This window comes from Salmo salar, chromosome 20 (assembly GCF_965601325.2).
Source record: "Salmo salar chromosome 20, fSalSal1, whole genome shotgun sequence".
NCBI lineage: Eukaryota > Metazoa > Chordata > Actinopteri > Salmoniformes > Salmonidae > Salmo > Salmo salar.
In genome coordinates this window covers 36,464,629-36,608,807 of record NC_138310.1, presented here as the reverse complement: position 1 = coordinate 36,608,807, position 144,179 = coordinate 36,464,629, and the positions used below count along the sequence as shown (strand labels likewise).

Here is a 144,179-nt window from a genome sequence, read left to right as displayed (position 1 = left end):
TTCCTTACAATCAAATGCCGACCGCATTATCTCCCAAGAGAATTCTCTTCGATTACAGTCACAGCAGTGTATATGCAGCCGTGTCTTGCTCCCAGACAAATTAAGCAACTTCTTTGCACGCTTTGAGGACAGTACGTGCCACTGACACGGCCCACTACCAAAGACTGGGCTCTCCTTCTCCGTGGCCGACGTGAGTAAAACATTTAAACGTGTTAACCTTTGCAAGGCTGCCGGCACAGACGGCATCCATAACCGTGTCCTCAGAGCATGCCCAGACCAAATGTCTGGTGTGTTTATGGACATATTCAATCAATCCCTATGTCAAGGCTGGCTCAAGGAAGAAGGCGAGGTACAGTCAAGCGCAGGAGTCAGTAAATTCTTGAACACACTTTAATCCGTATGTACAAAAATAGAGATATTCCAAACACGGTAGGGTAGGGCGTCAAAGAGTATCGCGCTCCAAAACCCTTGTAGACGTCACAAAATGGGACGCAGCCCATAAATACCTCTGCGGTGATAAAACACAAAACCAACCATAGGCAGAGGGAAAAACACACGTTCCTCAAGAACCACAAAACCTGACAAGGAACATAATCACGCACAAACACAGACATACCTCGCTAAACTAAATAACCCCCCCTACTAATAACTAACCCAAAACAGGTGCGTGCCTACCTAGACCTAACCAACAGAAAGTGAAACAAAAAGGATCGATGGCAGCTAGTAGGCCGGCGACGACGACCGCCGAGCGCCGCCCGGTCGAGGAGGGGCGCCACCATCCGTCGGTGTCGTGACACCCTATCCCAGTCTGCTGTCCCCACATCCTTCAAGATGGCACTACTATTCCTGTTCCCAAGAAAGTTAAGGTAACTGAACTAAATTACTATCTCCCCATAGCACTCAATTCTGTCATCAAGAAGTGCTTGGAGAGACTAGTCAAGTATCAATATCAACTCCACCATACCTGATACCTTACAATGCTGTTCATTGACTTCAGCTCAGCATTCAACAACCTAGTACCCTCCAAACTCATCATTAAGCTTGAAACCCTGGGTCTTGACCCTGCCCTGGGTCCTGGCCTTTCTGATGGGCCACCCCCAGGTGGTGAAGGTAGGAAACAACATCTCCACCCCGCTGATCCTCAACACTGGGCCCCACAAGAGTGTGTTCTCAGCCCTCTCCAGTACTCCCTGTTCACCAATAACTGCGTGGCCATGCACACCTCCAATTTAATCATCAAGTTTGCAGACGACACTACAGTGGTAGGCTTGATTACAGACAACGACAAGACAGCCTACAGTAGGAGGTGAGGGCCTTCAGAGTGTGGTGTCAGGAAAATAACCTCTCACTCAATGTCAACATAACAAAAGAGATGACCGTGGACTTCAGGAAACAGTAGAGGTAGCACCCCCACATTGACGGGACAGTAGTGGAGAAGGTGGAAAGTTTCAAGTTCCTCGGCATACACATCACGGACAAATTGAAGTGGTCCACCCACACAGGCAGCATGGTGAAGATGGTGCAACAGCGTCTCTTCATCCTCAGGAGGCTGAAGAAATTTGGCTTGTCAGCTAAACCCTCACAAACTTTTACAGATGCACAATCGAGAGCATCCTGTCGGGCTGTAGCACCGCCTGGTATGGCAACTGCACCACTCTCAACCGCAAGGCTCTCCAGAGGGTAGTGCATCACCAGGGGCAAACTAACTGCCCTCCAGGACACCTACAGCACCCGATGTCACAGGAAGGCCAAAAAGATCATCAAGGACATCAACCACCTGAGCCACTGCCTGTTCACCCCGCTATCATCCAGAAGGCGAGGTCAGTACAGGTGCATTAAAGCTGGGACCGAGAGACTAAAAAACAGCTTCTGTCTCAAGGCCATCAGACTGTTAAGCAGCTATCACTAACATAGAGAGGCTGCTGCCAACATACAGACTCAAATCACTGGCCACTTTAATAAATGGATTTAATAAAGGTATCACTAGTCACTTTAAGTAATGCTACTTTAATAATGTTTACATATCCTACATTACTCATCTCATATGTATATACTGCATTTTATAACATCTATTGCATGTTGCCTATGCCGCATGGCCATCGCGCATCCATATATTTATGTGTACATATTCTTATTCCATCCCCTTACATTTATGTTTATAAGGTAGTCGTTGTAAGTTTGTTAGATTACTGGTTAGATATTCAAATCAAATCATATTTTATTAGTCACATGCACCGAATACAACAGGTGTAGATCTTACAGTGAAATGTTTACTTACGAGCCCCTAACCAACAGTGCAGTTTAAAAAAATACGGATAAGAATAAGAGATAAAAGTAACAAGTAATTAAAGAGCAGCAGTAAAAATAACAATTTATACAGGGGGGTGCCGGTACAGATTCAATGTGCGTGGGGCACCGGTTAGTTGAGGTAGTATGTACATGCAGGTGGTGCTATTAAAGTGACTATGCATGGATGACAACAGAGAGTGACAGTGGTGTGGGGGGGGGGGGGGGGGCAATGCAAATAGCCTGGGTAGCCATTTGACTAGATGTTCAGGAGTCTTATGGCTTGGGGGTAGAACCTGTTCAGAAGCCTCTTGGACCTAGACCTGGCACTCCGGTACCGCTTGCCGGGTGGTAGCAGAGAGAACAGTCCATGACTAGGGTGGCTGGAGTCTTTGACAAATTTTAGAGCCTTCCTCCGACACTGCCTGGTATAGAGGTCCTGGATGTCAGGAAGCTTTGCCCCATTGATGCACTGTGCTGTTTGCACTACCCTCTGTAGTGCCTTGCGGTCGGACGCCGAGCAGCTGCCATACCAGGCAGTGATGCAACCAGTCAGGATGCTCTCGATGGTGTAGCTGTAGAACGTTTTGAGGATCTGTGGACCACTGCTAAATCTTTTCAGTCTCCTGAGGGGGAATAGGTTTTGTCATTCCCTCTTCACGACTGTCTTGGTGGGCTTGGACCGTGTTAGTTTGTTGGTGATGTGGACACCAAGGAACTTGAAGCTCTCAACATGCTCCACTACAGGCCCGTCGATGAAAGTGGGGGCGTGCTCGGTCCTCTTTTTCCTGTAGTCCACAATCACCTCCTTTGTCTTGATCGTGTTGAGGGAGAGGTTGTTGTCCTGGCACCACACGGCCAGGTCTCTGACCTCCCTATAGGCTGTCTTGTCGTTGTCGGTGATCAGGCCTACCACTGTTGTGTCATCGGCAAGCTTATTGATGGTGTTAGAGTCGTGCCTGGCGTTGCAGTCATAAGTGAACAGGGAGTACAGGAGGGGGCTGGGCACACACCCCTGTGGGGCCCCTGTGTTTAGGATCAGCATGGTGGATGTGTTGCTATCTACCCTTACCACCTGGGGGCGCCCCGTCAGGAAGTCCAGGATCCAGTTGCAGAGGGAGGTGTTTAGTCCCAGGGTCCTTAGCTTATTGATGAGCTTTGAGAGCACTATGGTGTTGAACGCTGAGCTGTAGTCAATGAATAGCATTCTCACATAGGTGTTATTTTTGTCCAGGTGGGAAAGGGCAGTGTGGCGTGCAATAGAGACTGCATGATCTGTGGATCTGTTGGGGCGGTATGCAAATTGGAGTGGATCTAGGGTTTCTGGGATAATGCTGTTGATGTGAGCCATGACCAGCCTTTCAAAGCACTTCTTGGCTACAGACTGTGTGCTACGGGTCAGTAGTCATTTAGGCAGGTTACCTTAGTGTTCTTGGGCACAGGCACTATGCTGGTCTGCTTAAAACATGTTGGTATTACAGACTCAGACAGGGAGAGGTTGAAAATTACAGTGAAGACACTTGGCAGTTGGTCAGCGCATGCTCGCAGTACATGTCCTGGTAATCCATCTGACCCTGCAGCCTTGTGAATGTTAACCTGTTTAAAGGTCTTACTCACAATGGCTGCTGAGAGCACGATCACACAGTCTTCCAAAACAGCTGGTGCTCTCATGCATATTTCAGTGTTATTTGCCCTCGAAGCGAACATAGAAGTAGTTTAGCTCGTCCGGTGGGCTCATGTCACTGGGCAGCTCTTGGCTGTGCTTCCCTTTGTAGTCTGTAATGGTTTGCAAGCCCTGCCACATCAGAGCCGGTGTAGAATGATTCGAGCTTAGTCTTGTATTGATGCTTTGCCTGTTTAATGGTTCGTCGGAGGGCGTAGCAGGATTTCTTATAAGCTTCCGGGTTAGAGTCCCGCACCTTGAAAGCGGCAGGTCTAGCCTTTAGTTCAGTGCAGATATTGCCTGTAATCCATGGCTTCTGGTTGGGGTATGTACGTATGGTCACTGTGGGGACGACGTCATCGATGCACTTATTGATGAAGCTAATGACTGATGTGGTGTACTCCTCAATGCCATCGGGGGAATCCCTGAACATATTCCAGTCTGTGCAAGCAAAACAGTCCTGTAGCTTAGCATCTGTTTCATCTGACCACTTTTTTATTGATCGAGTCACTGGTGCTTCCTGCTTTAATTTTTGCTTGTAAGGGGGAATCAGGAGGATAGAATTATGGTCAGATTTGCCAAATGGAGGGCAAGAGAGAGCTTTGTATGCATCTCTGTGTGTGGAATAAAGGTGCTCCAAAGATCTTTTTCCCTTTGGTTGCACATTTAACATTTGGTAAGATGAATTTAAGTTTCCCTGCATTAAAGTCCCTGGCCACTAGGAGCGCCGCTTCTGGGTGAGCGTTTTCCTGTTTGCTTATGGCGGAATACAGCTCATTGAGTGCGGACTTAGTGCCATCATCAGTCTGTGGTGGTATGTAGACAGCTACAAAAAATACAGGTGAAAACTCTCTAGGTAGATAGTGTGGTCTACAGCTTCTCATGAGATACTCTACCTCAGGCGAGCAAAACCTCAACACTTCATTAGATATCATGCACCAGCTGTTGTTTACAAAAATACATAGGAAGCAGTATGTCATTCACGTCGGGCTCATCGGTCTCGTTATAGTAAAAAAAGGATTCTGCCAGTTTGTGGTGAGTAATCTCAGTTCTGATGTCCAGAAGTTATTTTCGGTCATAGGAGACGGTAGCAGCAACATTATGTACAGCAACAAAAAATCCTGGAGGCCTTTTGCCTTTCGGTAGGCTGTCATTGTAAATAAGAATGTGTTCTTAACTGACTTGCCTTGTAAATAAAGGTTAAACAAAAAAAGTTAAAAATATAAAAAACTCTCTCTCAAAGTAATGCCAGATATAATGACATTAAAAGAATGTGTCAGCAGGAGAAATCAATCATGTCTGTATGTGTTTGTGTTTATCTTCTCCATGTCGTACCATTACCAGCCTAAACAGAAGGTTGCTGTTGCTAAGGGTCACTTCACCACGCACCAATAGAGTTCAGAAGAAGGACGACAGAAAGAGGCAATGGTGCGTTGTACTGATTAGGTCCTAAATGACAACCAATTCCCCATTCGGCACACTACCTCTGACCAGGGCCAAATAGGTCACTCTGTAGGGAACAGAGTGCCATTTGGGACGCAATGATTGACTCGCCTCCTAAACATAGTATGGGATAGTAAGTAAGTAGCCTTGTCCAAGCCAAAATGGCAGGAGCCTATCTTCTGTTTCTGTAGCGTGAGGCAGCTTAATATATACTACACAAAAAAATAAAGGGAACACTTAAACAACACAATGTAACTCCAAGTCAATCACACTTCTGTGAAATCAAACTGTCCACTTAGGAAGCAACACTGATTGACAATAAATTTCACATGCTGTTGTGCAAATGGAATAGACAACAGGTGGAAATTATAGGCAATTAGCAAGACACCCCCAATAAAGGAGTGGTTCTGCAGGTGGTGACCACAGACCCCTTCTCAGTTCCTATGCTTCCTGGCTGATGTTTTGCTCACTTTTGAATGCTGGCGGTGCTTTCACTCTAGTGGTAGCATGAGACGGAGTCTACAACCCACACCAGTGGCTCAGGTAGTGCAGCTCATCCAGGATGGCACATCAATGCGAGCTGTGGTAAGAAGGTTTGCTGTGTCTGTCAGCGTAGTGTCCAGAGCATGGAGGCGCTACCAGGAGACAGGCCAGTACATCAGGAGACGTGGAGGAGGCAGTAGGAGGGCAACAACCCAGCAGCAGGACCGCTACCTCCGCCTTTGTGCACTGCCAGAGCCCTGCAAAATGACCTCCAGCAGGCCTCAAATGTGCATGTGTCTGCTCAAATGGTCAGAAACGGACTCCATGAGGGTGGTATGAGGGCCCGACGTCCACATGTGGGGGTTGTGCTTACAGCCCAACACCGTGCAGGACGTTTGGCATTTGCCAGAGAACACCAAGATTGGCAAATTCGCCACTGGCGCCCTGTGCTCTTCACAGATGAAAGCAGGTTCACACTGAGCACATGTGACAGACGTGACAGAGACGGGAGACGCCGTGGAGAACGTTCTGCTGCCTGCAACATCCTCCAGCATGACCGGTTTGGCGGTGGGTCAGTCATGATGTGGGGTGGCATTTCTTTGGGGGGCCGCACAGCCCTCCATGTGCTCGCCAGAGGTAGCCTGACTGCCATTAGGTACCGAGATGAGCTCCTCAGACCCCTTGTGAGACCATATGCTGGTGCGGTTGGCCCTGGGTTCCTCCTAATGCAAGACAATGCTAGACCTCATGTGGCTGGAGTGTGTCAGCAGTTCCTGCAAGAGGAAGGCATTGATGCTATGGACTGGCCCGCCCATTCCCCAGACCTGAATCCAATTGAGCACATCTGGGACATCATGTCTCGCTCCATCCACCAACGCCACGTTGCACCACAGACTGTCCAGGAGTTGGCGGATGCTTTAGTCCAGGTCTGGGAGGAGATCCCTCAGGAGACCATCCGCCACCTCATCAGGAGCATGCCCAGGCATTGTAGGGAGGTCATACAGGTACGTGGAGGCCACACACACTACTGAGCCTCATTTTGACTTGTTTTAAGGACATTACATCAAAGTTGGATCAGCCTGTAGTGTGGTTTTCCACTTTAGTTTTGAGTGTGACTCCAAATCCAGACCTCCATGGGTTGATAAATTGGATTTCCATTGATTATTTTTGTGTGATTTTGTTGTCAGCACATTCAACTATGTAAAGAAAAAAATATTTAATAAGATTATTTCATTAATTCAGATCTAGGATGTGTTATTTTTGTGTTCCCTTTATTTTTTTGAGCAGTGTACAAGTACACCCCCTAGATACACTTGTCTATCACAGGGCCTTACCCGCAATCTATGTCCTTAATGCTGTGTGCCAAGCAGAGATGCATCAGGTCCTATTTTTATAGTCTTTGGTATGCAATCTCAGAGAAAACGCTCTAACCACAAGGCCACTGAGTTGGTCAATCTTGTAAGTACAGTGCCACTTGGAAAACTGACGGCGTTCAGCCTCTGAAAGTTAAATAATTACACAAGTGGATAACTGCTGTGTGTTGACATAATGAGATGCATCCTGAAGGCGTCTCTTGGACCCTGCCCCTGACTGAAGTGTGGACTGTAAGATGTGATTACTGTCCACAAAACAATCTTGGCCACTGGCGTCCTCAAAGAGCAATAGTCTCTTCTTTAGTTGCACTAGCAAAAGCCAAGAGCAAGACGACACTCATTGACAAAATAACTGCAATTTTACATATACAACCACATTTTAGTTATGACCTGAACTGTTCATGCTTCCCCAATGAGCTGTGGGTAATAATTCATCTAATTAAACCCCAGCTACTTTTCTGGACTTATTTTGTTCACATTGACCCTTGACCCTTGTCCCTCAGAGCTCAATAGACCCATTGTTTCAGGGTGCCTGTAGGTTACCAGGGGTCAGTGACAGTTATGGTCACAGTTATACGGTTATGGGCAGGAGGAGCATGACTTTACTGACCTAGCAAAAATTCCCCCTGTTCCCAGCTTGGGCTTGTATATGTGTGCAGAGCACTGCATGCAGAGTTGAGACATAATGGTCTGTGTCCCAAATGGCACCCTATTCCCTACATAATGCACTACTTTTGACCAGGACCCATAGGGCTCTGGTATCAGTATGTTTTGTTCCCGACAGCACCCTGGAACAGAGAGAGAGGAAGGATCCACTTTCTACCACCTTGTCACAGATTAAATATTCTGTGTGTGGAGCTCTCATTCCTTTACCACGTTCTGCCTCCTTCCCCACCTCTCCTTGAGCCATCACTGGACTTCTGAGTCTGACACGGCACTGCTAGTGCTCTGGTCTGCATCCACACATTATGGCACCTAACCAAATCAAATGTTATTTGTCACATGCTTCGTAAACAAGGTGTAGACTAACAGTGAAATGCTTCCCAACAATGCAGAGAGAAAAATATATAATAAATACACAATAAGTAATGATAACTTGGCTATATACACGAGGTACAAGTACCAAGTCCATGTCCAGGGGTACGAGGGCATTGAGGTAGATATGCACATATAACTAGGAATGAAGTGACTAGGCAACAGGATAGATAATAAACATGATAGATAAAAAACAGTAACAGCAGCGTGTGTGATGAGTCAAAAACAATGTTCAGAAGTGCCCATTCCATTTTAACACCCACCTTCAAACAGCAGTGAACTTCAAAAAGAATAACTATCATTATCAGTTCAGGTACAAAGTCTCACCTTGTAAACAGGTGTAAAGCTAATCCAGGTGCTCCATGTTCTGTAGACTTCATACTATTTGACTGTATGTGCATGACCAAAACCTGGAGTGGGACTCAACAAAAGCATAGATTTGTAACATGGGGTCAAACAAGATCCAATATTTGAACAACTGTATTATTAATACACATGTAATTTATGACCCCCCCCCCCCCACACACACACACACACACACACACACACACACACACACACACACACACACACACACACACACACACACACAAAAGTACACAGTTACTTGTTTACTGTAAATTGTACATGGCGACTCTAATGACTGACCAGCATGTTCAGCAAAGCCTTGGTCTCCAAAAAGTACACCGAGTTAGGCTTTCAAAATTCTGTGAATTTTCATTATATTCCCTGGTTTTCCCAAAATCCCGGTAGGAATAGGCAGGAAATCTGAAATCCTCTTACCAGAATTTCTGGAAAAACAGGGAATTTAATGAAAATTCACAGAATTCTTTTAACCGTACACAGATTTACCTGTAAGCTGTCCTTAGTGAATGTGATGACTGACCCTTCATATGTTCAACAAAGCCCTGGTCCTCTGGTTTCTTCAGCCATGCTATTATCATAGTGACAGTGATTTAGAGGCAAGGTGTTGAAACAGAACTGACCTCTGTAGATTTGTGGTTCTCAACTGTGTTACTCACTTTGTTCTGCCAGGTTTTCCCATCCCACTGGTCCCAGCCCAGGCTGCCTGTCTCCGAGCGTCCGTCTGGGTAACATACCAACACGTGACGAACACATGAATCTGTCCACCTCTTCCATGTTGTCATACCCAAGAAATTCAGCAAAAATTAGCAAATAATATTACAAATGCCCCAATGACCATTTTTCATCCCCCTTTAAAGGCCCAGTGCAGTCAAAAACGTGATTTCCGTGTGTTTTATATATACTCACTGACCAGTTTATTAGGTACACACATCTAGTTCTGGGTTGGACCCTCCTTTGCCTCCAGAACAGTTGGAAACGTTCCACAGGGATGTTGGTCCAAACTGACGCGATGGCATCACGCAGTTGCTGCAGATTGGACGACGGTGCATTCATGCTGCGAACAGCCCGTTCCATCTGGTCTGGGGTCTGGGGACTGCGCTGCCCACTCAAGTAAACTGAACTGAATGTAACTGAATGCCTTGATGCCGGTCTGCCTGCCTTTATATAGCAAGCCATTTTTGTGAAAGGGGTGTTGTACCAAATAAACTGGCTGGCGAGTGCATATTTCCACACTATGAGGTTGGAATAATACTATGAAATTGTGAAAATTATAATAATGCCCCTTTAGTGTAAGAACTGAAGGTACTTAATTGTTACCCAGAAATGATTTAATATAGAGATAAAAATGGCTGCATTGGACCTTTAAGGACATGTGTGTTCATTTTGAAATACAGACACACATCTGTAGGGTGTAAAACATACAGAGTGCCTGCTGGAGAACAGCCACAGAGAAGGCAAAGGCCACATTAGATGACTAAACCCATATAACATACCACTACATCAGAGTCAATAGGCCAGCATCCACTCAATGGAGCACCCATAGATATCCTATTAAATTACATATTCTAATTCTATGGGAACACCAACATCTGTGGTGCAGTCACCAGCTCCAAGCCGACCAAAGCAGAGTCCAGCAGGCAAGTCATCAATTGATGTTTAAAATGTGTAATAATGAGAATCATGCATGGGTTGATCTGTATGCCTTTTTGAAGCCTAGGTTCTGCAGAAGTTGGGCGGGAAACTCTTCATTTAGTGCCGTGGCGCTCCACGTCAGCGCAGCTCTATCAGCGAGAACATAAGCCTTCAAAAGAAAACAGTAGCCACTGACAAGAAAAGCATGGCCCTCGCGAGAGACCCTTATGCTTCACAGGAACACTGCTCCTCGAATGAAAATAAAGCCTGCATGTCCAGTGGGCCAAGAGAAAGAGACAGAGGGAGTGAGCGAGAGTGTGTGTGTGAGTGAGTGAGTGAGTGAGTGAGTGAGTGAGTGAGTGAGTGAGTGAGTGAGTGAGTGAGTGAGTGAGTGAGTGAGTGAGTGAGTGAGTGAGTGAGTGAGTGAGTGAGTGAGATGAAGCCATCTAAACATCCAACCACAGAAACCTCCTGAGGGAAGTAATGTTCTTAGGGTTATTAAACCAACTGAAGAAAGAAACATTCTACAGTAAGAGCATCAATACCATCCCACCACAGGGAGAATGTACGTTCAGTTTTTCATAAATGTTGCTTGGCCAACCAAAGCCTAATGTAACTAGCTACAAGCAGCCTGAAAGCTGAACTCTATTTGCGCCACACACGTTTAATTACTAGCTATGAACACTACTGTTATGACACAAACTATGGACTACAGGCTACCTTGAACTCACTACAAACAGTTCCTTGTTAATGTAGGCCTATATTCAATCAATTAAATTAACCTAAAGGAAGGTGAATGGATGCTCTGTGAAGCCATCTCTTGAGGTGACAAATCAGACTTTTATTCTGGTGATTATAGTTTTCACATTCAATCATTATTAATTTAGTCTATGTCAATTAAAAACACTGAATATTGGTGGATTGGAAACCTTTTATGTAAGAGGCCTAACCACTGTTTATTTTGGATATACAGAGCTGTAGTTCACTGTGAACTCTAGAGACCCTCTGCGTGATGGTATAATTGTGATGGTATAATTGCATGACTATTGAATGGCTGTAAATGATGGGGTTCCTTGCTTGGAAAAGTGATGTGTGAATTTAACTTCTATGGGCTAGCGTCCCACCCGCAGTACACACTATCAACAGCCAGTGAAATATTAGCATTCCTCAAAGCCCATCCAAGACCCATACAATTTTCTAACAAAAATTCTCCAGTTTCACTTCAAACACCCTCATAATTCACCATCATTATTTTTCATTCACCGTGTTAGTTTTACAGAGTAGCCTGTTCCACCTCTGGGCAGCTGAACTAACACATGCGCAGTACATTTGTTCAGCTATCGGGAAGAGGTGTCCAGAGAATCCGGTCATGCAGCCACTTTTATGACCATGTTGGCATGTGGTAGGTACCATTACAACTTTTTATTCATCCATATCTATTTCCAGAAATAACAAACAATACCCAAACAAGGGCACACATTGTCTATTCGAATCAAATAACATTAATTCAAACCCCCTTTATTGAGAGACTATTTCTTGTAGAGAAACAAATATGATTGTTACATTTACATAGCTACTAGTAACAGCAGGATCCATTTGGGATGTTGCCGGGCTTGTAATCAAATGAAAAATAGCTTTTGGGAGATTGAGCAGTTGCATCTCTCCAATGGCTCTGGATAGAAAGACAGACACTTTGTCATCACAAACCCAATGAGATGAGGTACCCATACAGAGGTAGCGTTGGACAACCCTGACAAGGGCAGCTTCAGTTGCTGCCGAATTGATAATCAATAGACGTCTTGCATTAAAGTTAGTGTGTGGCTACATTATTTTATTTTCAAACTAATCATGATCAACAATCAGATATCCGCCCTCAGCCATCCCTGCATGACACTGCCCTCTACAACCTGTCCTATCAGAGGAATGCACAGAAGAAAAATGAAAAGGCCCAGACCACTCTAACCCACTGGCCCCTCCTCCGTTTTACAGCCCCATACCAGTTACACCTACACCCGCTGGGACTGGGGTCGGTTGTTATTGGATGCCCAGGTTCTCCAGGGAACCAGGGCAATGTCAGAGACATTTGGCTCTCTCTCCTCAGCCTTGGAACCTAGGAATTGAACCATGACAGTGACCTAAGGCTAACCTTTCACCATCTGCTTGATTTGGCCATGGCCACATTGAGGAAGCAGTGAGCCGAGCTAACAGGGCATAGATGCAGTCTATTCCCTATATAGTGCACTACTTTTGAACAGGGCCCATAGGGATAAGTTTCCCACACAGCAGTCTGGTCAAAAGTAGTGCACTAGATAGGGAATAGGGTGCCATTTGGGATGTAGACGGATGGGCAGAAAGCCTAGTCAGAAGAAGCAGGGTGTGAGTGAGATACTCCTCTCCTCATTTTCACCATGGCACCGTGTTATGGCGGGGCCGGGGCGATGAAAAACAAAGCGAGCTGTTTCATTATGTTTTCACATAGTCTCATTAAGGCTCCGCTGGAGGAAAGCTTCCCCATGTGGTGTGAGGAAAAGGCAGCTATTAACCCTAATATAACAACCAAAAATGTCTAAGAAACACAATAGGATGCTTTGTCTGTCTCGGCACCCAATGGAATGCTCAGTCAGGTATATTTATAATACAATAGCAGTGTTGATGTTGCGGTGTGGTCATGGTAATGTTTTCCCTACTACAGAATATACAAGTAAGCAGCAGTTTGTGACCTCCAGACCTCCCATGAACACTGGGATGTTTGTTCCACTCCAATATGCTCTATAACACAGTTAAATAGGGTTACCATGGGTGTGGAAGCAGTCTTTTGTGTGTGTGTGTGTGTGTGTGTGTGTGTGTGTGTGTGTGTGTGTGTGTGTGTGTGTGTGTGTGTGTGTGTGTGTGTGTGTGTGTGTGTGTCAGACTAATGAAGGACATTAGGAGTGTGTACTCACCACATGATGATGTTTGGAAGTGAGCTCAGTTGAGCAGAATGTGTCTGATACTTGGCCATATACCACATCAACGCCGAGATGCCTTATTGCTATTATCAACTGGTTACCAACGTAATTAAAACATTAAAAATACAAAAATGTGTTATTCCCGGTTGTATACAGTCTGATATACCATGGCTTTCAGATGATCAGGATTATGGGCTCAAACCACAGTTTATAAATATACTGAACAAAAATATTAATGCAACATGTAAAGTGTTGGTCCCATGTTTTATGATCTGAAATAAAAGGTTGCTGAAATTTTTCACACGAACAAAAATCTTCTTTCACTCAAATGTTGTGCGCAAATTTTGTCCACAAATTTGTTTACATCCAGGTTAGTGATAATATCTCCTTTGACAAAAATAATCCATCCACCTGACAGGTGTGGCATATCAAGAAGATGATTAAAATGCATGATCATTACACAGATGCACCTTGTGCCGGGGACAATAAAAGGCCACTCTAAAATGTGCAGTTTTGTCACACAAGACAATGCCACAGATGTCTCAAGTTTTGAGGGAGTGTGCAATTGGCATGCTGACTGCAGTAATGTCAAACAGAAGTGTTGCCAGATAATTTAATGTTAATTTCTTTACCATAAGCCACCTCCAATGCCGTTTTAGAGAATTTGGCAGTACATCCAACCAGCCTCACAACTGCAGACCAGATGTAACCTCACCAGCCCATGACCTTCACATCTGTCATTTTCACCAGAGGGATCGTCTGAGTATTTCTGTCTGTAATAAAGCCCTTTTGTGGGGGAAAACTCATTCTGATTGGCTACCAGGTACACCTGGTTTCCCAGGCCCACCCATGGCTGAGCCCTTGCCCAGTCATGTGAAATCCATAGATTAGGGCCTAATGAATTTATTTCAATTGACTTACTTCCTTCTATGAACTGTAACTCAGTAAATTCTTAGAAATTGTTACATGCTGCGTTTATATTTTTGTTAAGTATATATACAGTACTAGTCACCTACTCATTCCAGGGTTTTTCTTTATTTTGACTATGTTCTACATTGTAGGATATTATTTAAGACATCAACACTATGAAATAACATATGGAATCATGTAGTAACCAAAAAAGTGTAAACAAATCAAATTATTTTTTTGATTTTAGATTCTTCAAAGTAGCCACACTTTTCCTTGATGAAAGCTTTGCACTCTTGGCATTCTGTCAACCAGCTTCATGATGTAGTCACCTGGAATGCATTTCAATTAACAGATGTGCCTTGTTAACAGTTCATTTGAGAAATGTAGTTCCTTCTTAATGAGTTTGATCCAATCAGTTGTGTTGTGACAAGGTAGGGTTGGAATACAGAAAATAGCCCAATTTGGTGAAAGACCTAGTCCATATTATGGCAAGAATAGCTCAAATAAGCAAAGAGAAATGACAGTCCATCATTACTTTAAGACATGAAAGTCAGTCAATGCTGAAAATGTCACGAACTTCAAGTGCAGTCACAAAAACCATCAAGCACTATGATGAAACTAGATCTCATGAAGACCACCACAGGAAAGGAAGACCCAGATTTACCTCTGCTGCAGAGGATAAGTTCATTAGAGTTAACTGCACCTCAGATTGCAGCCCAAATAAATTATTCACAGAGATCAAGTAACAGACACATCTCAACATCAACTGTTCAGAGGAGACTGCATGAACCAGGCCTTCATGGTCGAACTGCTTCAAAGAAACCACAACTAAAGGACACCAATAATAAGAAGAGACTTGCTTGGGCCAAGAAACACGAGCAATGGACATTAGACATGTGGAAATCTGTCCTTTGGTTTGATGAGTTTGAGATTTTTGGTTCCAACCACCATGTCTTTGTGAGACGCAGAGTCGGTGAACGGATGATATCCGCATGTGTGGTTCCCACCGTCAAGCATGGAGGAGGAGGTGTGATGGTGTGAGGCTGCTTTGCTGGTGACACTGTCTGTGATTTATTTAGAATTCAAGGCACACTTAACCAATATGGATACCACAGCTTTCTGCAGCGATACGCCATCTCATCTGGTTTGTGCTTAGTGGGACTATTATTTGTTTTTCAACAGGACAATGACCCAACACACATCCAGGCTGTGAAAGTGCTACTTGACCAAGAAGGAGAGTGATTGAGTGCTGCATCAGATTACCTGGCCTCCACAATCAACCGACCTCCACCCAATTGAGATGGTTTGGGATGATTTGGACGGCAGAGTGAAGGAAAAGCAGCCAACAAGTGCTCATCATATGTGGGAACTCCTTCAAGACTATTGGAAAAGCATTCCAGGGGAAGCTGGTTGAGAGAATGCCAAGAGTGTGCAAAGCTGTCATCAAGGAAAAGGGTGGCTACTTTGTAGAATCTAAAATCTAAACTATATTTTGATTTGTTTCACTTTTTTGGTTACTACATGATTTCATATGTGTTGTTTCATAGCTTTGATGTCTTCGCTATTCTTCTACAATTTAGAAAATTGTAAAAAATAAAGAAAAATCCTTGAGTAGGTATTCTTAAACTTTTGACCAGTAATGTATATAGTTATATTCTATTAAAATGTGAACAAGGTGGACGCCAGGGTGTTCTTTTCTCAGATACCAAGTGACCACTCTTGGTGAAGTTTTTTCAAACAGAAATTTGAATCCTGTTTTACTAACTCAAAAAAGTTCCTGTAGTACTAACTCAAAATTAAATCTAGAATCGGCTTCCTATTTCGCAAAAAAGCATCCTTCGATCATGCTGCCAAACATACCCTCGTAAAACTGATCATCCTACCGATCCTCGACTTCGGCGATGTCATTTATAAAATAGCCTCTAACACGCTACTCAACAACTTGGATGCAGTCTATCACAGTGCCATCCGTTTTGTCACCAAAGCCCCATATACTACCCACCACTGCGACCTGTACGCTCTCGTTGGCTGGCCCTCGCTTTATACTCGTCGCCAAACCCACTGGCTCCAGGTCATCTACAAGTCTTTGCTAGGTAAAGCCCCTCCTTATCTCAGCTCACTGATCACCATAGCAGCACCCACCCGTAGCACGCGCTCCAGCAGGTATATCTCACTGGTCACCCCCAAAGCCAATTCCTCCTCTGGCTGCCTTTCCTTCCAGTTCTCTGCTGCCAATGACTGGAACGAACTGCAAAAATCACTGAAGCTGGAGACTCATATCTTCCTCACTAGCTTTAAGCACAAGCTGGCAGAGCAGCTCACAGATCACTGCACCTGTACATAGCCCATCTGTAAATAGCCCATCCAACTACCTCATCCCCATACTGTATTTATTTATTTATCTTGCTCCTTTGCACCCCAGTATCTCAACTTGCACATTCATCTTCTGCACATCTATCACTCCAGTGTTTAATTGGTATATTGTAATTACTTCCCCACCATGGCCTATTTGTTGCCTTACCTCCCTTATCTTACCTCATCTGCACACACTGTATATAGACTTTTTCTACTGTATTATTGACTGTAAGTTTGTTTATTCCATGTGTAACTCGGTGTTGTTGTATGTGTCGAACTGCTTTGCTTTATCTTGGCCAGGTCGCAGTTGTAAATGAGAACTTGTTCTCAACTAGCCTACCTGGTTAAATAAAGGTGAAATACATTTTTTTTTTTTATTAAAAGTTAGAAGAGAAGTGTTTGACTTGCTCATTTTAGAACTGTCACAAATGTGCTACCTCAGCAGGTAGAAAGTGATGTGCTGGTAAGAACAGATATAGTGCTGATCAAAGTCAGGGTGTGTGTGTGATGGAGGAAGCCACTCTCAGCAGGCCTTCTGGCATAATTGTGAGCTCACAGCAGGTACACACCCTGAGAGCCGCACAGCCACACAGCCATTCCCAACTTTCCCCAGAGCAATAAAACAGAGACACTTACCGTAAGCCAGGGATGAAAGACGGGAAGTTGGGAACACATCTTGAGGTGTCCTTCTTATGCCTCAGCTGAAGGAATTCCAGCAATAATAGAGTTGAAGTCGGAAGTTTACATACACTTAGGTTGGAGTCATTAAAACTTGTTTTCAACCACTCCACAAACGTATTGTTAACAAACTATAGTTTTGGCAAGTCGGTTAGGACATCTACTTTGTGCATCACATAAGTAATTTTTCCAACAACTGTTTACAAACAGATTATTTCACTTACAATTCACTATATCACAATTCCAGTGGGTCAGAAGTTTACATACACTAAGTTGACTGTGCCTTTAAACAGCTTTGAAAATTCCAGAAAATTATGTCATGGCTTTAGAAACTTCTGATAGGCTAATTGACATCATTTGAGTCAATTGGAGGTGTACCTGTGGATATACTTCAAGGCCTACCTTCAAACTCAGGCTTGACATCATGCGGAAATCAAAAGAAATCAGCTAAGACCTCATAAAAAAATAGTAGACCTCCACAAGTCTGGTTCATCCTTGGGAGAAATGTCCAAATGCCTGAAGGTACCACGTTCATCTGGACAAACAAAAGTATGCAAGTATAAACACCATGGGACCACACAGCCATCATACCGCTCAGGAAGGAGATGCGTTCTGTCTCTTAGAGATGAGCATACTTTGGTGCGAAAAGTGCAAATCAATCCCAGAACAACAGCAAAGGACCTTGTGAAGATGCTGGAAGGAACAGGTACAAAAATATCTATATCCACAGTAAAATGACTCCTATATCGACATAACCTGAAAGGCCACTCAGCAAGAAAGAAGCCACCGCTCTAAAACCGCCATAAAAAAGCCAGACTACGGTTTGCAACTGCACATGGGGACAAAGATCGTACTTTTTGGAGAAATGTCCTCTGGTCTGATGAAACTAAAATATAACTGTTTGGCCATAATGACCATTGTTATGTTTGGAGGAGAAAGGGGGAGGCTTGAAAGCCGAAGAACACCAGCCAAACCGTGAAGCACGGGGGTGGCAGCATCATGTTGTGGGGGTGCTTTGCTGCTCGAGGGACTGGTGCGCTTAACAAAATAGATGGCATCATGAGGGAGGAAAATTATGTGGATATGTTGAAGCAACATCTCAAGATATCAGTCAGGAAGTTAAAGCTTGGTCGCAAATGGCTCTTCCAAATGAACAATGACCCCAAGCACACTTCCAATGTCCTGGCAAAATGGCTTAAGGACAACAAAGTCAAGGTATTGGAGTGGCTATCACAAAGCCCTGACCTCAATCATATAGAAAATTGTGTGCGAGCAAGGAGGCCTACAAACCTGACTCAGTTACACCAGCTCTGTCAGGAGGAATGGGCCAAAATTCACCCAATTTATTGTGGGAAGCTTGTGGAAGGCTACCCGAAACGTTTGACCCAAGTTAAACCATTTAAAGGCAATGCTACCAAATACTAATTGTGTGTATGTAAACTTCTGAACCACTGGGAATGTGATGAAAGAAATAAAAGCTCAAATAACTCATTCTCTCTACTATTATTCTGACATTTCACATTCTTAAAATAAAGTGGTGATCCTAACTGACCTAATACAGGGAATTTTTACTCTGATTAAATGTAAGGAATTGTGAAAAACTGAGTTTAAACGTATTTGGCTAAGGTGTATGTAAACTTCTGACTTCAACTGTAGATACTACATATAAACTTCCGACTTCAAATGTAGATACAGTTGAAGTCGGAAGTTTACGTACACCTTAGCCAAATACGTTTAAACTCAGCTTTTCACAACACCATCTATTTTGTGAAGTGCACCAGTCCCTCGTGCAGCAAAGCACCCCCACAACATGATGCTGCCACCCCTGTGCTTCACGGTTGGGATGGTGTTCTTCGGCTTTCAAGCCTTCCCTTTCTCCTCCAAACACAACGATGGTCATTATGGCAAACAGTTCGATTTTTGTTTCATCAAACCCGAGGACATTTCTCCAAAAAATACAATCTTTGTCCCCATGTGCAGTTGCAAACCGTAGTCTGGCTTTTTTTATGGCGGTTTTGGAGCAGTGGCTTCTTCCTTGCTGAGTGGTTATGTCGATATACGACTCGTTTAACTGTGGATATAGATACTTTTGCACCTGTTTCCTCCAGCATCTTCACAAGGTCCTTTGCTGTTGTTCTGGGATTGATTTGCACTTTTCGCACCAAAGTACGTTCATCTCTAAGAGACAGAACGCGTCTCCTTCCTGAGTGGTATGATGGCTGCGTGGTCCCATGGTGTTTATACTTGCATACTATTGTTTGTACAGATGAGCGTGGTACCTTCAGGCGTTTGGAAATATCTCCCAAGGATGAACCAGACTTGTGGAGGTCTACAATTTTTTTCTGAGGTCTTGGCTGATTTTTTTTTATTTTCCCATGATGTCAAACAAAGAGGCACTGGGTTTGAAGGTAGGCCTTGAAATACATCCACAGATATACCTCCAATTGACTCAAATGATGTCAATTAGCCTGTCAGAAGCTTCTAAAGCCATGACATCATTTTCTGGAATTTTCCAAGCTGTTTAAAGGCACAGTCAACTTAGTGTATGTAAACTTCTGACCAACTGGAATTCTGATACAGTGAGTTATAAGTGAAATAATCTTTCTTTAAACAATTGTTGGAAAAATTACTTGTGTCATGCACAAAGTAGATGTCATAACCGACTTGCCAAAACTACAGTTTGTTAACAAGAAATTTGTGGAGTTGTTGAAAAACGAGTTTTAATGACTCCAACCTAAGTGTATGCAAACTTCCGACTTCAACTGTAGGTGCGGAGTGATCCAAAATAAACATTTACACTGTGAGCTTTGCCTGGGTGCACGGCCTGCAATAGGACAGCATGAAAAGTATAAGTCACAAATCTGGCCTTTAATATTAATCAACTCAGCAGTGCTCCTGACGGGCCAGGCACTGTTGACCATTTCCAGTGAGAAGGTTGCTTTTGTACCTTTCAGTAGAAACCTGAGAGCTCTCCTTGAAGACCTTCTCTCTACTCCTAGACGGGGAGGAAACCAGAATGGAGTGTGACAGCACGGAAACTATAGACACAGAGGAAGTGGTCAGAGTGAGATCATTATGGGAGATGCATGGGATGCTGCTGGGCACTCTTCCCCTATGTCTGTGTGCCAAATGGCACCCTATTCCTTGTTTAGTGCTCTGGTCAAAAGAAGAGCACTATAAAAGGGAATATGTTGCCATTTGGGATGTTGAAAATGTCTCATCCGGCCTGTAGGCCTATGGACCTAAAGCTGGGGAGACACGGAGACTGAAAGACGGAAAAAAGGTCTCTGTCAGACAATGGGTAACTGTCCACAAGGCACCGTGTCTATGAGCTAACCCACTCTCTCTGTCAAATGTGTGGAAGTAAAATTAGTGCAAGTCTGCCCTCTACTGAAACACATGAAGCAGTTATCTCCTACTCCATGGAGCACAGAGGATACAAAAAGCTGTATCCACAGTGCACCCAAGCAAACTGTTTAACTTTCCTCACACCAAAGTACTAGTCCCCTACTTTGCTATGATGAACACACCTGGACTGCATCCCAAATGGCACCCTATTCTCTTATCAGTGCACTGTATAGGGAATTGGGTAGCATTTGGGACATTACCCTGACGTTCAGTATGGTTACCCTGATATTTCTGCTCCCTCAGAGGTCTCTCAGGATTTACAGTAAAACGTGTCTGTCTGTGTTTCCAGAGCTCTCCCCCACTCTGTTGTAACTACACAATGACACTGGGTACGTCGAGGAAATGCCTCAGCGTATTTATTTAGTTTATCCCTGAACTATACCCCATCTCCCAGTTATAGTACTCACTGCTTGTTGACAACATTATACAGTAGGTGTAGATCACAATAACCTCATCCTCTGTTTAGGAGCAAAAGTCAATTTAACATTTACATAAAATCCCATAACTCACCATTGATAACAGTTAATAACTGTTGCATAACTTTAAATATTATTTTTTTAATGGATTCCAAACAGGAAAAAAACTCTTCATGCACTTCCCATCTTATATTTTGAACTCTTCTGATGTTCAATATTTTTACCAGAAGCCAGGTATACAGGCTACCTTTACAATTATGTGCTTGTGTGGACAAACCATGGGCTTATTCATAAAGATGTGAGCTAATATTTCAGCATCCTTAACATACCCTTGCCATTTCTCACTGGTCATTTCCTCTATTTCCTCTAATCCCTGCAATGCATACTCAAAGTGTACACTGTCTTTGAACCTCTGCATTCAAAACATCGCCTTGAACCTTTGACCCTCTCAAAGGAAAATGTATAAATATGTTGTTGGCTGAGCCCATAGACACAATGTAAGGGATAGGATCTCATTTGGGACATATCCTATGCCTTTTTCATAGTGCTATAGTATTTGCATAGCCTTACATACGCATGTTTTCAAGGGATTCAAATGTTGTTATACAACAAAAAATGGAGTAACTAAAATAGTAATACTTAAAAAAAAATAAGTACCTTTATTTAACTAGGCAAGTCAGTTAAGAAAAGATTCTTATTTACAATGACGGCCTACAACGGTCAATCCCGGACGCGCTGGGCCAATTGTGCGCCACCCTATGGGACTCCCAAACACGACCGGTTGTGATACAGTCTGGATACAACCTGTAATACTATTATTACTGCTGTACTCATGACAAGAACATTGGCGAACAGATGTGGATGATTACTTTGCTTACTTGCTCTTTTAACTACTTACTGCCAAATTCGGTGATTTGATTGCTAAGATATTAGTTAATGGCTACAGCAGTATAATGGCTACAGCAGTATAAAACCTACCACAACCCCTTCATATATTAATGACATTTACATCTTCTCTCTGCTGCGAATGTTAAGTAACAGCCACACATCTTAAATTGTAGGGTATAGACTTTCCTTTAGGAAAAGTCTGTCAGGAGCTCTAAGGTAGATCTTTACCAGATGTTGGAAAACATTCAATGAGAACCACTGTTAGCTGTTCTGAGCAATGAGGAGCCAATGATATATACACGGCAGCAGTGATGTAGAATAACCTGGTGCCATCTTGGATGGGATTTCTATACAAGGGAGCCATTATGTGTGGAACATGAAAAGAAAGAAGCTTTGACAGAACCTCTGCTATCCAACAGAGTTCAGACATTCTCTCACACACGTAGTTATGTCAGACACACACCCCATAGACCTAACCCTAAACCACAGAGACTCTGAGGTAAGAGTGAGCTCTGGGATAGACACCACAGTGGGAGACCTCTCTACAGCACCATTCCACATTTCCTTTGTCATATCTGAAGGACTATGGATGAGTGTGACATGAGAGAGAAGAGGAGGGGCAGAGCAGACTGCTATAGTAAGTAAGGGACAAACAGATAATATAAAAGGAAAACGTTCTAGAGCCCCTTTATTTTCATCCATCACATTAGCCAGAATGTTTCCTATAAGTTTCATGTTCTTTCATTGGCAATGGACTTTTCTGTGAATAAAATACAATTTGTTAATCAGTTTATTTTATTCTCAAAACTTGTCCTTTTCCTGAGAAAGGTGTAATTGCGGCCCGCAATACGGGGTGTTCCTGCATGTGGGCATTCCTGCATCTGCAGAAACACCTCTCTATACTTCTATTGGTAAATTTTTAAGCTAGTACTCAGGTACACAGGCAGGAGGCAGGGGTGCTCAAGTACAGTAGGTGGCGGTAATGCACCATGACATTGGATGCCAACCGCAGATAAACCCCACAGAATAAGAGGCGGTGGTGACAATGATAACTAGCTAACTAGGCCACATGGTAGACAGTGTCCTTTGCCCCCGCCTTTCAGGCAGTGCTTTCCAGCAGTTCTGTTAATGACGGCGAGGGCAGGTGTTCGGCAGGCAGAGCGAAGGACACTAGGACTCCGGTACAAAGCAGGCAGTAGACAGTGTCCTTCGCCCCCGAAAAACTCAGTTAATACTTTTATTTCCCTTTTGACCCACATTTTAAATTGCATAGACAATCAGGGGAAATCCATAATATCTAAAGAATGAAGATGGTGTGCTCGAAGGGGGGCCTTCATGCAGAAACCAAGGGGGATGCTGATGCAGGAATGCTGATGGAATGCTGATGCAGATGCAAGGAATGCCCTGATTTCCGGGCCGCAATCACACACTATTGATTATTGATTTTCTTTGCCTCGTCATACAGTATTTCAACTTCTACTAGAGTGTGCCCCCATGTGGTGAAATTAGTTCTTGAACCCCTAACATAATTTTTTTAATCAAAAGTAACAGAATAAAATTACATAACAACAACGAGGCTATATACAGGGGGTACTGGTACTCTAGTCAATGTGCATGGTTACAGGTTAGTCGAGGTAATTTGTACATGTAGCTAGAGGTAAAGGGACTACGCATAGATAATAAACAGCTAGTAGCAGCGGTGTAAAGACAAGGGGGGGGGGGGGGGCATTTGATTAATTGTTCAGCAGTCATAGCTTGGGGGTAGAAGCTGTTAAGGAGCCTTTTGGACCTAGACTTGGCGCTCCTTCTCCTTCAGTTTGGAAGAAATTAATTTATTCAAAACTGTTCAACTATTGTCTTCCTCTCTCTTTGAGTCAACTACTCCCCACATTTTAGTGCTAGCTAGCTGTAAATTATGCTTTCAGTACTAGATTCATTCTCTGATCCATTGATTGGGTGGACATGTCAGTTCATGCTACAAGAGTTCTGATAGATTGCAGGAAGTCCTCCGGAAGTTGTCATAATTACAGTGTAAGTCTATGTAAGAGGGTGAGAACCATGAGCCTCCTAGGTTTTGTATTGAAGTCAATATACATAGAGGGGGACGGAAGCTAGCTGTCCTCCGTCTACACCATGGTGCTACCCTACAGATTGCTGTTGAGGCTACTGTATCCCTTCTTTGCAAAACAGTGTGTTTTAATCAATTATTTGGTGACATGAATATTATATACTGAACAAAAACATCAAAACAATTTCAAAGATTTTACTGCGTTACAGTTCATAATAAGGAAATCAGTCAATTGAAATAAATTCATTAGGACCTATTCTATGGATTTCACATGACTGGGCAGGGGTGAAGCCATGGGTGGGCCTGGGAGGGCATAGGCCCAACCACTTGGCAGCTGGGCCCATCCACTGGATAGCTAGGTCCAACCAATCAGAATTAGTTTTTCCCCACAAAAGGGCTTTATTACAGACAGAAATACTCCTCAGCTACCACAGGTGAAGAAGCTGGATGTGGAGGTTGTGGACAGGCATGGTTACAAGTGGTCTGCAGTTGTGAGGCCGGTTGGAAGTACTGCCAAATTCTCTAAAATAATGTTGGAGGCAACTAATGGTAGAGAAATAAACACACTATTCTCTGGCAACAGCTCTGGTGGACATTCCTGCAGTCAGCATGCCAATTGCATGCTCCCTCAAAATTTGAGACATCTGTGGCATTGTGTAGTGTGACAAAACTGCACATTTTAAAGTGGCCTTTTATTGTCCCCAGCACAAGGTGCACCTGTGTAATGATCATGCTGTTTAATCGGCTTCTTGATATGCTGTCAAGATATGCTTTTTACTAGGATTAAATGTCAGGAATTGGGAAAAACTGAGTTTAAATGTATTTGGTTATGGTATTTGTAAACTTCCTACTTCAACTGAACATTACATTTTTCTGCAAGAATATTATCAAATCTGTATACTTGGACTTTGATTGAGCTTTTCCAGTATTAGTAGCCATACTGTAAGTTCAACATTTGCAAACATCAAATTTTCATAACTTCATAACTCTCCGTATTCTAACCTTGCTGTCGCACAAGGTTAGCAGCAAAATTGTGCAATAGATACGGGAAGCCCAGCTCATTGGCTATCTAGCTAGCTTTGTTTGACCCCGATTGGTGCTTATTTGACAAAGTTACAGTTAATCAAGTGAAGACCGCCCGTGTCATCGGCACTCCATGAAGGTGTCGCTCTCTGACCAAATTTGTTGTCCTATAGGATATACTACACTCCTAAGGATATAGTGAAGTCTGGTTACGTTCTAGGATCTCTGAGGAATAAATATGAATGTAATTTGACTGGTTGAAACAACGTTTAGGGTGAGATTTTCACAGATTCCTTTCTTTGCAAATTGAATGAGTGGAAATGCAAAATCGATCGTGCATGCTATATGGACCTTTTTAGGATATGAAAAAGGATTTTATCTAACAAAACGACACTTCATGTTATCTCTGGGACCCTTTGGATGATAAATCAGAGCAAGATTTCAGAATGTAAGTACACATTTCACCTTCAGAGGTGAATTTATCAAACCAATTGCTGTGAAAAAAGTGTTTTGTTGTTAGGAGCTCTCCTCAAACAATAGCATGGCATTTTTTGCAGTAATAGCTACTGTAAATTGGACAGTGCAGTTATATTAACGAGAATTTAAGCTTTCAGCCGATATAAGACACTTATATGTATCAACATTTGTTGTTTCTCTAAAATCTGTGATCGTGACACACGGCACTGCATGACTTACAACTGCCCCATTGACGGGACACCTATCCCTAACCAGCTGTTTCTAGATTAGTGAGATGAGCAAGCATAACACACTGTATGTAGGGGGAGACTAATGCAAACCTTCATATACTGTTCAAATCTTTTCCCTCCAGGTCCTTTGAGATCCAGGCTACGTTTCCTAAGGAGTCGCTGCTCATCTATGACCATGACACCATCAAGTACGACAATCTGATCGGGGAGACCCTGAAAGATCTGGAGAACTGATTCTACAACCGCCACAAGGCCACCTGCGGACTGCTTACTGTGTACAGCATGTGAGGAAACACTTCTTCTTCTTCAAGGGACTCCACCAAACTGTCTGAGCTGTTTACTAAAATGTTTTATGTCATGTTTATAACAATGTTATAATGCTGTTATGACATCCTATGCATCTTAGTGATGGTTAAAACACCTGGAGAGACTCCAGCAAGCCATCTGAATTACTGACTAAGCTCTGTAAGGAGAACAGGCTGAATGGACCTTATTTCATACATGGTCTTCACCGGGGAAACACTGTTCGTAGATGAAGATATTTAACTGACTTTACTGAACTGACAATGTATTTATTTATTGCCTTTGCTCAACCAAGCAGGTTCATTTGTGAACAATGAAATTACAACCTGAAAATGTATAGTCTTTGCATCAATTTACAGTGTCAAGCCTGTGAATGTATTAGCACACGTCTTTGTATGGTCCGTCGAGCCAGATACAACTGTAAATGTAGAGAAATACAGTATGTATTCACATCCAATATTGTTCTGATGGTTATGTGCTGCTGCTTCTATATAGAAGACACAGTGGAGTCCTATAAACACCTTGCTCTGAAGATCCTCCACAGGTGGACTGAGATTCCAGGGGTGGGGTGTAAACTAGTCCCAGCTCTCAGCGAGACACAGACACTGTACCACAAGGCCTGGAATGGACCAGGTAAAATACTCTTCTATTGCAGTATTACCGTTACTCTTATTATGCTTTTTCAAAACCTGATGTGTCTGCATGGGTAGGGCCAACTCCAGATGTGGTTGGACATGTTCCCCATAGATATGCCCCACCCAGGCCCCTCAGTGGATATCTCAGCTCGGAAACCCAAAGGGTAAGGCTCATCCCTCTCTATCACACATTTCTTGTGACATACTGTTAATCTAACATATATTGTATGTTACATATACTGTGGTTAGCTATCAATCAAATGTAATCAATAAAGGAGGACCTGAGCCCTAGGACCATGCCTCAGGACTACTTGGCATGACGACTTCTGGCTGTCCCCGTCCCCAATTCACCTGGTCGTGCTGCTGATCCAGTTTCTGCTGTTCTGCCTGCAGCTATGGAACCCTGACCTGTTCACCGGACATGCTACCTTGTCCCGGACCTGCTGTTTTGGCTCTCGCTCTCGACCTCTCTCGACCTCTGAATGCTCGGCTATGAAAAGCCAACTTACATTTACTCCTGAGGTGCTGACCTGTTGCACCCTCTATAACAACTGTGATTATTATTTGACCCTACTGGTCATCTATGAACGTTTGAACGTTTGAACATCTTGAAGAACGATCTGCCCTTAATGGCCATGTACTCTTATAATCTCCACACGGCACAGCCAGAAGAGGACTGGCCAACCCTTGGAGCCTGGTTCCACTCTAGGTTTCTTCCTAGGTTCCTGCCTTTCTAGGGAGTTTTTCCTAGCCATTGTGCTTCTACATCTGCAATGCTTGCCCTTTGGGCTTTTAGACTGGGTATCTGTATAAGCACTTTGTGACAACTGCTTATCTAAAAAAGAGCTTTATAAAATAAATGTTAATGATTGCTTAGCTACTGTAGGTAGTGCACAAGAGATTTGGTTCCGGATTCTGAGATTATTTCACTGACCCAGGACAATACAATAACTCCACCAGATGTTAAAGACATGCGCTAAGTATTTCTTAAACCTCCCGCTTTGGGCTGGATGTGTCAATGTGTAGTTCATATATGCGTACCTCAATTAGCCACAAAATCCCTAGTTTGAAAGGGACTATTTACTGGAAGCTGTGTTGTACAATTTTCCCTACTGTTTTACCTCAATTAGCCACAAAATCCCAAGTTTGAAAGGTACTATTTTCTGGAAGCTATGTTGTACAATTTTCCTTACATAAGGATGTGGTGCACAAATCTGCATATACAGTTCCTACAGAAAGAAATCATACCACTTGACGTTGGGAATTCAAAATGGATTAAAAATAATTTTTTTCAAGCCCATCTAAACCAGGTTTTCCTCTAGGATTTTGCCTGTGCTTAGCTCTGTTTTATCCTAAAAAAAACTCCCTAGTCCTTGCCGATGACAAGCATATCATGATGCAGTAACCACCATGCTTGAAAATATGAAAAGTGGTACTCATTGATTTGTTGTGTTGGATTTGCTCCAAAAATTACACTTTGTATTCATGACATAAAGTTCCTTTCATTGCCACATTTTTTGCAGTTTTACTTTAGTGCCTTGTTGCAAACAGATGCATGTTTTGGAATATGTTTGTTATGTACAGGCTTCCTTCTTTTCACTCTTCATGTAGGTTAGTATTGTGGAGCAACTACAATGTTTTTGATCCATCCTCAGTTTTCTCTTGTCACAGACATTAAAGATGCACTATGCAGAAATCGCTCCGCCATTTCCTGGTTGCTAAAATTCTAATTCTAGTTTGCCTAATTTCAGTTTATGAGACAAAACAAGCAAGTATAATGTAAAGAGTCATCATACCATCTAAACCGCTGTGAAATATATTTACCATAACCAAAAATATTGTATATTCAGCTGTTTGAAGCTGGTGCACAAAACCAAAAGTAAAAGGTGCGAAAACAAAACTAAAAAGCTAGAAATAGCGCACGTAGAATAGATCTACCGCTTCGTAGTCTTGCTTCCAATGAGAGTGACAAATCTATAACTGACATTTCTTTATGAATTTGGTGGAGTCGCCCTAAAAATGTACATATTGCAGCTTTAAACTCTGTAACTGTTTTAAAGTCACCATTGGCCTCATTGTGAAATCCCTAAGCAGTTTCCTTCCTCTCCGGCAACTGAGTTAGGAAGGACACCTGTATCTTTGTAGTGACTGGGTGTATTGATACACCATCCAAAGTGTAATTAATAACTTCACCATGCTCAAAGGGATATTCAATGTCTACTTTTTGTATTTTTATCCATCTGCCAATAGGTGCCCTTCTTTGCGAGGCATTGGGAAACCTCCCTGGTCTTTGTAGTTGAATCTGTGTTTGAAATTCATTGCTCAACTGAGGGACCTTACAGATAATTGTACGTGTGGGGTACAGAAATGAGGTAGTCATTCATAAATCATGTTAAACACTATTATTGCACACAGAGTGAGTTCATGCAACTTATTATGTGACTTGTTCAGCAAATCTTTACTCCTGAACTTATTTTGGCTTACCATAATAAAGTGGTTGAACACTTACTAACTCAAGATATTTCAGCTTTTAGTTTTTTATTAATTTGTAAAGCAATTTTCAGTGACCACTTTTGGCTTGTGAGCGCTACTTTCAGAACTACTGACTAAAAAGTACTAGAGAATCTCTTTAAGATGGCATCAGTTGTTGATTGAGTCTGTTTGTTGATCACGTTTCAGTTATGAGTTGAGGATCATCATCTGGAGCACTGAAGATGTCATTCTGGAGGACATCAACTTTCTCACAGCGACACAGTCTAGTGACATCTACGTCAAAGTGTGAGTAGAGCTTTTTAATCAACCAACCTTGAATAACCTTGTTTGTTCAGTTTAAATACTAGGTTGGTATGGAACTAGAGGTTGAGCCTACTGCCTATGGGGTAGGGGCTAGGAGTTGTGCCTACTGCTTAGGGCAGTGGTATTCAACTCTTACCCTATGAGGTCCGGAGTGTGCTGGTTTTCTGTTCTACCTCCTAATTAATTGCACCCACCTGGTGTGCCAGGTTTAAATCAGTCCCTGATTAAAGGGGAACAATGAAAACAAGCAGTGGAACTGCCTTTGAGGTCCAGAGGTGAATTTGAGGGCCATTAACATGTTGTGTTTGCCTCTACTTTCCCCTGAAGGTGTTATCAGAGTTCCACCTGGTAACATCAGAGGAGGCGGAGAAGAACCCGGTTGGCCAAGCCTGCAAGGAGCCAGAAACCGAAGTATGATGCTAATCTAACCTAACCTAACCCACTCACCTGGGTTGTGTCCCAAATGGCACCTTATTCCCCTAAATAGTGCAATACTTTTGACCAGAGTCCTATGGGCCCTGGTCAAAGTAGTGCACTATATAGTGAATAAATTGCCATTTGAGGCAGCCCTGCTATGCTTCTGAGGTTATACACTCACTGGTATTAGGTACACCACCCTGTTCACGAAAATGGATCGCTCCTACAGACAGTGAGTTACATGGCTTTGGCTTGTTATTTAACCTGTTGAGGACAGACGTTCCGCTAGCGGAACCCCGTTCCGCCTGCGGAACCCCTAGCCAACAGCCAATGGCATCGCACGGCGCGAAATACAAAATCAACTAAAATACCACAATTCAATTTTCTCAAACAATCAACTATTTTACACCATTTTAAAGATAAGACTCTCGTTAATCTAACCACATTGTCCGATTTCAAAAAGGCTTTACAGCAAAAGCAAAACATTAGATTATGTTAGGAGAGTACATAGACACAAATAATCACACAGCCATTTTCCAAGCAAGCATATATGTCACATAAACCCAAACCACAGCTAAATGCAGCACAAACCTTTGATGATCTTCATCAGATGACACTCCTAGGACATTATGTTATACAATACATGCATGTTTTGTTCAATCAAGTTCATATTTACATCAAAAACCAGCTTTTTACATTAGCATATGATGTTCAGAACTAGCATACCCACCAAAAACTTCCGGTGAATTTACTAAATTACTCATGATAAACGTTGACAAAATACATAACAATTATTTTAAGAATTATTGATACAGAACTCCTTTATGCAATCGCTATGTCCGATTTTAAAATAGCTTTTCGGCGAAAGCACATTTTGCAATATTCTGAGTACATAGCTCGGCCATCACGGCTAGCTAATTTGACACCCACCAAGTTTGGGGCTCACTAAACTCAGAATTACTATTAGAAAAATTGGATTACCTTTACTGTTCTTCGTCAGAATGCACTCCCAGGTCTTCTACTTCAACAACAAATGTTGTTTTGGTTCCAGATAATCCATAGTTATATCCAAATACCTCTGTTTTGTTTGTGCGTTCAGGTCACTATCCGAAGGGTAACGCGCGAGCACATTTCGTGACAATAAATTTCAAAATATTCCATTACCGTACTTAGAAGCATGTCAAACACTGTTTAAAATCAATTTTTATGCTATTTTTCTCGTAAAATAGCGATAATATTCCAACCGGGCAACGTTGTATTGATTCAAAGGCTGAAAGAAAAAAATTGAGAAGTCTCGTGAACACGCATCTCAGTCTCACTGTCCCCAGGCTGACCACTTACAAACTCTGCTGCTGTACTTTGCCCAGAGACAACAGACACCCCATTCCACTTTCTGGCGGCTTTAGAGAGCCAATGGAAGCCTTAGAAAGTGTCACGTTACAGCACAGATGCTGTAATGTCGATAGAGATGCAACAGAAGGATAACAAATTGTCAGACAGGGCACTTCCTGTATAGAATCTTCTCAGGTTTTGGCCTGCCATATGAGTTCTGTTATACTCACAGACACCATTCAAACAGTTTTAGAAACTTTAGAGTGTTTTCTATCTAAATCTACTAATTATATTCATATTCTAGTTTCTGGGCAGGAGTAGTAATCAGATTAAATCGGGTACATTTTTTATCCGGCCGTGAAAATACTGTCCCCTATCCCAAAGAAGATAAAGCAGGCAGACATGCATCGAGGCATTCAGTTACTGTCCGATTTAATGTTAGAATGGGCAAAATGAGTGACCTAAGCGACTTTGAGTGTGGTAGGATTGTCGGTGCTAATGCTAGTTAGCATTAGCTCACGAACCTACTTTTAACTTCCTTCGTACTGGACAGTATCCCTTTAAAAAAAAGCCTGTGTGTCCATGTAAGCTCATGGTTCAACCCTATACACGTCAGCAACCACAGCTAGTGAAATCACTGCAACCCTAAACAAAGAGTTGCAGTCAGGTCTAGCAGCGGATGATGACATCCGCTGCTAGACCCAGACCAAAGACGCTGCTATGAGTGCGGAGAGCCGGGACACCTTGAATGGAGCTGCCCTGGCCAGAAGGAGTCCATACCCTCTGCATCCCCTAGCTCCGGGGTAACCCAGATGGCAAGTTACATCACCTCCTGATGGGCGCACACCAAGACGGCCCCTCCGATGGTTCCAGGATGAATCGATGGTGTTGACACCAGTGCTCTGCTGGACTCCGGCAGTATGGTGACCCTGGCCCAACCACAGTGGCTCACACAAGATGGATAAGACAAACCAGGGGACGAGGAGATGATAGTGTCCTGTGTACACGGGGACATGAAGAGGTACCCAACCATGCCGGTGCGGATAACCACCCCGAGGGGGCAGTGCCAGATGCTCCAGCTTTACCATGTGAACCTACTGAAGAGAAGGCAAGCCTACCCCAGACAGTGCAATGGACGGAAGACACTGAGGCGGCATTCCAGGCCCTGAAGGATGCGCTATGTTCGTACCCAGTACTCGTCACCCTTGACTTCTCAAAAAATCTCCTGGTCCAGACAGACGCCTGACACAGAGGTGGGGGCCATCTTGTCCCAAGAGCAGGAAGGCGAGGAGCACCCCATCATGTATGTCAGCAGGAAGCTCCTCCCGAGGGAGAAGAAGTACTTGATTGTCGAGAAGAAGTGCCTTGCGGTGAAGTGGCCGCTGGACGCCGTCAAGTATTACCTACTCGGGAGGAAGTTCACCCTGATCACCGACCATGCCCCCCTTGTGTGGATGGCAAGAGGTAAGGACACAAATGCCCGTGTCACCCGCTGATTCCTGTGCTTACAGCGATTCTCTTTCTCTGTCATCCACAGGTCGGGGGCTCAGCACGACAATGCAGTTGCCATCTCCAGGAGGGATGAAAACCTGGCCCTGAGCATGGGCTAAGGGTGTGTGGCATCACAGGAGGTCTACAATGGGGGTTGGTGATAGAGGGGAGGTACGTGCCGCGACGTTGGCTCCCTCTACTGGGATTACCCGGGCTGGTCACCCCGATGCTGATGGCACCATTTAGGGGTAATTAGGGGAGAGTGCCAACCAGTCTTGCAGGCCACATAACTGGAGCACCATGGCACACTGCGGGGGAAAAAAGAGAGAGGCAAGGAGTGAGCCTACAGAGGGGAACGAAGCTCCCGGAGGCACGGAGCTGAATATGAGAAGAGGGACCGAGCCAACCCTAAGTTATTTTCTTGTTACGTTTATTTTATTATTTTTTTGTTGCCTAATAAAGTCATGTTTTCTGACTAGAACCTTCCTGTCTCTATGTCCATCTCTGTGTGCTCAACCCAACACCACACGGTTTACCAAATCAAATCAAATCAAATGTATTTGTCACATAGACATGGTTAGCAGGTGTTAATGCAAGTGTAGCGAAATGCTTGTGCTTCTAGTTCCGACCATGCAGTAATATCTAACAAGTAATCTACCAATTCCACAACAACTACCTTGTACACATTAGTGTAAAGGAATGAATACGAATATGTACATAAAAATATATAAATGAGTGATGGCCGAACGGCACAGGCAAGATGTAATAGATGGTATGGAGTACAGTATATACATATGAGATGAGTATTGTAGGGTATGAAAACATATAAAGCAGCATTGTTTAAGGTGGCTAGTGATACATTACATCAGGATGGCAAGATGCAGTAGATGGTATAGAGTACAGTATATACATATGAGATGAGTAATGTAGGTTATGAAAACATTATATAAAGTGGTATTGTTTAAAGTGGCTAGTGATACATCTAGTTACATCAAGATGGCAAGATGCAGTAGATGGTATGGCATACATTTGAGATGAATAATGTAGGTTATGTAAACATTATCTAATATAAATAATTGATTACATCAATTTTCCCATTATTAAAGTGGCTTGAGTTGAGTCAGTATGTTGGCAGCAGCCACTCAATGTTAGTGATGGCTGTTTAACAGTCTGATGGCCTTGAGATAGAAGATGTTTTTCAGTCTCTCGGTTCCAGCTTTGATGCACCTGTACTGACCTCGCCTTCTGGATGTTAGCGGGGTGAAAAGGCAGTGGCTCGGGTGGTTGCTGTCCTTGATGATCTTTTTGGCCTTCCTGTGACATCGGGTGGTGTAGGTGTCCTGGAGGGCAGGTAGTTTGCACCCGGTGATGCGTTGTGCAGACCTCACTACCCTCTGGAGAGCCTTCCGGTTATGGGCGGAGCAGCTGCCATACAGCCCGACAGGATACATGATACAGCCCAACAGGATGCTCTCAATTGTGCATCTGTAAAAGTTTGTGAGTGTTTTTGGTGACAAGCCGAATTTCTTCAGCCTCCTGAGGTTGAAGAGGCGCTGCTGCGCCTTCTTCACCATGCTGTCTGTGTGGGTGGACCATTTCAGTTTGTCCGTGATGTGTACGCCGAGGAACTTAAAACTCTCCACCCTCTCCATTACTGTTCCATCAATGTAGATAGGGGGCTGCTCCCTCTGCTGTTTCCTGAAGTCCACGATCATCTCTTTTGTTTTGTTGACATTGAGTGCGAGGTTATTTTCCTGACACCACACTCCGAGGGCCCTCACCTCCTCCCTGTAGGCCGTCTCGTTGTTGTTGGTAATCAAGCCTACCACTGTAGTGTCGTCTGCAAACATGATGATTGAGTTGGATGCGTGCATGGCCACGCAGTCGTGGGTGTACAGGGAGTACAGAAGAGGGCTGAGAATGCACCCTTGTGGGGACCCAGTGTTGAGGATCAGCGGGGTGGAGATGTTGTTACCTACCCTCACCACCTGGGGGCGGCCTGTCAGGATGTCCAGGACCCAGTTGCACAGGGAGGGGTCGAGACCCAGGGTCTCGAGCTTAATGACGAGTTTGGAGGGTACTATGGTGTTAAATGCTGAGCTGTAATCGATGAACAGCATTCTTACATAGGTATTCCTCTTGTCCAGATGGGTTAGGGCAGTGTGCAGTGTGATGGTGATTGCGTCGTCTGTGGACCTATTGGGTCGGTAAGCAAATTGGAGTGGGTCTAGGGTGTCAGGTAGGGTGGAGGTGATATGGTCCTTGACTAGTCTCTCAAAGCACTTCATGATGACGGAAGTGAGTGCTACAGGGCGGTAGTCTTTTAACTCAGTTACCTTAGCTTTCTTGGGAACAGGAATAATGGTGGCCCTCTTGAAGCATGTGGGGACAGCAGACTGGGATAAGGATTGATTGAACATGTCTGTAAACACACCAGCCAGCTGGTCTGCGCATGCTCTGAGGACGCGGCCGGGGATGCCGTCTGGGCCTGCAGCCTTGCGAGGGTTAACACGTTTAAATGTTTTACTCACGTTGGCTGCAGTGAAGGAGAGCCCGCAGGTTTTGGTAGCGGGCCGTGTTAGTGGCACTGTATTGTCCTCAAAGCGAGCAAAAAACTTGTTTAGTCTGTCTGGGAGCAAGGCATCGTGATCTGCGACGGGGCTGATTTTTCTTTTGTAGTCCGTGATTGGCTGTAGACCCTGCCACATACCTCTCGTGTCTGAGCCGTTGAATTGCGACTCCACTTTGTCTCTGTACTGATGCTTAGCTTGTTTGATTGCCTTGCGGAGGGAATAGCTACACTGTTTATATTTGGTCATGTTTCCGGTCACTTTGGCCTGATTAAAAGCAGTGGTTCGCGCATTTAGTTTTGCGCGTATGCTGCCATCAATCCACGGTTTCTGGTTGGGGAATGTTTTAATAGACGCTGTTGGTACGACATCACCGATGCACTTGTTAATGAACTCGCACACCGAGTCAGCGTATTCGTCAATGTTGTTGTTCCCAGCAATGCGGAACATATCCCAGTCCACGTGATCGAAGCAATCTTGAAGCGTGGAATCCGATTGGTCGGACCAGCGTTGAACAGATCTGAGGGCGGGAGCTTCCTGTTTTAGCTTCTGTCTATAGGCTGGGAGCAACAAAATGGAGTCGTGGTCAGCTTTTCCAAAGGGAGGGCGTGGGAGGGCCTTATATGCGTCGCGGAAGTTAGAATAACAGTGGTCTAGGGTTTTACCAAAGCGTTTACCACAGCGTTTTACCACAGCGTGAACAACAGGCACAACTCCGATATAACGTGTTTTTTCTCAAAGTTGTCGGGATGTCACATGTCCTACTTCTATCAGTACACTCGTAACAACCTAAGCATTACAAAACATATATTAGATCAAATAAGCCACATGTAGCAAATAAGCCATTACATTTTTTGTTAACCAAATTTGATGCTTTCATTGACCTCCGTACAAAAACTCCTTGCTTGGTCAACGGAAAAATAGTCACCTGCTGGAGAAGACAGATTTTGGGTCCAGTTATCCCTCTCGCTTCACCTCTAGTAGTAAACCACGATGAAGTTGTTGTGATGCGGCGCATGGTTTGTTAAAACTACGTAGAATGTTAGTCACTGACGTATAATAAGAAGTACACAATTGTTATACTTAAGTAAAGATATTAATAGAAAATGACTCAAGTAAAAGTGAAAGTCACCCAGTAAAATACTACTTTAGTAAAAGTATAAAATAATTTGGTTTTAAATATACTTCAGTATCAAAAGTAAATGTTATTGCAAAAATATAATTAAGTATCAAAGGTAAAAGTATAAATAATGTCACATTCCTTACATTAAGCAACCCAGAGAGCACAATTTAATTGTTATTTATTTTTTTACGGATAGCCAGTGGCACACTCCAACACTCAGATATAATTCACAAACTAAGCATTTGTGTTTAGGGAGTCCACCAGATCAGAGACAGTAGGGAGGACCAGGGATGGTCTTTTGATAAGTGTGAATTGGACCATTTTCCTGTCCTGCTAAGCATTTGAAATGTAACGAGTACTTTTGGGTGTCAGGGAAAATGTATGGAGTAAAAACTACATTATTTTCTTTAGGAATGTAGTGGAGTAAAAGTAAAAGTAGTCAAAAATATAAATAGTAAATACATATACCCCAAAAAACTACTTAAGTAGTCCATTAAAGTATTTTTATTTAAGTACTTTACACCACTGAATAAGAATGGTTATAGGTGCCTCTCGAGGATGGCTTGACAGCAGGCTGCATAACGTGCATGTTATGTCCTCCATGTTGCCCCAGCATCAGAGAGGAGGAGTTGAACTGAGGGTAGTTAATGTTATAGCCCCAGAATCACAATCAGTTATTTTATACAAGCAGTCTCTCCAGAATGTCTCTGACACTTTTTGTGACATCTGTGGGCTAAATTGGTGAATTATGCTGCGGCAATTATGACATTTTGCATGGCAAAATTCGATGATTTTGTCCAAATTGTCAGGAAAAAGTTTGCTGGCGTGTGGCTTGATTAAACCATATTATGCGGTAGATGTGCAGGGATTGGTTGAAATTGTGAGCCCTCTTTTTGTACTGCGTGATGGGTCAGTTTTATGCTATAACGTTGTGATGATTCGACTGTTTTATGCGGAAATAGTGCAGTGATTGGTCAAATATGCAAGCCCTCAAATGGACTGGTTGGTTGTTTAGCAACAAAACTGACTCATGCGCAACTATGGGGCAAAACAGACTGGGTTGGCTTAGATTGTTGACAACATGTAAACTATATTTTGTCTCCAATGTATATTGAAAACAGAAATAAATGTGCACAGTGAGCACTTGTCTCTCAAATACATTGTTACAGTTGTTGGTTAGCTAGCTAGTAAATTTTAACCATATTAACATTGACATGAAATCCGTCAAAACACCTCAAAGCAAGACATGGTATCAAGAACAAGCTGAAACGAGCCTCTTATGATTCCCCACATGGAAGCTTCTTGTCATTGTTGCTAGCTATCTTGCAATCCAGAATCACTACAGTTCATGGACTTCTGCCCCATTGAAGCGTGTGCATCGTTTTCGTGAAGACGTCAGCTAATCCATCTATAATATGCAGGGAATTGTTGATTTTGCAAAAAAAATCGGATCTCTGAATCCTGTAGGGACAGTACAGCAGTGGAGGCTGGTTGGAGGAGCTATAGGGGGATGGGCTTATTGTATTACCTGCAATGGAATAAATGGAACGGAGTAAAACATGTGGTTTCCATATTTTGATACCGTTCCACATATTCCATGTGTGTGGTGGCTATTCTGGCTATGATTCCCCAGCCCACTGTTCCCCTGGCCCAGACCCTGTACCTGGTCAGCCTGTTGGTGTTGTGTCTGCTGGTTAATCTGTGTCAGTAGGCAGGCCTGCAGCTTCCTTTTGGCTCTCCAGCTGGTCACTCTGAGCCTGGTCTTCTTCCATCTCTCCTTCACCAGGTCAGCTAATGGAGGCTGGGTTAAGGTCTTCTCCATCTCCGTCTGACAGGTCTGGCTGCATCTCCGAAGCTCAGTTCATCTCAGTTTTTACTCCTCGTACAGACTCGGGTACTTAGGCCACGGATGCATATTCAGCCTGGGAGCGAGTCCTCCAGACATGGACATGGACAATACTGTCTGCGAAAGCCCATCTGTGGATAAAGAGGACAGGCAACAGGATACAACATAGACCGAGTGGCTTATATCTAGCCTGGACATAGATTTTAGCCAAGAGTTAATGGTAAACAGATCTGGGACCAGGCTAGGTAATATCCTATTGAATTGACACACAGTGATAGCAACAACACAGCCGTATTGTAACACTACTCACATGTATAGGGGTTGGCTGAGGTGAAGGGTGTGTGCTCTGCTGAGGTGCTCTGGCTCTGTTGGGGACAGGATGCTGTTTGCTCCCTCTGACTGTGTGAGCCTATTGTCCTGTCTCTCTGGCCCTGTGAGGGTCCTGTACTGTGACTGTCCAGAAGAATGCCCTGAGAGTTGAGATCCACAGTAGCCAGGTTGAACAGCAGTTGGTTCTCCTCCACTGGCTCCTGTTTGACACAGATGCTCTCCATCTCGGCCTCCTCCTCTTTTACCTGGAGCTGTGGCTCGGACTGGGACTGCGAGGGTGGGAGTGCACTCCTGAGTCTGCTCTGTCAATCCTAGGTGGGGAGAGGTCCAGCTGGGCCTCAGACTGTGGTCTCTGTTAGCTGTGCACTAATGGTCAACTAAGCCTCACACAAGGAGAAGGTAAGGTAACAGGTTATCAACAACCCAAGGAACATGGTTGTACTAGTTTTCAGTTAGGCGGGCCATGAATTTACATACACGAGCAAGTACCGATAAATACCCATGCATGCACACCCAATAAATCTGAGACAAGACATACTACCTTTTCAAAGCCTCCAGATGCTCTGATGAACTGTTCATTGCAGAGACAGTTTGTCATATATTTAATCTGAGCCTGGAGAAAAGTGTTGGTCCTCAAACCTGGAGGGAAGCTATAGTCATTCCATGTCTATAGGCCTACAGTCTTTGTTTACATTTACTTTGTTACAAACATTGGAGTTAAACAAGCTTATATTTTGGGTTCTGATGGGGTACGACAGTTGAGCTAAGCTCATGGGGTATTTATAAGGTATATTCTTCACGAATCAATGGGTACATATCATTCATTTAAGTCCAAAAATGTATGTATCAACTGCAGATTGCCCCTTTAACCACAGATTATAGGCCACATCGCTAGGGAACCAGTATGGAGGCATTTAAAAAAACAAGCAACGCTTATTAAAGGGTTCAGGTTAAAATGTTTGCTTGTTGGAGACGTTTATAGTATTTTGTATTTATTAAGGTCCCCCATGAGCCAAGGCAGCAGCTATTCTTCCTGGTGTCCAGTAACATTAAGGCAGTTATACAATTGAAAATATTACATGAACATTACATTTCATAACACATTTCTCAACACATTAAAGTGTGTTCCCTCAAGCCACTACACTATTACCACATACGGTGCATTCGTGAAGTATTCAGAACCCTTCACTTTTTCCACATTTTGTTACGTTAGTCTTATTCTAAAAGGGATTAAATATTTTTTTTCTCATCAATCTACACACAGTACCCCATAATGACAAAGCATTTGTCATTTACATAAGTATTCAGAACCTTTACTCAGGACTTTGTTGAAGCACCTTTGCCAGCGATTACAGCCTTAAGTCTTCTTGTGTATGACGCTACAAGCTTGGAACACCTATATTTGGGGAGTTTCTCACATTCTTCTCTGCAGATCCTCTCAAGCTCTGTCAGGTTGGATGGGGAGTAATGCTGCACAGCTATTTTCAGGTCTCTCCAGAGGTGTTCGATCGGGTTCAAGTCCGGGCTCTGGCTGGGCCACTCAAGGACATTCAGAGACTTGTCCCGAAGCCACTCCTGCATTGATTTGGCTGTGTGCTTAGGGTCGCTGTCCTGTTGGGAGGTGAACCCTCGCCTCAGTCTGAGGTCCTCAGTGCTCTGTAGCAGATTTTCATCAAGGATCTCTCTGTACTTTGCTCCGTTCATCTTTCCCTCAATCCTGACTAGTATCCCAATCCCTGCCGCTGAATAACTGCCCCACAGCATGATGCTGACACCACCATTCTTCACCGTAGGGGTGGTATTGGCCAGATGATGAGCGGTGCCTGGTTTCCTCCAGAATTGGCGCTTGGCATTCAGGCCAAAGAGTTCAATCTTGGTTCATCAGACCAGAAAATCAGAGTCATTTGACTGAGGAGTGGCTTCTGTCTGGCCCCTCCACCATAAAGGTCTGACTGGTGGAATGCTGCAGAGATGGTTGTCCTTCTGAAAGGTACTCCCACCTCCACAGAGGATCTCTGGAGCTCTGTCAAAGTGACCATCAGGTTCTTGCTCAGTTTGCCGGGCGGCCAGCTCTAGGAAGAGTCTTGGTGGTTCCAAACTTCTTATTTTTAAGAATAATGGAGGCCACTGTGTTCTTGGGGACCTTCAAAGCTGAAGACATTTTTTGGTACCGTTCCCTAGATCTGTGCCTCGACACAATCCTGTCTCGGGGCTCTATGGACAATTCCTTCAACCTCATGCCTTGTTTTTTGCTCTGACATGCACTCTCAACTGTGGGACCTTATATAGACAGGTGTCTGCCTTTCCAAATCATGTCCAATCAATGTAATTTACCACAGGTGGACTCCAATCAAGTTGTAGAAACATCTCAGGGATGATCAATGGAAACAAGATGCACCTGAGCTCAATTTCGAGTCTCATAGCAAAGGGTCTGAATACTTATGTAAATAATCTAAAAACTTGTTTTTGCTTTGTCATTATGTGGTATTGTGTGTAGATTGATGAGTATTTTATTTATTTAATCAATTTTAGAATAAGGCTGTAACATAACAAAATTTGGAAAAGGGAAGGGGTCTGAATTCTTTCCGAATGCAGTGTATCTAAAATACAAAATCCATGTGTACGTGTGTGGAGAGTGCGTGTCTTATCATGCATGTAAGCGTGTTTCTGTGCCTGTGTTTCTCTTCACAGTTGCTGTTATTCCATAAGGTATATTTGTATCTGTTTTTTAAATCTGAAAAAAAATGTAAGAACATAGAATATGGGATTGATTTTAAGAAATGATGCTTAATTAATTTGATTAATATTATGTTGTTTCTAATCCATGAAAAATGAAAAACGAAACCCTCCGTTAGGAAAATATGGTGCTGTTAAATACTGTCAAACTTAAATAGAAACTGCTATAAATAAACAATCATACCTTCTTGACACAGTTGGCCACAGCCCAAACAATTATTTCTCAAAACGGTTACGTCACTCTCATCGGAATAAGCTTGAACAGCATTGATTAGGGCCCTTGGGAAACACTGACTGAAACATTGGTTCCTTCCTACCCTGTCACAAGCGTTAATATTGTAGCAACCTTAACCCAACACCTAGCAACCTTGTCAAGAGGTTTTGACCTCTTGGTGTGCCGGTTAATGAGTTGGCTTTAAAGTCGCTGGACCCGGGTTTGAGTCCCGGTCGGGGCTAGATTGGTGTCAAAAGTGGGATGGCGGGTGTGAGGCCATCCGAACTCATGGCTCAGACGTGTGAGGGGGCTTAGGTTAGTTGAATTGCGGGGACGTGCCTTCCCGTTCGGAGAGGGTAGTGTAGTGATCCTCGCTATATGAGCCACATTACAATTCCCACCAAGTGGGTTAATCCTATTGGCGCGATTTGTAGATTTTGCCTTTCACACGTTAGACCCAGATTCACTTCCCTGACCCGCCGTTCACTACAATATATAGCTCAGTGGTTATATAAGTTATATTTTTTTGATAAAACTATACTAAATATAATCACGTCATCAAATAACTGATTAAAACATGCTATTTTGCAATGAAGGTCTACAGTAGCCTCAACAGCACTCTGTAAGGTAGCACCATGGTGTAGCCGGAGGACAGCTAGCTTCCGTCCTCCTCTGGGTACATTGACTTCAATACAAAACCTAGGAGGCTCATTGTTCTCACCCCTTTCCTTAGACTTACACAGTAATTATGACAACTTCCGGAGGCCGTCCTCCAACCTATCAGGGCTCTTGCAGCATGAACTGACATGTTGTCCACCCCATTGTTTTTTTTCTTCAGAGAATGAATCTAGTACTGAAAGCATAAGCTACTGCTAGCTAGCACTGCAGTGTATACAATGTGGTGAGTTTTGAACAAATTGATTTCTTCCAAAATGAAGGAGATGCAAGAGAGAAATAGAGAAAGATATTGTCATTTTTGTTCACTTTCAGTTTCACTTACTTAGCTAGCAAATGCAGCTAGCTAGTTTAGCCTACTGAAACACCCTGCTCAAACAGAGGGATGTTATTTTAGCTAGATGGCTATGACTTTCCAACACAACACTGGAACTCTTCCAAGTCAAGGTAAGCTTTTGGTATTGCTAATTTATTGCCACCAGAGCCCGCTGGTGTAACTGCTTACTGACTGTACACTAACGTTACTGCATGATGAGTTACCTAATGCGTTAGTTCTATTAGCTATGCTGACTATGACGTTACTTTAGCTAATATGGTGACAACGATGTAGGCTGTGTGTAGCAGTTTGGCTTGGAAAGGTTTTTCCGCCTGGTCACACAAAGCTGATGTGTTGTGCATTGAAGTCCACAAGTGAAGGGAAGAGAAGGAATACAACGTGGCTGCTATGAAATGGATACTCTGTTCACGCATGATCAGGGGTGTACTCATTCTGCAGATTCTGTTTAAAAATATTTCTTAAACGGAAGCAAACGGAACAAAACGTGGATAAAGTTACCTGAATTTGTCCAATAGAAACTCTTGTTTGCAACTGTTGTACTAATGATTACACCCTATATCAGCTAGATGCAGGCAAGAGTGTGCAAGGCGGTCACCTTGATTACAAATTTGTCTCTAGACCTGTGTACACTTACGTTGTAAACTTTCATTCATAGGCTAGTTTGTAGCAACCTCATGATGCGTATAGGGACATTTTGAGTATCATGTTGTAGCCTAAACCTATTGCTGTTACATTGAACTGGGTGAATGGAATAGGAATGAGAGTCATCCAATATGCTGTAATAGAAATAAGGCCATGCTCATGAAAAAATGAAATTCTCCCTCATCATAAACGTCACTGACCGTCACTGGTTCCCAAGTATTCCCACACATAATAAAGAGACATGTGATCATATACAAACGTAAGCAAGGTTTGAAATTATTGTTTTAGTCAAATTATATCTGTTTGGGACTCTTGTGGTCAATTTACGGTCTACAAATTATTTGTAATTATGTTCCGGCCCCCGACCATCTGCTCAAGAAAAAAATTGGCCTGTGGCTAAGTCTAGCTGATTATCCCTGCGCTAGGGGGAGTCAAAAAAATGCAAGCTAGCTTGAGGGAGCAAGTAACAGTGGTACAACCAATATTGTAAATAATTGGGTACAACCAAAGATTATGGATATACTGACAAGATGCATGTCTCTCCACCCTAACAATGGGAGTTGTCCACAAGGTCCTTTCTTTGGGTTGGTGGATACATCTCATTATTGTAATCCTTTTTTAAATATTCAATAAGGGTTGTTGATGTCAACCTGTATTCAATGGAGAAAGTGGCTATGCTACTAGCTTTCATCCCATGACAATGCATAGCCATCTCAAGACAACTCCGATATAAAGAGTTTTTACTCAAAGTGGGATGTCACGTATCCTACTCATACTGAACAAAAAAATGAATGCAACATGCAACAATTCAAATATTTCACTAAGTTACAGATCATATATGAAATCAGTCAATTGAAATAATCTATGGGTTTCACATGACTGGGAATACAGATATGCATCTGTTGGTCACAGATACCTTAAAAGTAGGGCGTGGATCAGAAAACTACTCAGTATCTGATGTGACCACCATTTGCCTCATGCAGCTCAACACATCTCCTTTCCATAGAGTTGATCAGTGATCAGGCTGTTGATTGTGGCCTGTGGAATGTTGTCCCACTCCTCTTAAATGGCTGTGAAAAGTTGCTGGATATTGATGTGAACTGGAACACGCTGCCGTACACATCGATCCAGTTCATCAGAAACATGCTCAATGGGTGACATGTCTGGTGAGTATGCAGGCCATGGAAGAACTGGGACATTTTCAGCTTCCAGAAATTGTGTACAGATCCTTGCGACATGGGGCCTTGCATTATCATGCTGAAACATGAGGCGATAGCGGTGGATGAATGACACAACATCTCGTCATGGTATCTCTGTGCATTCAAATTGCCATCGATAAAATGCAATTGTGTTCGTTGTCCGTAGTTTATGCCTGCCCATACCATAACCCCACCGCCACCATGGGGCACTCTGTTCACAACGTTGACATCAGCACACCGCCATACACATGGTCTGCGTTTGTGAGCCCGGATGGACTACTGACAATATGCCACACCTGTCAGGTTGATGGATTATCTTGGCAAAGAAGAACAGGGATGTAAACAAATTTGTGCACATTTGAAATAAATAAGCTTTTTGTGCATATGAAAAATGTTTGGCCTCTTTTATTTCAGCTGTAAAAATAAGTAATTCATTTTTTTTTGGACCAATTTCAACACTCTCTCATTGACATCCATACAACAAATCATTGCTTGGTGGGTAAAACAACGAAAAACGCCACCTGCTGGAGGAAGATAGATTTTCCACCGAGTTGGGCCTCTCTTCCTCTCTGGTACAACCCACTGAGCAACCACTGGCCGATTCTGTTGCCAAACGTTTCTTAAACGGAAGCAAACAGAAGTAAACGAATTTGTCCAATAGAATACTCTCTTTTTAGTTACAAAACGAAATTGTTTTGACTAATGATTACACGTCAGGGAGCAAGCTGTTCAGTGCTAAGGAATGTGTAACGTTAGCGTCTTTCACATTTATCAAGAGCTGGATTTTGAAATAACCATGTCACGTTTACTAACGTTACATTGAAGAATCCTTTGATTGCCGGTGGGTATTTTTTTTAGGACATCAGCACTGCCAACTTACCTTGCTAGCTAGCAGTAACATTGGTTAACGGTACCTTATCGTGATGCTAACTAACGTTAGCCAGCCACATCGTCAATAACGTCAAAATAAACTAGCCAGCTAGTATTTACTATTAGTAATGGCAGCAAATGTACAGGTGAGCGTTTGACCATATCAAGTGCAATTGCAAAAACGTCGATGAAATAGCGAATATCTGATAGCTAACTAAGTTACTGTAGATCAGCATCACTAGCTAGCTAGTTAGCTAATTTGTTAGCTATCGCCAGACTGTCTGCCGGCTAGCTAGCTAAACGTTACAACGTATCAGCTGACGATGCCCACGGAAAATTGTTAGCAATGCTGGTATTAACATACAGTAACGTTACTGACAATCTTATAGAAATATACTGGTGCTTATGAACTAGTAGTTAGTTAAGTTAGCCAATTGCTCAGTTGAAAAATCATAATTTTCAAGAAGCAGTTTTTCTGGTTCTCCACAATAAGCTAGTTTACGTTAGCTAGCTAAGTAGGCTACTGGAGGAAATTGTACATTAATACATAAGTACTTAAATTTGTTTCTGTGGTTTATTTCTGGCAGGTGATGGTAACCCAAGACAACATGAGAGAAGAAACGGCTGATCAAGCTAACGTTATTTTCTGCCCTTGAGAGATTTGCGGGAATCCTTTTAGTAGAAGAATTTGGTCCTGGCGAACTTGAAATATGCAAGCCTAGCTACCTGGCAATAACGTTACATCTTCCAGATGGGGTGTAGTGCTGCATCTGTGTACCACAGTAATACAGTGCTACTTTGAAAATTTGGATTGATAGTTTAGGCCTACTTGTGTTGATCAGATCATTATCCAATATAACACAATTTCCACAATTTTGGGGGTTCAAACATTACTGCATTTCACACATTTCTGACTGAGGGTTAGTAAAATCAGCTTCCTGTCGAGATGTTTTCAGCTCTGAAGAAGCTAGTTGGTTCTGAACCAGGCCAGCCGAGGGACAAGAACATCCCCGCTGGTATGCAGTCCATGAATCATAGTTTACAGAGACGCTTTGCCAAAGGAGTACAGTACAACAGTAAGTTGTGTGTTTTTTTTTTATGCAGATAGCATTATATGATATAATATACAGTACCAGTCAAAAGTTTGGACACCTACTCATTCAAGGGTTTTTCTTAAATTGTACTATTTTCTACATTGTAGAATAATAGTGAAGACATCAAAACTATTAAATAATAGTAACCAAAAAAGTGTTAAACAAATCAAAATATATTTTAGATTCTAAGTAGCCACCCTTTGCCTTGATGACAGCTTTGCACATTCTTGGCCTTCTCTCAACCAGGTTCATGAGGAAGGATTTTCCATGTGTGGGAAGCACACATGCAGAGATCATCCGTTTACCTACTCTGCGTCTCACAAAGACACGGTGGTTGGAACCAAAAATCTCGAATTTGGACTCATCAGACCAAAGGACAAATTTCCACCGGTCTAATGACCATTGCTTGTGTTTCTTGGCCCAAGCAATGCTCTTCTTATTGGTGTCCTTTAGTAGTGGTTCCTTTGCAGCAATTTGACCATGAAGGCCTGATTCACACAGTCTCCTCTGAACAGTTGATGTTGAGATATGTCTGTTACTTGAACTCTGTGAAGCATTTATTTGGGCTGCAACCAGCAGTTAACTTTAATGAACTTATCCTCTGCAGCAACGGTAATTCTGGTTCTTCCTTTCCTGTGGCGGTCCTCATTAGAGCCAGTTTCATCATAGCGCTTGATGGTTTTTGATACTACACTTGAACAAACTGTCAAAGTTCTTGACATTTTCCAGATTGACTGATCTTCATTTCTTAAAGTAATGATGGACTGTCATTTCTCTTTGCTTATTTGAGCTGTTCTTGCCATAATATGGACTTGGTCTTTTACCAAATAGGGCTATCTGCTGTATACCACCTCTACATTGTCACAACACAACTGATTGGTTGAAACGCATCAAGAAGGAAAAAAATTCCACAAATTAACTTTTGAGAAGGCACCCCTGTTAATTGAAATGCATTCTAGGTGACTACCTCAAGAAGCTGGTTGAGAGAATGCCAAGCGTGTTCAAAGCTGTCATCAAGGAAAGAATCTCATATAAAATATATTTAGATTTTTTTTTTAACACTATTTTGGTTGGTACATGATTCCATATGTGTTATTTCATAGTTTTGATCTCTTCACTATTATTCTACAATGTAAAAAATGTAGTAGGTGTGTCAACCTTTGACTGGTACTGTAGGTTACTGTACATATATTAAGAGGTAGGCTAGTCATACTTTGTTTTATTTCTCACAAGTGAAAATAGTTATCCGTGGAGACAGAAATACTGGAAAGAGCACTCTATGGCATCGACTGCAAGGAAAGAAATTCACGGATGACTACGTCCCCACTCAAGAGATCCAGGCAACCAGCATCCATTGGAACTACAAAAGTAAGAGAACTGGGATTCTACACTTTACTTGCACACCGTGATCAACGTTTTTAGTCCTATTTTTTTTTTTTTTTTATTCACTCCGGGCTAAAACCTATCTCTAATCCTGCCAACAATATATACTTATGAAGTTTACTTTTCCTGCTTCTGCAACTGTAATTCACAGTTGAACATGGCACATATAAAGGTAAATAATATCCAGGTAAGCTTACTATGTTTGAGAAATAGTATTGCGTAGTTAGCTAGATCAGTAGCTTTGCATACAAGTGTTTTGTGGCATTAGTGGGGTAGTGAAAACACAATCTCTAGTGTACATCCAAACAATTTCCCTCCTCAGACCGTGTGATTAATAAAGAGGCCCATGGGTAATGATGCAATTCCACCTGTAGTACAGAAACAACTTTTTCCAGCTTGCCTATCCCAGCTATCATATGTGCGCACAGAGCCTTGGGATACATAGTAGTTTGAGCTTTAGTATGTGCGGCTTTGTCAGTTGAGGCTTGTGATGACTGTTTCTCTGTATCTCTCAGCCACTGATGACGTGGTTAAGGTGGAGGTGTGGGACGTGGTGGATAAAGGTGAGTGTGATGACTTTGTTGGGTGAATGTATGTGACTCATGAGTCAATCAGTTGATAGCTACTGTTTCTACTGCTGTATTAGTGTCCATGTATTATCCCATTGTCCATCCATACTTTTACTGTTTTTTTTCCAGAAATGTTTATACAAAAGTCTTGTTTCTGTGTAATTTTTTTCTCCTCAGAATATTAATGTTTTTCTTGCTCCTCTTTTGTACTTGCCTCAGGCCAAAAATACCCTCTCCCTGAGGGTGTAGGTGAGAGTCACTGTGTGTACTGATGTAGGATCTTAATTTGATCTCCCTGTTGCAGGAGAACTTTCCTGCAATGCAGAAACGTGTAGTGTGTTTATGGATTAAAAATGCTTCTGAAGATTGTAATTTCCACTTTGAAATTTCAAACTTGATTTTCCCTAACGAAAAATCTATCATACCCTACATAAATGTCCATCAATTATAATCCCCATAAAATTCACATTTGCTGTTGCTGCAGGATTATTTTCCTGCTGTAGCAAACTGGCTCAAATTAAGATCCTACATCTGTAGTTCCTAGAAATGAGAGTTGCTTGTGTGCATTGGGTTTGTCCCTCTTGTGAAGGTTGGTCGTTACTTAAGTTTGCAGTGTGGCTGAAATACAAAGATTGCTCATTGCTTGCAAGAAAATGACTGTTTGACTACTTTGTATACTATAACCTGGAGCTACAGTCAAAGGTTTGACTCTTTTTAAAAGAAGATAATTGAGTATGTGTTTGCCAATAACAACATAAGAGCTTTTCTGCTTCCGGCAATCCTGTATTTGTTGCACTTAGCAGACGGTAAAGCTAGAAATAAAGGGATTCGCATTTTTGTTTTAAAATAATGCCATGTGTAATCACACTGTATGTATATGGCTCATAGAAATAGAATCACTAGAACTGGAATAGCCCCTCAGACTCTATTACAGACTCATTGATTTGAATGAGGATGCCCATTCAAGGGATTTTATTTCTATGACATGGCTTTCTCGCGTTGTTATGCTTGACAGCAATAGTTCAATGTAATGTCCAGTTTTATGTTCTGAATTGCAGCTTCTTGACATTCTGCTTTCTCACAGGCCGAGGTAAAAAACGAGGGGACACTTTGAAAGTGGAGAATGAACCCCAAGAGGTGACTATCACGTTTAAGATTCCTCTATTTGGCTTATCTAACGAGTCCCACTGGGGAGCTTTTTTGTATAGTAGCTAGTAAGCGGTAAACAACGGTCACATTCACATAAGATTCATTCATTTTCAATTATCTAAATAATATTTGATTTGTTATAGTCTGACGAGGTGGCCTTGGATGCAGAGTTCCTCGACGTTTACAAGAACTGCAACGGTGTGATCATGATGTTTGACATCACCAAGCAATGGTCAGTCTGTGTTGTGCATTATAGAACAGTCCAGTACATTAGTTACAAGGTTTTACATTACATTTTTTAAATGGCAGATATTCAAGTAGAATTTAGGAGACCATAGGCCACTGGTGAAAAGTAGTTCACAACATGGGCAATAGGGGGACATTTGGGACGTAGCCATGGTTCAATTAATAAATCAATGAACTCTAATGGAACATGCATGGGGGATTAGGTCTCAGTAAGCCGGTGTGTGGCCATGAACCACTTAGCCCACAGTGGCTGGCAGGCATCTGACTCAGCTTAGCTTCAAAGTCAGAACAGCGTGAAACAGATTACCATTGTATTTACTTTGAACTTGGCCAAGTATGGGGAGACACACATATTTGTAATTCCTCACATAGGGAGAAACAATAGCTATAAATTTGTTTTATTCTTTTTTTATGTCGTTGCAGGACATTCAACTACATCCTGAGAGAGCTACCCAAAGTACCCACTCATGTTCCAGTGTGTGTCCTAGGCAACAACAGGGACATGGGTGACCACCGTGTCATCCTACCTGATGACATCCGCCAGGTTATCGCTAATCTCAATAGGTAGTTAAACTGAACTCCCTGTTTACGTCTTATTCGGGTTGCAAAGATTTTTTTCCCCCAAAAAAAACCTGGTTTTCCTGAAATCGGGAGGGAATAAGAACAAAATCCTGAATCCCCCAACCAAGATTTCTGGAACACTTGGGGAATTGGGGAATGTTGCCTACATTTTGCAACAATTACAAGTAGTCATAAGCTGTGTCTATATACTTGACTGATGGTTTCTTGCAGACCCATGGGTTCCTCCTATATTCACTACGCTGAAGCCTCTATGAAGAATGGATTTGGCTTGAAATATTTACACCGATTTTTCAACATCCCTTTCCTGCAACTGCAGGTTAGTTCTAGTTTTGACTACATTGTATTGTGAAATATATACCTATGGTCATAACCATTTTGTGAATTTCATGGAGGTCATGAAATCAGATCAGAAATGCAGCAGGCACAGACTAAGTACTACCCACTCCCTGTGAAAGGGGTTCTGAGAGTGCTTGTGAAAGGAGTATTAGTGCTCTGGTTCACGGTCAGTCATTCCAAGCCCCCTCTGTTGATCTTTACAGAGGGAGACTCTGTTACGGCAGCTCGAGACCAACCAGTTAGACATGGACGCCACTCTGGAGGAGCTCTGCGTGCAGCAGGAGACTGAGGATCAAAACTATGAAATGTAATGTGACATTTTCACTCTGTTTGTTTGGCGTGTTCAGTGATATTTTCACTTTATCAGTTTTTGGCATGTACACTGATTTTCACACTGTGTATTTGTGTTGATAGCAGTGTATTTGTGTTGTTCTTTAACACTTATAGCAAATGTTTTAATGTTTATTTCCTTGATGCAGCACCGATTTGCCAATACTAACAACACAGCACCCATTGTTTTGTAGTTTCTTGGAGAATACGGAGACCCGCAATAAAGGCTATGGTTCACCTTGTCCAGCCAACGGTCAGAGCCCTTCCTCGGGCTCCCAATCCCCCATCGTCCCTCCAAGTGGGGCCTCGACTGGCAGCTCTAGCCCTGGGACCCCTCAGCAGCCACCCATCGCTGCCCAGGTCCCTAGCCTCCAGTCTCCCTCGCCTTCTCCCTCTCCTCCACCTCCTGCCTTGCCAGCCGGGATGGTTTCCCCCACCACTGAGCCTCAGTCCCCCACTCTGACGCAGGCTCGGAGTCCTGATCATCCTGGACCGTCACCATCCCCCCCTGCCCAGGCCCCGCCTCCTCAGAAACGTGGCCTCATCTCACGTCTCTTTGGCTCCGCCCCTGCCCCAGAAGTCCCTGCAGCCATGCCAGGTAAGTCTAGTCGCTGCATCAGTGTTTGACTATTTCCATAACAAAGACACACTGCACTGACGAACGGACAGAAGCACTGAGTGGCCACGGAATGTTAGCGATCACCTGTATGGTGTGGGAATTCAACATGTAGAATCATCTGGAAATTAACCGACAATTACGGCCAATGTTCTGTTCAATGGCAATAGGATGGCCAAACATTGCTTTTAACCGTTTGTTGTCACAGTGTGTTTTGTCCAATATTGTATCCAAAAACCTTAGGAAAGGACTAAGCTATGCATGTTTAACCTGTGTGTACTAGATCAGGAAGTAGTCACAGGAAATCTTCGTGAATGATTGATTGGATTTCTGTGAAGTATTTGTAAGGACCATTGCGCTGTTTGGCACTAGAATCTCATCTGAGGGAATTAATAAAAAAAAACTGAATTAAGTAAAACGACATGCTAGAAACATCAATGTGGTAACCACCAGACTCTTTTTGACAGTTTTACAGAACAACACTTTGTATTGAGGGACGTAACATTGATCTTTTAGCCCAATGCTGGTTTTAAGCATTCTGTTTGCTCTAGATTCTCCCATAAATTGTGCTGGGTTGTTTTCATGTATTGCTGGTAAAAACATGAATTCTGAGGTGAGTTATTACTGTACCAATATCTGTGGTGTTAAATAATAAAAGGATGCATCCCTAATGGCACCCTATTCCCTATATAGGTCAAAAGTAGTGGACTAAATAGGGAATAGGATGACATTTACGCATCAAAGGCTCTTTTGATCACTGTTTTGTCTCTGTCTGCAGGGCCAGAGCCTTCCCCTGTGTGTCCTGCTAAAGTTCAGAGTGTGGATGACTTTGTGCCAGACGAGGGTCTGGATAAAAGCTTCCTAGAGGACAGCCTCCCCTCTAAAGTCAAGGTCCCCCAGCCAGCACCTGCACTGGACAGTGACAGGTAAGCAGTAGCAGAGTTCTTACTTTCACAGATGAGAATGTGTCCCTGGCCATAGAAATAAGAATAAATAGAATAGGCTTGGAACTTCTAACCTTGGCAATTTGACTGGTAAACTCATGGGTACACTCGCAACGGCTTCCTGGTATTGTGATGTAATAATTTCCATGGTAATGTAGGATGTTCATGCAAATGATGCTAACTGATATGGCTCATGCAATGGAATGTATTTTTTTGTAATGTCATTTTAGTTGATTCAACAAATCACAGCACAGATTGATTGTTACACTTCCTGCTTTTACTTCCTGCTTTGCTCCTATGGCTACACTCGCGATGGCCGCCAGGTCACACATTATGCCAACATTGACTTGAATGGGAACACCTGTTCTATTTATATGTCCCTGGATGCATCTCAAATGGCACCCTATTCCCATAGGGTTCTGGCAAAAATGTGTGCACTATATAGGGAATAGGGTGCAATTTTGGATGTAGGGCCTGTCTATATTGCCACTAGTTATTTCCTTCCCTGCTGGGGGAAAAAACCAGTACCATCTGGGAGAAGCCATCTGTGGTGAGAGTTTTCAGATGGCTCTATTTACTCAATGCTTCCTTTGAAGTAGAATGTGAAAGAGGATTTAAGAATCACCAACAATGTTGGTGATAGTTAGTCGGAGATGAGAGAACACTTGAATGCCTCTGCCATTCTGCTCTGTCTAAAATACATATATTTAAAAAGGAGAAAATCAAAACGTTAAGATGCTCTGTTGTTCCCTTGTGTGTCCCCAGTGATGGAGAGGACAGAGGGAACCCTATGGTGGCAGGTTATCAGGATGAACTAGACCCAGATGACAAAGAGCTGCCCCAGCCCAGCACCCTGGGCCTTCTCACCAGTAAAGACTTCACCATGTCCAGCGATGACGAGGAAGCACCCCCACCACGAGCAGCACCCGCTGCCACTCAGGATGACCACCTCGACCGTGAATCAGAGCTGAAAAAGTAAGCGTCAAATAAATGTCCACCATATCCGTTAATGTAGTCTCATTTCTGTTTTAGGCCCCTCTTATATCATTCATATTTGTTCATGTAGTGTAATCTATAGTAATAATCAGTGTTTGTAAGTGGTATTTTTGTTTTCCATTTTAGACTGGGCACTGAGTCCATAATGCCCCATGCCATGGAGCCTCAAGCTCCGGAGCCTCTGACTCCTGCTTCCCAGCTCCTGGAGAATACTGTCCTCTTGGAGGCAGAGCCAATCTCCCTCACCATGATCCCTGCAGTAGCCCTGGAGCAGCCAGGCCCCCAGCCAGGCCCACCCAGAGCAAAGAAGGGGGGAAGCCCTGGGGTGGAGGGTTCAGACTCTGACCCAGAGGCCCCTGTTGCTGAACAGATGCTTTCCTTCATCATGGATGATCCTGATTTTGAGTCTGAGGAGGTGGTCATCCAGAAGATAACTAAGGTAGCTATGGCAAAAGGACGTTATTTAGGGTTGTAGGCTACAATTCATCATGGTTAGATTGAGTAGTTGTCAACCTATAGAAATGACTTTCCTGGTAAAATATGTAGTGCTGCATTTGTGAAATATTTATTTTATGCATTTGGGTGTAATATACATTTTCAATAAATTATTTGATTGTTATTTTATGTTAGGATACATGGTTAAAATGTATATGTGATAGTCTGAACTTGTGGAATTTCATTATTTCCCTCTGCATCCATCCACAGGGGGTTTTCCCAGTCAGGGATGAAGTACTGTCTGATCTGGAGCTGTCAGATGATGACATCCTTCCAGCCGTGCTGATCCCTGAGCCTCTGAAGGCCACGCCAGTCCTGAAGCCCTCCTTTAAGAGCAAGAATGAGACCGACCTGTTTGGCTTGGGCTTCACTGAGGAGGCCCCCAGAGCCAAGGACAGCAGTGAGGACCTAGAAGGCAAGTCCACCTCCACAAATCTATAGAGAACAGGGTTGTATTCATTAGTGCATACTGTATTAAAATGTTTTGCAACGTAAAAAGAAAACAAGTGTCTTATTGGACAAGAGTTCAGGTAGTTCTTCCCTGTTTCAGTCCATTTTCTTCCATTTGTTATGACCCAGTACCATAGAATAGTACCGTAGCACATGACCGAGAACAGTACCAAAGTGTATCACATTATCAAACAAAATTGCATTGTATTTATTGCTCAAATTATATGAATTGCTTTTCAGAGAAGGAAAGCAAACACTCCTCAAAAGAAAAGAAGAAAAAGAAGAAGAAAAACAAAGAGGTAAGGGAGTGGATGTATTTTCAGATGGCTATTTTGTCAAGTGAAGTGGCGAGTGTTTACTGTATACAGCATAGTAGACATACATTTGAAAAAGAAAAAAATCGGATATTCTGTGAAATTATTCTGCCTTTTTTCTTAGGAGGAGGAGAAGAGCAGCAAGAAGAAGCATAAAAAGGACAAGAAAAAAGAGAAAGATGAGACGGGAACAGGAGATGACAAAGAGAAGAAAAAGAAGAAATCTCGGACCAAGAAAACCGGGGATGTGGATGACTTGGAGGATTTCTTGGCCGGAGGGGAGGGGTCAGAAAATCGAGAGGGCGGAGACTATGAAGAACTCTAAAACCCAAGTACTTCTTTTTTGGAACTTGACTCTGAAGAACTGCAGAACCCAACTTGTCATTTGAAACCTTTTGGTTCCTAGAACCAGATTCATTTATGCACAAGCAGCATCGCAAGCCATAACCATTGTCACGCTCACCCATTCCCAGGTAAAAACCTAGACTCTGTGGTGGCTGTGTGTTGCATTGATATTATTTCCCATGAGCACTACTGATGACATCACCCTCTTGACCTTTGGATGAGATGAGAAACAGGAAGGAGACTTACACCCACTGTATGATCACTACTGGCTAAGATCACTACAGGGGAGCCACTAAGGAAAGATTTTACTTTTTTATGTTCTGACCATTTAACCTAACATTTGTATTTGCGTACTGTTTTTCCTTTTAACTTTTTAAAAGATGCCAACCTAAAGTGAACCACTCCAAAAGGGCTAGGCAGGGCTAACTTGTTTTTGTCTGAATGTCCTCTATTTCCTATAAGAATTGCTTGACTGATTGGCAGTGTAGATATTACATCGTGGAGCCTATTCAAGGTAGATGGTCATATTTCACATATTGAAGATTGCCCTCTTATTTTGATCCGCTGGTTTTGTTTCTCTGACTCAGTGATGTAATGGTTGTTGGAAGTTGTGCTGCTTTAATCTAGCCTAAAGAATTGCTATCTCTGTTTATTTGATAATACACTCCCCCCACAATGGAACAGGTTCCCCAATGCACCATTTGACAGCTACATTGACCGTAGTTTTATTTTGTGTACATCCCAAATGACACCATGCACCCTTTTCCCTATATAGGGTGGTATTTTTCACTAGGGCCCATAGGGCTCTGATCAAAAGTTATATATAGGGAATAGGGTGCCATTTAGGATGCAGCCTTTGTGTCACCTTCTTTAGCGCCTCAGTACACATTTTCAGTGTGTTTTCCTTATTTGCCTTAAAAGGAAGTTGCATACAAACACTAACCATGTGTTAAGTGCTCTTACTGTAAGTCAATTGAACTGCATCCGAACTGACAGGAAGTAGCATCAGACAGATGTCTGGTGCCTTCGATAGGTGAACTGTAACTGTATTTTACTCCAACGTATCATATGTGTAGTTTGAATTAGAGCCAGTACCACAACCTCGGCAGCCCAACACACAATATATGGAAATGTTTGCTTTTATTCAGAGCTGCTGCTTGGACCTTGGATTGGAATCATGTTTGATAGTCAAGACACTCTTAACAATTCATGAATAATTGAAAAAGTAATAAACTGCTTACACAAATAAGGTAAAACAAACAATTGTTACTGCATAAATGTTCTGCATTTCCAGACTCCTATTATTTTAACTAAGCATAGCTGTCTTGTTTTGAAGTTCATTTGAAATATTTTTTGCAATGGCTGTTTTTCTTGGAGTTATTTCAAAGGCAGCCTACTAACATTGAATGTGTTTTTTTTATGGCCTGAAACATTTCGACAACAGTAGTGCTTCATTAATACTACTCATCAAAGTTATTTGCCTTCACCAATTTTTTATTACGAGGAAATACAAATGGGATTGTTTCATACATATGACCTGGTTGTAATCGTAGTATGTCACCTGGTTTGTCTGTAATACAAGGGTTCTATTGGCTACTCCAAATTTGTAGATCTCCCATGTGTTGGTGTGCTACATCAGGTTGACTAGTTGCATCACAAAAAGTAATGAGTAATTCGAATCTGTTTACCTTGCGAAGACCACCATGCTATTCTGTAATGACACCCATCAATTTAATTAAGAGGAGCATGCATTCATATGCATATCAGATAAGGAAATAAATGCAAGTGTTATTCAGGAATGATATACATTTTATTTCCACAATGTTACAAGGTATGTATTTTAACTTACAGACTTTTAGATGTTATATTTTTGTCAGTTTACAGTGCACTCTTAATGGTCTGATATCAAAATGAAATGTCAAATTTATGTTTCAAAATCTGAAACTATGCATTGATCTTGAATACTGTGTGATCTGCTTCCTTGTTTGTAGTTGTCATTGGGTCGTTCATAGCAAAATGCTAAAAGCACAGTTCCAATTGAAGCATGAGACTTATGTTGTGCAATAACAAAATAATGTATTGAAAGGAACAATTTATATATTTGTTTTCATCCCATGAAATGTTTCCATATTTTCACTGGATGTGAACCTGTGTTTGGTTTGTCTAATAAATGCAAACTTATTTCTTCATAGATGGCGTTTCATTTTTACTGCTTTGAAAATAATGAACGTTATTGCGAACAACAAAACAAATATAATCAGCACTTAGCTCTTGTTACCATCAGGGAGCAGAGTAACTTTTCTTGACATTTAGTTATTCAGATGGAAGTGAAGTGAAGTACAGTATAGGCTAAGTGTTTATTAAAATAAAAATACAATGGCTTTAGATTTGAATAAATTACAAGTTTGTAACTGTAAAAAGAAGTAATGCAAACGACCCCCCCCCCCATCCTGGGAAAAATATGATTTGTCACCCCCCAATATATCACTTTAAACATAACTATGTAATTACACTAATATTAATAATACGCAATGAAAGCGCTTGTGCTGATTATAGACACATAATAGCGCGTTTTTAAGTTTCAAAAGATTGCGACCACGCCCTTTGCCTCACAATGGTTTCATCCACTGCCCCCCACCCCTCAGCAGTGGCACATGATGCAGGTACAGTGCATGTATGGGAATCTGACAGTCTGTCGTTGGTGGCTGACCTCCAGTAAGTAGTTCAAACAAAGGATATGTTAGTGTAATAGTGTAGGTTCCGTCCCTCTCGTCGCCCCAACCTGGGCTCGAACCAGGGACCCTTGCACACATCAACACATTAGACATTTCTTTACTTCTACCACGCAATATAATAGAACACATTTATAACCGTCATCAGTCTTCATTTTCGCAGCATTGAATTACAGGTCACTCTTTGTTAGCTAGCTACAGTAACATCAACCAGTGTTTTCAACTGTATGAATTCGAGTCAATGAGAAGCCATCAATGCAATGTAGTGTGCCTTAGCTGGCAAGGTGATAAGAGTGTTAGTGTCTAGTTACCGCATGTAACTAACGTGAGGTTAATCCAGTCGATCTCACCATAGCGATTTTGTTTTATGTTGGCAGGGTTCACACACATAATAGCTGAATTTGCAGAGCTAGCGAGCAAACCGATGGGGCAAACTAAAGCAAACATTAGATAGCAAGCACCTAATCCATTTATGTGGCGTCGTCAAAGATGGAATATTTGCTATCGTCAGTTTATTCCAAGATCAGCATGCAGCTGTAGTGCTTCGAAGTCCCTGTGATAAGGTTAGCGATAAACTGAACAGAACTACACTCTAATACCATTGTCTTAAATATATTTAATGGTCTCGTTGCAAAAGCTAAATTGTCGCTAGGGGACTTCGAAGCAAGCACCTGTGTGGCGATCTTGGAGTAAATTGACGATAGCAAAGATAGCAAACACCACAGAAACGGAATTGGTGCTCGCTATCTCTGCAAATTCATCTATTGTGGTAAACCAGCCAATATAAAAAGAAAACAAACTATATTAAAATTACAAAAGGTTGCAGTTTACGTTGTGCTGCCAACCCTTGTCACTGCAATCCGTTTCACATTTGCCTGCTGACTAGCTAGCAACCTGGTAGATCGAAACCCATTATAGAATGATAGAAGCCCATCTCCTACTGTAAATAACCTGCACACTGTATGTATATGTGTGTGTAGCCAGCCAGGTAGAAAATGGCAGAAAAAAGACGGACATCAGAGCATTTTTCCGTACAACAAAACGCAAAGTAAGAACCACAGTAGCCTAATATCTCAAAGACTAGTTGATAAAATGTTCATAAGAAAGAAATGAAATGCTAATGAAAATGTTTCATAATGATGTCATTGGGCAGAGCAGGCAACAGATGGCACACAGACAGCAGAGTTGGGGACAGATATGCAGGGACAGACTGGCAGAGAGTCTCACGTAAGTTTGTTGAGTCTTTGTTTGGCAACATTATGAAAGCTTCTCTCTTTTTTAGACTTGTAAAATAGGACATAATTGCCATGGATACCCCCACTCTCAACTTAAACTAGTGACTGAACCAATATTTGTTTAAGGCAATTGTATTGCCGTTGTGATTGTGTAGTTTTGGGTAACGGTAGTTAGGAGTATGGCAAACACCTTATTTATTTTCTAGGAGACAGACTGCGAGTAAGTGAGGGTGGTGGAAGGGAGAGAGACTTCAGATGACAGTGTCACAGCCACGGCAGGACCAGGTGTCAACCATGTTGCCAGCACCACCAGTATATGGGACAGTGGTGTAACCGATGTGAAATGGCTAGCTTGTTAGCGGTGGTGCGCGCTAATCGCGTTTCAATCGGTGACGTCACTCGCGCTGAGACCGTGAAGTAGTTGTTCCCCTTGTTCCGGCTTTTGTGGCGCGATGGGTAACGATGCTTCGTGGGTGTCAGTTGTTGATGTGTGCAGAGGGTCCCTGGTTCAATCCCAGGTTGGGGCGAGGAGAGGGACGGAAGTTAAACTGTTACATTGATGCTGTTTACCCGGATCACTGGTTGTGCAGAAAAGGAGGTCAAGAGGGGGTGAGTGTAACCGATGTGAAATGGTTAGCTAGTTAGCGGTGGTGCGCGCTAATAGCGTTTCAATTGGTGACGTCACTCGATCTGAGACCGTGAATTAGTTGTTCCCCTTGCTCTGCAAGGACCGTGGCGCCTTGGGTAACGACGCAGTTGTTGATGTGCCCCAACCTGGGGGCGAGGAGAGGGACAGAAGCTAAACTGTTACAGTGTCCAGTTACCTCAGTGATGGCACAAAACCATATCAGCCACACCCACAATTTATAGAACCGCAAACTCTTGCCAACAGTGTCTTGATGTTTCAAGAGAAATGGTTTCGCGATTTCCTCTGGCTACATTATAATCCATCAATAAAAGGATGTTGTGTTTTCACTGTAGCCAAGGGTTTTCAAGCCAGCCATCTTTTGGCCAAAGAGCTGCCTTCATTAGTGCAGGATTTAGGAACTGGAGAAAAGCCATTGTAAAATTCACAGCACATCAAAACTTCCAAACCCACCACCACTTTGTAACTGTAACAGCACATCAGCTAAATCCAGTGCCCAGTTATCCAGCACGTGGACTAAACAGCAGGAAGACACAAGGCATTGCTTGATGAAAATTATTATTATTAGTTAATTATTAGCCACGGCAGGCCTCCTCACACTTGCCTCTGCTGTTCTTGGAGAGCTTGAATGCCTAAACATTTCACTGCAGAAGAAAGCTCAGACTGTCTCTGGTATGCAGGCTGCAGTCGACTGTGTGTGTGGTCATCTCTTAGGGGCAAGAGAAATGACGAAAGCTACCTTGCACTGTATGAGAAAGCAACAACATTGATTGACTCCATTGAATTCATTGAGACACACTCAAGACAATTTGCTGGCAAAGCAGTGGATCACTATAGGGCAGAATCTTTTTAAGTGTTGGATTGTGTGAAGGTTCAGTTTGGCGACCGTTTTGACCAGGACAGTCTAAACGTCCTGCAAAAGTTGGAAAGAGCACTTCTCACGGGGGAGTTGGATGAGTCTCTATATCAGTACCCTGAGCTGAACATAGATTTTCTTTCGCAACAAATACCCCTGTAGCAGCAGTGGAGAGGCAGCAGAGGATCTCAGGAGGCTTCCAGTGGAGGTGTGGGGGTTGTTTGACCAAGTTGAGGTGCTGATCAGAATTTTGTTTGTAGTGCCAGTGTCTTCATGTGAGGCTGAGAGGAGTTTCAGTGCACTCCGCAGGTTGGAGACTTGGCTACGGGCTAGCATGGACCAAGAGAGACTGAACAGCGTAGTTGTAATATACATAAAGACAGGCTGGACAGTCTCAAGAGGGAAAATATCTGCCAGCAATTTGTTGGATCCATTGAAACCCGCAAACATATGTTTGGTTCTTTTGTTCATTAGTTCAGTAGTGTGTATAGCAGTAGATCTCAACCTTTTTTGGGTACAGGAACACCTTCATATTTTGAGGCAAGGCAGGCAAGGTTTTGAGTGGTCCTCAGGGACCCCCACCCCCTCTATATGTAAAGTTATTGAAAACCTTGTGGTACTGAATACGTTCATTACACTTTTATTTCACGGACCACTTGCAATTACACCAGAGACCCGTAGGGGTCCACGGACCCCTGTTTGAGAACCCCTGGTGTAAAGTATGATAAACTCAGCAAAAAAATTAACTTTTTCAGGACCCTGTCGTTCAAAGATAAATCGTTAAAATCCAAATAACTTCAGATCTTCATTGTAAAGGGTTTAAACACTGTTTCCCATGCTTGTTCAATGAACCATAAACAATTAATGAACATGCACCTGTGGAACGGTCGTTAAGACACTAACAGCTTACAGACGGTAGGCAGTTAAGGTCACAGTTCTGAAAATTTAGGACACTAAAGAGGCCTATCTACTGACTCTGAAAAACACAACAAAAAAAAGATGCCCAGGGTCCCTACTCATCTGCGTGAACGTGCCTTAGGCATGCTGCAAGGAGGCATGAGGACTGCAGATGTGGCCAGGGCAATAAATTGCAATGTCCGTACTGTAAGACGCCTAAGACAGCGCTACAGGGAGACAGGACGGACAACTGATCGTCCTCACAGTGGCAGACCACGTGTAACAACACCTGCACAGGATCGGTACAGGATCAGTACATCCGAACATCACACCTGATCCCATTTACTGAAGTGGTTAACAGAGTGTACCACAATGTACACAGGCCCAAAAACACAGAATGAAATTCTGAACATCATGGCCAATACAGTCATTCGAGGACAGGTACAGGACGGCAACAACAACTGCCCGAGTTACACCAGGTACGCACAATCCCTCCATCAGTGCTCAGACTGTCCGCTATAGGCTGAGAAAGGCTGGACTGAGGGCTTGTAGGCCTGTTGTAAGGCAGGTCCTCACCAGACATCACTGGCAACAATGTCGCCTATGGGCACAAACCCACCATCGCTGGACCAGACAGGACTGGACTGGAAAAAAGTGCTCTTCACTGACGAGTCGCGGTTTTGTCTCACGAGGGGTGATGGTCGGATTTGCGTTTATCGTCTATCGAGCATTACACCAAGGCCTGTACTCTGGAGCGGGATCGATTTGGAGGTGGAGGGTCCATCATGGTCTGGGGCGGTGTGTCATAGCATCATCGGACTGAGCTTGTTGTCATTGCAGGCAATCTCAACTTGCGTTACAGGGAAGACATCCTCCTCCCTCATGTGGTACCCTTCCTGCAGGCTCATCCTGACATGACCCTCCAGCATGACAATGCCACCAGCCATACTGCTCGTTCTGTGTGTGATTTCCTGCAAGACAGGAATGCCAGTGTTCTGCCATGGCCAGCGAAAAGCCCAGATCTCAATCCCATTGAGCACGTCTGGGACCTGTTGGATCAGAGGGTGAGGGCTAGGGCCATTCCACCCAGAAATGTCCAGGAACTTGCAGGTGCCTTGATGGAAGAGTGGGGTAACATCTCACAGCAAGAACTGGCAAATCTGGTGCAGTCCATGAGGAGGAGATGCACTGCAGTACTTAATGCAGCTGGTGGCCACACCAGATACTGACTGTTACTTTGGATTTTGACTCCCCCTTTGTTCAGGGACACATTATTCCATTTCTGTTAGTCACATGTGTCACAGTACTTAATGCAGCTGGTGGCCACACCAGATACTGACTGTTACTTTTGATTTTGACCCACCCTTTGTTCAGGGACACACTGTGCCATTTCTGTTTGTCACATGTCTGTGGAACTTGTTCAGTTGTTGAATCTTATGTTCATACAAATATTTACACATGTTAAGTTTGCTGAAAATAAACACAGTTGCCAGTGAGAGGACTTTTTTTTTTTGCTGAGTTTTTGTTATTTTGTTTAGTAGTTCTTAGTTTTTAGTGCATGAAAGTACACTTACTAATGATTTATTTTGTTATTTTATTTAAAATTGCATACTTTATGTGACATACTTGTCCAAAGCTGTTGTTTGAAGAGTTAAGACACTGAACAATAAATAAGTATTTTTGAAGGATATTTTGGTTGATTTGTCACGTTCTGACCTGTAATGGTAGGATTTGTTAGTGTTTAGTTTGGTCAGGACGTGGCAGGGGGTATTTGTTTTATGTGGTTCAGGGTGGTTGTGTGTATGTGTCCATGTAGAGAGGGGTATTTGATTTATTAGTCCAGGGTTTTGGTTATTGTTCTATGTTAGTTTATTTCTATGTTCTGTCTAGTCATTTGTATTTCTATGTTTAGTTAATTGGTGTTGGGGCCTTCAGTTGGAGGCAGCTGTCTATCGTAGCCTCTGATTGAAGGTCCTATAATTAGGGGTGTGTTTGTATTGTGGTTAGTTGTATTCTGTTTTGTGCTTGTCACCTGACAGAACTGTTAGTGTCGTTTCTGTTAATTGTATACATGTTTATTTTGTTTCTCCTTCTTATATATTAAAAAGAGAAGATGAGTATACACTTCCCTGTTGCGTCTTGGTCCTCCACACACGACACTCGTTACATTATTTATTTGGGTTATTCATTGAAGTAGTTATTTCGGTTTTAGAACTGTACTTATTTTGAGCTTTTTGTTCTTGTAAAGACATTTACATTACATTTAAGTCATTTAGCAGACGCTCTTATCCAGAGCGACTTACAAATTGGTGCATTCACCTTATGATATCCAGTGGAACAACCACTTTACAATAGTGCATCTAAATCTTTTAGGGGGGGGGGGTTAGAAGGATTAGTTTATCCTATCCTAGGTATTCCTTAAAGAGGTGGGGTTTAAAGCTATTGTAGTCGACTCAGGCCAGTGGAACATATTTAATGACTATATAAATGTATCAGAAAAAGTAAAATAAAAAGGTCAATTCAATACTGAGACCAACTTTGATGGTTCTCAATGGAGATTATTTTAGATGAGATCGCTGCATTCTCATTGTATTTACGAAAACTGCACCCATACAGTGTACAGTACCATTGCCAACTACTGGCCTTTATTGGTATTGCTGGTTGTAAATACAAATACCTGCATACATACTGGACTGATAAGGAACACTGCGATAACTATTATTAGTAGTAGTATTATAATGATTTAAACATTTTAACAAGTTGGGACAACACTTCAGTTAACTACCTATCAATTATCCAGTAGTAGTAATTATGGTTCCTCAATATACATTTAGCCTATGTTGTTATGTGTTACAGCACTACTTTTGGTGTCCCCCTCAGGAATTGCTCTTGAGAAAATTTCATGTAATTGTCCCCTCCAAAGTTTATCAACTTTTTGCCTCTGCATTCGATAGCGTTTCAGAATTCGCCGATAAATTGGTTCACATGGAAAACTAAAGGCATAGAAACCATAAATTACTTGGTAATAGGAAATACAATTATTTCCATGGCAGAATAAAAAAGCAAATTTGGACTGGCCAATGTAGATATTTTCAAATACATGCAACATAAAAATGTCATGTCACGAAATGTCGATTTGAAATCATTTGGACATCAGCGCAATGTTGAGGGAATCCTATTTGAGTCTGGAAATGATATTCATTTGACAGGTAAGATTCTATTGGGACCAAGACTTAAAAATAACTGATACTGGCACAAGATGGATGGAATGTTGGAAAATACAGTAAACTAAAATGTACGCTTAATCCAGTATAAACTAATTTATCGAATTTATTATACAAGTGACAAAATCACAAATTCTACAGTGGGTTGGACGATACACTATATATACAAAAGTATGTGGACACCTCGGGCTAGGCACCTTAGTTCCAGTGAAGGGAAATCTTAACACTATAGCATACAATTACATTCTAGACGATTCTGTGCTTCCAACTTTCTGGCAACAGTTTGGGGAAGGCCCTTTCCTGTTTCAAAATTACATGGCCCCCGTGCACAAATCGAGGTCCATACAAAAATGGTTTGTCGAGATCGTTGTGGAAGAACTTCACTGGCCTGCACAGAGCCCTGAACTCAACCCCATCAAATATCTTTGGGATGAATTGGAACACCGACTGCCAGCCAGGCCTAATCGCCCAACATTAGTGCCTGACCTCGCTAATGCTATTGTGGCTGAATGGAAGCAAGTCCCCCTGCAAAGTTCCAACATCTAGTTGAAAGCCTTCCCAAAAGGGTGAAGGTTTTTATAGCAGCAAAGGGGGGACAAACTCCATATTAATGCCCATGATTTTGGAATGAGATGTTCAACGAGCAGATGTCCACATACCTTTGGTCATGTAGTGCACTTTTCTCATCAGTCATCTTGAAAAAATGCATACTTAAAACCTTTTACTGCAGTGGGCTAAATCAGGGTCGCACAGACTGTTTCGTTGTAGTCCAATCTACTTTGAAACAAAAGTATACACCTCACACACATGGTTATGGGTTAAAAAAAGAAGACACCTGTACCGGGGTTCAATTTTAGGACCCCTTTAGGTCTATATATATATATATATATATATATATATATTAGTATATAGTATATATACTGCTCAAAAAAATAAAGGGAACACTTAAACAACACAATGTAACTCCAAGTCAATCACACTTCTGTGAAATCAAACTGTCCACTTAGGAAGCAACACTGATTGACAATACATTTCACATGCTGTTGTGCAAATGGAATAGCCAACAGGTGGAAATTATAGGCAATTAGTAAGACACCACCAATAAAGGAGTGGTTCTGCAGGTGGTGACCACAGACCACTTCTCAGTTCCTATGCTTCCTGGCTGATGTTTTGGTCACTTTTGAATGCTGGCGGTGCTTTCACTCTAGTGGTAGCATGAGACGGAGTCTACAACCCACACCAGTGGCTCAGGTATTGCAGCTCATCCAGGATGGCACATCAATGCGAGCTGTGGCAAGAAGGTTTGCTGTGTCTGTCAGCGTAGTGTCCAGAGCATGGAGGCGCTACCAGGAGACAGGCCAGTACATCAGGAGACGTGGAGGAGGCCGTAGGAGGGCAACAACCCAGCAGCAGGACCGCTACCTCCGCCTTTGTGCAAGGAGGAGCACTGCCAGAGCCCTGCAAAATTACCTCCAGCAGGCCACAAATGTGCATGTGTCTGCTCAAACGGTCAGAAACAGACTCCATGAGGGTGGTATGAGGGCCTGACGTCCACAGGTGGGGGTTGTGCTTACAGCCCAACACCGTGCAGGACGTTTGGCATTTGCCAGAGAACACCAAGATTGGAAAATTCGCCACTGGCGCCCTGTGCTCTTCACAGATGAAAGCAGGTTCACACTGAGCACATGTGACAGACGTGACAGAGTCTGGAGACGCCGTGGAGAATGTTCTGCTGCCTGCAACATCCTCCAGCATGACCGGTTTGGCGGTGGGTCAGTCATGGTGTGGGGTGGCATTTCTTTGGGGGGCCGCACAGCCCTCCATGTGCTCGCCAGAGGTAGCCTGACTGACATTAGGTACCGAGATGAGATCCTCAGACCACTTGTGAGACCATATGCTGGTGCGGTTAGCCCTGGTTTCCTCCTAATGCAAGACAATGCTAGACCTCATGTGGCTGGAGTGTGTCAGCAGTTCCTGCAAGAGGAAGGCATTGATGCTATGGACTGGCCCGCCCGTTCCCCAGACCTGAATCCAATTGAGCACATCTGGGACATCATGTCTCGCTCCATCCACCAACGCCACATTGCACCACAGACTGTCCAGGAGTTGGCGGATGCTTTAGTCCAGGTCTGGGAGGAGATCCCTCAGGAGACCATCCGCCACCTCATCAGGACCATGCCCAGGCGTTGTAGGGAGGTCATACAGGCACGTGGAGGCCACACACACTACTGAGCCTCATTGTCACAGTTGTCGTAGTGATGAGACCAAAACGCAGCAGGTATGTGTATGCTCATCTTGACGTTTAAAAAATTCAAAATGAACACAAAAATAACAAAAGAACTAACGATCAACAAAACAGTCTGGCAAGGCACAAGGCTAAACACAGAACAATCTCTCACAAATGACAAACACAAACACACCCTAATATATGGGACTCTCAATCAAAGGCAAATAGACAACACCTGCCTTCAACTGAGAGTCCCAACCCCAATTAACCAAACATAGAAACAGACACACTAGACTAAACATAGAATACATGAAAATCAAACAGTGCCCCAAAACCCCGGAATACTTAAATCAAATGCCCCTTCAACAAACACACCACCGCGAACCACATAAAACGAATACCCTCTGCCACGTCCTGACCAAACTACAATGGCAATTAACCCTTATACTGGCCAGGACGTGACACTCATTTTGACTTGTTTTAAGGACATTACATCAAAGTTGGATCAGCCTGTAGTGTGGTTTTCCACTTTAATTTTGAGTGTGACTCCAAATCCAGACCTCGATGGGTTGATAAATTGGATTTCCATTGATTAGGACGTGACAGTACCCCCCCCCCCCCCCAAAGGTGCTAACCCCGGAAGCACCTCAAGAATAACAAAACCCCAAACAACAACAAAAAAATCCCCCTAAACTAAAGGGAGGGAAGGGAGGGTGGCTGCCGTCACCGACGGCACTTGTGCTACACCCCCCCTCCCCAACCCACCTATGCAGGTGGTGGTTCAGGCTCCGGCCTATTGTCCTCCAGAGTGCCGACCGACCCGATCAGCCTCGGACCGTAGGCAGACTCCCCCTGCTCCGGATCATGGGCAGACCTCCACCTCTCCACCCTGTATGCAGACTCAGCAATTAAACAGTTAATCTCTTTAAGTTCTGAATTGTCAAGCTTACTCAGTTCAAGGTTGCTGCTAGACTCCCTTGGGTTTTGGTCATCGGCAGACTCTGGGCCGATGGGCCACTCTGGCAGCTCCGGGCAGTCTGGCCACTCTGACAGCTCCGGGCAGTCTGGCCACTCTGGCAGCTCCGGGCAGTCTGGCCACTCTGGCAGCTCTGGGCAGTCTGGCCACTCTGGCAGCTCCGGGCAGTCTGGCCACTCTGGCAGCTCCGGGCAGTCTGGCCACTCTGGCAACTCCGGGCAGTCTGGCCACTTTGGCAGCTCCGGGCAGTCTGGCCACTCTGGCGGCTCCTGACTGGCGGGCGGCTCTGGCGGCTCCTGACTGGCGGGCGGCTCTGGCGACTCCTGACTGGCGGGCGGCTCTGGCGACTCCTGACTGACGGGCGGCTCTGGCGGCTCCTGACTGACGGGCGGCTCTGGCGACTCCTGACTGACGGGCGGCAATGGCGACTCCAGACTGACGGGCGGCTCTGGCGACTCCTGACTGACGGGCGGCTCTGGCGACTCTTGACTGACGGGCGGCTCTGGCGACTCTTGACTGACGGGCGGCTCTGGCGACTCTTGACTGACGGGCAGCCTTGGCGACTTCGGACTGGGATGACGCACTTGAAGCCTGGTGCGTGGTGCTGGTACTGGACGTACCAGACTGGGAACACGTACCTCCAGGCTAGTGCGGGGAGCGGGAACAGGACGAGTCAGACTGGGCTGACGCACTTCCGGGTCCGCACGAGAGACAGGAACTGGAAACACCGGGCTATGGAGGCGCACAGGCGGTCTTGATCTTACCTCCTGCACAACCCGTCCTGGCTGGATGGAACTAGTAGCCCTGTCCGAGCGGGGTGCTTGTACAGGGCAGACTGGGCTGTGCAGGGGCCTGATGGTTGCTGTGCGTAGAGCGGGAGTTGGGTAGCCTGGTCCTAGGAGGCGTACCGGCGACCAGATGCGCTGCGCAGGCATCCTCCTACCAGGCTGGATGCCCACTCTAGCACGGCACCTGCGAGGGGCTGGAATAACTCGCACCGGACTGTGTGTGCGTATGGGTGAGATTGTGCGCTCTTCCGCAAAACATGGCGCCCTCCACCTCATACGCTCCTCCATATAATCACGGGTAGCTGGCTTCTGGCTCTTCCTTGGCCTAGCCAAACTACCCGTGTGCCCCCCCCAAAAAATTATTTGGGGTGCCTCTCGTGCTTCAACGCCAGTCGTGTTCCTCGGTAACGTTCCCGGTCCTTACCAGCCTTTCTCCATGGGCCCTCTCCAGCCACAATCTGGTCCCAAGTCCATTTCTCACGAGTGTCCCTGTAAAAATCCCTTTCTTCAGCGTAGTCCATATAATTCGTGTTCTGCTCCTTCTTCCGCTGCTTGGTCCTGGTTTGGTGGGAGATTCTGTCACAGTTGTCGTAGTGATGAGACCAAAACGCAGCAGGTATGTGTATGCTCATCTTGACGTTTAATAAATTCTAAATGAACACAAAAATAACAAAAGAACTAACGATCAACAAAACAGTCTGGCAAGGCACAAGGCTAAACACAGAACAATCTCCCACAAATGACAAACACAAACACACCCTAATATATGGGACTCTCAATCAAAGGCAAATAGACAACACCTGCCTTCAACTGAGAGTCCCAACCCCAATTAACCAAACATAGAAACAGACACACTAGACTAAACATAGAATACATGAAAATCAAACAGTGCCCCAAAACCCCGGAATACTTAAATCAAATGACCCTTCAACAAACACACCACCGCGAACCAGATAAAACGAATACCCTCTGCCACGTCCTGACCAAACTACAATGGCAATTAACCCTTATACTGGCCAGGACGTGACACTCATTTTGACTTGTTTTAAGGACATTACATCAAAGTTGGATCAGCCTGTAGTGTGGTTTTCCACTTTAATTTTGAGTGTGACTCCAAATCCAGACCTCGATGGGTTGATAAATTGGATTTCCATTGATTATTTTTGTGTGATTTTGTTGTCAGCACATTCAACTACGTAAAGAAAAGGTAAAGAAAAGGTATTTAATAAGATTATTTCATTCATTCAGATCTAGGATGTGTTATTTTAGTGTTCCCTTTATTTTTTTGACCAGTGTATATAGTTTTATTATTTGAAAGTATTCGGCCCCCTTGAACTTTTCGACCTTTTGCCACATTTCAGGCTTCAAACATAAAGATATAAAACTGTAATTTTTTGTGAAGAATCAACAACAAGTGGGACACAATTATGAAGTGGAACGAAATTTATTGGATATTTTTTTAACAAATAAAAACCTGAAAAATTGGCCGTGCAAAATGATTCAGCCCCTTTACTTTCAGTGCAGCAAACTCTCCCCAGAAGTTCAGAAGTTCAGTGAGGATCTCTGAATGATCCAATGTTGACCTAAATGACTAATGATGATAAATAGAATCCACCTGTGTGTAATCAAGTCTCCGTATAAATGCACCTGCTCTGTGATAGTCTCAGAGGTCCGTTTAAAGCGCAGAGAGCATCATGAAGAACAAGGAACACACCAGGCGGGTCCGAGATACTGTTGTGGAGAAGTTTAAAGCCGGATTTGGATACAAAAAGATTTCCCAAGCTTTAAACATCCCAAGGAGCACTGTGCAAGCGATAATATTGAAATGGAAGGAGTATCAGACCACTGCAAATCTACGAAGACCCGGCCGTCCCTCTAAACTTTCAGCTCATACAAGGAGAAGACTGATCAGAGATGCAGCCAAGAGGCCCATGATCACTCTGGATGAACTGCAGAGATCTACAGCTGAGGTGGGAGACTCTGTCCATAGGACAACAATCAGTCGTATACTGCACAAATCTGGCCTTTATGGAAGAGTGGCAAGAAGAAAGCCATTTCTTAAAGATATCCATAAAAAGTGTCGTTTAAAGTTTGCCACTAGCCACCTGGGAGACACACCAAACATGTGGAAGAAGGTGCTCTGGTCAGATGAAACCAAAATCGAACTTTTTGGCAACAAAGCAAAACGTTATGTTTGGCGTAAAAGCAACACAGCACATCACCCTGAACACACCATCCCCACTGTCAAACATGGTGGTGGCAGCATCATGGTTTGGGCCTGCTTTTCTTCAGCAGGGGCAGGGAAGATGGTTAAAATTGATGGGAAGATGGATGGAGCCAAATACAGGACCATTCTGGAAGAAAACCTGATGGAGTCTGCAAAAGACCTTAGACTGGGACGGAGATTTGTCTTCCAACAAGACAATGATCCAAAACATAAAGCAAAATCTACAATGGAATGGTTCAAATAAACATATCCATGTGTTAGAATGGCCAAGTCAAAGTCCAGACCTGAATCCAATCGAGAATCTGTGGAAAGAACTGAAAACTGCTGTTCACAAACGCTCTCCATCCAACCTCACTGAGCTCGAGCTGTTTTGCAAGGAGGAATGGGCAAAAATTTCAGTCTCTCGATGTGCAAAACTGATAGAGACATACCCCAAGTGACTTACAGCTGTAATCGCAGCAAAAGGTGGCGCTACAAAGTATTAACTTAAGGGGGCTGAATAATTTTGCACGCCCAATTTTTCAGTTTTTTATTTGTTAAAAAAGTTTGAAATATCCAATAAATTTCGTTACACTTCATGATTGTGTCCCACTTGTTGTTGATTCTTCACAAAAAATTACAGTTTTATATCTTTATGTTTGAAGCCTGAAATGTGGCAAAAGGTTGAAAAGTTCAAGGGGGCCGAATACTTTCGCAAGGCACTGTATGTATATATATATATATATATATTATTATTTTTTGAATATGGACTTTTAACTATAGCCCATAAACGCGTTGAATAACACATTCATAAGGTTTTTAACTAATATGACCACTCTTTGGACTCATCTGAAGGTAACCTGTACCAGTTACCAGTTTTAAAAACTGGCACCGGTTACCTTCAGACAAGTCCATAGAGTGGTCATATTAGTTTGTATGCCAAACCGTTCGGAAGCTAAAGACGTTTTCGTGAGAAAACCGATTTTCGCAGTTGCGGAAGGCTGACGTTAATGCCTCGATCACACCAACAGAGCTTGCGAAAAATGGTAAGCAGCATCATCTGGATATGTGTACAACAAAAGTTCAACTTTTACCTTCTGCTACCATTTCTGTCAAGCCGTCTACGCATACAGTTTGATAAAGTCAGTGTATGCAGCACACAGAACGCAAACGCAGGGTTCCATTGGAAATTAATGTACTTCTGGTGTACCAAAATGCAGTAATTCTGTCTGTGTGATCAAGGCACAAAAGCCAATTTAGAGGCTTTACATGGTCAATCCTCCTGAGGCATGCGGAGGCCAAATCAAGCTCTGTACCGCATCGCTGTGCGCTTCTCAAATGTTATAACAATGATTGGTTGACGATAGGTGGGGGCGCCAGCTCCTGTATAAACACAAACTCACTTCCTTGACAACTTCCTTCACAACAGCTCTGCTCTACAGCCGACGGAGCATAGCGCAGTGTTGCAATGTCGTGTCATAAAAGGGGCATCTTCTATACGCTCCGTTATTCAACGCAGATTTTTCTACATGGAAATTGAAACCCGACAGATGTATCATTTCTTGTGAAGACTAGGGGCAGTATTGAGTGAGTTTTTCAACGGAAGTCCTGCCCCTGTGTCTACAACACTTTTTTTTCCGGTATTTTTTCTACACAGAAGAGACATTCTGCTACTTTTGGTAGGAAAGCTGGCGGAAGTGGATGCTGAGTTCGAATCAAGCAGCGCGTCAAGCATAATTGGTGAAGACGAATGTTCTGAATGGACAACAGTAGTAGCGAAAACTGGGACAAAAAAGGAAATTGTCTAAAATTGGAGTAGAGGATACGTGTATGAATGATAATGAATCGCTTCTTGTTGGGATGCATTTTTTGAGTAAGGATGCATATGTGGTAAACTCGTTTGAGGTGTCGAAAATGAGTCTGTCAGTGACCAATAACATGGCGCCGGAAGAAATGGCAGCAGTTTTACGGGCGCCCAACCAATTGTGCTATTATGTGTTGTTGTTTTTTCGTGTTATTTGTAACTTATTTTATACATAATGATTCTGCAACCGTATCTTACGGCAAAAAAAGAGCTTCTGGATATCAGGACAGCGATCACTCACCTCAGATTAGACAAAGATTTTTACTACATCAAAGACGACGCACAAGACATTCTCCAAACACCCCACAGGACCGACATCCCCGTTATTTGCAAGCGGAAGCGACGCAGGTACAGAGGACAAAGATCCGGATGCCTGGTCAGGACCCGGCGAAGGCGACTGGGAAAGCTGACGTTACCGTCAATACTACTCGCCAATGTGCAATCATTGGACAATAAATTACACGAGGTACGATCACGAATATCCTACCAACGGGACATCAAGAACTGTAATATCCTATGTTTCACGGAATCGTGGCTGAATGACGACATGGATATTCAGCTTGCGTGATATACGCTGCACCGGCAAGATAGAACAGCACACTCCGGTAAGACAAGGGGGGGGGCGGCGGCGGCGGTCTGTGCATATTTGTAAACAACAGCTGGTGCACGAAATCTAAGGAAGTCTCTAGATTTTGCTCGCCTGAAGTAGAGTATATTGTGATAAATTGCAGGCCACACTACTTGCCTAGAGAGTTTTCAGCTATACTTTTCGTGGCTGTTTATTTACCACCACAGACAGGAAGCACCAGTGACTCGGTCTATAAAAAAGTGGTCAGATGAAGCAGATGATAAACTACAGGACTGTTTTGCTATCACAGACTGGAACATGTTCCGGGATTCTTCCGATGGCATTGAGGAGTACACCACATCAGTCACTGGCTTTATCAATAAGTACATCGAGGACGTCGTCCCCACAGTGACTGTACGTACATACCCCAACCAGAAGCCATGGATTACAGGCAACATTCACACTGAGCTAAAGGGTAGAGCTGTTGCTTTCAAGGTGCGGGACTCTAACCCAGAAGCTTACAAGAAATCCTGCTATGCCCTGCGACGAACCATCAAACAGGCAAAGCGTCATTACAGGGCTAAGATTGAATCATACTACACTGGCTCCGACGCTCGTCTTATGTGGCAGGGCTTGCAAACTATTACAGACAACAAAGGGAAGCACAGCTGCGAGCTGCCCAGTGACACGAGCCTACCAGACGAGCTAAATCACTTCTATGCTCGCTTCGAGGAAAGCAACACTGAGGCATGCATGAGAGCATCAGCTGTTCCGGACGACTGTGTGATCACGCTCTCTGTAGCCGACATGAGTAAGACCTTTAAACAGGTCAACATACACAAGGCTGCGGGGCTAGACGGATTACCAGGACGTGTGCTCCGGGCATGTGCTGACCAACTGGCAGGTGTCTTCACTGACATTTTGAACATGTCCCTGATTGAGTCTGTAATACCAACATGTTTCAAGCGGACCACCATAGTCCCTGTGTCCAAGAACACAAAGGCAACCTGCCTAAATGACTACAGACCCGTAGCACTCACATCCGTAGCCATGAAGTGCTTTGAAAGGTTGGTAATGGCTCACATCAACACCATTATCCCAGAAACCCTACACCCACTCCAATTTGCATACCGCCCAAACAGATCCACAGATGATGCCATCTCTATTGCACTCCACACTGCCCTTTCCCACCTGGACAAAAGGAACACGTATGTGAGAATGCTATTCATTGACTACAGCTCAGCGTTCAACACCATAGTACCCTCAAAGCTCATCACTAAGCTAAGGATCCTGCGACTAAGAGGTAGACCGATTAATCGGAATGGCCGATTAATTAGGGCCGATTTCAAGTTTTCATAACAATCAGTATTCAGTATTTCTGGTCACCGATTTGCCTATTTAATTTTTTTTAAAACACCTTTATTTAACTAGGCAAGTCAGATTAAGAACACATTCTTATTTTCAATGACGGCCTAGGAACGGGGGTTAACTGCCTTGTTCAGGGGGGATTCGGGGATTCGTTTTTTGCAACCTTCCGGTTACTAGTCCAACGCTCTAACCACCTGCCTTACATTGCACTCCACGAGGAGCCTGCATGGCAGGCTGACTACCTGTTACGCGAGGGCAGCAAGAAGCCAAGGTAGGTTGCTAGCTAGCATTAAACTTATCTTACAAAAAAGATCAATCTTAAAATAATCACTAGTTAACTACACATGGTTGATGATATTACTAGTTTATCTAACGTGTCCTGTGTTGCATATAATCGATGCTGTGCCTGTTAATTTCTCATCGAATCACAGCCTACTTCGACAAACCGGTGATGATTTAACAAGCGCATTTGCGAAAAAAGCACTGTCGTTGCACCAATGTACCTAACCATAAACATCAATGCCTTTCTTTAAAATCAATACACAAGTATATATTTTAAACCTGCATATTTAGTTAACCTCTTTCGGTTCACACTATTCAACAGCCAGTGAAAAATCAGAGCGCCAAATTCAAAACCACAAAATGTCATAATTCAAAGTTCTCAAACACAGGACTATTTTACACCATTTTATAGATACACTTCTCCTGAATCGAACCACGTTGTCCGATTTCAAAAAGTCTTTACAGTGAAAGCAAAACATTAGATTATGTTAGGAGAGTACATAGACACAAATAACAACATAGCCATTTTCCAAGCAACTAGATGCATCACAAATACTCAAAACACAGCTAAATGAAGCACTAACCCTTTGACGATCTTCATCAGATGACACTTCTAGGACATCATGCACAATACATGCATTTTTTGTTCGATCAAGTTCATATTTATATCAATAAACCCCATTTTACATTGGCGCGTGACGTTCAGAAAATATTTTGCCTCCAATACTTCTGGTGAATCAGCACAACAATTTACAAAAATACTCGTCATAAACGTTGATAAAATATTAAACTGTCATTCAAAGAATTATAGATGAACATCTCCTTTATGCTAACGCTGTGACAGATTTCAAAAAAGCTTCAAGAGGAAAGCACACTTTGCAATAATCTGAGTACTGCGCTCAGAAAAATACACTAGGCAATACAGATACCCGCCATTTTGGAGTCATCTAAAATATTAAATAGCATTAGAAATATTCACTTACCTTTGATGATCTTCATCAGAAGGCACTTCCAGGAATCCCAGGTTCACAATAAATGTTGCTTTGTTTGATAAAGTCCATAATTTATGTCCAAATAGCTCCTTGTTGTTAGCGCGTTCAGTTAGCTACTCCAAGTGTAGGAAGCGCGCGGAAAATGTCACGACGAAAAGTAAAAAAAGTTATATTTACGTTCGTTCAAACATGTCAAACGTTGTATAGCATCAATCTTTAGGGCCTTTATAACATGAAACTTCAGTAATATTCCAACAGGACGATTCCATTGTCTTGAAAAACGTTTTGGAACACAGCTACCTCTCAAGTGAATGCGCGCCAATGAACTGATGTCCTTCCCTGGGTCACCAACTTTCCCACCTTCTTGTTGGCTCTCTGTTCATCATAGACGCCTCAAACAACTTTCTAAAGACTGTTGACATCTAGTGGAAGCCTTGAGAAGTGCAAAAATGAACCCTAAGTTACTGTGTGTTCGATTGGCAATGACTTGAAAGGACTACAAGCACCAGAATTCTCACTTCCTGGTTCGATTTTTCTCAGGTTTTTGCCTGCCATATGAGTTCTGTTATACAAACAGACATCATTCAAACAGTTTTAGAAACTTCAGAGTGTTTTCTATCCAAATCTACTAATAATATGCATATTCTAGTTCCTAGGCCCGAGTAGTAGGCTATTTAATTTGGGTACGTTTTTCATCCGGCCGTGAAAATACTGCCCCCTACCCTAGAGAGGTTAATATTGCCTGCTAACATGAATTTGTGTCACTTCTCTAGCGTTCCGTGCAAGCAGTCAGGGTATATACAGCAGTTTGGGCCGCCTGGCTCATTGCGGACTGTGTGAAGTCCATTTTTTCCTAACAAAGGCCGTAATTAATTTGCCAGAATTGTACATAATTATGACATAACTTTGAAGGTTGTGCAATGTAACAGGAATATTTAGACTTAGGGATGCCACCCGTTAGATAAAATACGGAACGGTTCCGTATTTCACTGAAATAATAAACGTTTCGTTTTCGAAATGATGATTTCCGGATTTGACCATATTAATGACCAAAGGCTCGTATTTCTGTGTGTTATTATGTTATAATTAAGTCTATGATTTGATATTTGATAGAGCAGTCTGACTGAGCGATGGTAGGCAGCAGCAGGCTCGTAAGCATTCATTCAAACAGCACCTTCGTGCATTTTGCCAGCAGCTCTTCGCAATTCTTCTAGCATTGCGCTGTTTATGACTTCAAGCCTATCAACTCCCAAGATTAGGCTGGTGTAACCGATGTGAAATGGCTAGCTAGTTAGCGGGTGCGCGCTAATAGCGTTTCAAACGTCACTCGCTCTGAGACTTGGAGTAGTTGTTCCTCTTGCTCTACATGGGTAACTCTGCTTCGAGGGTGGCTGTTGTCGATGTGTTCCTGGTTTGAGCCCAGGTAGGAGCGAGGAGAGGGACGGAAGCTATACTGTTATACTGGCAATACTAAAGTGCCTATAAGAACATCCAATAGTCAAAGGTACATGAAATACAAATCGTATAGAGAGAAATAGTCCTAGAATTCCTATAATAACTACAGCCTAAAACTTCTTACCTGGGAATACTGAAGACTCATGTTAAAAGGAACCACCAGCTTTCATATGTTCTCATGTTCTGAGCAAGGAACTTAAAAGTTAGCTTTTTTTACATGGCACATATTGCACTTTTACTTTCTTCTCCAACACTTTGTTTTTGCATTATTTAAACCAAATTGAACATGTTTCATTATTTATTTGAGGCTAAATTGATAGTATTTATGTATTATATTAAGTTAAAATAAGTGTTCATTCAGTATTGTTGTAATTGTCATTATTACAAATAAATGTTTAAAATCGGCTGATTAATCGGTATCGGCTTTTTTTTTCTCGACTTCCTCTCTGGGTGGAACGCAACGAAAACAGTCCGCCCCAGAGCCCTCTGTCTCACTCCAAAAACGTGTTGTGTGCTTTTTTTCTTATTCACACGTAAGGGTGGTGGGTAATTTACAGGGGGGTTTTTGCATGATTTTTTTATATTCACTTATTTCCTCATTCTTGTTACTGGTGTTTACTTAGTTTTTTCTCTTATTTCCCCTTTCACCACACTTTACCCTGTGTTTTCCGTATCACTATTTTCCCCTTGAGGTAGTAAATAAATATCTAAAAGGTCTGCAAATGTATTTGTACTTGTGGCAGAAAATATTACTGTTTTGAATCAGTCACTCAGTAAACTTGTACTACTTTGTAGATTAGGTTAATGTCTTGGGGGTCTGTCCTTATTGTCTACAGCTGACCACTCAATCTCACCCATGTACTATAGCAGGAAGGTCTCCACTGAAAGGCAACTACACATAACAAGGTCTAGCCTCCAAAGAATATGAAAAACTAAAACAAGGATGAAGTGACTGTCATTATTGTGATTTGTAAAGTGTGAATAAGAAGAACAGGGAAACCATTTTGTGTAGCTCAACATGACAGACATCAACCAGAATAAGAGAATGTATGTAAACACGTTTTCCAAACCACACTCCAACATTTACATGTTTTTTGGGTCCAGGAAGCTGTCTTCACTCTCCTGGACACAGGTCCCCAGTGGTTGTGGAGTGGTCAACAAACATGGGGTGGATGTACTGTGTTGATGACAGTGTTGTCAATGTCTAGTGTCCGTGGTGCAGGTAATTGTGGAGGGCCATGCAGGCCTTCACAATGGTCTCAGCTTTCTCTAGGATCCTCGCGTCTTGTAGCAAGGATCCCAAAGCAATTCTCTGAAATTCTTCTGGTTCTTGAGTGGCAGTAGCTGTAGATCTTAGTGTCATCAAGGCCAGAAGACCCTTTGAATAAAATAAGCATTTCCATTAGTATTGAACAGGAATATGAAGGCTATCAATGTACTGTAACAACTGCGTAGCATATGCTTTGGACATAGGCCCTTATTCTCTTACTAAGATGCTTGATCACTTATATGCATATCATTACAATGTCTATATTGGTATAATTTTCACAAATGTATATAGTCACATGTATTTAATGTATCTTACCTGGATATGGTCGCATCATGTTTACCCTCAGAGGGAAGGCCTCGCATCCCACAAAGACATATGGGCTTGGTGTTTGGGTCCCCAGCAAGCACTCTGGCATTGGTAGCAGCAGCTGGCCTGCAATGAGTGGGGAGCCAAAATTGCTAGACTGACATGTAACTAGCTAGCTACTAGTATTTGTAAACAGGCATGTTGTCTTTAGCTACAGTAAAAAAGAGTGCCTCAGCCCCTCTAGCTTGGTAAGCTACTCTGGCTCCCCAAGCCCCTAGTGGATATACACTACACAAGGCGGACTTCCTCTCTGGGTGGAACGCAACGAAAACAGTCCGCTGCCCCCAAAAATCCCATTCCACCCATGTGCACGCACGTAGATCAACAGAGTGGAGCTTCGAGCGGCCTTATATATATGCGGATTGAGACGCAGCCCATGCAAAAAAACATTGCTAGCTTACACTAACAGATTTTGATGGGGATTTTTGTATTATTACATTTACATTTTAGTCATTTAGTCATACAGTGCAGTTAAATTAGATCCATAGAAAGTTATCCAAACTCTTTATACAGCATACTGTATGATGATCATGTTTTATCCAGAGCGACTTACAGTAGTGAATGCATACATTTCATACAATTTCATACATTTTTTTTTTCTTCTGTTACTTAGATTGATGCACAGGTGCATCAACAGACTCTTAAGGATTTTAACTGGTACTGGTTACCTTCAGACGTGTCCATGGAGTGGTCATATTAGTTTGTAGGCCAAACCGTTCGTACGCTACATAGCTAATTTTCAAATTGTACTTGTAGGCGTAGACCTATCAAGACATCAGTTCATGAAAAGTTTTGGGGAATTTCCCATCTCAAATATCACAACCAAATCAAATCAAATTTGTCACGTGCCAAATACAACAGGTGTAGACTTTACTGTGAAATGCTTACTTACAAGCCCTTAACCAATAATGCAGTTCAAGAAATAGAGTTAAGAAAATATTTACTAAATAAACTAAAGTAAAAAATGTAAGAAAAAGTAACACAATAAAATAACAATAACAAGGCTATATAAAGGGGGTACCGGTACCGAGTCAATGTGCGGGGGTACAGGTTAGTCGAAGTAAATTTGTACATGTAGGTAGGGGTAAAGTGACTATGCATAGATAATAAACAGTGAGTAGCAGCAGTGTAAAAACAAAGGGGGTGGGGGGGGGTCAATGTAAATTGTCCTGGTGGCCATTTGATTAATTGTTCAGCAGTCTTATGGGTTGGGGGTAGAATCTGTTAGTATGTGAATGGCAGTAGAATTAAACTTGTTATGCATCCCAAATTGTTTCATAAAGTAGATTTAATTGTTATGAGTCATCTGTAACTTTAACTTTTCTATTTTGAAAACAGCTGACAGTGTTTTGTAACATTGTAACAAACACTTAAACAAATATGTACAGTAAGTATTGAATATCAGTTCAGTCAAAACAATATTCACTCTGTAAAACAATTTTTTGTTGCTATGCCTTCAATTTAGCTTTGGTTATTGAAATCCATCCTAGGTCAGATCAAAAACAGCAAATGTTCAAAACAAATACACAAAAAAGTCTCAAGCACTTTTTCAAAGCATATCTGGACCTTACCTGCAAGCCAGAACAGTGAAACATTTTTGTTGTTGAATGTTCAAAATATGAGATAAAACCGAGCAGAAGGTGGTTTTGTCAGTGTATGTCAGTGTCTGAGAGGGGCATGTCAGAAAATGGCCAATCAAATATATCGAGCCTAATAGAGAGCGCTTGTTTTCTTCTTCTTGTTTTTGCATAGTTGGGTTGATTTAATCACATTGAATCATATAATTAAAAGTTGTGAGTGTTTAATAGGCAAATATAGCATAGCTTAGTACACATTTAGAAATGTGAATGGAAGCTGTCCTGATATCTGTGAAAATAAAAAAAACAGCTAATGACTCAAATATGCGAACGTTAAATGCTAATGAATTTCCAATATTTGGTTCAATCAATGTTTCTTATGGCTTGTATCTGGGACTTTTATTTTCGATGGCGTGTACTTGTCATCCAGCTAGACAGTTTTGTTCACTGCCATTGGCTGTTGGCGTATCCAATGAAAAAGAGTGTTGGTGTCTTCCTTACAGCCTCCCATGCGTGTGAGTGAGTGTTAGCAAAGCAACATAATGGTAAATTTACTGAACATTTGTTTAGCTTTTAATAATCTCATATTTGCTTAAAACATCAGATTATTTCTGACTCCAGTGTAGAAATTAAACAAATATTTTGATGTCGGACACTCTGTTTCAACGTTGCTGATCCAGGTTACCATGCTAGCTAGCTTCATAGCGTTAGCTAGCTAGCTAGTTTGCTAGCCAAACACAGCCAAGTGGACATTTTGGACTGTTGTGTATTTAAGATTTTATTAGACTGATCTTTGTTGGTTTTATTTATGTTACATGAGTCTCATGGAGAGCCACTATGTTCATTTATGCCTGGTGGTTTTTTAATTTACATTTTTTACACTTTAATCCATGATACTGTCTTATGAATGAATGATATAGCCAATGTTCAACTGTACATGGTGTGTTTGTGTCTGATTGTAGCTTCGCCGAGAGACGAGACTGAGACGGGAGTATCTGTATAGGAAGGCCCAGGAGGACAGAGTGCGGACGATTGAGGAGAAGAAACAGAAGCTGAAATCTGCTCTTGATGGTGAGGATTGCATGTAATTCAGAAGATTGGGTGAATGATGAACAATCTGAAATGTTTTGATACTTTTTAGGATGGCAATAGGCATGGCCTTGAAAACAAGTGACAATTTGGGTAACATTAGTTAGTTCCAAGACTTTGACTCTTCTTTTTTTTTCGCAGACAATCGTCTCATCCCTACAGAGGTTCGCAGAGAAGCAGTACAGTTACAGAAATTGCTGGAGTATGACGATGAGGGAGCGGAAGGTTTGTTCCATAGAAATAAAATGACATTCTCCATATAATTCTGTTTTTTCCGCACATCAGGTTCTGCATCTGCACATCCACTGTAAATATTATGTCGCTCATGACAATGAGCAAACCAGTGACTGACTGGGAGCTTCTCTGTGTGTGCAGGTGTCAGCTCTCACATGGATGATGAGTATAAATGGGCTGGAGTGGAGGATCCAAAGGTCATGGTCACAACGTCAAGAGACCCCAGCTCTCGACTCAAGATGTTTGTCAAAGTCTGTCCCCATTATGTCTCAAGATATTGGCCCTTTCTCAATTTGTCTTTCCTTGATTCTTTGCATCCTCTTTACTCGCCTCCTTCTAAAAAGGCTTTGGAGAAGATAGGAGGCAAGGAGATAGGATTAAGGAATCGTAGAAAGATTATTTGAGAGATGCGTTCTTGTTAAATGTCTGTCCTCTGCCCAATCTCTAACACAAAGTATGTTTACAGTAATGACATCTCCTCAATTGTGCCTGATGTGTAACTTTTGCTGTTGACAGGAGGTGAAGCTGATCTTCCCAGGCGCTCAGCGTATGAACAGGGGAGGTCATGAGATCAATGCTCTGGTACAAGCCTGTAAAGCCAACAATGTTACAGACCTGGTCATTGTTCATGAAACCAGAGGACAGCCAGGTAAGCCCATCCATAACCAACACCAAATCCTCTCAATTAAGTATCATAGCCCTGCACTATTATTTCTCTAGGTTTAATAATATTAGGTGTTTGTTTAATGCGAACAGCGGTTGTAATTATCCAGTCTATTTGTGCTATATCGTGCTATTTCCTTGTCACTCCTTGCCGTGCCATGTTTGGCTTCACAAGAAAGCAATAGAGTAGGCAAGAGTGCACAAATGGATCTGGGTAGACTATAATTACTATTTCCAAGTATAAAAACACTGCATTGAGGTAACCTTAAAATAACTACTTTTATATTGCCTGTGGTATTAATAGATGGGCTGGTGGTGTGCCACCTACCTTTTGGACCAACTGCGTACTTCACCCTTTACAATGTGGTAATGAGACATGATGTGCCGGACATTGGAACCATGTCTGAGGCCTACCCCCACCTCATTTTTCACAACTTCTCCTCACGACTTGGCCAGAGGGTGAGGCTTGACACTTAACAATTCTCAATAAATAAATAAACGTATTATTTGAGTAGTGTATGCAAATGTTTGACACTGACTGTAAGTAAATCTCAATCAGGTTTCCAATATCCTCAAGTATTTGTTCCCAGTGCCTAAAGAGGACAGTAGACGAGTTGTCACATTTGCCAACCAGGAGGATTTTATATCTTTCAGGTGAGTAGGGGGATGCTTTGGATGAGCTATTTAGGAAAATGTACCTTGTGTTTTTCTGATTAATTTTCTAGACTCAGACTTATTCACTTAAAGGACCTATTTTCATTGCAGACATCACACTTACAAGAAAACGGACCACAAGAATGTTGAGTTGTCAGAAGTTGGGCCTAGATTTGAAATGAAATGTAAGTGCAATGTTTTCCCTTTCTCATCATTAGCAACATCAAAGGATTTTTTTTTTTTTTACAAGGTGGAATTTTGTATTAATTGCACTGCAGCCCCTATACCATTTGTGTATCTTCCTCTTGTGTGTGTTGATGATGTACACACATCATTATAATTGTTATATTATAAACTAGTGCTTTAACAACTGGATTTCCGTCTGTAGTGTACATGATCAAGCTTGGTACCCTGGAGAATGAGGCTACAGCGGACGTTGAGTGGCGCCACCACTCGTACACACACACTGCCAAAAAGAGGAAGTTTCTCAGCGTGGAGTAGCCTCAACCAGTATGCCCCTTTCATGGACCGCTCATGGCAAAAGCAGCCCAACCACATAGTTGCATAATGCTGTGTTAAGTTTTACACACCATTCCTCGGATATGTATTTGATGTTAATATGGTGTCAGACCATGGATAATTTCATGGAAACAGACTCTACCGGACAAGTCATGTGTAACACATTTTTACTTCAGTGGTTTTGTACTACATATGGGTCTTTTTCTATAAATAAAGGGGCCAATGTGTGACATCGGGGTAAACATTTCTAAATGGTTTGATATACATATGATTTTCTTGCAGCTTCAAATATGTAGTTTCAGGAATACGAGTCTAGATAGGCACAATGAGACCATAACTACTAGCAACAACAAAACATCTACATGTCATTCAAAATGTCACATGAAAACTGCATGTTTCTTTGTCATGCCTAGTAGGCATGTCTGTTTGTGCTTTAGTCAACTTCTCTAAAATGTATAGCCATGCTAAACCTTCCAGAAGAATGAAAAAGATAAAAGAATTTCAATATTTTTTTTAATAGTTGATATTTAATACAATGGGTTCTGTCAACAAAATGATTGACAATAATAACCACAACAAGAAATGTTCACTGGTTCCCAAGTTTATAGAAAGACACAAATTTGGCCTCCTGAGTGGCGCAGCGGTCTAAGGCACTGCATCTCAGTGCAAGAGGGGTCACTGCAGTCTCTGGTTCAAATCCAGGCTGCATCACATGCGGCCGTGATTGGGTGGCGCACAATTGGCCCAGCATTGTAAATAAGGATTTGTTCTTAACTGACTTGCCTACTTAAATAAAAATAAATATGTACTGTATCTGAGCTAGTGACTTGCCCAGAGATGATCAACATGTGAAAATAAAAGCAGTCCCAGGTTTTAATCTTGTTTTTACTTGCTCATATGATACAAACTGTACATTTGCTTTATCACAGAATGAGGCCCAACCTCCATTTATTGCATGTAGATATTTTGCTATTTAAAATTAATAGTTATGGATGTGCCGTTTAATGTGGTACATTCAGATGTAACAATGTTCCCCCCGGATATTTAATAGGTCAACTGAATCATATCCACGTCGTTTGTCTGTAGTTTACTGTAACATAAGTTTGCACAATGTAACTTTTTAAAAAAAATCATGTTTACTTGTAACACCCGCCCCTTTATGTTATATTATGTTATCCAATGAGCGAGTGTACATGTGAGAATTGACCAATAGGGAGCGCGCATCACGGAGGTGTTCCGCTTTCCAAGAGATTCTACTTCTGATTGAGAGCATTCAAGATGGCTCCCTCAGGTAAGACTATTCCAAAACCAAATTTGCGGTTAGTTGTTTATGAATGACTCGTTTTGCAATGGTATTGAATTGCCAATGATGAATTAGGCAGTTGCTTATGTTATTACGTAAATTAGAGTGAAACAAGCTTTTTGTTACTTGATAGTATCAGACAGCAAAAGTAGTAACCTAACGCGCTAGCTGGCTCATAGCTAGCTAGCTAATCCCTTTCCGCCTCATGAAAGCACTCACTCGAACGTGAAATAAACACCTGACAGGAATTAAGAAACTATTTATAACAGCCTCGTCGACGCGGTATTGTCATTCCATCAAAATAATATAAACGAATTGCAAGCCTCAGTGGTAGTTGTACTGAGAGAAACATGGCTTCCAAAATGTGTAAATGTCATATTGCTATACAGTCAAATATCATTACTATATGCTAAGCTAGGATAGCTACGTAATTGCCTTGCCAACGACTTTAGCCATAAAGTAGCTTTACAAAGCCAACAAGGCTCCTACGGTACTTGACAGCAATAATGCAATTTCGCGTGCACATTAAATGTCTGGCTGTGAGTCAAAGTGCAGCGAGACATGCTGTAGTAATGAACGTTACGTAGCAATGTCTAGGCTACGTGAAGTTGCCTATGAAGTTAGCTAGCTGATTAGTAAGTTTAACTAGTTAAAGTGTCAAAGTAGTAATCATCCATGATAAATCACATTTGTTCGAGCCATTGATAACCTACACCAACTCAGCTGTTTTGGTACAAGCAACCCTTTTTAGACAGTTTTTACTGTGAGCAGCTATTTTTTGGAGATGTAAAAATGAGGCCTCTTGTGTTTATTTACCAGTTCTTTACCTAGTTTACACAATGTGGTATCATCCTTGCTAGTTGCAACATACTTAGTCAATCTATGTTCATAATTATGGGCACATTTGTCTCGTTTGATTGGATTCAAATGGATCGTAGCTAATTCGTAACACTGTCTGTCTCAGGTTCCAGGTAAGGGCACACTCCCCCGGATCCCCAGTGCATGAAGTTCACCTGCGGTTGAAGGATCTCAGTGCTGCCTCCCCTGCTCCTCCAGCCTTTCATCATGTCCTCCAACTCCTCCTCTTGCTCCTCCTCTGGTGAGACCAGTCCAGAGGATGTGCCCCGAGGTGGGGGCACCATCCGCGTCTACCTCCCCAATAAACAGAGGACTGTGGTAAGACTTTCACAATAATCTTTTGGGCATTTGTATTACATGAAAAATTGAATTATTTTCAAGACGAATTATTCACGCCTGCATCAATGACTAACTCCTAGCAGACAGTTGGTGTTATCCCAGCTGGTGCCTAAGGCCCAGTTCCAATCTATTTCTTATCACGTTTCTCAAACATGAGAAAACACATGATTTACCATAGAAATCCAAATAATTCACTGTGAATATGTAACTCACACAATTTCATAACTGTAAACAGAGTTGGTGCTGTATTTTATTATGTGAAAGTAGTTATCTTTCTCTGACACAACATGCCACTTCCCCCTACTTGAAATTGCTAAACTACACGAAACTCCCTACTGTTTGTGTCTGCAGGTGAATGTTCGCCCTGGCCAGACCGTTTATGACAGTCTGGATAAAGCCCTTAAAGTGAGGGGCCTGAGCCAGGACTGTTGCGCAGTGTTTCGACTCCTAGAGGGGTAAGTGTCTGTCCTAGCCCATTTTACTATCTTGTTTTGCACCATCTCCATTTTTAAGCATCTTTCTTGTCTCATCTGGCAAGGTGTGTGTACAGTTCAATAAGTAGAAGGTTCTAGCAGTGTCTGTTTACGAAATAATCTGTAAGTGGTTCATTGTTAATGCGTCTTAACCCTCTATGTACAACCCCAATATACATTTCTTTCATGGTAATACAGTTTTCTGATTTAGATTTGTTTTTCTTAGATATCATTGGTCTTTTTTTAATCTGACACCCCCCCTCTCCCCCGCAGTCGCAAGAGACTAACTGATTGGAACACTGACATCACCCCGCTGGTAGGAGAAGAGCTGCTTGTAGATGTGTTGGATGATGTCCCTCTCGCCATGCATAACTTTGTAAGTAGCTCTTGTAAATGTTTCACCTTAGCATTTGTGTATTGTAAGGCAACACTTCTTTTTCCAGTAGTGGTTAACACCACCACCTTCTGCACACACGTGCTTCTGACTGTGTGGGTTAGTATAGCAGACTTACCACTACTTTGTTACAACTCTCCTCACTTTCTCTTCAACTGGAATGTCTGAAAAATATACTTTCACATTATTTTTTATTGCAGGTACGGAAAACCTTCTTCAAGTTGGCCTATTGTGACTTCTGCCACAAGTTTCTGTTCAATGGCTTCAGATGTCAGACATGTGGCTACAAGTTTCACCAGCACTGCAGCAGCAAAGTTCCCACTGTGTGTGTGGACATGGACACTATGACAAAACGGTGAGTCTGTCGAGGACAGGGTTCTAAATTAGCATTTTTCATTGGTAGCGCTAGTTTTCCCACAACAAATCTAGGAGTGCCAGAAGATGTATCTTTTTATATTAGCTTTCTACATTGTGTAAAAGCACTACCTAGTGAGATGCATTACATAGACAATTCTACCCTGTCTCTTTAAGCAAGTCAAGTTTGTGAGTGACGACATGCAAGAGAGCACTCATTCATTCATTGCTATGATCAGTGGTCTTCTAAAGAAGCTGTCCTTTTCCCTTTCTTTTTGTTCCCCCAAATGTTTTGATGTACTGGTAAAGTAACCAGGTTGTTAGCTAATGATGTAACCTGACTGAACAAGGTTTAAACAAATGCCCATGAGTGGTTTGGGAATGACTCGTGACATAGCTTTTAGGCCCTGTTCATAAATCACTGTGTCAGTTAGATGAAAAGAACTACCAGCCACTCAGAGTTCTTACCAGTCAATACATTTATAACACAAGAAACAAACGTTTTGGATTTCCCCATTTTTTTATTTTTTTATTCCCCTTCTGGTTTTCACTCCTAAAAATCTCACTTTTCATAGAAAACAACATTTGGATAACAATGATTAATAAACCACATCAGCAGACCACAATAAAATATTTTGGCAGGTATAGTTGCCCTTTAATTTCAATTATGCACCTCAAGAGACTGGTGTTTGGCTGGCGGTGTTTCTGTACTGCATGTGGAATAGAGTTTGCAAAACAAAAGACCACCCGATTGATACAAATCATCATGATATATCATTCTGCCAGTTAACATTTTAATTTGCAAAGTTTTTTGGGAAAGCCTTGAAAAATAAGTTTTGCCTACACAGTGGTATACGCAGGCATTCCCATGCCGTGACTTCTTCAGAAAGTTGCAAGAAATACAAATCCCTGAAGAAGCGGTCTTTAATATTCTTTACATGTAGGCTTTGGATTAAACAAATGAATCTCTGCTTGCTTTTTCTCTAGTGGACTTGGAAACATCTGCACAGTGAAACCTATCATTACAGCAATTATCTGGGTGTTTATTTTTATTACATCTTTTGTCTCACTGGTGCTCCTAAAATAATATGTAATGTCACACAGCAAAATATCTAGGAGCATATGCGATCCAAAGGGTTGTACTTTAGAGCCCTGGTCGAGGACATGGAGATGGAACGGGGATACTGTTCTAGATTGTATGAGTCAATAGTGTTGTAACTATCCAGTAAATTGTGATAACATTTACAAGGGTTGCATCCTTGTGAGGCTATAGAGCATTGCATCCCTTTGGGCTAAACTGTTTAGGATAGATGGCTGTACCCCTCTTTACGCTGCTGAATTTATCTTACATAGAGCACATGCATGCTTAATACAAATTGAGGGTACATTATGTTTAGGGGTAATTTAGAGTGGTTCACATGGGGGGGGGGGGAAGAGGAGAAGAAATGTGTGGGTTTCCCTGTGGGTAAAACCTTTTTGTTTCACATCCATGGGCTTACTAACACTAAAGATTAAAAAAAATGGCAACGCTAGCTATTCTGTCTTGGCATTTGAAAGTCCCAAACTGTCCTTATTAAACGTCCCAGCTTTCTTCATATCCTAACAAGAAACCATGTTGATATAGCAATGATCCAAGAAACACACCTGCTCCAAAAGGACTCGCATAGAATAGAGAACCATTTGTACAGAAGGCTGCTTTTTCATTAGTCCCAAACAAAACTAAATGTGTAATCATAATAATACATAGGAAACTTAAAATTGCAATTCTGGGTGAAGACCAAGAAGGCAGAATCAACATTTTGATTTTATTTATTTAACCAGGTAGGCTAGTTGAGAACAAGTTCTCATTTGCAACTGCGACCTGGCCAAGATAAAGCAAAGCAGTGATCTGTGAGCTGCTCTGACAGCTGGTGCTTAAAGCTAGTGAGGGAGGTAAGTCTCCAGCTTCAGAAATGTTTGCAGTTCGTTCCAGTCATTGGCAGCAGAGAACTGGAAGGAGAGGCGGGTGACCAGTGAGATATACCTGCTGGAGCGCGTGCTACGGGTGGGTGCTGCTATGGTGACCAGTGAGCTGAGATAAGGCGGGGCTTTACCTAGCAGAGACTTGTAGATGACCTGGAGCCAGTGGGTTTGGCGACGAGTATGAAGTGAGGGCCAGCCAACGAGATCGTACAGGTCGCAGTGGTGGGTAGTATATGGGGCTTTGGTGACAAAACGGATGGCACTGTGATGGACTGCATCCAATTTGTTGAGTAGTGTTGGAGGCTATTTTGTAAATGACATCGTCGAGGATCGGTAGGATGGTCAGTTTTACGAGGGTATGTTTAGCAGCATGAGTGAAGGCTGCTTTGTTGCGAAATAGGAAGCCGATTTCTAGATTTAATTTTGTATTGGAGATGTTTAATGTGAGTCTGGAAGGAGAGTTTACAGTCTAACCAGACACATAGAATATGTGGACAAATACAAATACCTAAGTCGGAACTGTCCAGAGTAGTGATGCTGGACGGGCTGGCATGTGCAGGCAGCGATCGGTTAAAGAGCATGCATTTAGTTTTACTTGCATTTAAGAGCAGTTGGAGGCCATGGAAGGAGAGTTGTATGGCATTGAAGCTCAACTGGAGGTTAGTTAACAGTGTCTAACAAAGGGCCAGAGGTATACAAAATGGTGTCGTCTGCGTTGAGGTGGATCAGAGAATCACCAGCAGCGAGAGCGACATCATTGATGTATACAGAGAAGGGAGTCGGCCCGAGAATTGAACCCTGTGGCACCCCCATAGAGACTGCCAGAGGTCCGGACAACAAGCCCTCTGATTTGACATGCTGAACTCTATCGGAGAAGTAGTTGGTGAACCAAGTGAGGCAATCATTTGAGAAACCAAGGCTGTTGACTCTGCCAATAAGAATGTAGATGAATACGGCTACACAGTAATGTCTCTTGTTGATGGCGGTTATAAATAACGTTTAGGACCTTGAGCGTGGTTGAGGTGGACCCGTGACCAGCTCTGAAACCAGATTGCATAGCGGAGAAGGTACAGTGAGATTCGAAATGGTCGGTAATCTGTTAACTTGGCTTTCAAAGGCCTTAGAAAGGCAGGGTAGAATAGATATAGTTCTGTAGCAGTTTGGGTCTAGAGTGTCTCCCCCTTTGAAGAGGGGGATGACCGTGGCAGCTTTCCAATCTATGGGAATCTGACGATACGAAAGAGGTTGAACAGGCGGGGGTTGCAATCATTTCGGCAGATAATTTTAGAAAGAGAGGGTCCAGATTGTCTACCCCAGCTGATTTATAGGGGTCCAGATTTTGCAGCTCTTTCAGAACATCAGCTATCTGGATTTGGGTGAAGGAGAAGTAGGGGAGGTTTTGGCGAGTTGCTGTGGGGAGCGCAGGGCTGTTAGCCGGGGTAGGGGTAGCCAAATGGAAAGCATGGCCAGCTGTAGAAAAATGCTTATTGAAATTCTCAATTATTGTGGATTTATCGGTAGTGACAGTGTTTCCTAGCCTCAGTGCAGTGGGCAGCTGGGAGGAGGTGCTCTTATTCTCCATGGACTTTAGTGTCCCAGAACATTTTTGAGTTTGTACTACAGGATGCAAATTTATGTTTGAATAAGCTAGCCTTAGCTTTCCTAACTGCCTGTGTATATTGGTTCCTAACTTCCCTGAAAAGTTGCATATCACGGGGGCTATTCGATGCTAATGCAGAATGCCACAGGCTGTTTTTGTGCTGGTGAAGGGCAGACAGGTCTGGAGTGAACCAAGGGCTGTATCTATTCCTAGTTACATTTTTCTTTGAATGGAGCATGCTTATTTAAGATGGTGAGGAAGGCACTTTTATTGTATCAATAATGCAAATGGCCTTTTTATTAATATGTACTCTTCAAATTCTTATGATCCTACATTTTTTTTTGCATTCTCTGAACAGCATATTGTTAGAATAAACTGAATTCCATATGGTTATTGGGATGGACATGAATGGTATTTTGGACATGTGGGACAAATCTAATAAGACCAACTACAATCCACATGCAACCAAGGCAAGGCTCTCCAGCATATACTCTGTTTACAACCTCATTGATGCCTGGTGAGCACATAATCCTAAAGCAAAAGAGCACACTTTCTACTTAAACATGCATAAATCATTCTCACTTCGATTTCATACTATTATCTACATCTCTATTTTCTTTAATTAATCGATATGAGCTTGTCCGACCACCACGCTTACCACTGCCAACTTGAAATGTCAGAATCTCCTAAAAGAGCCACAAAATGGCATTAGAACATTTCATGACAAAAAAATCCTACATTCTGTGATCAACTTGAAATTGAACTAAATTCATAATGATCAATAAAAATTAAGTTGATTTTTCCACCGGCTCCTATGAGATGCCGCTAAAGGTTTTATTAGAAATAATGCAACTAGCTTTGAATCTGGGTTGAATAAATCACAAAGAAGATAACATTTCCAAATCTGCTATCGATGTTAGAGCATTATCAACAAACACTATTTTCAGACCAGGTAGCTATTACTCTTTTGAAAATCAAGACAGAACTTATTTTATACTGAACAAAAATATATATGCTAAATGTGAAGTGTTGGTCCCATTCTACTAAGCTAACATCTGGAATTGTTTTCAGGTGGTGATATCGTGGATCATTTAGCTATTTGATTTCGAATTTTAGGACCCCTTTAGGTATCCCCCACCCCCAAAAAAAGATATATTTGATAGAATATTGAATTTGGCCTTTACTACTGTAGCCCATAGAAATGCATTGAATAACACATTCGTAAATTTAAAAAAAAGACAGTCAAAAAGTAAATCATATGGAGTAAGGTTTTGATGTGTCTGTCCTATATGTAGGAGATATAAGAAAGCTCAGAAAAAAAGAAACAAGTGGACACATTTAACCCCTTATTTTTGTTGGCACAACTACCTCCATGCTTCCATTAATTTGTATGGGTTACCTTCAGACGAGTCACGTGACATTAGTGGGGGTTGTAAAGAAAAACAGAAAACGCCATCATGTTCTAGAGTTTCATCTTTTCAAAGTTAGGCCAAACCACTACAGACATTTTCATGTGAAGACCGATTTTTATTTTTTTCTTCCTGGGATATCTGTTCATCTGACAAACAACGTTGTAGCTCTGCCACTTTCCACTGCAGATACGGAAGAGCGACATAAGGGCGGATGCAGTGGATAGAGAGACAGCCCATACAAAAAACTGTCCTTTTAGTTTTCTTTTTTTTTAATGGAGACTTATTTATTGTGTTTTTATTGTTAAGATATTCTGCAGGTTAAATCCTTATCAAAATGAATATATTGTCACGGCTGAATTTCTGTAGTTCCACCCCCACCCACCCGCCCTTCAAAAAGACAGAACGAAATAATAAAAAGTTGTTCAACTAAAATAATCAAATCCCATAATGTTCTCCATGCATTTTGTTGTGCTTTTCACAATGTCACCAATATATATCACTTCATATTTGTTTTACTGTTAGCATTGTGTGACTGGAACAGCTCTTTACCCTCTGCTTACTCTGTGTGTACTGTACCTTATTTCCAGGTTCACACCTAATCCCTGCACAGATGAGTACCCTCAGATATCCATACTGTTGCCAGACAACTCCATATCCCAGAGCGACATAGCCTTAACCCCAGATTCTTCTGGGTAAGTGGATCTGAACCATAGTCACACGCGTCCCAAAGGACACCTTATTCCCTATATCAGGGATGGGCAAATTTGATGGGGGTGGGGGCCACAAAAAATCTGAACTCATGAGAGGCCGCAGTGATTCGTGGGTCTGCAATCCCATACCCACACATGCAGTCAGAGCCGGCCCTAGTCTTTTGGGGGCCCTAAGTGACATTTTGTTGGGGGGGGGGTTCCCCCCACCTTACGAGCAAAACATGTTTTGCGGCCCCCCCTCTTGACAGCGGATAATTCTTTTTAGAGTTAATTTCCTGCAATTCTACACGTTTTGCCATGGGGCGAGTGAAGAGTTAGACATTTTATAACACATTTCATGCATTTCTACTCATTTTGCCATAGGGTGGAGAGAAATGTTTGCAGTTTTGAATATGATGTCTGAGTGAGAGTGACTAACAAAATGAATGGGGGCCCCCTGGTAATTTCACCATGGTTACTAAACGTTTAGATGGCTGGTTAAATTAGTCTAAAAAATGTAGCTGGGCTAATTGAGTGACTGAAATGACAAGAGAGAAACTGATGATGCAATGCCAAATTTCAAAATTGTACTTTTTTATTCTAAGTAAGTTGACACCGACTGAATTTTTATACATTTTTGGTCTTAGGAAATTGATCTGCGGGCCATCCCATATGTCTTTGGTCAGAAGTAGTGCACTACTTATCCCATGGGGCTCTGGTCAGAAGTAGTGCACTATAAAGGGAATAGTGTGCCATTTAGGATGCAGTCACAGAAACCATATGGTATTGGTGCCCCCGCAAATGGATAACCATAACTCTTCAGAAATGAACCGAACCTGTTCTGTTGTGCCCCTTTGTGTCTTGTAGGCATGGACTTCTGTCCCCGACCTCTGCCTTCCTGTTCCCCCCGCCAGTTGGAGATGGACCATCCCTACAGAGGCATCGGTCCACCTCCACCCCCAATGTCCACATGGTCAGCACAGTGGGCCCTGCCGGAGTCAGCATCATAGAGGTGAGACAGTCACTCCTATAACACAGGGTTTACAATACAAATTCATTAGTCTGTTTGTTACAGTGAACCATGGAAATGTGTCTTCTGCTTATTTCTCAACCCCTACAATAGCATACATCACACACACAGTGGACATCAATGTGAGTCGGTGAATGTTTCATTAATATGAGACAATGTGTTTCTCCTTTTTAGGAGGCGTTAAAAATACAAAACAATACAATGGGTGAGATTTCAAGTCTGATTTCTTTATCCTTACCCATTTCTTTGAGATTATTTTGCACTTGGTCATTTGTCTCATAACCTGCTCATTTGAATACTGTTCTTTACAGGTCCTGAACCCTCATCCAAACCCTCCACCAGCCCGCCCTCCCTGGACTCCCCTGGCAGGAGACCCCCTAAATCCCCCTCAGAGCACAAAGAGCGCAAGCCCTCCTCATCTGACGACAAAAAGAAAGTGGTAAGTAAAGTTTAGATTTGCCGGCGCTACTAAAACCCTTCTATGGAATGAGGATCTCATCTGGGTGAAAAAAGGTTCTGGCATCAGTTGTTGCAGTCTTTTTGGGAGATGTCATCATTACCTTTTCTTGTTTTTAGAAAGTGGTATGTGTCGGAGATTGAACCCTTGGTGCTCCTTGTTAATTAGTGATGGGGATGTTGTTGAAAATGGTGTTAAGTAAAAGTGTGTTTCAGCACCGTGGCGGTTATAGAGACTCAAGTTACTACTGGGAGGTCCACTCTCGTGAAGTCACCATGCAGAAAAGGATAGGTGCAGGCTCCTTTGGGACTGTCTTCAAGGGAAAGTGGCACGGAGATGTGGCCATCAAGATCCTCAAAGTGACAGAGCCAACACCTGAGCAGCTGCAGGCTTTTAAAAATGAAATGCAAGTCCTAAGGTGAGTACTGTACCTGCCCTCTTCTTACGTTGACAAATTAATTCATGTTTTTTTTTGGAGGTCTTGAAATACGGCACATTACTTGATGGTACTGTATTGCAATTTACGTAGCTGTTTTTACTGAAACTGTCCTACCGTGAGTTAACATGAGTATTGTTGTTAGAACTGTGGAACATGCAGTTTGGGTGAGATAGTGTGTGTGGTGACTGATATTGGTGTGTCGTCCCCCCCTGCAGAAAGACACGCCACGTCAACATTCTTCTGTTTATGGGCTTTATGACTAAGCCTAACTTTGCCATCATCACACAGTGGTGTGAGGGCAGCAGCCTATACCGTCATCTGCACGTCTCCGAGACCAAGTTTGAAACCATGCGCCGCATCGACGTTGCCAGGCAGACGGCACAGGGCATGGAGTAAGCTATTTCACTTTAAACACTGTTATTAAAGTGGCAATCCATTTTATATATATTTTTTTAATTCGTGATATACAGTTGAAGTCAGAAGTTTACATACACCTTAGCCAAATACATTTCAACGCAGTTTTTCACAATTCCTGACATTTAATCCGAGTAAATATTCCCTGTCTTAGGTCAGTTAGGATCGCCACTTTATTTTAAGAACGTTAAATGTAAGAATAATAGTAGAGAGAATTATTTATTTCAGTTTTATTTCTTTCATCACATTCCCAGTGGGTCAGAAGTTTACATACACTCAATTAGTATTTGGTAGCATTGCCTTTAAATTGTTTAACTTGGGTCAAACGTTTTGGGTAGCCTTCCACAAGCTTCCCACAATAAGTTGGGTGAATTTTGGCCCGTTCCTCCTGACAGAGCTGGTGTAACTGAGTCGGGTTTCAGTTCTGCCCACAAATTTTCTATAGGATTGAGGTCAGGGCTTTGTGATGGCCACTCCAATACCATGACTTTGTTGTCCTTTAGCCATTTTTCCACAACTTTAGAAGTATGCTTGGGGTCATTGTCCATTTGGAAGACCCATTTGCGACCAAGCTTTAACCTCTCTAGGGAAGGTGGGACGAAATCGTCCCACCTACGTAACAGCCAGTGGCGCGTTATTCAAATACCTTATGAATGCTATTACTTCAATTTCTCAAACATATGACTATTTTACACCATTTTAAAGACAAGACTCTCGTTAATCTAACCACACTGTCCGATTTCAAAAAGGCTTTACAACGAAAGCAAAACATTAGATTATGTCAGCAGAGTACCCAGCCAGAAATAATCAGACACCCATTTTTCAAGCTAGCATATGTCACATAAACCCAAACCACAGCTAAATGCAGCACTAACCTTTGATGATCTTCATCAGATGACACACCTAGGACATTATGTTATACAATACATGCATGTTTTGTTCAATCAAGTTCATATTTATATCAAAAACCAGCTTTTTACATTAGCATGTGACGTTCAGAACTAGCATACCCCCCCCCCCCCCCGCAAACCTCCGGTGAATTTACTAAATTACTCACGATAAACGTTCACAAAAAACATAACAATTATTAAGAATTATAGATACAGAACTCCTCTATGCACTCGATATGTCCGATTTTAAAATAGCTTTTCGGTGAAAGCACATTTTGTAATATTCTTAGTAGATAGCCCGGCATCACAGGGCTAGCTATTTAGACACCCACCAAGTTTAGCCCTCACCAAAGTCAGATTTACTGTAAGAAAAATGTTATTACCTTTGCTGTTCTTCGTAAGAATGCACTCCCAGGACTTCTACTTCAATAACAAATGTTGGTTTGGTTCAAAATAATCCATAGTTATGTTCAAATATCCTCTGTTTTGTTTGTGCGTTCAAGACACTATCCGAAGTGTAAAGAAGGGTGACGCGCACGACGCATTTCGTGACAAAAAAAAATCGAAATATTCCATTACCGTACTTCGAAGCATGTCAACCGCGGTTTAAAATCCATTTTTATGCCATTTTTCTCGTAAAAAAACCAATAATATTCCGACCGGGAAAGCGTGTTTGCGTTCAAAGAGAGAGAAAATTAAAACATGGGGTCGCCTTGTGCACGCGCCTCAGTCTCATTGTCCTCTGATAGACCACTTACCAAAGGCTCTAATGTTTTTCAGCCAGGGGCTGGAATTACATCATTCAGCTTTTTCCCGGGTTCTGAGAGCCTATGGGAGCCGTAGGAAGTGTCACGTTACAGCAAAGATCCTCAGTTTTCAATAAAGAGAGTCAAGAAGAACAAGAACTTGTCAGACAGGCCACTTCCTGTAAGGAATCTTCTCAGGTTTTTGCCTGCCATATGAGTTCTGTTATACTCAGACACCATTCAAACAATTTTAGAAAGTTTAGGGTGTTTTCTATCCAAAGCCAATAATTATATGCATATTCTAGTTTCTGGGCAGTAGTAATAACCAGATTAAATCGGGTACGTTTTTTTATCCGGCCTTGTAAATACTGCCCCCTAGCCCTAACAGGTTAACTTCCTGACTGATGTCTTGAGATGTTGCTTCAATATATCCACCAAATTTTCCTACCTCATGATGCCATCTATTTTGTGAAGTGCACCAGTCCTTCCTGCAGCAAAGCACCCTCCCAACATGATGCTGCCACCCCCGTGCTTCACGGTTGGGATGGTGTTCTTCGGCTTGCAAGCATCTCCCTTTTTCCTCCAAACATAACGATGGTCATTATGGCCAAACAGTTCTATTTTTGTTTCATCAGACCAGAGGACATTTCTCCAAGAAGTACGATCTTTGTCCCCATATGCAGTTGCAGACCGTAGTCTGGCTTTTTTATGGCGGTTTTGGAGCAGTGGCTTCTTCCTTGCTGAGCGGCCTTTCAGGTTATGCCGATATAGGACTCGTTTTACTGTGGCTATAGATACATTTGTACCTGTTTCCTCCAGCATCTTCACAAGGTCCTTTGCTGTTGTTCTGGGATTGATTTGCACTTTTCGCACCAAAGTACATTCATCTCTAAGAGACAGAACGCGTCTCCATCCTGAGCGGTATGACGGCTGTGTGGTCCCATGGTGTTTATACTTGCGTACTATTGTTTGTACAGATGAACGTGGTACCTTCAGGCATTTGGAAATTGCTCCCAAGGATGAACCAGACTTGTGGAGGTCTACACTTTTTTTGTTTTCTTCTGAGGTCTTGGCTGATTTCTTTTGATTTTCCCATGATGTCAAGCAAAGAGGCACTGAGTTTGAAGGTAGGCCTTGAAATACATCCACAGATACACCTCCAATTGACTCAAATGATGTCAATTAGCCTATCAGAAGCTTCTATAGCCATGACATAATTTTCTAGAATTTTCCAAGCTGCTTAAAGGCACAGTCAACTTAGTGTATGTAAACTTCTGACCCGCTGGAATTGTGATGAAGTGAATAACAAGTGAAATAATCTGTCTGTAAACAATTGTTGGAAAGATTACTTGTGTGATGCACAAAGTAGATGTCCTAACCGACTTGCCAAAACTATAGTTTGTTAACAAGAAATTTGTGGAGTGGTTGAAAAACAAGTTTTAATGACTCTAACCAAAGTATGTAAACTTCAGACTTCAACTGTATAACTATTGATTCTTTTAGAATATAATTTATAAATGCCTCGTGAGCTTTGTTCAACTGTCTTTATCACAACACATGGTGCTTTTGAAAAGTATTAACATGCAGTATGTTCTTTTTTAGCTTATCTGCTTTTGTATTTGCTCTATGTATACATTTAGAAATAACAGGCCTTTTTCTTATTTTTTTTCAGTTATCTTCATGCCAAGAATATAATTCATCGAGACCTGAAATCAAACAGTATCCTTTCTTGAGCTGGGCTTTTACTTCTGAAGTAGAATAAGATTAATTTACACTGAACAAAAATATAAATTCAACATGTAAAGTGTTGGTCCCATTTTTCATGAGCTGAAATAAGAGCCCAGAAATGTTCCATATGCACAAATAGCTTATTTCTCTCAAATTTTGTGCATAAATTTGTTTACATCCCTGTTAGTGAGCATTTCTCCTTTGCCAAGATAATCCATCCACCTAACAGGTGTGGCATATCAAGAAGCTGATTAAACAGGTGCACCTTGTGCTGGGGACAATTAAAAGGACACTCTAAAATGTGCAGCTTTTGTCACACGTCACAATGACACAGATGTCTCATATTTTGAGGGAGCGTGCAATTGGCATGCTGACTGCAGGAATGTCCACCAGAGCTGTTGCCAGAGAATTTACTTTTAATTTCTCTACCACAAGCCGCTTCAAACATCGCTTTAGAGAATTTGGCGGTACGTCCAACCGGCCTCACAACTGCAGACCATGTGTGGGCGAAAGGTTTGCTGGTGGGGTTAGGGTTACGAGCACAATTGCATTTTATCGATGGCAATTTGAATGCACAGAGATACCGTGACACGATCCTGACACCTATTGTCATGCCATTCATCCGCCGCCATCACCTCATGTTTCAGCATGATAATGCACAGCCCCATGTCGCAAGAATCTGTATACAATTCCTGGAGGCTGAAAATGTCCCAGTTCTTCCATGGCATACTCGCCAGACATGTCACACGTTGAGCATGTTTGGGATGCTCTGGATCTTTGTGTGACAGCGTGTTACAGTTCCTGCAAATATCCAGCAACTTTGCGCAGCCATTGAAGAGGAATGGGAAAACATTCCAAAGGCTGCAATCAACAGCCTGATCGACTCTATGGAAAGGAGATGTCGCATAAGTCAAATGGTGGTCACACCAGATACTGACTGGTTTTCTGATCCATGCCCCTACCTTTTTTTTAAGGTATCTGTGACCAACAGATGCATATCTGTATTCCCAGTCATGTGAAATCCATAGATTAGGGACTAATGAATTCATTTAATTTAACTGATTTCCTTATATGAACTGTAACTCAGTAAAATCTTTTAAATTGTTATGTTGCGTTTTATATTTTGAATCCGTGTACATTATATGGATCGGGAGGACCTGATCTTAGATCAGCAGTCCTACTCTAAGACTCTTTATGAATACGGGCCATGAGTTTGGATCTGTGGTGTGCTTAACGCTGTCTCTGGTGAGGATCTGTCAGTTCTAGACCTATGTGGTTGGCCAGAAGCCTAGTTAGAAGCCAATGATTAATGACCACAGAAGCATTTTTGAGCACCCTATTTATTTGTGTGTGTTGTCTGTGAGTTCAGTGCTGTGTTCACCACTAATATTAATATTTTTATGGTCTGTCAATATCTGTTCAGTTGTGAAATATTTGCATCATGATTTTAGTGCTTATATTGCTTGGTGTGAGCCTTTTTTAAGCTTCAAACTGTGCCAGAGCATCTTGTCTTCTTCTTTTTACAGGTGAAGTAGCCTTTAAAACACATTCTTTCTGGCAAATCAAACATTCATGGAGATTAATTAGAACAAATGTATCAACTTATCGTATTTGTCAAAATGAAACAAAATGTATCAAATGTTTGTCAGAGAAAGATGCCCACCACCAGTATCACTTGAGGCCAATGCTTGTCTGAATCTAGATCACTTTTGTAGAATGCTATCAATTTCAATTTTTTTTTGTCATTTTGAAGGTTGTGTTAAAATCACCAATGTGATTTGCTTTTCCAAATGTATATACCTACCTACCTGCTGCCATGTTCCTGAGCTCTGTTGTCAGACATCTTCCTCCATGAGGGCTGGACTGTGAAGATCGGGGACTTTGGGCTGGCCACAGTGAAGTCTCGATGGAGTGGCTCCGAGCAGGTAGAACAGCCTAGCGGTTCCATTCTGTGGATGGTAAGTTCCTTGCACTCCTGGGTTGTGTTAATTTACAGCACAGTGTCTCATTGAACAAGTTCAGGTAGTCTGTTTCAGTCCTTTTTCTTCCATTTGGTGTCTAGGAATACAACCTAGATATCACTGGCTGATAGTGGGGGTAGCATCATTTCACATCAACTGTCAAACTACATTTAGCAATGTGATTTGTAATGTGAGTTTTCCTGGAGAGTTTAGAGGGGTTGTATTTTTCATGCGTGATTACTCTTTCAGTATAAAGACTGCAGTTGTAACATCTTAAACAGGGTGTCTGCAGGTCCTTAAAGTGCTTGTCTTAATTAAATTCATTTATCTGATTTAAAGTCCTTAAGTCTTACAATGTCTTCAATTCAGTTTTCAAAGGTCTTAAAATACAACGGCGATAACTACACAGTTTCTGTTATATTGTGCAGCTGCTAAATTGTTGCCACCACGGTAAAATTTTTATTTTTTTACAAATAACTATTCTTGAGCACACTTTCAAGATGTTACAGAGCTTATCTGCATGTGCTCGTCTTGTGCAAGTCGGGCTGTTGCAGAGAGAAAGTGGTCTTTACAATTTAAGACAACAGTAACTAGAGCTGGGACGATTAACTGAAAATTAGACACCGACATTGCCCCCCTCTTACCGACGCAATTTTGATTACGTCTATAATTTCGGTGATTAGGCTAAACATCGTTCCTGCAGATCTTTTGGGTTCTAAAAAAAAATGTCAACAGTAATGTGCATTAACCAGGGTTCATACAGTCATGAAAATCCTGGAAAAGTCATGACATTTTGAAATGGTGTTTTCCACGCCTGAAAAAGGTTTGGAAAATTATAACATCCTAAAAGTTTTGGAAAGGTCATGGAAATTAATTTAATATATTTAGGCACAGTTTAGAGATTGTCAGTCAAATAAAAAATCAACATATCCGCCAGGATCGGAATGACACTTCAGCTCGTTTGTTTGCTCGCATCACCTGCATGTGTGCAAGACGAGTGGGCCGTTGCTCAAGGAGTCAGTCAGACGTTGCAGCAGCAGGTAGGCCTAGCCTATAAAATATGATAGAGAACAGACTAGTAACCAATTCAAAACACGCGAGTGCGATGAGCCATGTAAAGCCCCTCCGGCCAAACCCTCCTCTAACCCGGTGTTAAGGGAATTATTTTATCCCAATTATAATAATGAACAATCAATAAGCCTTGACTAATTCCCAAGGTTTGTAAGACAATGGGTTAATAATTAGGCAAAGACTCAGCATCTGCAAAAAGTTTGTACAGTTTATTCAGAGAACGTTCTGCCGAACATTCCACAAAGAAGTTAATTTTATTCTCCCTCCCCGCTTACGCACATACCTCCACACAAACAGTAGATATCCTACGCACACCCATACACCCGAACAGTAGGTGAATAGTATCCCTCCCCGGACTTCTCACCACTGTTAATCACTATCCAGCGCTGCCTGTTCCTTTCCCCCGAGATTAGGGGAACCTTGAAGGCTACTCCCTGTTTCTTCACATACACGTCTACAGTTCCTTTAGGACCACTAATCACACACACACATTTCTCTCCTTTCCGGGTCTCTACTAGACCTTATAGGACTTCCGTTCAGTACTTTAATTATTCATTACCCATGCTACATAACTACTAATTGGTTACGTGACAGGGTCGGATTCTCTATTCATTTACCATTATTATATAATTATCTTATCACCCGGACGCTCTGCCCTATGGGACTCCCAATCACAGACGGTTGTGATACAGCCCAGGGTTGAACCCGGGTCTGTTGTGACGCCTCTAGCACTGCGATGCATTGCCTTAGACCGCTGCGCCACTCGGGAGGCCCTAAACAAGTATTTTTGACGAAACAAACGATTCACTTCACCATTTATATTAGTTGAGATTTGGTTCAATCACAACTAATCAAATCAAAATAATTTATCAGAGTAATTTTAGGAAAATACATTTAATGTAGCCTTTTCGATTATGTGGCTTCAAAACGTGTTTTGTTGTTACTTCCAGTTGATTTGGTCATCCAATGTATGGGACAATGCAACTCAATAGATGCTAGTGAACCTGCAAAGTAAACACTTAAGGTAGCTAAGATTGACTAAACTGGAAAAGGTACATTTCCTGAGGAAAATGTTAGCTTGCTTCAGCTGAGTAAAAATATTTGTGTCCTACCATAGCCCTTTGATTATTTATTTATATATATATATATATATATATATATATATATATATATATATATATATTTTGAATGAGCTAATTATTTCAAAAGGCATGAAATGTATTTGGTTGCAATGTTATACATCAAGGGTGGTCAACCATCCTCTGTGAGAGCTAATGGGTGTGCTTTTCCCATCCCCTCTAACAAACCACATTTTAGAAATAAACTGCTCAACAGGACCTTGATAAAGTGGCTCTGGTGTGTTTGAGCAGGGCTTGCTCAAAAGCCTTCATACCCAGTACTCCAGACTGAGGGTTGACCATTTGTTTTATACAGTTTCCTAACAGGTATAATACTTTTGGGGGGGGGGGGGGGGGGGGTGTGAAGTGCCTTGCACAACGGCAGGAGATGGTACATGGGATCAAAGAGCAGCCTCCCAGTGTCGATACCATATTATGCATACTTTTTTCTACGTACATCAAGATGTCTAATTGTTGGTCATGGAAATTTGGTTAGAAGTAATGGAAAAGCAATGTGTATGAATCTGGATTAACCTGCTTCCTGCAATAAAAGTCACTGCCCTGTCTCTGTTTCGCTGCTTCTCCCTCTCCCCTTTGCACATGAAGTGAAGGGAGAGATGCTTTCTGATAAGTGCAAGCATACTGACAGTTGGGCAACATTTTAAAAATGTATTTGTGGGAAAGACTGTGTTTTTAAAACTGTCCTCTTAACAGTAAGAGTAGTCTCAGCTTTGTTAGTATAACAGTTAAGGTTGTTGCAATACTCTGAGGTATCGTGGCAAGGACACAAAACATGAAGGGAACTGAATTTCCTGAACTTCTGAATACAATTTTTATTTCTCTTGTGTGCAGTTTGAGGAAAGTTGCTAACTAGTGTAATTGCTAACTAGCATTGGCACAATGACTAGAAGTCTATGGGTATCTAAGCTTGAAACTTCCATCATTGAAGTCGTTTGGTGATGAAGGGCGGTAGGGGTGTTGGGAACGTCTCAAACCAATCAGAGTATCAAAGCCAATGACAAATTTTCGAACTGCCGCTTTACCCATGTGTTCCGGCTCTGGCCCAACCCATCGGTTCCTGGACCAGTCAAACGGCCCGAATGTGTTCGCATTCGGTGATGAGTCAGGGATGTACTCCAATCCAGACTCATTGCAGAGAAGAAACTGGGTTGCCAGGCAAATGGAAAAAGTCTTAGTCTTAAATTCATCTTCATGGAACCTGCAGATAAAATCAAATGTTTGTGCTTGAGTCAGCTGTCCAACGATATGTGTGCGTTTTGTGTTTTTAGGCTCCTGAGGTGATCCGGATGCAGGACACCAACCCTTATACGTTTCAGTCAGACGTGTATGGCTACGGGGTGGTTCTGTTTGAGCTGATGTCAGGGACTCTGCCTTATTCCCAGATCAACAACAGAGACCAGGTGAAACAATTATAATGGCAGCAGCAAGCAGAGTTACGAGAACAAATAATTACAATGAAATTGTTAAAATTTTACAAAAAAAACATAAATATAAAACTAGACTACCGAGAGGAGGATAGGAACGGTTTACCTCTTAATACAGATCTGAAGGGTGCAGCTAACATGTATGCTATTTAAGATCATTCACATTCAAACGTCTCGTACATAAGAACTGATACTGTTGTATATTCTATTCCCAACCAGAGACATACATTTAACAACCTGTCTTCCCTCTCAGATACTCTTTATGGTTGGGCGCGGCTACTTGTCTCCAGACCTCAGTTTGCTGTCCAGTAGCTCACCCAAATCAATGAAGAGGCTCATCATTGACTGCCTGAAGTTCAAACGTGATGAGAGGCCCCTCTTTCCACAGGTGAGAGAGCACTGCCAAAGCATTTAATCAAAGTCAACAACAGGGTCTTTTCCTCTTTACATACTGTTCTCTTATTGTTTTGTTTTATCCATCTCCGCCTCCTTGGTTCTTGCTGTTTATGGTTTGAGTGTGAGTACCTTTCCAATTCTACAATTTTTACTTTGTTTCTCCTCAGATCATGTTAGGCATTGAGCAGGTCCAGGACCTGTTACCAAAAATCGAGCGGAGTGCCTCGGAGCCCTCCCTCCACAGGGCTGTGCATGCTGAGGAACTGAACCCACTCCTGTTCAACACCACTCGGCTGATGCCCATTTGAACCCTGACCTGCCAGGCTCCCAGTCCCAGAAGCCATCTGTCTGTCCCTCTGTCTGAGAGAGAGAGAAGAAAAGAGACCATCACTGATGCAACCGATGGCTGCATTATTCCCATAAGAGAGAGTGCACTGACAGCTGCTCATCCCAATACCCCAGAGGCTACGTACCAAATGGCACCCTATTTCCTACATGGTGCACTACTTTTTACCCGATCCCTATGGGACACTATAAGACTGCCATTTGGGACACAACCCAGCGTTCCTCTGGCACTGGTTGCGGCTCCTCCCACAGACACCACCACCAACACATATAACCCCTCGACACACAGACAACCCCCTGAGCCCTCAGTCTCTCCCTACTCCACTTCAAAACACACCGCTCCCCTCCCTTTCCCCTGCTCACAGGCCTACACAAACTGGAACTGCAGAACACACGCTAGCCTGGCCATGTCAGACCCCCTACATTCCTATACTGTAACTGTACATGCGTGGCTATGGATTTCTCAAGGCTGCTTTTGGGGGGAAGGGACAATACTTTTTTTGTTGTATAATTTTGAAGTCAGCGTTCTGAGATTAAGTGCAAGCGATGGAAGAGAAGTGCTTGCAAAACAACAGCATGCAGAGAAGTGAATTTCACTTGGGTTTTATGACCATATTTTAAGTTATTGGTCCTTCTGGTCCCATAACGGTTTTGGTAAATTAGTGTCATCAATGCATTGTTAGAATATGAAGATGAATAAGTTGTATTGCTGCTATACAACATGGATCGATATGCCACTGTCTAAGACCAGCAGTTTTGAAGCCGTGAACTTCAGTGTCATATGGGTACCTCAACATTTTGAAATGCACAGAAGGGTCGTATTCATTAGTGCACACCATGACATAATGCTTTGCCATCGGAAATAAAAAACAAATGGTTCTTATTGGATAAGTTTAGGTAGTCCCTCCATTTTTGTCTGTTTTCTTACGTTTGGTGCCTAATGAATACGACCCAGACATGTTCAAACCTGTGCATTTTTTCCATTGAATACATGTAGGTTAGTTCAGCCCAGAGAGCTTCTGTGTGACCATGAAACCTGTAGTCTTAACAGATGAGTGAAGAGTATTCTCAATGCTTTACATGCTTAGTCTGCTTGACTCTCCAATGCACCATGGGGCAACACTTGTCCTAGCTTTGACTAATCTGGTTAAAACAAGCTGCCTTACTTGTACAGTTTTCTTGCTCATTGTAGTGAAAATTAGTCTCTTCCGTGGATGTTTTTGGTTTAGTTTAAAATGTGCTAGTCATTATCAATCATGTGACCTAGTTTGACGTCTGATTCCTACTTTCAATATAATTGTTTATTTTTTTTGGAACAGTTAAAAACATACAAGCCATATTTTTGAGTAGCTTAAACACTTTGGAAAATAGTTGCTGTTAAATCAATCATTTCTCCTGTTCCACCTTCGTATTGCTGTTAATTGCAGGCTGCTACTTCAATTGAGCGTTGTAACTAGTGAAAGGTGGTTGCTTACTTGGTTTGCATTAGCAGTGATTAGCCTATTAGTTTCCAGCTTCTTTCAGTGAAAGTGCATTGATTGTTGTTTTGAGAGGCTTTTTCAATTGATGTTAAGTAGATGGCTCCATGGTGCAATGGGGTGGGGACGGCAGTTATTTGACTGATGGCAGTTATTTGGCTGAATACTGGTTACAAAAAGAGGCAGATTTGAATCATCGGTAACTTAAAAAAAAAAAAAAAGTGTATTTTAACTAACCGTAACTGTGATCTTAACCCATAAGGGGTCTGTTGTTTTTGGTGTTATGTATGCTCGCAATGGACAGTACAGGGGTGTGATTTCTTGATACTGTATTTGACATGATCAATTTAAACAGTGCAGATTCTATCATGGGTCGATGGTTACTCAACAAACATAACTGACAGCTTTTATAAAAAGCAGATGATATACAGGTTTTTAACCTAGATTCTTTAGAGGGGCTGGGCACCCTATTTTGTTTCCTCATTCCAATGAGGTTGGTGGTTATGATTGGGTTGTATGAATAGGTTTGGATGAATAGGTTTGGCTTGGGGATTTTGGTAGAAAAGGGTTGGAAAAGATTTCTCATCTTATTTATTGATATTGTCATTACATAAAGCAGTGTGATGGGTCTGCGGTCATGGACCTTTGTGGATTAAATATTTACTGAGTGATAAGAGATCACTCTTTACAGCATTTAAATCATGGATGGTTTGGGTTCTCTAACTTAACGATATGTCCTTTTTAGTCATGGTACTGTCTCAAACTATTCTAATTGAGCTTCAGATTTCTGATGCGCTGTGTCATGCAGGTGTATTTATTTGGCTTTTGATTACATTTTCTTTTGCAACTGTTACTTGGCCGCAGTGAGTAATTTACTGGGGTGGAATAATGTCGTATACACCCACTATACTGCATATACAGTGTCCTCTTGGGCCCCTGGGCTACATTGTCATACCCAGAAATCCCGGTTGGCATATTCCCGGAATGAGCAGGAAATCCGGAATCCTCTAACTAGGATTTCTGGAAAACTCAAACTTTTGGAAAGTTAGCAGAATTTTGCAACCCTACCCTCCTCTGATTAGACCAGCAAACATGGAATGTGTCATTAAAATGGCATGTACTGTTATTATTGTGATACGCAGCAAAAGAAAAAAAACCATGGAACACATTTTTTAAGGCGTTGTACATCAAACATTACTTTGTCTTGTGATGTGTAGGTCATAAGTGATGTGAATAGCCCAAAGGCTGAATGAAACATATTTTTCCAAATGAAATCCCTTTTTATAGACTTTATTTCTTATTGTCCTGTGTGTTTAGAGATGTCCATAATGCAGGAATAGTCTAGCACCTTACGTTTGGTGCATTGCTTTACCATAATGTAAGTCAGTCGGTTTCTGCTTAATTAATTAGTAAACATGTTTGTCACTCAGAGGGACTCTGTGGCGAGCTCTGCATTTTTTTTTTTTTTTATGACTTCCCCATTAGTTTATTCTGTTGTATGTTTGCAGAAAGGAGGACAAAAGTGCCACATTTACTGGAATTTTGTACAAACTAAATAAAGAAATTGGCCTCCCCTAAAATGGACTGTACTAAAGGCATGACGTCACATTGAAGATACCACTTACTGTGCTTCAGACACATGGTAATTACAGGGGCACATGGCAGAGAAACCGGACTGTCATATTTGACCAGAAAATATAATTAACGAACTCAGTAGTTTTGCATATCTCTAGGTGAATTGAAATAATTGTGTGTATAGTTTCTGAGGTATCAGGGGTGTTCAGTTTGCAATAAATGGTATATTCTGCTGTGTACAGTAAAACATTTTAAATTACAAAAATTGTACTTGTTTCTATTTTTTGTGACGGTTTTAAAAAAGAACAATTATTTTAAAATTTTAAGGAAATCTTAGGTTTTGTGTCTTAAAATATTGATGCAGGATTTTATTCTTTAAATAAAACTGTGGAATAATTATGGAATGCTTAAATGTCTGTTTTTATTATTTACTTAAAAGGCCCAGTGCTTGTCGAACATCTCATTCAAAAATTACAGGCATTAATATGGAGTTGGTCCCCCTTTGCTGCTACAACACCCTCCACTCTTCTGGGAAGGCTTTCCACTAGATGTTGGAACATTGCTGTGGGGACTTACTTCCATTCAGCCAAGAGCATTAATGAGGTTGGGCGATTAGGCCTGGCTCTGTTGGCGTTCCAATTCATCCCAAAGGTGTTCAATGGGTTTGAGGTCAGGGCTCTGTGCAGGCCAGTCAAGTTCTTTTCCACACCAATCTCAAACCTTTTCTGTATGGACCTTGCTTTGTGCACAGGGGCAATGTCATGCTTAAACAAGAAAAGGCCTTCCCCAACTGTTTGGCATAAAGTTGGAAGCACAGAATCGTGTAGTGTCATTGTAAACTGTAGCATTAAGATTTCTCAAAGGGGCCTAGCCAGAACCATGAAAAACAGTCCCAGACCATTTTTCCTTCTCCACCAAACTTTACAGTTGGCACTAAGCATTGGGGCAGGTGGTGTTCTCCTGGCATTTGCCAAACCTAGATTTGTCCATCGGACTGACAGATGGTGAAGTGTGATTCATCACTCCAGAGAAAGCGTTTCCACTGCTCCAGAGTCCAATGACGGCGAACTTTACACCACTCCAGCTGACGCTTCGCAGTGCGCCTGATGAGCTTAGGCTTGTGTCTGGCTGCTAGGCCATGGAAACCCATTTCATGAAGCTCCCGATTAACATTTATTGTGCTGATGTTGCTTCCAGAGACAGTTTGGAACTCGAAATCAGTGTTTACACCCATTCTGTGCGCTTGTGTGGCTTACCGCTTTGCGGCCGTAGTTGCTCTTAAATGTTTCCACTCGACAATAACAGCACTTACAGTAGACCGAGGCAGCTCTAGTAGGGCAGAAATTTGACGAACTGACTTGTTGGAAGGGTGGCATCCTATGACAGTGCCACGTTGAAAGTCACTGAACTCTTCATTAAGGCCATTCTACTGCCAATGTTTGGCTAAACATGTTTGCATGGCTGTGTGGTTTATTTTATACCTGTCAGCAATGGATGTGGCTGAAATAGCCAAATCCACACATTTTAAGGGGTGTCAACATTTCTATAAACAGTGTATTCAGAAAGTATTCAGACCCTTTCACTTTTTCCAAATTTTGTTACGTTACAGCCTTTTTCTAAAATTGATTAAATATGTTTTTCCTCCTCAATCTACACACAATATCCCATAATGACAAAGCAAAAACAGGTTGTTAGAATGTTTGCAATTTATTTCTTTATTTGTATTTATTTTTTAAACAGACCGTACACAAGTATTCAGACCTGTTGCTATGAGACTCAAAATTGAGCTCCGGTGCATCCTGTTTCCATTGATCATCCTTGAGATGTTTCTACAAGTTGATTGGAGTCCACCTATGGTAAATTCAATTGATTGGACATGATTTGGAAAGGCACACTCCTGTCTATATAAGGTCCCACAGTTGACTGAATGTCAGAGAAAAAAATAAAATAAAATAAAAGTAAGCCATGAGGTAGGAGTTGTATGTAGAGCGCCGTGATAGAATTGTGTCGAGGCACAGGTCTGGGGAAGGGTACCAAAACATTTCTGCAGCATTGAAGGTCCCCCAAGAAAACAATGGCCTCCATCATTCTTAAATGGAAGAAGTTTGGAACCACCAAGACTCTTCCTAGAGCTGGCCGCCTGGCCAAACTGAGAAATCAGGGGAGAAGGATCTAGGTCAGGGAGGTGACCAAGAACCCAATGGTTACTCTGACAGAGCTCCAGAGAAGGACAACCATCTCTTCAGCACTTCACCAATAAGGCTTTTATGGTAGACTGGCCAGACGTAAGCCACTCCTTTGTAAAACGCACATGACAGCCCGCTTGGAGTTTGCCAAAAGTCACCTAAAGGATTCTCCGACCATAAGAAACAAGGTTCTTTGTTCTGATGAAACCAAGATTGAACTCTTTGGCCTGAATGCCAAGCATCACGTCTGGAGGACACCTGGCACCATCCTTATGGTGAAGCATGTTGAAGGTTCACCTTCCAACAGGACAACGACTCTAAGTACACAGCAAAGACAATGCAGGAGTGGCTTCGGGACAAGTCTCTGAATGTCCTTGAGTGGCCCAGCCAGAGCCTGCTCCCCATCTAACCTGACAGAGCTTGAGAGGATCTGCAGAGAAGAATGGGAGAAACTCCCCAAATACAGGTGTGCCAAGATTGTAGCGTCATACCCAAGACTCAAGGCGGTAATTTTATGCCAAAGGTGCTTGAACTAAGTACTGAGTAAAGGGTCTGAATACCTATGTAAATGGTTTATTTCAGTTGAATTTTGTTTATTTTATCATTCTAGAATAAGTCTGTGGAAATAGTCAAGGGGTCTGAATACTTTCTGAATATAGTGTATTTCCACAATGGGGAATTTCTCTCACCTCAAGTTAAATATATCCCACCCCAGGAGTGAGAAAAAATGTTGGTCCCATGTTAATGTGATGAAATAAAAAAAATTCCCTGAAATTTTCCATACGAACAAAAGCTTATTTTGCTAAAATGTTGTGCCCAAATTTGTTTACTTAAATACTTTGTTTTTTAAAAATACTGTTAGTGCGTATTTGTCCTTTGCCACCTGACAGGTGTGGCATATCAAGAAGCTGATTAAACAACACGATCATTACACAGGTACACCTTGTGCTCGGGACAATAAAAGGCCACTGAAATGTGCAGTTTTGTCACACAACACAATGCCACAGATGTCTCAAGTTTTGAGGGAGCATGCAACTGGCATGCTGACTGCAGGAATGTCCACCAGAGCTGTTGCCTGCTAACTGAATGTTAATTTCTCTACCATAAGCTGCATCCACAGAGGAGTATTTCTGTATGTAATAAGGCCCTTTTGAGTGGAAAAAAATCATTCTGATTGGCTGGGCCTGGCTCCCCAGCGGGTGGGCCTATGCTCTCCAAGGCCCACCCATGGCTGCACCCCTGCCCGTCATGTGATATCCATAGATTAGAGACAAATTAATTTATTTCAATTGACTTATTTCCTTATATAAACTGTATCTCAGTAAAAACGTAGAAATTGTTACATTTATATTTTTGTTCCGTATATTAAGGTGGTGTGAAAAACTGCAGATCTACATAGAAAGGGGCCTGAATGGAGATGCACAACAAAAAGCATCCTTTATTTCCTTGTTACAAACACAAACGACCCTGCCCAAACAATGTGGTAGCGTTTTCACTCAGAGGACTTTTAACAAAGGCTCCTTTTTATCCGACTTCATCGCCCTCGTTGTTATATTGTGAAACCACCAGCTACATCAGATAAGCTAAAAATAATGGTTATATGAACACTCACAAAGCAGGTTGAAAGTTAGTGACAGGAAACCATGTGATGTTGAGAAGCAGCTGTCACACATAAGTAACTACACAGTCAGTCACTGCGTAGTTACAAAGATCTAAAAGTAATTTCAGTCAGGTTCATTGTCGGGTTAAAATGAAATAACAGCTCAATGTTTATTGAATTATTTGGGTTGTTTACAAAATGTGTCAGTACAGTCACAGTATCAATAGTATTATATAGCATTCAAAAGTGCAGGTAGGTAGCCTAGCTGTTAAGAAGACAAAAAGGTCACTGGTTTCGAACCCCCAAACTGACTAGGTGAAAACTCTGTCGATGTGCTCTTGAGCAAATTGCTCCTGTAAGTCACTCTGGATAAGAGTGTCTGCTAAATGACTAAAACATAAAAAGTGCCTGCCTTTTAGAATGTAATGAAATTAAACATCATAGAAAGCATGAACCGAGAGGGGATTATATTACAAAAAACAAACAAACAAAAATAAACACCGTTTTCATAATTTGTAGCTGAGTCCAGACTGGCTTATGTGGCAGAACAGAGTCACGGAAAAACACATGCCCAGGACCTACCAACATAGAAAAACAAAATGGATGTGTTAGCCTACATGGTGTTCTGGTGGAGTTTTCATTTCCATCTAATACATGTTTAAAAACTCATGCAACAGCCTCCCAAATGGCCATACATAGAGCATGGTCTTATCTGGTAAAAATGAGTGCACACTGCTTTATATAGGGAATAGGGTGCCATTTGGGACACAATACCTATTTCTTAAAAGCTATACATGATGATTGATACATATAGTTGACAGATTATCCTGGTCAGGAATAAGACATGTTTATCATGTGAATGTGGATAGCCCTGTCACTGACACCCTGTATTTACAAGTATGGGAAGATGACCATACCTCAATAATGCAGAGCACAATCACAGCAGCTCCAGTGGCTAGGAAGTTCTCCTCAAACCAGGCCTTCAGCTTATTGTAACAACCCTGAGATGAAGAAGAGAAAACATTGCTGAGTGACAGCTATGTTTTTTTATGTACAGTACCAGTCAAAAGTTTGGACACACCTACTCATTACAGGGTTTTTCTTTATTTTGACTATTTTCTACATTGTAGAATAATAGTGAAGACATTAAAACTATGAAATAACACATATGGAATCATTTAGCCACCCTTTGCCTTGATGTCAGCTTTGCACACGCTTGGTATTCTCTCAACCAGCTTCATGAGTTAGTCACCCGGAATGCTTTTCCAACAGGAGTTCCCACATATGCTAAGCATTTGTTGGGTGCTTTTCCTTCACTCTGCGGTCCAATTCATCCCAAACCACCTCAATTGGGTTGAGGTCGGGTGATTGTGGAGGCAAGGTCATCTGATGCAGTACTCCATCACTCTCCTTCTTGGTCAAATAGCCCTTACACAGCCTGAAGGTGTGTTTTGGGTCATTGTAGAACGTCATTGTAAATAAGAATTTGTTCTTAACTGAATTGCCTAGTTAAATAAAGGTTAAATAAAATAAAATAAAAATTGTCCTGTTGAAAAACAAATGATTGTCCCACTAAGCGCAAACCAGAAGTATGGTGTATCGCTGCAGAATGCCTTGAATTGAAATAAAATCACTGACAGTGTCACCAGCAAGGCACCCCCATACCTCCATTTCCACGCTTCACGGTGGGAACCACACATGCGGAGATCACAAAGACACGGTGGTTTGAACCAAAAATCGCAAATTTAGACTCATCAGACCAAAGGACAGATTTCCACCGGTCTAATGTCCATTGCTTGTGTTTCTTGGACAAAGCAAGTCTCTTCTTCTTATTGGTGTCCCTCGGTAGTGGTTTCTTTGCAGCAATTCGACCATGAAGGCCTGATTCATGCAGTCTCCTCTGAACAGTTGATGTTGAGATGTGTCTGTTACTTGAACTCTGTGAAGCATTTATTTGGGCTGCAATTTCTGAGGCTGGTAACTCTAATGAACTTATCCTCTGCATTAGAGGTAACTCTGGGTCTTCCTTTCCTGTGTCGGTCCTCATGAGAAACAGTTTCATCATAGCGCTTGATGGTTTTTGCGACTGCACTTGAAGAAACTTTCAAAGTTCTTGACATTTTCCGGATTGACTGACCTTCGTGTCTTAAAGTAATGATGGACTGTCATTTCTCTTTGCTTATTTGAGCTGTTCTTGCCATAATATGGACTTGGTCTTTTACCAAATAGGGCTATCTTCTCTATACCACCCTTACCTTGTCACAACACAACTGATTGGCTCAATCGTATAAACACTTTTTTGGTTACTACATGATTCCATATGTGTTATTTCATAGTTTTGATGTCTTCAATATGATTCTACAATGTAGAAAATAGTAACAATTATTTTAAACCCTGTAATCAGTAGGTGTTTCCAAACTTTTGACTGGTACTCTAGTTTTATAGTTCAGTTCACTTGTTACCCACATGAAAGGATATTTTTTTTAAAAATTTGTTGATTTTTTTATTTCACCTTTATTTAACCAGGTAGGCCAGTTGAGAACAAGTTCTCATTTACAACTACGACCTGGCCAAGATAAAGCATAGCAGCGCGACAAAAACAACAACACAGAGTTACACATAAACAAACGTACAGTCAATAACACAAAAGAAAAGAAAAATAGAAAGATCTTTGTACAGTGTGTGCAAATGTAGAAGAGTAGGAAGGTAGGCAATAACTAGTCCAGAGGCAAAAATAATTACAATTTAGCATTAATACTGGAGTGATATATGTGCAGATGACAATGTGCAAGTAGAGATACTGGGGTGCAAAAGAGCAAGAAATAATATGGGGATGAGGTAGTCGGGTGTGCTATTTACAGATTGGCTGTGTAAAGGTACAGTGATTGGTAAGCTGCTCTGACAGCTGATGCTTAAAGTTAGAGAGGGAGATATAAGACTCCACCTTCAGTGATTTTTGCAGTACATTCCAGTCATTGGCAGTAGAGAACTGGAAGGATAGGCGGCCAAAGGAAGTGTTGGCTTTGGGGATGACCAGTGTAATATACCTGCTGGAGCGAGTGCTACGGGTGGGTGTTGCTATGGTGACCAATGAGCTGAGATAAGGCGGGGCTTTACCTAGCAAAGACTTATAGATGACCTGGAGCCAGTGGGATTGGCGACGGATATGTAGTGAGGGCCAGCCAACGAGAGCATACAGGTCGCAGTGGTGGGTAGTATATGGGGCTTTGGTGATAAAACGAATGGCACTGTGATAGACTCATCCAATTTGCTGAGTAGAGAGTTGGGGGCTATTTTCTAAATGACATCTCCGAAGTCAAGGATCGGTAGGATAGTCAGTTTTACGAGGGTGTGTTTGGCAGCATGAGTGAAGGAGGCTTTGATGCGAAATAGGATGCCGATTCTAGATTTCATTTTGGATTGGTGACGCTTAATGTGAGTCTGGAAGGAGAGTTTACAGTCTAACCAGACACCTAGGTATTTGTAGTCGTCCACATATTCTAGGTCAGAAGCGTCCAGAATAGTGATGCTAGTCGGGCAGGAGGGTGTGCGCAGCAATCAGTTGAAGAGCATGCACTTAGTTTTACTTGCTTTTAAAAGCAGTTGGAGGCCACGGAGGGAGTGTTGTATGGCATTGAAGCTCGTTTGGAGGTTTGTTAGCACAGTGTCCAAAGAAGGGCCAGATGTATACAGAATGGTGTCGTCTATGTAGAGGTGGATCAGAGAATCACCAGCAGCAAGGGCGACATCATTGATATGTACAGAGAAAAGAGTCGGCCTGAGAATTGAGCTCTGTGGCACCCCCATAGTGACTGCCAGAGGTCCGGACAACAGGCCCTGCCGATTTGACACACTGAACTCTATCTGAGAAGTAGTTGGTAAACCAGGCGAGCAGTCATTTGAGAAGCCAAGGCTATTGAGTATGCCGATAAGAATGCGGTGATTGACAGAGTCGAAAGCCTTGGCCAGGTCGATGAAGACGGCTGCACAGTACTGTCTTTTATCGATGCCGGTTATGATATCGTTTAGGACCTTGAGCGTGGCTGAGGTGCACCCGTGACCAGCTCGGAAACCATATTGCATGGTGGAGAAGGTACGGTGGGATTCGAAATGGTCGGTTATCTGTTTATTAACTTGGCTTTCGAAGATTTTAGAAAAGGCAGGGCAGGATGGATATAGGTCTATAACAGTTTGGGTCTAAGGTGTCTCCCCCTTTGAAGAGGGGAAGACCATTATGTGGTACCATTCCATTTCAATTCCAGTCAATTCAGAAAGTAAACCAAATTCTAATTCCAATTCAAAATGTTCATCATTGAAAAGCATTGAAGGGAATTGGAAATGGAATTTCAGTGTACTTCCTGAATTGACCTCAAGCCTGGCAGCGTATCTCTTTCCAGTATACCGGCTGATTGAGGTCACATTGGGTCTTGGAGCAGCAGGACACAGGCACGTTATCCTTCCAGTCACTTGAGTTATGGACCCCACAGCACTGGAACTACATAGTTTGTAATAGAATTAAACATGACAAAAGCAGTGTTATCAACACATGAAACAACATCACATTTCCACTCACTTTTGTTCACATGCCTGGGAGGGCTAAAGAGGGAGTCTACGTGTTTCATTGTAAAGTCTCAGTGTCTCCCTATAAGACCTGGTCATGTCACTATATAGTACATACGGTACCATTTGGGACGCACACTAAATGTTTCTTGCTCAAAAAAATAAAGGGAACACTTAAACAACACAATGTAACTCCAAGTCAATCACACTTCTGTGAAATCAAACTGTCCAGTTAGGAAGCAACACTGATTGACAATAAATTTCACATGCTGTTGTGCAAATGGAATAGACAACAAGTGGAAATTATAGGCAATTAGCAAGACACCCCCAATAAAGGAATGGTTCTGCAGGTGGTAACCACCGACCACTTCTCAGTTCCTATGCTTCCTGGCTGATGTTTTGGTCACTTTTGAATGCTGGCGGTGCTTTCACTCTAGTGGTAACATGAGACGGAGTCTACAACCCACACAAGTGGCTCAGGTAGTGCAGCTCATCCAGGATGGCACATCAATGCGAGCTGTGGCAAGAAGGTTTGCTGTGTATGTCAGCGTAGTGTTCAGAGCATGGAGGCGCTACCAGGAGACAGGCCAGTACATCAGGAGATGTGGAGGAGGCCGTAAGAGGGCAACAACCCAGCAGCAGGACCGCTACCTCCACCTTTGTGCAAGGAGGAGCACTGCCAGAGCCCTGCAAAATGACCTCCAGCAGGCCACAAATGTGCATGTGTCTGCTCAAACGGTCAGAAATAGACTCCATGAGGGTGATATGAGGGCCCGACGTCCACAGGTGGGGGTTGTGCTTACAGCCCAACACCGTGCAGAACGTTTGGCATTTGCCAGAGAACACCAAGATTGGCAAATTCGCCACTGACGCCCTGTGCTCTTCACAGATGAAAGCAGGTTCACACTGAGCACATGTGACAGACGTGACAGTCTGGAGACGCCGTGGAGAACGTTCTGCTGCCTGCAACATCCTCCAGCATGACCGGTTTGGCGGTGGGTCAGTCATGGTGTGGGGTGGCATTTCTTTGGGGGGCCGCACAGCCCTCCATGTGCTCGCCAGAGGTAGCTGCCATTAGGTACCGAGATGAGATCCTCAGACCCCTTGTGAGACCATATGCTGGTGCGGTTGGCCCTGGGTTCCTTCTAATGCAAGACAATGCTAGACCTCATGTGGCTGGAGTGTGTCAGCAGTTCCTGCAAGAGGAAGGCATTGATGCTATGGACTGGCCCGCCCGTTCCCCAGACCTGAATCCAATTGAGCACATCTGGGACATCATGTCTCGCTCCATCCACCAATGCCACGTTGCACCACAGACTGTCCAGGAGTTGGCGGATGCTTTAGTCCAGGTCTGGGAGGAGATCCCTCAGGAGACCATCCGCCACCTCATTAGGAGCATGCCCAGGCGTTGTAGGGAGGTCATACAGGCACGTGGAGGCCACACACACTACTGAGCCTCATTTTGACTTGTTTTAAGGACATTACATCAAAGTTGGATCAGCCTGTAGTGTGGTTTTCCACTTTCATTTTGAGTGTGACTCCAAATCCAGACCTCCATGGGTTGATAAATTGGATTTCCATTGATTATTTTTGTGTGATTTTGTTGTCAGCACATTCAACTATGTAAAGATAAAAGTATTTAATAAGATTATTTCATTCATTCAGATCTAGGATGTGTTATTTTAATGTTCCCTTAATTTTTTTGAGCAGTGTATTTCACAGCACACGCTCACCGTGGTCTGAATGATGTCCCAGTCGCCCGTGCTCATTGTTAAATTCCCAGCTTTAGCTGGTTCCCGGGACTTCTCCAGACTGTCTGTGAGATCCCTCTGTAGGAAGCTGTCAATCTAAGCACACACATGAATTATTTGGCAGTATGAACATCTCTTAAAACGCTACCTGATTATCTCCTATCATCTTTGAGCTTTCCTCACAACAATGGCCCTCTCTCAATCCCTGATGTTCCTCATGTAAATTAGTAATGTATTAAAGTTCTCTTCTTCACTTCATTTTCTGTCACCCCTCTCAAATCTCCTCCCAACATCCCAGTGCCCATCTGTTATATCTTACCTTGCTCTCATATAAAAGCAGTAGAAAGGCTGCAGTCAGCTCCACCAACATCAGAATGAACAGCAGGATGAAAAACTGAAAATCAAGAAAGTACAAGTGTTTGTAAGTCATTTTAATTAAAGCAAGGACAGTGAATGATCCCCACCTGGGCAAAAACTGGTTGAATCAATGTTATTTCCACGTCATTTCAACCCAAAAATTCAATGTGATGACATAGAATCAATGTGGAAAACTGATTGGATTTGAAAAAATTCATCAACGGCAGGGGATTTTGTCTTTTTTTTCACCCATCTTTTAACTTAAATCCAACGACAGGGTGACATTGTTGGATGATTTCATGATGAATTAATGTTAGACAACTCAACCAAATGTAAATCAAAACTAGACGTTGAACTGATGTCTGTGCCCAGTGGGATGAGACCAATGTCTCTAAAAAATATGAAATTATGTCAAATGTGAGACCTACAGTGACAAGGAGACAGTGGTTCTCTTTCAGGGCCCCCAGGAACCCCAGGAAGGACACACAGGTCATGATGATGCCGGTGATGAAGAGCATGTTGGCAATGTTCAGGGAGGACAGGGACGGGATGAGAGACGACACCTTAGAGTTCATCATCATGAACACTCCAAAACCAAACCCTGCCGTTCCACAGATCTGACAACAACCAAATCACAACAGCATGTGTTCAACATACAGTACCAGTCAAAAGTTTGGACACACCTACTCATTCAAGGGTTTTTCTTTATTTTAAGATTTTCTACATTTTAGAATAATAGTGAAGATATCAAAACTATGAAATAACACATATGGAATAATGTAGTACCAAAAAACTGTTAAACAAATCAAAATATATTTTATATTTGAGATTCCTCAAAGTAGCCACCCTTTGCCTTGATGTCAGCTTTGCATACTCTTGGCATTCTCTCAACCAGTTTCATGAGGTAGTCACCTGGAATGCATTTCAATTAACAGGTGTACCTTCTTTTCTTCTCAATGCGTTTGAGCCAATCAGTTGTGTTGTGACAAGGTAAGGGTGGTATACAGAAGACAGCCCTATTTGGTAAAATACCAAGTCCATATTATGGCAAGAAAAGCTCAAATAAGCAAAGAGAAACGACAGTCCATCATTACTTTAAGACACGAAGGTCAGTCAATCCGGAAAATTTCAAGAACTTTGAAAGTTTCTTCAAGTGCAGTCACAAAAACAATCAAGCGCTATGATGAAACTGGACCGCCACAGGAAAGGAAAACCCAGAGTTACCTCTGGTGCAGAGGATAAGTTCATTAAGAGTTACCAGCCTCAGAAATTGCAGCCCAAATAAATGCTTCACAAGAGGTCAAGTAACAGACATATCTCAACTGGTTCCCACTTAGAATTCAAGGCACACTTAACCAGCATGGCTACCACAGCATTCTTGCAGCGATACACCATCCCATCTGATATGCGCTTAGTGGGACTATCATTTGTTTTTCAATAGGACAATGACTCAACAGACCTCAAAAGACAGTACTGTGCAGCCGTCTTCATCGACCTGGCCAAGGCTTTCAACTCTGTCAATCACCGTATTCTTATCGGCAGACTCAATAGCCTTGGTTTTTCTAACGACTGCCTTGCCTGGTTCACCAACTACTTTGCAGACAGAGTTCAGTGTGTCAAATCGGAAGGCATGTTGTCCGGACCTCTGGCAGTCTCTATGGGGGTACCACAGGGTTCAATTCTCGGGCTGACTCTTTTCTCTGTATATATCAATGATGTCGCTCTTGCTGCGGGCGATTCCCTGATCCACCTCTACGCAGACGTCACCATTCTGTATACATCTGGCCCTTCCTTGGACACTGTGCTAACTAACCTCCAAACGAGCTTCAATGCCATACAACACTCCTTCCGTGGCCTCCAACTGCTCTTAAACACTAGTAAAACCAAATGCATGCTTTTCAACCATTCGCTGCCTGCACCCGCCCGCCAGACTAGCATCATCACCCTGGACGGTTCCGACCTAGAATGTGTGGACCACTACAAATACCTACGTGTCTGGCTAGACTGTAAACTCTCCTTCCAGACTCACATTAAACATCTCCAATCCAAAATCAAATCTAGAATCGGCTTTCTATTTCGCAACAAAGCCTCCTACACTCACGCCGCCAAACTTACCCTAGTAAAACTGACTATCCTACCGATCCTCGACGTCGGCGATGTCATCTACAAAATAGCTTCCAATACTCTACTCAGCAAACTGGATGCAGTCTATCACAGTGCCATCCGTTTTGTTACCAAATCACCTTATACCACCCACCACTGCGACCTGTATGCTCTAGTCGGCTGGCCCTCGCTACATATTCGTCGCCAGACCCACTGGCTCCAGGTCATCTATAAGACTATGCTTGGTAAAGCTCCACCTTATCTCAGTTCACTGGTCACAATAACAACACCCACCCGTAGCACTCGCTCCAGCAGGTATATCTCACTGATCATCCCCAAAGCCAACACCTCATTTGGCCGCTTTTCATTCCAGTTCTCTGCTGCCAGTGACTGGAACGAATTGCAAAAATCGCTGAAGTTGGAGACTTTTATTTCCCTCACCAACTTTAACCTCTAGAGGACCCCTTCAAGATAAAATCCCGTTAATGGGATTGGTTGGACAACAACCAATGAGATAGCACGGCGCTAAATAAAAATTTAAAAAATCTCAAAATTAAAATTCAGGTATTATACGGCATTTTAAAGATACTCTACTCGTTAATCCAATCACATTGTCCGATTTCAAAAAGGCTTTACGGTGAAAGCAAAACATTCGATTATTTTAGGATAGCACATTAGCAAAAAAAAAGCCATTTTCCAAGCACGGATAGCCGTCACAAAACCAGATATACAGCTAAAATTAAGCACTAACCTTTGACAATCTTCATCAGATGACACTCCTAGGACATCATGTTAGACAATACATGCATTTTTTGTTCGATCAAGTTCATATTTATATCCAAAAACCCAATTTTTACATTGGCGCGTGATGTTCAGAACATGTTTTCTCCCCATAACTTCCGGTGAATAGGCACATACATTTACAGAAAAACTCATAAACGTTGACAAATTATTTAAAGAATTAGAGATAATCTACTCCTTTATGCAACCACTTTGTCAGATTTCAAAATAACTTTACGGAAAAAGAACATTGTTCAATATTCTGAGTACAGAACTTAGCCTTCAATGCTAAGCTATACAGTTAGCCTACAACCACGGCATCGACAAATCTAAAAAAATATGTTCAAAATATTTTCTTACCTTTGCTGATCTTCGGCGGAATGCACTCGGAAGGGCACCCACTTCCACAAGAAATGTTCATTTGTTCTGCAAAGTCCATCATTTATTTCCAAATACGTCCGTTTTGTTGACCCATCCAGCACACTTTACAATGCCATGTGGCGTGGACGCAAATCCATAGACGAAATGGTCAAAAGTTCCATTACCGTTTGTGGAAACACGTCAAACGATGTTTACAATCAATCCTTTAGGGTATTTTTTAACGTAAAATTGCGATAATTTTACAACCAGGTAATAGGTATTCATCCCAGAAGAAAAATAAAAAACAACAAAGTCACGTGCACGCGCGTCATAAGACACCTGTCCTCAGACTGGCCAGTGATTGACTGAGCCACAATTTTCTGCCCGGTAACAGGTGACGGATGAAACCAGTTCCTAAAGATTGTTGACAGCCAATGGAAGAGTTAGGAGGTGCAACGTAAATCCTATGTCACTGTAGTTTTTCAAGGGATTCAAAAGAAAAACTACATTTCTAATTTCTCCCACTTCCTGATTCAATTTTCTCAGGTTTTTGCCTGCCATATGAGTTCTGTTATACTCACAGACACCATTCAAACAGTTTTAGAAACTTCAGAGTGTTTTCTATCCAAATATACTAATAATATGCATATTCTATTTTCTGGGCCAGAGTAGTAACCTGTTTAAATTGGCTACGTTTTTCATCCGGCCGTGAAAATATTGCCCCCTAGGCCCAACAGGTTTTAAACATCAGCTATCTGAGCAGCTAACCGATCGCTGCAGCTGTACATAGCCCATCTGTACATTGCCCACCCTATCTACCTACCTCATCCCTTACTGTTTTTATTTGATTTACTTTTCTGCTCTTTTTCACACCAGTATCTCTACATGCACATCTTCATATGCTCATTTATCACTCCAGTGTTAATCTGCTAAATTGTAATTATTTGCTCCTATGGCCTATTTATTGCCTACCTCCTCATGCCTTTTGCACACATATATAGACTTTCTTTTTTCTACTGTATCATTAACTTGTTTATTGTGTTATTGGCTTGTTTGTTTACTCCATGTGTAACTCTGTGTTGTTGTCTGTGTCACACTGCTTTGCTTTATCTTGGCCAGGTCACAGTTGTAAATGAGAACTTGTTCTCAACTTGCCTACCTGGTTAAATAAAGGTGAAATAATAATAAAAATAAAATATTGATCAAGAAGGAGAGTGATGGAGCGCTGCATCAGATGACCTGGTCTCCACAATCACCCGACCTCAATCCAATTGAAATGGTTTCGGATGAGTTGGACCGCAGCGTGAAGGAAAAGCAGCCAACAATGGCTCAGCATATGTGGGAACTCCTTCAAGACTATTGCAAAAGCATTCCAGATGAAGCTGGTTGAGAGAATGTCAAGAGTGTGCAAAGCTTAACAAAGGGTGGCTACTTGGAAGAATCTCAAATATAAAATATATTTTGATTTGTTTAACAATTTTTTGGTTACTACATGATTCCATATGTTATTTAATAGTTTTGATGTCTTAATTGTTATTCTACAATGTAGAATAATCTGTGCCAATATATCCTCCAAACACCGGCTTCGAGGGCATAATCACTTTTATACAAGGGGTTACCAACATATTTTCATTAAAAACGTTATTTTGATGAATTTATTCATACAATTCCATCCTTTCACAAGATATAGTCCCGACACAAATCTAGGGTTGCTGCCCAAACCGGCTGGTCGTTTGTTCTATCGTTTCGGTTGCTATCCAGTCTTTTTGTTCTGTATCTATGGACGCGACCCAGCCATCCAGTCTTTTTGTTCTGTATCTATGGACGCGACCCAGCCATCCAGTCTTTTTGTTCTGTACCTATGGACCCGACCCAGTCGTTCAGTCTTTTTGTTCTATATCTATGGACGCAACCCAGTCGTTCGTTGTAAATGTTCCATTGCCATACTGGCTGGCAACGTTCTTATCCATTGCTTACTAGCTAGCCAACTACAGCTAACAGTCACGTCAAAAAGTGCAGCCAGAATAACAGCAAAGAAGCCGCATTTGCATTTGTTCAAGCTGTTTTCTAGTGACATTTATTTAAATAACAATCAGCTAATGAGGCGCGATTTCACCTGGCATAGAACATGTGCTCTCTTGTCTGGACACTATTGTTCAAAGGCGCTAGCCAACAACACAGCTAACACAACCACTTCAAACGGAAGCTGTAAAGACTGCAAGCTAGCTGCATTTCGTTTCGTTTGACCTTTTTTCAATTGACATTTCTTTGTATACATCCATAAAAAGGATACCGGCTGATTCATGATTTCAACTGGCAGAGAAACGCCGCCTGCCTGTCTGTCTGTCTCGTCACGACACGTTCATTACCATGGGATAGCTGGAGATCGAATTTGAATATTGAAGCAATGTTGCAAATGTCGGAGAGACAGACAGCAAGTTTTATGCAAATCTCCACTTTTGAAAACTAAATGTTAGTCTAAAAAAAAGTCAGATGGAACAGAGTAAATAGGCATTTTAAAGTCATAGATTTAGCCGGTGGTAACTTGTGGAATAGACACCAGCTGGAATGTGATAAATGTACACTGAAATATTGAACATGGGTTTTTATCTCATTGAGGGAAGGAAGAGTAGAAGGTAACAGATGGATGTTTGGGATACATACAAAGCACAAGAAGTTAACCACACACATGGTGTATTTCAAACACTTGAGGCAATTTTGAGCCATTTCCCAGAAGTACGTTCAGACCTGAAAAAACAAAACAAGAGACAGATAAACACACAATGTGCCAACAGATCAATGAAAAGCGTGTCTTTAACACAGAAACCGTCAGTGAAAACAGCAACATACAATACCACACAAATGCACAGCAAAGATTGTTTAAAAACTGTGAGGACACCTCTGAGTCAGATTTGTATTTTGTTCATCTAAAGAAATGAGAAGGAGCATGGAACCATTGTCTGAGACTGAGTAGTGAGGCCATCAAGTGTCACACAGTATGAGGAAATGAGCATGCTTTATCTGGTTTCCTGTGTATAATACTTCATTTAAATTTACCCAGGGGACCAGGCTGGTTTTCATCATAGTTTTTACCCTGATGTTTAGACCAAGACAGTTTTATATCGATTTAGTCTTTGAGGAAATATCTGTGGAAGTAAACCAACATCATAACAATATTTCATTCAACTGTGGGATGAATGTGTGTAGAATTGTACACCTTCTTCAGGTTAATATACTGAACAAAAATGTAAACGCAACATGAAACAATTTCAATGATTTTACTGAGTTACAGTCCACATAAGGAAATCAGTCAACTGAAAAAAATTCATTAGGCCCTAATCCATGGATTTCACATGACTTGGAAGGGGCACAGCCATGGGTGGGCATAGGCCCACCCACTTGGGAGCCAGGCCCAGCCAATCAGAATATGTTTTTCCCCACTAAAGGGCTTTATTACAGACAGCAATACTCCTCATCAGTTGTCTGGGTGGCTGGTTTCAGGCGACCCCGCAGGTGAAGAAGCCGGATGTGGAGGTTCTGGGCTGGCGTGGATACACGCGGTCGGCGGTTGTGAGGCCGGTTGGAAGTACTGCCAAATTCTCAAAAATGACGTTGGAGGTGGCTTATGGTAGAGAAATTAACATTCAATTCTCTGGCAACAGCTCTGGTGGACATTCCTGCAGACAGCATGCCATTTGCATGCTCCCTCAAAACTTGAGACATCTGTGGAATTGTGTTGTGTGACAAAACAACACATTTTAGATTGGCCTTTTTTGTCCCCAGCACAAGGTGCACCTGTGTGTAATGATCATGCTGTTTAATCAGCTTCTTGATATGCCATACCTGTCAGGTGGATGTATTATCTTGGCGAATGAGAAATGCTCACTAACAGGGATATAAACATATTTGTGCACAAATTTTGAGAAAAAGAAGCTTTTTGTGCGTATGGAAAATTTCTGGGATGTTTTATTTAATCTAATGAAACATGGGACCAACACTTACATGTTGCGTTGATATTTTTGTTCAGTAATATGTGTCCAACCCAATATCACCCTAATCCTCTGAAACCATGCTGTGTCTGTAATTGATAAACATAATGAAATGAAACTGTTTCAATGTCAAATTTAAAATGTACTTAATTTCCTCCTTGACATTCAAGCTAATTTCAATTACTGCCAAACGACCTCTAAGAGTCTAAGAAACCCCAAACTACCCTACCTTTCTTGTTATACCACATTTATAAAATGTCTTCAAATAGATGTTTTCAATAATACTGACAACATTACATTTTAGATTGTTCTCAGACAAGGTTTAATAAGTTATTGTTACTCTCTCTTTATAAACCCATGACCAATGTCTCTTATCCCTTGGTTAGCTATGTCTATTAGATCAATAGACACATGCAGTAAGTCACTCATGACAATCAAAATACAATCAAATGTCCTCTTTGTTTTATAACCAATAAAATATAACTTTCAATTAAAGATGATGACATTGAGACATCATTAAATTCCTGTGAGAATGGTATCAATTGAGCTTTAGTGAATTAAGAAAATGTCAACCTTGTGCTTACCTTGTCAGTTGAAATAGTGATACAAGTGTAACTCAAGCCCAATACCCTCTACAATACGTTGTTTAGAGGATGTACTGCTCCTTTGACTTTACCGTACTGGTACTTCCCATTCTCATTAGACTCTGAAGGCAAGGGGTTTGTCAGTTCATTCTACTTCCTTATTCTGGGGCACACTGGGAAAAATCTATACTGAGAACGTGTGCCATGCATTTTAAACTAGCAAAAGGAAACACAAAAGGTCTAAAGTTGTGGTAACCCTTTTCTACCAGTGGAGGGGAATTTGGCACCTATGTTTTCAACTATAAATAACCAATGATCCAAAAATATTTTCTGAAGTAAAAACTGACTCACTGTTGTTTCAATCATGCCTACTCTGTAAAAGTGAAAATGTGCTATGCACATCCACATTTTGAGAGGTATGGTTTAATGGTTTAATACACAGGTAGGAGCAGTCAAAAATTGAGATGATTATTGTTTACATACATTTTTTTCTGTAAGTTTTAAACAATCCCTATAACATACACATATATTAGTCTCTCAGGTGAGATTCATCCAGAATGAAATCAAAAGATGAATATACAGAATGATACCTGAAAATGGCTCAGTCTCAATGGCAACTGTTCTTGTCAGATGCTTGGTCATTATGCTAAGTACTCATAACATAACTTCTCTCAAAAAAGGTACCCGATTGCTTTGTGTTCTATTTACAGACAAAGTGAAGGAGATCCTGTATTGCGCAATAAGCCAGTTGAAAGTCATGGGTTCTTCTTTTACTTGAAGCCATATCCATTACGACTGAAGTGTCAGAAGATGGGGACGGTGAAACACAGGCAAATCAACTGCAAACAATAACAGAAACATGTTTTGGATGCACAGTCAGCACATTTGAACTAAGACCACAGACAGTCTTATAGACTAAGGAAGAGGAAACAGGCTCAGTAGAATGAAGAATATGGTGAGAATCACATTGGCATCCTACTCCCTATATATAGTGCACTACTTTTGACCAGGGTCAATAGGGCTTTAGTCAGAAGTAGTGCACTATATTGGGAATAGGGTGCCATTTGGGACACACATTGAACCAAATAAGTAAAAGCGTAGAAAGTGTACTGTACCTGCAGAATGAACAGGGGGACGACGCCTGCTCCAGTGCTGAGAAAGTTCCCCCCCAGTTCCTGAGCTTCATATGACAGCCCAGGAAGAGACAGAGGTTATGTTGTTGTGACTGTTTTGGATATTTTTTATTGTCAAAATGAAGCTGTAAATGTTTAAAACTATAATATGTAACTTTTTGGGCGATCCCACCAAATTGACATAGAATTGTGAGATATAGATCCTCCCGAGTGGCGCAGCGGTCTAAGGCACTGCATCGCAGTGCTTGAGATGTCACTACAAACTTGGGTTTGATCTCGGGCTGTGTCGCAGCCGGCCGTGACCGCGAGACCCATGAGGTAGGCCAGGCCCATGCACTCTGACATCGGTCGCCAGTTGTACTGTGTTTCCTCTGACACATTGGTGCGGCTGGCTTTTGGGTTAAGCGAGCAGTGTGTCAAAAAGCAGTGCAGCTTGACAGGGTCGTATTTCGGAGGACGCATGGCTGTCGACCTTCGCCTCTACCGAGTCCATATGGGAGTTGCAGCGTTGGGACAAGATTGTAACTACCAATTAGGAGTAAAAAGTACAAAATAAATATTTAATTCTCGTTGAAAGCAAGTCTAAGAAGCGGTAGAGCTGTTCTATATGTGCTATGTCTATGTCTCCCGTTCTGAAGTTTGTTTTTGCATCTTTTACTTTAGGTTTTGTACACCAGCTTCAAAAGCTGAATATACAATAATTTTGGTTATGGAAAATATATGTCACAGCGGTTTAGATGGTACAATGATTCAATACACAATGACTGCTTGTTTTGTCACATAAACTGAAATTAGGACCCTGGTCAAAATTAATGCACTATATAATTAATACAGTACCTTTTGGGACACAAAGTACAAGCCCAGCTGCTGCGAGTTAGGTTGGGGGATGATGTGACCTCTGATACAGCAGGACAGGGGCACATTGCCCTCCCAGTCTGCCACACTGTGAATCCCCACAGCACCTAAACTGAACACAGCACAGCCACAGCACAGCCACTGGGTTACCATCCTGTAACAATGCTGGTGAAGCAGAATGGAGAAATGTACTGGAATGTTATTGAGGTCTAGGTACAGCCTGTATTATTTCTACAGAGCGATATGTATGAATTTACCACTACACCTACTGAATTACTCACAAAACGCTGGACAACATCAGTCCTCTTTAAGGGTTAGCTTCCCCTCTGACGTAGAAATATCCAGGACCTATATAACAGGCAGTGTCAGAGGAAGGCCCTAAAAATTGTCAGACTACAGCCACCCTAGTTATAGACTGTTCTCTCTGCTATCGCACAATAAGCGGTACCAGAGAGCCAAGTCTAGGTCCAAAAGGTTCCTTAACAGCTTCTACCCCCAAGCTATAAGACTGCTGAACAGTTAATAAAATGGCTACCCAGACTATTTTGCACTGACACCCCCCCACCCCCCACCCCTTTTTTTTTTACGACGCTGCTGCTACTCGCTGTTTAATATCTATGCATAGTCACTTTACCCATACCTACACGTACAGTGCCTTCGGAAAGAATTTAGACACCTTGACTTTTTCTACATTTTGTGACGTTACAGCCTTATTCTAAAATGTATTAAATTAATAAAAATCCCCAGCAACAAAGTGAAAACAGGTTTTTAGATTTTTTTGCTAATTTATTAAAAACAAGAAGCAGAAATACCTTATTTACTTAAGTATTCAAACCCTTTGCTATGAGACTCAAAATTGAGCTCAGGTGCATCCTGTTTACAGTGATCATCCTTGAGATGTTTCTACAACTTGATTGGAGTCCACCTGTGGTAAATTCAATTGATTGGACATGATTTGGAAAGGCACACACCTGTCTATATAATGTCCCACAGTTGACAGTGCATGTCAGAGCAAAAAGCAAGCCATGATGTCAAAATAATTGTCCATAGAGCTCCGAGACAGGATTGTGTCCCTCTGGGGAAGGGTACCAAAACATTTCTGCAGCATTGAAGGTCCCCAAAAACACAGCGGCCTCCATCATTCTTAAATGGAATAAGTTTGGAACCACCAAGACTCCGTCCGGCCAAACTGAGCAATCAGGGGAGAAGTGCCTTGGTCAGGGAGGTGATGGTCACTCTGACAGAGCTCTAGAGGTCCTCTGAGGAGATGGGAGAACCTTCCAGAAAGACCAGCTCTGCAGCACTCCACCAATCAGGCCTTTATTGTAGAGTGGCCAGACAGAAGCCACTCCTCAGTAAAAAGTAGATGACAGCCCGCTTGGAGTTTGCCAAAAGGCACCTAAAGACTCTCAGACCATGAGAAACAAGATTCTCTGGTCTGATGAAACCAAGATTGAACTCTTTGGCCTGAATGCCAAGTGTCACTTCTAGAGGAAACCTGGCACCATCCCTACGGTGAAGCATGGTGGTGGCATCATCATGCTGTGGGGATGTTTTGTAGCGGCAGGGACTGGGAGACTTGATGAAAACCTGCTCTAGAACGCTCAGGACCTCAGACTGGGGTGAAGGTTCACCTTCCAACAGGACAACGACCCTAAGCACACAGCCAAGACAACGCAGGTGTGGCTTCGGGACAAGTCTCTGAATATTCTTGAGTGGCCCAGCCAGAGTCCGGACTTGAACCCAATCGAACATCTATGGAGAGACCTGAAAATAGCTGTGCAGCATTGCTCCCCATCCAACCTGACAGAGCTTGAGTGGATCTGCAGAGAATAATGGAAGAAACTACCCAGATACAGGTGTGCCAAGCTTGTATTGTTATACCCAACAATGCTCGAGGCTGTAATCGCTGCCAAAGGTGCTTCAACAAAGTACTGAGAAAACAGTCTGAATACTTATGTAAATGTGCTATTTAAGTTTTTTATTTGTAATAAATTAGCAAAAATGCTTTTGTCACGACTTCTTCCGAAGTCGATGCCCCTCCTTGTTCAGGTGGCGCTCGTACCCTGTATATAGCCTCGTTATTGTATTGTGTTATTAATATTTATTTTTGTGTAAGTAAGGATTTCACGTTAAGGTCTACTACACCTGTTGTATTCGGCGCATGTGACAAATAAAATGTTATTTGATTTCTTCTATGTCCAGGTTACACATCAGGTCTTTCTAAAAAGAAAGTGTCAATCTGTATGGCAAACAGGTCACATGTTTATATGACAAATACTACCACCATTACCGTGTTCAAATCAGGTCATAAGAACAGCAGAGAAGCCTTTAGATATCTCTTATCTCACTCTACTGCAAAAACAAACAAAAAAATCACTGAAGAGGACACTGTACCGTACAAACAAACCGATACAAAGTAGTCCACATGTAACGTTCGTTGTATAGAATGGACCAAACTGCAGCGGGTATATTTAACATCTTTATTCGAAGGAAAACAAAACACTTACACAAAACAAACGACGAAAACAGTCTCGTAAGGTGCACAGACTAAACAGGAATCAACTACCCACAAAACCCATGAAGAAAAACCCCGACTTAAATATGATCTCTAATCAGAGGCAACGAGGATCAGCTGCCTCCAATTAGAGATCAACCCAAACATACACAACATAGTAATAGAAGAACTAGAAAGGATAACATAGAAATAGATAATAGATCAAACCCAAAATTCCAAAACACACAAAACAAACACCCCCCTGCCACGCCCTGACCATACTATAATAACAAAATAACCTCTTTACTGGTCAGGACGTGACACCACAACGTTTCCTCAGTTAAAACAGCAGATATAATACCTGGGTACCACTATACTTTTGTGTGTTGACTGTTGACAGGTAACGGCTGGAGGAGACATAAGACAAGAGAGAAAGAAGAATCAAAGGGAACTCTGCAGGACAATATTTGTTGAAATATTTACTTCACAGTAGAGTCGCCCCTCTATACACAGAATCACAATGTTTGAAATTACAAGTAAACGCCAGAGCAATGAATAGAGCACAAAGCCAATCATATGCAAGTGTCATGACTCGCGCCGAAGTCGGTCCCTCTCCTTGTTCGGGCGGCGTTCGGCGGTCAACGTCACCGGTCTTCTAGCCATCGCCGCTGTCATTTCCATTTGTTTTGTCTTGTTTTCCCGCACACCTGGTTTACATCCCCTCATTACTCTACGTGTATATTATCTTCTGTTCCCCCCCATGTCTGTGAGTGGTATTGTTTTTTTCGTATCGTGTGTGACGCTTCAGGCTGGTTTTGTGCCGGGTATTGTTATAACCCGTGGGTTGGTTATTTGTACCATTTTTGTGTAATTTGTGCGCTATCGCTTTGTTCCTTGGGCCGGAGTGTTGTGACGCAGTTGGGTCCGGCTGTTTGTCCTCTGCCTGAATAAATTGTGCCTGTTCACTCATCTCTGCTCTCCTGCACCTGACTCCCTTCGACCAGTTGCGCACACTCTGACAGCAAGGTCCTTTTCATACATTCACAGAGTGGGTGGAGTCCCTTTCACCTGATCCTCTACTATTAACATTTTAGTTATTTAGCAGACACTCTAATACAGAGGAATTAGGGTTAAGCGCCTTGCTCAAGGGTACATCGAAAGATATTTCACTGGGATTTGAACCAGTGAGCTTTCTGTTACTGGCCCAAAGCTCTTAACCACTAAGCTATCTGCCGCTCAAACAGAAACACCAGTCATCTTCACCTCCTGGCCTTGGCTAAACAGGTAATTACTTTGTTTACAGTATTAAGTAATTACCAGTGTAAAACAGTCCAATGTTTATCTATCAGGCTTGGGGACAATTCCATTTAAATTCCAGTCTATTCAGGAAGTACACTAGCATTCCAATTTCAAACCTCTTCAATAGCTAGGTTTCCATCCAATTGTGACAGATTTTCATGAAAATATTCTAAAATCCGCATTAAGAAAATATGCGCATTTTCCCTCCGGTGGTATTTTCCACCAAACTGACTTCTGGCAGATAAAAATCAGTGCGTGATGACTAGTGCACCAAAAAAATTAAAATAGCTTAAGTTTTCATGTTCTGAATAAATATTGAATGTTCACTGTGTTTCCCCTTTTCAACTCTATGGATAGTTTTGTTACAAAAACTGTCGCATTAAATAGCAAATGTGCCTACTCCGGCACACCTACTCTAGCCAACAGATCGGAGACAGTGCTGGAAGGCTAGTCTACATGAGGAGATTATGGAAAAGAGCGAGAATGTTTTAAATGTATTTGTCAAAACAGCAGTCAAGCATAGAGATCACCATGTCACCAGAATAAGACCCTTGACAATTATTGGAAAGGAGCATCAAGCTCAAACCACAATCAAATCAAATTTTATTTGTCACATACACATGGTTAACAGATGTTAATGCGAGTGTAGCGAAATGCTTGTGCTTCTAGTTCCAACCATGCAGTAATATCTAACAAGTAATCTAACCTAACAATTTCACAACAACTACCTTATCCACACAAGTGTAAAGGAATGAATAAGAATATGTACATAAAAATATATGAATGAGTGATGGCCGAACGCATAGGCAAGATGCAGTAGATGGTATAGAGTACGGTATATACATATGAGATGAGTAATGTAGGATATGTAAACATTATTAAAGTGGCTTTATTTAAAGTGACTAGTGATACCTTTATTAAATTCATTTATTAAAGTGGCCAGTGATTTGAGTTTGTATGTTGGCAGCAGCCTCTCTATGTTAGTGATGTCTGTTTAACAGTCTGATGGCCTTGAGATAGAAGCTGTTTTTCAGTCTCGTGGTCCCAGCTTTAATGCAGCTGTACTGACCTCACCTTCTGGATGATAGCAGGGTGAACAGGCAGTGGCTCGGGTGGTTGTTGTCCTTGATAATCTTTTTGGCTTCCTGTGACATTGGGTGCTGTAGGTGTCCTGGAGGGCAGGTAGTTTGCCCCCGGTCATGCGTTGTGCAGACCACACTACCCTCTGGAGAGCCTTGCGGTTGAGGGCGGTGTAGTTGCCGTACCAGGCGGTGATACAGCCCAACAGGATGCTCTCGATTGCTTAACTTTAACATTTTGTGAGAGTTTTCGGTAACAAGCCAAATTTCTTCCATCTGTTGCTCCTTCTTCACCACGCTGTCTGTGTGGGTGGACCATTTCAGTTTGTCCGTGATGTGTACGCCGATGAACTTAAAACTTTCCACGTTCTCCACTACTGTCCCGTCGATGTGGATAGGGGGGTGCTCCCTCTGCTGTTTCCTGAAGTCCATGATCATCTCCTTTGTTTTGTTGACGTTGAGTGAGAGGTTATTTTCCTGAGACCACACTCTGAAGGCCCTCACCTCCTCCCTGTAGGCTGTCTCGTTGTTGTTGGTAATCAAGCCTACCACTGTACTGTCGTCTGCAAACTTAATGATTGAGTTGGAGGCATGCATGGCCACGCAGTCATGGGTGAACAGGGAGTACAGGAGAGGGCTGAGAAAGCACCCTTGTGGGGCCCCAGTGTTAAGGATCAGTGGGGTGGAGATGTTATTTCCTACCTTCACCACCTGGGGGCGGCCCGTCAGAAAGTCCAGGAACCAGTTGCACAGGGCGGCGTCGAGACGCAGGTTCTCAAGCTTAATGATGAGTTTGGAGGGTACTATGGTGTTGAATGCTGAGGTGTAGTCAATGAACAGCATTCTTACATAGGTATTCCTCTTGTCCAGATGGGATAGGGCAGTGTGCAGCGTGGTGGCGATTGCATCGTCTGTGGACCTATTGGGGTGGTAAGCAAATTGGAGTGGATCTAGGGTATCAGGTAGGGTGGATATGCTATGATCCTTGACTAGTCTCTCAATGCACTTCATGATGACAGAAGTGAGTGCTATGGGGCGATAGTCATTTAGTTCAGTTACCTTAGCTTTCTTGGGAACAGGAACAATGGTGGTCGTCTTGAATGTGGGGACAACAGACTGGGATAGGGATTGGTTGAATATGTCCGTAAACACACCAGCCAGCTGGTCTGCGCATGCTCTGAGGACGCGGCTAGGGATACCGTCTGGGCCGGCAGTCTTGCGAGGGTTAACAAGTTTAAATGTTTTACTCACATCGGCCACGGAGAAGGAGAGCCCACAGTCTTTGGTAGCGGGCCATGTCGGTGGCACTGTACTGTCCTCAAAGCGCGCAAAGAAGTTGCTTAGTTTGTCTGGGAGCAAGACGTCGATGTCCGCGACAGGGCTGGTTTTCTTTTTGTAATCCGTGATTGTCTGTAGACCGTGCCACATACGTCTCATATTTGAGCCATTGAATTGCGACTCTACTTTGTCTCTATACTGACGCTTTGCTTGTTTGATAGCCTTGCGGAGGGTATAACTACACTGTTTGTATTCAGTCATGTTTCCAGTCGCCTTGCCATGATTAAATGCGGTGGTTCGCGCTTTCAGTTTTGCACGAATGCTGCCATCAATCCATGTTTTCTGGTTAGGGAAGGTCTTAATAGTCACAGAGGGCACAACATCTCCTATGCACTTCCTAATAAACTCACTCACCGAGTCAGCGTATACGTCGATGTTATTGTCTGAGGCTACCTGGAACATATCCCAGTCCACGTGATCGAAGCAATCTTGAAGCGTGGAGTCCGATTGGTCAGACCAGCGTTGGATAGACCTAAGCCCGGGCACTTCCTGTTTTAGTTTCTGCCTATAGGAGAGGAGCAACAAGATGGAGTCATGGTCAGATTTTCCGAAGGGAGGGCGGGGGAGGGCCTTGTATGCATTGTGGAAATTAGAGAAGCAGTGGTCTATTGTTTTGCTCGAGGGGGTAAATCAATCAATGTGCTGGTAGAATTTAGGTAGTCGTGTTCTCAAATTAGCTTTGTTAAAATCCCCAGATAAAATAAATGCAGCCTCGGGATATATGGTTTCCAATTTACATAGAGTCCTGTGAAATTCTTTCAGGGCCGTCTTTCAGGGCCACTAGGAGCGCCACTTCTAGATCAGCATTGTCTTGTTTGCTTATGGCCTTATACAGCTGGTTCAGTGCGGTCTTCGTGCCAGCATCGGTTTGTGGTGGTAAATAGACGGCTACGAATAATATCTTGTTAGATAGTGTGGTCTACAGCTTATCATAAGGTACTCTACCTCAGGCAAGCAATACCTCGAGACTTCTCTAATATTAGACATCGCGCACCAGCTGTTATTGACAAATTGACACACACCCCCACCCCTCATCATACCAGACATAGCTTCTCTGTCCTGCCGATGCATGGAAAATCACACCAGCTCTATATCATCTGTGTCGTCGTTCAGCCATGACTCGGTGAAACATAAGATATTACAGTTTTTAATGACCCGTTGGTAGGATAGTCTTGATTGTATATTATACATTTTGTTTTCCAACGATTGCATGTTGGCCAATTGAACGGATGATAGTGGAGGTTTACTCACTCGCCTACGAATTCTCAGAAGGTAGCCTGACCTCAGCCCCCCTTTTCTCCATCTTTTCTTCACGCAAATGACGGGGATTTGGGCCCATTCCCAGGAATGCAGTATATCCTTCACGTCGGACTCATTAAAGAAAAAATCTTTGTCCAGTTCGAGGTGAGTAATCGCTGTTCTGATGTCCAGAAGTTATTTTTGGTCATAAGAGACCGTAGCAGCAACATTATGTACAAAATAAGTTATAAACAATGTGAAAAAACGAACAAATTAGCAAAGTTGGTTAGGAGCTCGTAAAACGGCAGCCTTCCCCTCCGGTGCCATTCTTAATAGCCAAAAAGCACATGGAATAGGATATTTAAAGCCACATTTCAAACCACCTTTGTAGGTGGTTTGAAGTCGGATACAAATCTGATTCCTGGCCATGCAACTCCTGTCTGAACCGTCAAATCTGATTTATTTGCCCTGAAGTGGTTTTTAAGACTGTAATTTGGCATATCTTGTTGCTTGCAAACTACTCTGTTGACAGTTTCGACAAGAACATGTCGTAGCTAACTAGCTTGTTAATTGTTTACAAACAAATTAGTGAATGTGCTAGAAAGCTAAACAGCGACCTAGCTAGCTAGTTGACTGCTGTGGCTAGACAAAAATGACTTGTTTTGAAAGTTGGATCATCTTATCCTTTGAGGCTTTAAAAGTGTTCTTACACTATGATTTTGAACATTCAAAACAACTGTGAAACGTCCATTGCAGACATTGTTGTCACCTTAGCTTGCTACATAACTTCTGAGTGTTAGGAAGCACCACCACCAAATCGGCCTACACCACTGCGCACACACCCGTCGTTACCATGATAACTATTGTAGCCATGTCAGCAAATTACTGCTGTCTGAATGCACACAAATCCGATTTGGTCATTTGTAACTTGCTGTTTGGACTGTCAATATTCCAAAACAGATTTGAAAAACAAAACTGATTTGAGCATTTAGGCCTGCAGTGTGAACAAGGCTTAAGAGAGGTAAAAATACATGGCAAAATATGTTTCCAAATGAGCAAGATTAGGAATGTTCTAGATTAGAAACGTTTATTCAAAAAGATTTGACACAGGAACACTACAGTGCACATTCTCTTCATGTACACAAACAAGATAATATTTTAGTGGTAAATGTAAAAACTTCACATTTTCATTCCACTGAAACAATTATTGAAATAGTAAAGTTTGAGTGGGTCGCTTCAAGATTTCTTATGACAATAAATTACTGTCATATCACACAGCCCCAAACATAATTAACTAGAGACGTCAACATTTAATTAAGTAAACATTTTGGGTGAAAACAGCACATCGAGCCCCATCCATTAGGGCTTCATTATGAACAAACAAAAATACAGCACTGGAGGGTCTCACATACGACTTTTGACCTCCTAGAGACTGACATATCCTGGGTCGTATTCATTAGTGCAAACCATAGCAAAACTTTTTGCAATGTTAACAGTTTAACAAAACTGTTTTACTCAGTGGCAAAGTACAGTTCCTCAAGGTCAAAATAAGCAGTACTATAGCTAATCTCATGCTATTTTACACATTTCGCCATGAGGCCGAGATAAAATGTGCTACACCAGTGCTTTTGCTACGGTTTGCACTAATGAATAGAATACAACCGCAGTGGAGGGTGCTGAGAAGAGCACGGCTCATAATATTGGCTCGAATGGAATGAGTGAAATGGCATCAAACACCTGGAAACCATGCATTTGATACCATTACACTCCAGCCATTACTACTAGCCCGCCCTCCCCAATTAAGGTGCCACCAACATCCTGCGAACCCAGGTAAGGCACCAGGAAATAAGTGGCTGGAGAAGATCTGTAATGTAGCTTTGTAAATTGGATTACAAACTAAGGCTACTTATTTAGGGGTTACCGTTCAGCCATACCCAACAGAACCACCATACCTACACAACCACTTCAGGTAACTCAATTCACATTTGAGGCTCAATGTGGATGGTCAATGTGTAGTTTTTCATTACAGGGTAAAGACATGTCAACATAGAAAACAAAAACTCTCACAGGTCAACAACAGACATTTGATCAATCATAAAGGTCAAATAAAAGGTTGACATTTGTTGGTGTACTAGACAAACAGAGACTTCAAATCGGGTTAACACAAACACTTAATTCATTACAATAAATATAGTCGCCACAGGTGAGATGATCTGTTTTGATTAAGTGCTTGAGATAGTTGTGTGCTTGACACGATGGCTGGTAAACAACGGTTTGCTAACAACTTAAAACCTACAAAGGAGGGTCGAGAGTCTCAGAGAAAACGGAGTGTGTAACTTTGATCAAACAAAAGGGAGTAGCATCCAATGACCTGTACAGTACGATATATCAATGGTAGTTACAGCACAGCAATACAGTATTGTCAAGGGCCAAACAATATAGAGGTTGTGTGTACATTGTGATACATGGGCCTGTATTCAAAAAGTCACTGCATTGATCTAGGATCAGCTCCCCCCGTCCATATAATCTTATTCATTACTATCTAGAAGGCCACACCTACTCTGAGATGCTTTGTGGATATGGGCCCTGATCTTAAACTGGCCCTAGCTAGGCACTTTAGTTCAGAACAATTATATCTCTCATTGCAGTTATTGTGGCAGCTCAATATAATACTTATTGTGGGCGTTTCATGTCAGTGCAAACAATACTGTAGTCTCAACGGCAGAAAATGACAGCAAGGCTATAGTGCAATTCCAACCACAAAGCACTATTCTCACAGCCATCATGCACATCACACATGAGTGCAGTGTGCTGATGACAGTGTCAGCGATTCACAGGTCATGGTCTCCTTTCCTACGTTAGCTAGCTTCAGCATTTACGTTCCAACACGGAGGTGAAACAAAGGGCAACAAAGACGAATCTCACAGTATTTCAAATGTAAAGGTTCACATTTGATTTATTTTGGCTGAGATAGGTTCATTTCTCTCAGTTGAGGTATTATTGAAGTAAGGGGATGGTTATGTAGTAAAGCTATGTATGGCAGACAGCATGTTGGTTGTATGTTGTTTAAAAATCTTTATGTGCTCCTTCACAGGCTATCCCCCTCTCTCAGACAGCATCCCAAATGCTACCCTATCCCTTATGGAGTGCACTACTTTTGACTAGAGCTCTATAGGCCCTGGACAAAAGTAGTGCACTATATAGGGAGCCATGTGGGATGCTGACAGACTATCCCTCTCTCCTCTCAGTAGAAACGTTTGCGGCTGTTTTCCTTCCAGCGCCCGTACATGACCACCGCCACCACCCCCAGTACGAAGATACCGATGATGGAGAAGACTATGGTGAAGAAGAGCTGGACTCCACTCATCCCCTCCTCTTGCACCTCCACTGTAATGAAAGACAAACACAATCATGAAATTAAGACATTAAAATCAAATACATTCATTGAAATAGACAGGCAAAAACAATTATCACACATTTTCTGAAACAATTTCTGCAAAATGATTAAATGATGCATGCAAGATGTGAAAACCTTGCCATTGTATAATCTTACCTTTGTTCAATTGCTCAAAGTTATCAACACTGGGGACAGTGAGCTCTTCCACCTCCTCTTCCTCCTGAGGACGCTCCACGGTCAGCTGGTACAGCTTCATAGAGATCAGATCATGGTTGTCTTGGAAATGACAGGAAGGGAGAAATGAATACAATTCAACATTCAGAATTTGTTTCTAATACATTTTTTACATTTCACACTATTCAGACAACTGGAAAAAGAGAGGGAGACAGGGACAGAGATCACAGTAGGAAGGGTGGAGGTGGGGATCGAACCCAGGCCTTCAGCATTACCGCTACACCACGGGCTTTCCACCATTCTCCATTCAGAATTGACATAGATCTGATTACTATGAACTTATCGGATTCCAAAAATGTTTGAGAATAATGCAGATAGTGAAACACAAAGACAGTAATTATTGTTTTGAGATGTTCAGACAGATGACCAGACCAGTCCCTGACAGGTCTCCAGTAACAGAGACAGTGCTGTTCTGAGATTTTGGCTCCCGAGTGGCGCAGCGGTCTAAGGCACTGCACCTCAGTGCTTGAAACATCACTACAGACACCCTGGTTCGAATCCAGGCTATATCACAACCAGCCGTGATTGGGAGTCCTATAGGGCGGCGCACAATTGGCCCAGCGTTGTCCGGGTTTGGCCAGTGTAGGCCATCATTGTAAATAAGAATTTGTTCTTAACTGGCTTGCCTAGTTAAATAAAGGTTAAATAAAAAATAAAACAAATAAAAAGATGTTCAGACAGTGGACCAGATCAGTACCTGACAGGTCTCCAGTAACAGAGGAGGCTCCAAAGAAGTAGCCCTGAGGCAGCCGCACCCCTGGTAGGTCCAGACAGTCCCGCCACTGCTGTTTGCCATCAACATCAATCTGTATCTGTAGGACATAAGGTCAAACATAGGTCAATATGTTACTAAATGCCAACAGCCACCTTTTACTTTATTAAATGTGGTGCTGTGTGTTTCTCTCACTGTCAGTCTGTTTTTGGTGTATCTGATGAGGAGGAAGGTGTCATGGGGGATGTTGCGCACTAGGGCCGTGCACCCGCCAAGCTCCGTAGACTGGCCATCACGATCGTGCTCATATGCCAGAGTCCCGTTTCCCACCATACCTGACACGTATGGAAACACCCTCTGCAGAGACAAACAGAAGTAATTGTGATATGCCTGATGTATGTCATTCAGTGACCCGAGACACACTTGTTACATCTAAAAAGGCAACCCTATCCCCTAATAGGGCTCTAGTCGAAAGTAGTGCACTATATAGGGAATAGGGTGCCATTTCAGACACAACCACTGACTAAATGCATGAAGTAGTACTGCCAGAGTTATATTCTCAGGCAAACAGGAACAACTTCTGACACTAGTCTTTTGACGTACTACGTATTGCACAAAATGGATGAGAGTTGAGACATGTCACCCATCAAACAAGTCAGAGACACGTGAATGATGTGGGTTGGCCGACATGGATGGGACAGGTTGTGGTGTGATGAGGTTATAAATAAACAAAACATGCAATTCAATTCAGGGGGAAATGACTGGGCTTGGCTGATAGGTTACTGTAGCTACCTGAGTTGAAGGGTTGTACTTCTTCTGTGTGTCCAAGAGGGAAGCAAGGAAACACAGGTTGTAGCATAAACACAACACTGTACACCCAAACCAATTACACACAATCAGTGTTTGGGAATAGACAGATCCCCACAATAAATACGTGTTGGGCTGTCCACCTGAGTGAGTGAGTGAGTGAGTGAGTGAGTGAAGGCTATTTGATCTGAGTAGGGGGATTGGGCAGAGGGGGGATTGGAGTACCTCATGGTTATTATTTTCATTGGGGTAGGTGTCCAAAAATACTCCAAGGCCGGTGAAGAGGTTCATGTTTCCAAACACAGGACCTGCAAGTGTTAAACCCCAGCAGTCAACACTTTAGGGAGGCAATGCTGACACCATTGTAATATTAACAACACTAGAGACTTTCTTGAATCTTTTAACCTTGGTGTGCATCCAAAATGGCACCCTATATTACCTATATGGGGCACTACTTTTGACCAGTAGTGCACTATATAGGGGACAGGGTGCCCTTTGGGAAACCCTGGTTTGTGTGTTAGACAGTGTAAGCTCAGTACCTGTCTGCATGCGTTCTTTGGTGTACCACAGAGCCATTCCATCTCCATTCAGGTTCTTCTTCCCCTGGCCATGGATCTTAAAGTGCACCTGCAGCTCCCAGTCCCTCAGGTAACAGGGCTGTGGTAGGAGACCATACAGGCAGACATAGACAGTACAGTGAATGAGGAAAAGCAGGTTGTGGCATGACATGTTACCTGAGGGCTCTCTATCATAATATGTTGAAATGCTATGTCCTATATAGAGCGTAGTACATGTGGTCAGAAAGTATAGGCCTAATTTATGCTAGTGTTACTACAAATGAGGTGAAGTGATTGCCATACTTTGTGGCGTGTGTACTAAGCCTATAAGTTGCACAGCAGACTACAAACTATGATGTCAGTGTTCTTAACAATGCAGAGATGTAGGAGTCTTGGGTTGTTCAAGGATTAGCAGTAGTGTGCTGGTGGGTGCTGGTATCTACTTGGGGATGGAGAGAGCTTAACTCACAACGCGGCTCCACACTGCTCCTTGTCTGCTCTGCAAGTCAGGGGTCAGTCGCACATGCTCAGTGGTGATTATGGCGTTGCCCATCAGGTCCCAATGGGAGGAACTGGAGGAGCCCACCCCTACACAAACAAACACAATCAATCACTATGCATAACTTGATATAGGCGTCTTTGTCCAGTGGTCTCACCATTGTATCACAGCAATGTGAGAATATTTTAGCTCACCTTTGAGAACAAATCACGATCTTTGTCCTTTATATATACTGTACCAGTCAAATGTTTGGACACACCTACTCATTCAAGGGTTTTTCTTTATTTTTACTATTTTCTACATTGTGGAATAATAGTGAAGACATCAAAACTATGAAATATTGTAGTAACCAAAAAAAAGTGTTAAAATCTAAATATATTTTATATTTGAGATTCTTCAAAGTAGCCACCCTTTGCCTTGATGACAGCTTTGCACATTCTTGTCATTTAGGAATATATTTTTTCAATATATTTTTCTTAATTATTTTCCCCTAACCACCCCTCTCTAAATTGGAGTAAACTAATGGACAACAACACTTAGGTTTCTACTTCAAGCTTATACATACTATATACATTTTACGGACACAGATGGGTAGTTAACTTTAGTTTGTTTTTTTATCCCATCCTTCAGCTACCATCAACCCCTCCCATCCAGCTTGATTTCTACATTGCCAGATATTTTTAACTGTGCTGTTTCACAAAAATTCCAAATATACTTTTTTCAGACACAGCATATTTTACATTAGACATCTTGTTGTTTTAAATCCCACCCTTCAGCTCCACTCAAACCTTCCCATCTATCCCCGAACACCATCAATTTACTTATATTTGCCATATATTTTTCAACTCTGCTGTGATGTTTCACAAAAGTTCTGAACCTTTCAATTCTAAATGTTTCTACATATTGTAAATTAAAGAGGAATAAAATAATAATTTTAGCAAAAATGTTTTTGATCGACTAAGTAACTTTTTAAATCACCCTGTAGTGCTATCTGCAGAGTTAGCTCCAGGTAAATGTTGCACTTCAACCGATCTTTGTCCTTTTTAGAGGGAACAATGCAGAAGCTACATTTGTAAAATACCTAGTTTGCTACCCATAATGTCATCAGTAAATGGTTGTTTATTGTGGTGATCCACCTTGGATAACACAATTCTCTACACATGTCAACTACATTTACATAACTACACTGTATTATTTTACTATCAATAATCTACCACCTTCCCGTATTGGGAATCATTGCGCAATAAAATGCAATCCTATGAAGGTGGCACTTGTTCGCTAGGTGAGTTAACACTATGCTGCCAATACCCATCTCGCAACATTAGAGACAATAGCTAATGCTAGCTATACAGTAAGTACTTGCTGATTAACTCAATACTAGTTTTGTAGAAGACAAATGTCAATATTTGTGAACGTTGTCTGGAAATCAAAAGATAAAATCATTCTCAAACAAAAACAGGTCGCAGCAATGAAAAACGCGAATGGGGAGAGATTTTCGGCACAACACCGGCAAAGGACAGCCCAACGTTACCTTGGTATGGTTTGGTAAGCGAGTGCTCCCTTTTTAAAAAGTCATCCATTTCGTAGCCATCGTCTGCCAGACACTGACATGTTAAAATAACGACAATAGTAAACAGACATGTTAATTCATGAATGTTTCGCTGATTAAACATTAAATCAAATATCTGAAAACTGCTCAACCGAAACCAATTGGACTTGCTCATGGTGGCGGCCCTTCTTCTTCGGTGGTGTTTATCGGCGGTTGGCATCCAATGTTATGGTGCATTACCGCTTCCTACTGTACTGGAGTGTGGGTCAGAGACAGGAAGAAACGAAATCCTACCTATTTATTTAAGTTTTTATTTAACATATATTTAACTAGGCAAGTCAGTTAAGAACAAATTCATATTTACAATGACGGCCAAATCCGGACGACACTGGGCAAATTGTGCGACACCCAATGGGACTCCCAATCACGGCCGGGTGTGATGCAGCCTGGATCCTGCCAGCCATTTCTCTTTAAAAAAATATTTGAGACTGTATCTAATGACG

General features: G+C 42.3%; 5 protein-coding genes across 14 annotated transcripts; 3 read left to right on the top strand and 2 right to left on the bottom strand.

The window, feature by feature from the left end:
- The first annotated feature begins 44,894 nt into the window (after window positions 1-44,894).
- Window positions 44,895-57,237, top strand: LOC106580532 (RAB, member RAS oncogene family like 6). 3 transcript variants are annotated; one of them, XM_014161713.3, is made up of 17 exons: window positions 44,895-45,168; window positions 45,785-46,273; window positions 47,525-47,659; window positions 48,190-48,237; window positions 48,463-48,492; window positions 49,328-49,380; window positions 49,536-49,624; window positions 50,062-50,202; window positions 50,431-50,536; window positions 50,760-50,863; window positions 51,081-51,484; window positions 52,281-52,428; window positions 53,212-53,421; window positions 53,569-53,881; window positions 54,148-54,352; window positions 54,628-54,686; window positions 54,826-57,237. In XM_014161713.3, the coding sequence occupies exons 2-17, from the start codon at window positions 46,144-46,146 to the stop codon at window positions 55,024-55,026; spliced, it is 2,376 nt and encodes a 791-aa protein (XP_014017188.3). In that variant the 5' UTR covers window positions 44,895-45,168; window positions 45,785-46,143; the 3' UTR covers window positions 55,027-57,237. The 3 variants fall into 3 exon arrangements, with proteins under 3 accessions (XP_014017188.3, XP_014017190.3, XP_014017189.3); XM_014161714.3 differs by lacking the exon at window positions 44,895-45,168 and adding an exon at window positions 45,203-45,343; XM_014161715.3 differs by lacking the exon at window positions 48,463-48,492.
- A 2,216-nt stretch (window positions 57,238-59,453) lies between these two features.
- Window positions 59,454-84,611, top strand: LOC106580531 (U3 small nucleolar ribonucleoprotein IMP4). 2 transcript variants are annotated; one of them, XM_014161711.3, is made up of 9 exons: window positions 59,454-59,622; window positions 81,538-81,646; window positions 81,806-81,889; window positions 82,040-82,149; window positions 82,415-82,547; window positions 82,866-83,020; window positions 83,121-83,215; window positions 83,327-83,400; window positions 83,604-83,964. In XM_014161711.3, exons 1-9 carry the CDS (start codon window positions 59,476-59,478, stop codon window positions 83,714-83,716), a joined length of 1,020 nt encoding a protein of 339 aa, XP_014017186.2. In that variant the 5' UTR covers window positions 59,454-59,475; the 3' UTR covers window positions 83,717-83,964. The 2 variants fall into 2 exon arrangements, with proteins under 2 accessions (XP_014017186.2, XP_014017187.1); XM_014161712.3 differs by lacking the exon at window positions 59,454-59,622 and adding an exon at window positions 81,033-81,120 and having other exon boundaries at window positions 83,604-84,611.
- Window positions 84,612-84,938: 327 nt separating this feature from the next.
- LOC106580530 (serine/threonine-protein kinase A-Raf) lies at window positions 84,939-108,615 on the top strand. Of its 3 annotated transcripts, none has more exons than XM_014161707.3 (16): window positions 84,939-85,025; window positions 86,002-86,213; window positions 86,586-86,689; window positions 86,981-87,083; window positions 87,302-87,456; window positions 93,017-93,121; window positions 93,986-94,130; window positions 94,323-94,353; window positions 94,460-94,587; window positions 94,821-95,023; window positions 95,260-95,436; window positions 98,767-98,813; window positions 100,662-100,780; window positions 104,262-104,393; window positions 104,671-104,805; window positions 104,981-108,615. In XM_014161707.3, the coding sequence occupies exons 2-16, from the start codon at window positions 86,103-86,105 to the stop codon at window positions 105,119-105,121; spliced, it is 1,836 nt and encodes a 611-aa protein (XP_014017182.1). In that variant the 5' UTR covers window positions 84,939-85,025; window positions 86,002-86,102; the 3' UTR covers window positions 105,122-108,615. The 3 variants fall into 3 exon arrangements, with proteins under 3 accessions (XP_014017182.1, XP_014017185.1, XP_014017183.1); XM_014161708.3 differs by having other exon boundaries at window positions 85,013-85,053; XM_014161710.3 differs by lacking the exon at window positions 93,017-93,121.
- A 3,527-nt stretch (window positions 108,616-112,142) lies between these two features.
- Window positions 112,143-126,596, bottom strand: LOC106580528 (leukocyte surface antigen CD53). 4 transcript variants are annotated; one of them, XM_014161700.3, is made up of 8 exons: window positions 126,482-126,596; window positions 124,573-124,656; window positions 119,094-119,282; window positions 118,628-118,702; window positions 118,291-118,404; window positions 116,400-116,492; window positions 112,915-112,998; window positions 112,143-112,575 (listed from the first exon to the last, which is right to left on the bottom strand). In XM_014161700.3, exons 2-8 carry the CDS (start codon window positions 124,633-124,635, stop codon window positions 112,504-112,506), a joined length of 690 nt encoding a protein of 229 aa, XP_014017175.1. In that variant the 5' UTR covers window positions 124,636-124,656; window positions 126,482-126,596; the 3' UTR covers window positions 112,143-112,503. The 4 variants fall into 4 exon arrangements, with proteins under 4 accessions (XP_014017175.1, XP_045559235.1, XP_014017178.1 ...); XM_045703279.2 differs by having other exon boundaries at window positions 124,598-124,656; window positions 126,482-126,571; XM_014161703.3 differs by lacking the exon at window positions 116,400-116,492.
- A 12,246-nt stretch (window positions 126,597-138,842) lies between these two features.
- On the bottom strand, window positions 138,843-143,911 carry LOC106580527 (VIP36-like protein). 2 transcript variants are annotated; one of them, XM_014161698.3, is made up of 9 exons: window positions 143,659-143,907; window positions 142,098-142,216; window positions 141,611-141,728; window positions 141,297-141,379; window positions 141,057-141,080; window positions 140,460-140,621; window positions 140,250-140,364; window positions 139,475-139,594; window positions 138,843-139,308 (listed from the first exon to the last, which is right to left on the bottom strand). In XM_014161698.3, exons 1-9 carry the CDS (start codon window positions 143,894-143,896, stop codon window positions 139,166-139,168), a joined length of 1,122 nt encoding a protein of 373 aa, XP_014017173.2. In that variant the 5' UTR covers window positions 143,897-143,907; the 3' UTR covers window positions 138,843-139,165. The 2 variants fall into 2 exon arrangements, with proteins under 2 accessions (XP_014017173.2, XP_014017174.1); XM_014161699.3 differs by lacking the exon at window positions 141,057-141,080 and having other exon boundaries at window positions 143,659-143,911.
- Window positions 143,912-144,179: the final 268 nt, after the last annotated feature.

Coding starts and splice junctions, on each gene's coding strand:
- LOC106580532 (XM_014161713.3), top strand. CDS start 46,144: ATGTTTTCAGCTCTGAAGAAGCTAGTTGGTTCTGAACCAGGCCAGCCG. Junction 48,238..48,462: donor GTGGGACGTGGTGGATAAAG/GTGAGTGTGATG, acceptor TACTTGCCTCAG/GCCAAAAATACCCTCTCCCT. Junction 49,625..50,061: donor TTTGACATCACCAAGCAATG/GTCAGTCTGTGT, acceptor ATGTCGTTGCAG/GACATTCAACTACATCCTGA.
- LOC106580531 (XM_014161711.3), top strand. CDS start 59,476: ATGCTTCGTGGGTGTCAGTTGTTGATGTGTGCAGAGGGTCCCTGGTTC. Junction 83,021..83,120: donor CCTCACGACTTGGCCAGAGG/GTGAGGCTTGAC, acceptor AATCTCAATCAG/GTTTCCAATATCCTCAAGTA. Junction 83,216..83,326: donor GAGGATTTTATATCTTTCAG/GTGAGTAGGGGG, acceptor TTTTCATTGCAG/ACATCACACTTACAAGAAAA.
- LOC106580530 (XM_014161707.3), top strand. CDS start 86,103: ATGTCCTCCAACTCCTCCTCTTGCTCCTCCTCTGGTGAGACCAGTCCA. Junction 86,690..86,980: donor GTGTTTCGACTCCTAGAGGG/GTAAGTGTCTGT, acceptor TCTCCCCCGCAG/TCGCAAGAGACTAACTGATT. Junction 87,084..87,301: donor CTCTCGCCATGCATAACTTT/GTAAGTAGCTCT, acceptor TTTTTATTGCAG/GTACGGAAAACCTTCTTCAA.
- LOC106580528 (XM_014161700.3), bottom strand. CDS start 124,635: ATGGCTCAAAATTGCCTCAAGTGTTTGAAATACACCATGTGTGTGGTT. Junction 118,405..118,627: donor TGCTTTTATATGAGAGCAAG/GTAAGATATAAC, acceptor GTGTGTGCTTAG/ATTGACAGCTTCCTACAGAG. Junction 116,493..118,290: donor GGGACATCATTCAGACCACG/GTGAGCGTGTGC, acceptor CAAACTATGTAG/TTCCAGTGCTGTGGGGTCCA.
- LOC106580527 (XM_014161698.3), bottom strand. CDS start 143,896: ATGCCAACCGCCGATAAACACCACCGAAGAAGAAGGGCCGCCACCATG. Junction 140,622..141,056: donor AGTACAACCCTTCAACTCAG/GTAGCTACAGTA, acceptor TTGTCTCTGCAG/AGGGTGTTTCCATACGTGTC. Junction 139,595..140,249: donor TGTTACTGGAGACCTGTCAG/GTACTGATCTGG, acceptor GTCATTTCCAAG/ACAACCATGATCTGATCTCT.